This window comes from Corvus hawaiiensis, chromosome 6 (assembly GCF_020740725.1).
Source record: "Corvus hawaiiensis isolate bCorHaw1 chromosome 6, bCorHaw1.pri.cur, whole genome shotgun sequence".
Classification (NCBI taxonomy): domain Eukaryota; kingdom Metazoa; phylum Chordata; class Aves; order Passeriformes; family Corvidae; genus Corvus; species Corvus hawaiiensis.
Window position 1 is genome coordinate 63,444,833 of NC_063218.1, and position 143,089 is coordinate 63,587,921.

The 143,089-nt window shown below is 43.9% G+C and overlaps 3 protein-coding genes across 27 annotated transcripts in view; all 3 read left to right on the top strand.

The window, feature by feature from the left end:
* The first annotated feature begins 34,665 nt into the window (after window positions 1-34,665).
* ANO1 (anoctamin 1) lies at window positions 34,666-107,757 on the top strand. Of its 8 annotated transcripts, XM_048307503.1 has the most exons (28): window positions 34,667-34,880; window positions 66,645-66,823; window positions 69,397-69,723; window positions 72,096-72,194; window positions 73,177-73,328; window positions 74,580-74,634; window positions 77,081-77,132; window positions 79,630-79,695; window positions 80,192-80,247; window positions 81,742-81,783; window positions 84,817-84,881; window positions 85,421-85,555; window positions 86,866-87,026; window positions 89,700-89,782; window positions 91,378-91,389; window positions 92,193-92,264; window positions 94,086-94,133; window positions 95,340-95,414; window positions 96,817-97,018; window positions 97,480-97,591; window positions 97,742-97,799; window positions 97,913-98,013; window positions 98,141-98,286; window positions 99,404-99,556; window positions 100,742-100,794; window positions 102,399-102,583; window positions 104,219-104,324; window positions 105,240-107,757. In XM_048307503.1, the coding sequence occupies exons 1-28, from the start codon at window positions 34,823-34,825 to the stop codon at window positions 105,492-105,494; spliced, it is 3,108 nt and encodes a 1,035-aa protein (XP_048163460.1). In that variant the 5' UTR covers window positions 34,667-34,822; the 3' UTR covers window positions 105,495-107,757. The 8 variants fall into 8 exon arrangements, with proteins under 8 accessions (XP_048163461.1, XP_048163460.1, XP_048163466.1 ...); XM_048307504.1 differs by lacking the exon at window positions 91,378-91,389 and having other exon boundaries at window positions 34,666-34,880; XM_048307508.1 differs by lacking the exon at window positions 79,630-79,695 and having other exon boundaries at window positions 34,668-34,880.
* A 9,589-nt stretch (window positions 107,758-117,346) lies between these two features.
* FADD (Fas associated via death domain) lies at window positions 117,347-120,866 on the top strand. Its single transcript, XM_048307512.1, has 2 exons — window positions 117,347-117,864; window positions 118,179-120,866. Exons 1-2 carry the CDS (start codon window positions 117,486-117,488, stop codon window positions 118,463-118,465), a joined length of 666 nt encoding a protein of 221 aa, XP_048163469.1. The 5' UTR covers window positions 117,347-117,485; the 3' UTR covers window positions 118,466-120,866.
* A 15,622-nt stretch (window positions 120,867-136,488) lies between these two features.
* The window catches only part of PPFIA1 (PTPRF interacting protein alpha 1), a 53,810-nt gene continuing 47,209 nt past the window's right edge, over window positions 136,489-143,089 (top strand). For 9 of the 18 annotated variants that reach the window (XM_048306283.1, XM_048306272.1, XM_048306278.1 and 6 more), the window contains exons 1-2: window positions 136,491-137,427; window positions 138,539-138,802. In XM_048306283.1, coding sequence (XP_048162240.1) covers window positions 138,539-138,802 — 264 coding nt within the window. In that variant the 5' untranslated portion in view covers window positions 136,491-137,427. Of the gene's footprint in view, window positions 137,428-138,538; window positions 138,803-143,089 lie in introns of all 18 variants that reach the window. The other 9 variants (XM_048306269.1, XM_048306274.1, XM_048306279.1 and 6 more) reach the window with 5 other exon arrangements.

Consider the following 143,089-nt stretch of genomic DNA (forward strand, 5'->3'; position numbering starts at 1 on the left):
TTTTTAGGCTTTCTCTAATCCCTTACTCTTGAGGGCCGAATGATGAGTAGAGTAGAAATGATCGTGATGGGAGAGTGCCAACATCCAGAGCTGGCAGATGCTAAAATTGGAAGCATTGAAAGGTTGATGGATGGTACAAGATTTTAAAAGATTTGAAATTTTTGGATGAATGTATCGAAAGTCGGACGCACTGAAGTGGAAGCAAGTGATTGTATTTACTGACTCCATTCGAATGACACAATCATATAAACACTATCCTTGGAGGAGACAAGAGCCTCACTTCTACTGTAGTCACAGACTTGCAGAATAGAAATGATACAAAAACTGATGGATTTATACCAGAGATGAATTGAAGAGAAAATATTTTGCACAAAAAAATTACATTTAGGCCTCAGAGTGGCTGGGATTTGTAGTGAATTGCCATCAAATGCTTTATCAGGAGAGGTCATGAGACATACAGCAGGTGCATTTTGCTAAAGAGAGAGGTTTTACGTGTTAGCTCAGACAATTTATCAGGCTGAACATGTTTTCCTACAAAAATACTACAAAAGGAGCAAGACTAGTTGAGAAGTTGGCCTCTTTTCTTCTGAAGTGACATGAAACTCACTGCTCGAAAGGTATAACGTGGGATTGGTAACTTGAAATCTGTTTCCTTTGGTTTCAGGGGTATTACTCAGGGTTTATGCAGACTTAAGGGACAACAGTCTGCAGCCTGGCCGTAGCATCTATTTCACACAGCTATAGAGGAATCAGCCTTTCTCAGGAATTCTTGCTACAAATCAGCCAAAGCCAGGATCTACTGAGGGAAAAAGAGAAAAGTGAAGAGAGAAGGGGGAAAGAATCAGATAATTTATTTGAAGGAGAGAAATTAGTTCATTGAAGGAAAGAGTTTTAGTTCTAGAAGTAGTGAAAATGTGTAATGAATCATCATGAAACCGAACAGGAAACCACAGTGAGAGTGGCACACACAGAATGAAGATGGAAAATTAAGGCCAGACTGGGAATTCAAACTCTGAGATTTCACCAAGGTAGTAAACATAGGAGCAATTTCCAAGTAAGGTTGTTAAGGAAGAAAAGCTTGGCTAACTTGTGGGGAAGACAGATGTTCTGTACTTGAGAGAGTGGATTTAAGGTTTTGCTGGCACTTCAGGAACACGGAGAAGAGATAAACGTAAAAGGCTCGTTGGACTCGGGACACTTATCCTTTTCCTGTCCAGCAACGCCTGTTCAACTCCTGCCTCTGATGTGCTGTTCCAAAGACAAGCACAGGTCAGGGGAGGACAGTTCAGGCAGGTAGGAGAGCACAGCCAAATGAGCTCTCAGTGTAAACCCACTGAAAGTAAGAGAAGAAAGCAAGTGGTGTCAGAGGGGAAATTGAATTGATTTGCCATTGTGCTGCAATTAGATGACACTCTCTCCAAATTAAGCATGGAGCACATAAAAAAATGTCCATAGCTAAAACCTCCTGTCACCTGAAGAGTTTCTTTCCAAGACTGGGGACAGGGAAGGAGCTTTTTTCCCCCCCTCTTTCCTTTGGCAGTTCCTAAAAATGTTTTTAATGAGGGATTCAAATGGGTTATGGACAGAGTGGAAGATGCTCAGGCAGATAATTACATTCTTCATAAACTCATTAATTGAAAGCTGGGGGGAGGTGGAAGGTGGGTAACAGCAAAGGCCACGCCCCACGACAGGTAGGAGAGGAAGAAGGCAGGGAACACGAGGCGGAATTTGCCAGAATAAACCCTGTGATCCTGTCGGGTGAGAACGTGATGAATTTAGCACCAAGAACAAAGCATGGGTGTCTGTCCCAGCAGCTCTCTGTGCCATGGGGGAAGGCATAGAGTCCAGGAGGTGTAAATCCTGTGGGGAAGCCAAGAGCAGTGCTGAAGGGAGCTGCTGAACTTGACAGGATTGTAAAGGCATCACAAGCTTTGAACTCTGCAGGCTCCTAAAGGTGGGAAGCTCGAAGGTACCACACAGTGGTGGTCATGATGAACCACCATGAAAAGAGAGATTTAGGTAAAAGGGAACAGAAAAATAACTTTCTGTCTTCTCTTTTTGTTTGCTTTTTTTTGTTTTTCAAGGAAAATTCTTGTATGCAGTGGCTCCCGAGTGAAAGGGAAAACTGAAGGGTCTAGAACTCACCTGCACTACCTGAGGCAATCAACACTGTCCCCAAAATAGAAATTCGACCTGTTTCAGTTATTATTGGTCACTTCACAAGAGTATTTTGTGTCTGAAGCCCTAGAGAGCAATCATCTCTAAATAAGCCCTGAAGAGCTGCTTCCATACAGCCCTGTGAGCAGAAGCTGCTCTTTGACAATAACTTTTGCTCAACTTTTATTTTCACTACATATATTTTTTTCCCCTCACAAGGAAAACAATCATATCCTTTAGTCTCCATCTTATTTCTTCTGCTTTTCTTGCCTGGACTGCAGACCAGTATCAATTTTTCAGTTTCTATTTCATTCTTTTGGGGAATTAATTACAACTTTCAGTACTGATCACTTTGAGCCTATGACCTCTCACACTTGTCCTGTGAAATTGACATTTCCATCTGGTTGTTTGGTGCAGAAGAAGCCCTTAAAAAGTGCAAACATTCTCTGAGATACCAAATTTCACACTTTTCTTTTAGTTTTTACCCTCATGGAAACTCAAGACAGCAGGCTGGGGATCTCATTGGGCTGCTCCTTTCCCAAGTTAAAGCTGTCACGACCAAAACTTAGCAAATAAGACTTGAAGCTCCAGGATTTTGGTGAAACCTGCCCTGCAGAGCTGCTTTTTCCCAGATCTCCTTCCTACCTATTTTCTCATCCATCCCTAATACTACAGGAAGAGTCATCGCAATTCCTTGCTGTTCTTGGTGTCTTATTCAGATTCCTGCTTGGATTTCTCAGCCCACAAATCAATTTTAAATCTCTGTCTCAAAGGACCAATAAATCTACTATTTTGTGCATTCTGGCTCTCCATTCTCCTCGTGGGCTTTCTTGCTATTTTCACTCCATTTTATACTTCCCGTCAAACCTGTTCCCATCCTGTCCTCCTTTTTGCCTCTCTTCCAGGTTTTCCTCTTTATTCTCTGCTCATTTAAAATAAATTTCTCCTTATAACACACTACTTGCAGCAAAGCTTTCAGTGATGGTCCCACCCACGTGCCTTAATCAAAGCCCTGTTGAAGACTGTGGAAAGGTTTTAATGGACTTTGGATCACAAACTAAAAGCAGTGGTCCCTGAAACTGCCTTTGTGTTGCAGTCTGTGAAATAAACTTCAGGAATATTTAGTGAATCCAAGTTAGTTTTCTTCCTGAAAACGAAATTTTTGGTGTGTTTAAAGTACACCCGCTATTTAACTCAAGGTAACTGGATGTATTTGTTAATTTAATCTGAAAAGGAATAAATCTTGGATAATGTTCAAACCCAGAGATTGTCTAAATAAGGAAAGGATTGAAAAGAAAGGAAAACACCAGGAAAGTAATGGATTGAGAGCTTCCTGGAGACAAGAAGCAGGTATAGCCAAATGCTGGAGCTGAGGATTATTTAAAATTCCTTTGACCAGTGTACATCTTTGTGAGATGGATCAAATACTGTTTCTATTAGATGACAGGGGTTCATTTCCTCTCCTTAGATAAACACTTTAAGGTGCCAGACTCCTCTGTGAGATGATAAATGACTTCCTAGACGTCATCATAAAGGAAGTTGTTCCTTATAACTGTTCTAAATCTGTTACATATCAAATTTCCTGTGCATGGCTGCCACTCTGCAACGCTTTCCAAACTGTATTTCACAAATGCACATTATGTCTTGTAACACCAAGACATTCATTTTCCAGCTCCATCTTTGGCCCTGCTCTCAAAACACAGGAGGTCATGGATTGGATTTAGAAGTTAGCATAACACATCCTGCCTACCTTGAATTACAAAAAATACACAATCTGGATGAGTGATTTATGAATTTATAATTACAGATAGGACTGCTCTGTTTCAGTTCAGCCTGGTGAAGCTGAGAGCAGCTGAAATCTGCTTATTTCAGTGATAGGAAATTCAGGGAGAAGGTTATTGCTCTCTTTGTTTTGGAAAATGTGGATGGTGGTTTATATGTCCTACTGGAAACAACAATAGAATCTGAGATTCTGCTCGTATTCATGTACTTTCAGATTGCCTGATAGACCAATAAATATCCTGCCAGGCCTTCTGGGTCTTCACCCGTTTCCACTGACAGCAAATTTTTAAAATAAGCCTCTCTTTTTGTGGCACTTGACATTTGAAACCAAGTGCTCATTGTCAAAGCATGTGTTGTGATCAAATTAATTTCTCCATTGTCATAAAAGAAAGTTGCAAGGTCATAGAAAAGTAGAGAAAATGTAGTAACTGTATAAGCAGGGGTACAAATACCTGATGTTTGTCTCTGTGGTTGTTCATCACCAGATATTTTTTATATTGAGATTTGAGGCATGTGTCTGAAAATGCCCCTTTTTAATGGAATATTTTTATTAATTCCTAGTCTTGAGACACAAGAGAGACACTTGTTTCCTTTGAGCCCCAGCCAGTGTTTTTGCTGTCACCGGATCTGTGTGCCCGACAATGTCCTTTGGTGCTCCTTGGGCCAAGATTCAGGTGGACTCCAGGTGCCTCAAATTTCCATCACCAAAAAAGTCCTGAAGGACCAACACAATTCATGTGAGCTTTTCTTCCACCTCCCAAATTATTCCAGTTTTCACAGAGCCCTGCTCTTGGTCTGATTCTGCAATCCCCTCATCAAACAACACACATTTTTAAAACTGCTCTCTGGATTAATGAGTTCACATGCAATTAATTCAAAGCACTAAGACCTAAACGTGTAGTGACCTGAGGCACAGAGGCAGAAACTGGAATTACTTGCTTTACACAAATGTTGGGAGGAGGTTTCAGAACGGCTGGAACATCAAGAAATGTGTGTGGGATGGTGAAAGGAATGGTGAAAAAGCACAGGAGTCCTTGATGTGTATTTGTATTATTGCTTTTGTTTTAGCCTTAGAGCTGTTTGGAACGTGGTCATGCCACTGCTTTGCCTTCCAGTGACAAATCTGAAGGTCTTAGAAAATAACAGTTCAAGTTATTCCAGGCTGGTGTTCATTTGAAACACTAAAGATGCTAAATCCCAGTCTGGTTTGGTCAGGAAAAACTGAGCAAAGAAAAATGTGAGTTAGCACAGAAAAAATTGAGCAGTACTGGGGTCTACCCCAGGCTATTACGAAGCCATCAAACAGGAGGGCTGAGAACCACCACTCTGAAATAAAATAGTGCGATCAAGGCACTTGCTCTTGCACTGTAGGGATCATATTTTAACATGAGGTATCTAGTCTGGATACACACAGCAGCCCCTGATTTAGCCCAGCACAGGTGAAAGCAGCTCCAGCACTTTCATGCATCTCCCATCTCGAGGAGATGCATTAATTTTTCTGCACATATTCTTTCACTAAAGCCTTCACCAGAGAGGAAAACACAAATGTATGATTCATAATCTAAAGAGTGTTATTGCTTTAGAATATCACCTTTTCATTGGCTAGCGAGCTTGTTTTGAGAGGTAAATTGCAATTGCATCTATATAAATGCCAGTTTATCTGTTAGCAGAGTAGGATTTTTAGTTGCTTTGGTGACTTCAGTTTCCCTAGCAGAGGAAAGAAGATGATTACCCAGTTCACATGGAAAATGGGCAGCTTCAACCTTCCTTCAGTGGGAATTCAGTTCCCTGGAAAACTTCTCAGGCTCAGTTTGTGTGGACTGTTTATGACCCTGACTTAGCAAAGCTGTGCCTTCAAATCCATATTTTATTGGTTGGAGAGAATAAAATACCCGTGGCTCAATATCAGATAGTACAACTGAGGGGGACAGCATTTCCCAGAGAGTTTGCAGTTCCTTTGTCCCTGCAGTCTCTCTTAGCCTGCAGGACACTGCCAGGACACACATTCCCAGGCAGAATAAAGATATTTGAATACAGATGTCTGACCTGAGCATAACAGTATCTGTCAGAGCCCCCAGGGAAAGCCTCAATGCTTCAATCACCTGAAGAGATTGGTAGCTGTAAGATCTATTTTCCTGGGGAATCGTTACTTGGATGATGAAAGATCAGGAGACAGTTCCAGTGATATGCAATATTTGTAATGATGTTACTGTAGCCAGTAATTATTTCCAGCATTTATTTATTTTCCTTAGTCTGTCAGCCTTCAGAGAGGTGATTAGTATTGGTTTAGAAATCCTGGCCTCCTTTAGCTTTTATCAGTGAAAAATTCTTTTTTATTCCATCCCTCCTGCTGTACCTCCAATCAGTCCTTCAGCGTGTCCCTGAGAAGATCCTGCTTTCCTCCTTCCAGCTTAATGGGGCTGCCACTGGCTTTGTTCTTCATACTGGAGACACCCTGAACACCAATTTTCACTTGATCTTGATTTCCACATCACTTAGAGAGCCTAAAAATGTCAAGGTGTCTGAGAGTGGGATCAGGACCCTGTGACTAAGACTAGCCCTATATTTCTCCATTTTCACACTGAATTGTCAATATTTTAGCACAGCCTTTTCTATTTTGGTTACAGGTTTGCCCCTGTCAGAGGCAGTTTTTCTGGGCTGGGGCAGAAGAGTGACCTCTTACCTCTGCAGCTCCCAGGATGAGAGAGTATTAGATGAGGACATGTTCTTACACCATAATAATTCCAAAATATTTGCTTTGATTTGCATGTTTTGAAGATCTGGCCATCCCCATCAAAGATTCCTCTGGTGATGGATCGTAGCCCCGGGCTCAGTACAGAAAGTGCAGAAAATGCCTTTCCCCAAGAAGCTGTCAAGGAGACCTCTCTCTGATGTGACCTCGCCTGTGAGCCTGGATGTACTCCAGCACAGGGGAGCCCTTTGAATCTAAAATGTATATAAACACAAGTACACAAATCCAGTAGCAATACAGAGATGAAAAAATGTCAGGACATTGTCTTTGTAAGAATAGCTCCAGAGCAGGACAGTTTCTCGTGGCTGCTCTGCCTAAAATGGGAAGCAGCGAGCAAGAGCAGCACTTGGAAGGAGGCACCACGCCTGGCTGGAGCCTTGGGCTGTGTGATAGAGCACCACAGATGCTGACACCCGCGGGGCAAGCTGAGAGGCTGCCTCCTGCTGCATCCCATCTGATAGCGCTGGTTTGAAAATATCCTTAATTTTCAGTGTCGGAGATAAGGTCTCTTATTTATGAGAGTGAAAACTCCTCTGGCATGGAGAGGAAGCACCACGGCGTCTGCCCTGAAAGGCATCGAGGTCTCTCTCAATGCCCTCAGAGGGATTAATACAAACATTTGCTGAGTCTGCTGCCATGAGAAATCCATCTGGGCTTGTACCTTCCCTCCTTGTGTGCCCACAAAGAAAATATACTCCAGCTTTAAGCATTGCGTTTATTCAGTACCAAACAGGATGTAAAATAGCAGCACTTAGAGCTAAGAAAAAAAGTCTACATTTCCGGCTGGCTCTATTAGCTGACAGATCGCCTGCACTGTAAATTGTATCAAATACTTCCCTTTTGAAAAACGATGTAGATAATGGCTGACTATTAGCACTAATTGTACCCTGTGATGTTTGGGAAAACTCAAAAACGACTGGAAGAACAGCCAAGAAAAGCTGAGAAATCACTACAACAAGTGATTTAATGAAGTGATAAGGTGTGTATAACACTCCCTGCTTGCAAATGAAAAGACGCCTCTCCTGGCTTTGATTTGTTGCCAAAAGTAATAAAAGATACAACAACTAAGGAAATACAAAAGCAATCAAGAATGCAACCTATCTTCGTGATCATTTTCCTGAAATAAAACACCTTGGGAAATATAGAAGTACCAGGTTCAAAGCAGAAAAAGGAGCTCGTACATTGGTACGAACATTGCTGCATGCAGAAAAAGGAATGGGAAGTGATTTTTCCATACATGGTTATAAACGACATCATTTAAAATCGTTTGATGAAAATCATATGATGAAAATTAAAGATGGTGACAAAATTTGAGCACCAGACACTAAAACCCAGGAACATTAACAGAAGTTGATTTATTTCTTTCCCCATGGCAGAGACGAATGACCCCTGGAATTGTAGCTGTACTTCTTGCCTGTTCAGCTTCACTGTTTTCAAAGCTCACTTTTAGTTTTACCAAAAAAAACCTATTTCAAACCCCCAAACTTTTTGATTATGCAGATGGTTTTTCCAGCCTAGTTTTGGGAAGAGTGCCCTTTTCGATGACTATTATTTACATTCTTTATTCTCTTTAACTTATTTCCCACACAGAAGAATTCATAGCACTCCTGGAAATAATTTTGCAATATTCAATTTGCAAATTCTGCCACATGAACAATCACTTCTAATCCGTTTTTATGCATCTTCCTTTGTTTTTTTTTTCACACCAGGCCCTAAAATCTCACAGTAGGCCCTGCGACTATGCCAGAAAAAGCAGTTGTAACATTTTTAGCCATTAATTATTTGGCTCATTCAAGTCATGAAAAATTCCCTTTTCTAGGAATTGCATCAAATAGTGCATATGTCTGAAAGGACATTAAATATTAATATTGGGAAACACTGTTCTCTCTTCTTCCTCTTCCAAAGTCCCTCTTTGATTTACTGCTTTCTGTAGACCCAAATGTAAATAGTGTCACAGCAAATAAGTGTTTAGTGTCTGTGAAGTTTATTCTATTGGTCTATTTAGGTTCTTAAGCCTGAGTTATAATGCATATAAATTAGTGGCCAGTGAGTGTTGTTGAACTATCTGGAAGCCTTGTCACTGACAAAGTGACCTGTGCTGGCTTTCTTGCCAGGAGGAATTGAAGTTGTTATGCTAAAGTCTGGACAATTGGATGTAAATATTTACCCACTCAATGAGGAGGTGTTAAAGCTAACTCGGCCTCAGGATGTTAACTCCTGGAGATCACACGGGTCCCCATGGGAAGCCAGCTTCAAGTTCCACGGGGAAAATTCAGATCCTGCTGCAGTAAATGAAGAGTTGCTCGAACACAGTGATGAGAAGGAGAAGTTTGGGCTTGATCATGAGCGTGCCTGGGAAAAAAGAGGGATCTCCCTCTCTTTCTGTGCTTCCCTCACGGTGCCCATCACTGTGTTTTGTCTGGTATTTTTAGTTCTGAGGGAAAGCCAATGCAAAGAGGTAGATCTTGGTGCCCCCCCAGCCCATCTGAGATGCTCCAAAGTATCCTGCCTGGCTTCTGCCTGGAGCCTCAGGTGTGTGCTGTAAGTCTTCCAGCACGTGGGTATCTTAGCTAGGCTGGGGTGGCTCACAGGGCATGAGGCAGAGGTGTGTGAGCAGCTGAAGCAGCTCCTCACCCTCAGGAAGTCAGAACAATGAACACCAGCCCAAGGGCTGCATTTTCGGTCAGTCTGGAGACTTTCTGTCAAAATCCGGTAGCATAAAGATGGTGATTTTTGCTTTAGCAGTTTGCTTCTGTATCCCTCCTCTGAGGGACAATCTGATGCAGCCTTTGACGGGATGAGTGATTTTTAGTACCTTCTTTTTCCTTCTGAGACTTTGGCAGGGTTTGATGCTCAGGACAGTATGGGATCCACTGGCTTCCCACTGCTCAGAGAGCTTCTCTGGATATCCATCACTTGTGACCACTGGAGCAACCAGGATCTGTCCCACACTGTCAGTGCAAACTTTTGGATAGGAAAGGGCTTTGTGGCCTGTGGACAGTAGCACATCTATTCCTGGGCTCCCTGCCTGTTCCCTCCTGACCCAGGAGAGATCCAACTCTGCCCTCTGCACCTGCCTCAGGCAGCTCCCGGGCTCTTCAGCATGGCCCAGAGCCCTCCAGCACTTGCAGGCCCACGGGGCTGCTGCTGGATAAGGTTCTTTGAACTTACACACCACAAGATTGACTCCCAGGGCCACCCTCTGCATCGTCCCGGGCGGATCTGCTCCCTCAGCAGCAGATGCCCTGCGAAGTGGGGGTCATCCCTGTCCCTCAGGGAAAGGGGACAGCTGCTGCCTTTGGATCCCCTCTGTTATGTGGCCCCTCTGGTCAGTGAACTCCACAGAGATGTGGCTGTTAAGCACGACCAGAAATGATTTATTGCAAACACAGTGTAAAGGATTTCTGCTTGCTCCACGTTGCTGCCCCTCTGCCATCTCCACGTGTTGCTTGAACATCATGTGCAGAATAAGAGGACCACAGGGCTTGGAGAACAGGAGTTTCTGAGGAGACACAGTAGGAAAAGCAGCACGTCTACCTGGCATTGCCTTCCAGAGTGCTTTGGGACTCATCAGTGCATGACAGAGTTCAGGTCACCCAAGCTGAGGGTGGGGTGCCCTCAGAAAGGCTGCAGAGCCCCACACGGACAGGACTGACCTTGGCTGACTCCTTTGGGGGCTCTCGGGGTGTCCCACAGGCAGGGACAGAACAGCACCAGGGCTTTCATCTTCGTAGCTGCCCCTGGGAAAAGCCTAAGAGGACGCTGGAGAGGTAACCCTTAATGTCATCAAACAGTGAGCAGGGATATATCCTTGTTGAACTCACACCTTCCTTTAGAAGCACAGGCTTGTCCTCAAAGCTCTCTCTTTTTTTTCCAATAAAGAAAGTGGGGAACAGAGGAATTCATTTTGCCTCCACTAGATTATAAAATTTCTCTGTGTATTTGTTGTCTGATGCAGATCAAGGACCAATGCTGTCAAGGTTATAAGGGAACGGATATTTTCTCTGAAACTTTCAGGGAAAACTATCCCAGAAAGTTTTGCTTTCAGGGCAAGACGTAGACAGAATTAAAGCACATCTGCTGCGCTTAAGTAGTTTTCAACTTCTTCCAAGAGAGGAATACCCCAGTTTCCAATTTCATCTTCCTAAACCAGTGATTCTTGCAGAGAATCACAGCAAGCCTTTTCCCAGGATTTTTGCTAGAAGCCAGTAGCAACTTGAAAAAGAAATTGCCTGACAATGCCTATGTATACACATATTTGGAATGCCAGAAACAGCTTTGCATGGATTTGAAACCACTCAGACAAGGTGACTGGCTCCATACACCCCAGAACTGCCGCTTGCTGGCCATACAACACAGAAATGTCTGCTCAAATTCCAGGTAAACACAGCAACAAATACCAATAAAGGAGCAGGGACAAGTTTTTAACCCATGTTAAGAAAATTCACCAGTGCTGCTCTTGATTCGGTTCATGTTTGTCCTAAAGTGGAAGATGAAGCATGTACTCAGTAGAAATTTGGGTTTGGGGGTTAATTTTGCTCCCTCGCTCTTCGCAACATAAAATGCACTTTTTACAAGACATCAAAATGGTAAGTTGGCACAACAGGGACAAGTTAATTTAGCTCTCAGAGAAGCTGGCTCCACATGTCTCAGATTGTCCATTCTGTGACACTCTCTCTCCCTTTTCCCTTTCTCTTATCTCCCTTCTGTCTCCCATCGGCCGCAGAAGGGAAACCAAAGGCCCCGACCACCCACGGGGCCTCCTCAGCAGCTGTAAAACAAAGGTGCCAAGAGCCAAAATGCCTTTTCTCCAGCAGTGCCATCTCCCGTGGCTGGGCTTTGGGTTGGCATCGGGGGCCAGGTCAGATGTCAGCCGGGGAACTACTTTTAAAATGCAGAAGGAAAACATCCTTGCAGTTCTTCCCTCAGCCTGAGTGTTTCCTCTGGGGAATTTGCTACCCTGTTGGATGTACAAAAAGAGGATCCTTTGGGGGGGCTGGGGGTGTATGTGGGTTTGTTCTCTGTTCAAGGCCCAAATGACTTGGGTTGGGCTTTCTCAGCGCTTTATGGGAAAACAGCCATGGCCCACCTTGGCTTTTATGGGAGAGGAAGAATGTGAATCAGAAAAATTAAATTCACATAACTTTGTGGGTGGCCTTCCCTGCTATGCAGAGTATCTTTGTGTACACTCATGTCTGCCATGACTTTGAGAAAAAGCCCTTTACTTGTATGGCAACAAACTCATAAGTCAGAGTGTTTACGTTCCTGAGCACTATATCATATTTCCCGACAGAGTTAATGAAACAAATGAAGCAAAACTCCACATGGATTCCTGTGTTCACTGAAGGCTTTTCAGAATTCTTACAGCTCCTGGTTGTGGTGATAGCTGAGTGTGCTGAGCCTTATTTTCCATTTGCTGAAAAATCATAAGCTGACCGGCCTAGTCTCGATTCTTTTTTATCATGAGGAATGGAGGATTAGGTTAAAATACTCTTTAAAACTACATCCCACTTCTTTCAGCTGCTCCAAAGTCAGTTTTCAGAGTGACCCAAAGGATTGGTCAGCTTCACAGGGACCTGACATGTGTTTAAAGTTAAGAAAGTGATTGATGACAGGGTACTTTGAACACACATTTTCCTGACTTGGGTCATCAGGCAAATGAATCACTAAATTCATTCAATGGGGAAGCTGCAAAAGCATAAATATACGAGTGTTTGCCATGCTGGGTTATTAATGTGGTGCCTTCCAAAGAGGTATCGTCAGGTCTCGGGGATGCCAGGGAAATGTGTACAGCAGAGCTCATTCACAGGAAACAGGGCTGCACTTCTTCACCTATTTTATATTTCTGATCAGTTTTAAAACATAAAAACAATGAAGTATCCAGATCTGCACCCAAAGAAGAAGGTTTTTATGAAGTACAAGTGGATATTGACTTTCTGACTGGGTTTTCACACCTACTTAATGCGGCTTTAGACTGGTTACATATTCACTTCTTGAGGCAAGGCACCACGAAGACACTTCGGCATACAGATGGAAGAATGTTGCTCAGGAGACACTTCCACGTTTACCTAATCATCCTTCTGTGGCCAAAACTTCCTTCAGGAAGGGGCCTCAGGAAGTTCCTCACCCATGAAGTCCTGTTGACTGCAATGGAATGGGCAGATATGAGTAACCAACCCCAGAGTATAAAGCCAGTTCAGAAACTAGCCCTTTACTATCAAAATTCTTTCATTTTTCGTTTAAGAGTTTCATATTCTTGCAGATCTCCTACAGGATAAAAATATTCAAGATTAAAACTGTGTGTAAATTCAGACTATGCCATAAATTGTGTATATAGACTAGGATTAATATGCTATGCTATTCTTAAATAAATCGTGTTTTAGATAAAATGAAAGTTAAATATTTGGATCTTAAAGTAGGGATTTTCAAGGATGCCTTACCCCAGATTTCTGTTGATTTTTTATATATATATTCATGACATAATTTACTTAGTAAAAGTTGAATTTTGCTAGTCCTTCTCCAAATTCTCCAATCATTGTCTAACAAAAAATTACCACTTGGCTGAAAATTTGTTGAAAACACTGCCCAATATAAAATGACAGGAATACCATGTCTTTCAAAAATATTCCTCCAAAATCACCCTGCATCTCACAAAAAAAGAAACAATTGGGTTCTGAACTATGCATAGCTCTAAAGGCTTACTCTCAAGCATCCATTTTTAGAAATACACAACAATTCCTCCAGCTTTTTAAATAGCTGAGACTTAATATGCCATAAAAACATACTGTAAATATTTCTGTTGCTGGAATGGTGTCTCTGTTACCACAAGGAGTTGCTAGGATATTATCTGTGTCAGGAAGTTTGTTGTGCCTTCATAAAGGAAAACTAACAGTCATTTTGATGCATTATGCAAATAATATCCTGTTTTCTCAACAGATTCCTTTGCAGCAATCAAAATAAAAAGCTCTCAGCCTCTGAGCAGATTTCTTTACTCTGCTCTCAGCTTCCCTGCAAGGAACAATTCCATTTTTCCTACAGTGATTACAGCAGTGAATAAACCTGTGTCTAATTAAATTTAGTGCTCGAGATCATACTGCAGACCCATCTCAGAAAGCCTTTAAGAAAGAGAAAAAAAGTCTAAAATGTTTAAAATAAATCATTTTTGTCACCAAAATTATATTTAGAAATGACTGCTAAACTGACACCTCTGTTCCACTGATGGCTATCCAGTATGATGTATTTAACAGAGGTGTAAATTGATGAAGTTCATCTCTGTAAAGGAGAAATTTGGTTGCAAAACTTTTCTGGCCCCATTCTTTCTGAGACCTTAGAAGAACCTGTGGTAGAATTTAACATTATTAAAATAAAAAGAGGAAGTTATTTTCTCTTTAAGACACATAATTTATGCTTGACTTGCCTTTGAAGTTGCCAGGATGGTTTGGGTTTTGTTGGGGTTTTTTTTAATATCTGCAGGAAGTCGCTCAAGTCCAGCTTAACTCTAGGTAAGCCACAGCTTTGCCGTGCTGAGTTTGGACTTTGCTGTTTATTTAGGTGTTCTTTTAAGGGGTCCTTTAATTCCTCCCTCATTCCTGTCCCTTGTTTTGGTCTTTGTTTGAACAAGGACTGAATGGAGGTTAAGGCCTCCAAGTTATGGCTACAGTTTCTTGTTAGAGAAAACAGTTCTGCTGGTCTTTGATTGAAGGTACAGCACATAAACTGTAGGCCCAAAATCCAACCAAATGTACTTCAATTCTTTGGAGCTCAGCGAGCCTTTAAGCTTCTGTTAATTGCTTGCATTGCCTGGTGGTGGTCAGAAGCAAAGGCTCTGGGCTGCACAAGAACATCCAGTGCCCTGTTTCTGACCCAGCAGGACGAGGAAATGTCAATATGACGAGAAGGTCTCGGGAGATCTGCAGTGTGAATTCCAGGGAAAAGTTATTCAAACAAGCATGAAGTGGATTTTGCGCAATCTGTTTCAGTTTGACTCGTTACTGATTTGGGTTTTTGATGACCATTGAAAAACTGAAAGGTGAAAGGAAGTGTTTTCCTGAGAAAATCAAAATGGAACCTGTGCTAAACCTGGTTTTATCCAGCACTGGGTTTAAGGTTGAGCAATAGCACTCAATAGTGGACTCATTACATTTGTTTGACAAAGGAAACTACGAAAAATGCATCTTCATAAGATTTTTTTCTTAATTACACAGCAGCAAACTGGGAAAAAAATTCCCGTATCCAAATATATGTCCTAAATGGTTTTCAGTTTAATGTCAGGTGTGGAAAATTTTACCTGTATGTTGGTAATGTGTGACTAATACTGATTGGTAAATCAGAGTTATTTGGGTTTTAAAGCCACTGCACAGGACCTGCTTCAGCAATGAAATAAAGTTAAGGATGAAAAAAAGACAAGTTAATTATTCCATCAAAGGAAAACCACTCTAGATGTATTTGGCACTTATATCACTGATATGTTTACAAAAAAGTTAAGTATTAAGTATTTATTTTAAAATATGCATAGGAATAAGGATGGGACCCTGAAGCACTCACAGGGTGTGTGCTATTTTTCTTCTATTCAACTGTCTAAAATTTTAGTGGGGTGGTAGCAGGATTGGATAAAATGTACATACAGCTGTCTTTAAACAAAATATTAAATCACAGGCAGAGAAATGAAGCATAAAAATAGATATATACTATAATTCAGATGGAAAAACAGTTCACATTTGTAAAGCAGTTAGAACAGTACAAATGACACCACCATAATTGTAGCATAGTTCGCACAGCATGTATCTAATTTTAGCTGAGAATATTACAAATGACAACTATGATTTTCTGAGCCTAAAGGTTTTTAATGAAATCATTTAACTTGAAGAGTTTGGGAAGAGAATGTATTTTGAAGGACTGAAGTGAAGCAATGATAACATCATGCTGATTATGATTTTCAGGGAGTCCAAGCATTTCATCACTGCTAATTCCCACACAGAATCACCCATTAGTTTTAAATTAATGGCCTACTTTTCATTATGTAAGGAATGAAGAAGAGAGGAATCACTTGGGGTTTTCTTCAGCTCTCCTGACAAGTAGAGGTGAATTCAGCTGTTTACCATCTAGCTGCTCTCAGCAACTACTAAATACCAGCCTCCAGCCCTGTTTACCTGATATTCTCCTTCTACCAAGATGGCTCAGCACCTTTATTTTGGTTTAAGATGTGTGAAATCTTCATCTTAATCTTCCCATTTCTCTAAGGAGCTGAAACAAGTGTCCCAGTTTCTGGTGATACCAATTCCCGTTAAAATAAAAAGCGAAGCTCAGACATCTGCTGAGGGGTAGAAGGACCTGACTGACCTTTTTGTAGTGGAAGATGTGTTGATCCTTTCTGAAAATGAGAATCCACTTGGAGAGCAAAGAGTGTCAGCAAAAACCTGGTTTGTTTTGGTACAGTGTCTGCAGCACAGTGAGAAGGACTGCAGCTCATCACCAGATTAGAAAATTTCCAAAACACAGTTATGTGCAGTCTTTTTAAATTAAGTAGATACACATTCTCATTTCCTTGGGGAAATGCACTTAAAAGGAGGTCTCTTTGCAGTGAGAAGACAAGGGCAAGTTTTAAGGCACAGAAGAAGGAGAAGAGGGAATAACAGCCACCACCTAAGCTTCAAACTGAATTTTCCTGTGTAGCAGTTTGCCGTCAGATTTGTTGAATCACAAGTTTCTGCTTTCGAGCAACAGGATTGACTGTGGGGCAAAAACTTCTGTATTTATGGGGTGATTTGAAAACAGACTCAATACCAGAACCTCCTTCTGCCCCCACTGGTACGTGTATAACAATGTTGGTGTCAACTTTAGGAGTGAACAGGGACCGAATCCAGGAATCCACACCTGGGCAACAGTTCTGCCAACATTCTAACTTCAGTACAGAATCCAGACTGGTAATTTTATCTGTAATGGATCTAAAGTGAAAATCTGAGCTGTGTAAAGTTCTGATAGCAAAATACTAAAAAAGATTCCATTTATGCCATTTCCCAATTTCTCACTGTTTAAAGAGGCAGACTTTCCAAAAAAAAAAAAAAAAAAAAAAAAAAGCGTTTAGAAGCATTGGTGAACCTCACAAACTACCTGAATTAAGTTTTGAATTCCAAAGCTGGCTTGTCCTCCAGGCTTGGGAAAAAAGGTGCAAATCAATGTGCAAATCTTCAACACTGGGCAAAACCCAGTCCTAACCAGTAGATGTAACACAGCCTCATGCCAGAGACTCTGCGCCTGAGGTCCCCCTGTGCTAGGTGCTGCACGAAGATAAATACAATTTGTAAAAAGCCCATGCACCTCAGAATTTCAAATCCAACTAGGCAAGACACAGAAAGTAAGCAAAACTACTTGTTTTGCACATGGGAAGTGGAAGCACAGCTAAATACCTGCTTAAGTTCATGCAGGAGCTCTGTGCTGCACCTGAGAGGTGAACTCCATTTTCCCGAGTCCTGGTCCAAAGCACCCACCAAGTGCCCCACTCATTGTTCAAAACCCAGAATAGTTTTATTGAGAGGTGGCAGTGACCATGCCCAAACATGACCGGTGTTGCTGAGAAGGTTCAACCTAAGCAGACCAAGAATAGAGAAAGATACAGGCACAGAGAGATAGTAAAGTGAGTCATACACTACGTGAATAACAGCAATTAGGTCCTCTGAGTACTGCTACCCTTCTGTCTTTTTTGTTCCTGCAGCTTTTGCTGTACTTCTGGGATTCCTTGGAGAATCAAGACATGGAAACTCCCATGGACCAGCACTTTGAGGCGAGCATAAGAATCTTGGTTAGTCTGCATACAAAAAAGGCCGGGTTCCTTACAGTTTCATTCTGAATACTGTCCTACAAATCTGATTACTTTAATTCAGCCTATTTATACCATGAACGCCTCCATATGCACTGTTTTCTGGAACCTGGGTGTTTTCGAAGCACAGCTCATCTTCCGTGACAGAAGTCATAAAAACTTACATTTTAATGTCCTTGGTTAAAAGTCTTGCAATTGGTCAGTCAAGCCTATAGCTTGCCTCGACTTTAGAAATGCTCCTGGGCTTTCAAGAGCAACTCCTAATTATCAGCTGCTGTTAATAACACAAGAAACATCTTTGGCCAGGGTGGTGCAGGGTCCTCCCCTGGTGTGGTGGAGCTCTACAATGGGGGTAAAATTCCCCTCCTTGCGCGTCTCCCCATCTCCTGGTGATTTCCCAAGCAGCTGGGGACCACCCCAAATGTCCCAACCCTCCAGACAAAGTGCAGGGAGCATGTCTGGGATGTTGATCTCTCTCTAATTTGCATGCAGAGCTCTGGGTGCCTTTAAGCACATGGTGGTGGTGGGGGGGTGTTATAAAAAGCACTCCACTGTTCCCACTTCTCCCACTGGCGAGGAGATGAGGGAGCAGGCATATGGCAGGTGTCAGTCCTGTCATTAAGCACTGCTGAAGCTGGTAAAGCAGTAGCAAATGGGGTGTAGAAATCCATGGAAAAGCTGTATTTCTACCTCAGAGTCTACCCCACGATGAATCCCGCTCTTGCCACTGACTCACACTCCCAGGCAGAGACTCTCTAGTTGGAAAATGGGAAAGAAGAGACCTCAGGAGGAAATGTCAGGGCAGTCATTTTCTCATAGGACTCTTTCTGGCAGCTGGAGACAGTGGCTCTGTGACAACACGTTGGAGTTTTGCAGGGGGATTCCTCCGGAACGGAAACGTCCTTAGAAGGACCATTTCCCTGACTGGGCTCCATCCTGTGGGAAACTCTTACCCTATGACGAGTTCTTCTAAACTAGATGGGATTTATATTTATTCTTAAATTGTCTTTTATTTTTGGCAACTCCCCCACTGCTGGCTCAACATCTCAGAAACGAGACCCTTCAGATTCTCAGAAGCCAAAAATGCTGCTGACAAAACTAATTTAGAACTGTCCTCATCAGCTCCACTCGCTTGATAACATTTTCTTTCTGTTCAGTTATTCCTTTCTCTGCTAATTCTGGAACAGTTTTGGTGCACATAAAAATAATTAAGACCATCTTGCAAGACATACATTACCCAATTTAAGAGAAGCACAGAAAAGACCTGTCTGCTTAACCTGCCTATGTTCCTAGCCCATGAGGCTTGGATTTGGCATGGTAAGACTTAGAGACAGGTGCTGAATAAACCTTGTAAAGCCAGCCCAAATTTGGGGATATAATTCTGAATGTATTTTGTGAGTTTTGGGACACCCTGGATTTGTGTCTAGAAGATTTTATTCACTCCACTAAATTTCAGTCATAATTTATCTCAGCCATGGCAATGTCTCATGTGGCATTGAGCTGCTTGTTATAGGGGGTTTTTTTCCCTTCCTCTGCAGACATTGCAATCTCAGTCTGAGTCTTAAGAATGAGCCTGGATTCATTTCTAATGGCCCAGCTTCACAAGAAGGAACAGACTTGCCAGTTTGCCCAGTGTCTCCAGCGATATTTCTTAATCTCATGAATCCCTGGAACTCTATTAATGTGAAGTGTACTCGTGTAATAGACCATTCTGCTGATTATGTGCAGTGTCCAGAGAGATTTTAGGTCAATATTTTCGTTTTATTGGTTGTTCCCATTTGGCAGGAACAACAAAGGGTAAAATCTGCCTTTCCTGGATGGAGTGATTCCACACACTGACATTTTTCCAGACATTCCAAACAGAAGCTCAACCTAATATTGTGCTGTGTTTTGTTCTCCCCTTGACCCATAAGTCTTCCACTTTTCACCCAAGGGTGAGAATTTGGTGATTCCAGGTGTTAAACTCCCCACCAGACTCTTTAGTTGCATTCAGTACCAGCTACTGGAAAAGCTGACAGACAGAAAAAACAGGGGCCTTTTTTAAAATATGAAGTTTAATTCTCTCCAGAGTGACAAAGGGTGGGTGAGGTACTCAGAGTTTAGATTTCAAATGTATTCCAATAGACAGGTAACCTGAATGTTTATGTTACAGGCGTGTTTTCTCATGCCTGTGAGTAGTAAAGAACAATTAAAACAAGTTAAAATCGTTGAACTCTCCTTTCTACTGTAGTTGAACTTGGAAAAACAATGCTCAAGTTTGAATTTTCAAAAATTCAAACAGGATTTCTGTTTCATTTTTAAAGTTGTTGGGTTTTTTGGTAACAATCCTGAATTACCTGCCTGGCAGTGTCAGGCATTTACTGAGCCATGTAATGTCTAGTATTAAAAATCTCTTGGCAGATTTCATGCCATACCCCCCCAAAAACACCCAAAACTGTGAGATTTAAGGGAAGAGGCAGTCTTTCACTTGGTCAGAACATGCCAGAATGTCTCTGTTTGGGGTGATCCCGCATCATACGTGAGGGGGAAAAAAAGGGAGTAATTTCCAGTGCTTTTGAGCAGGGGTCTGAACACTGTGAGCTTTCTCCTTTTACAGTGAATTTACACAGACAGACCCCCCCCCAACTTATTTTTGCACCTCTGCTCTCAGCACAGCACACTCTGCTTGGAATGGAACTCGGATGAGCAGACTCTAATCGGGCAAATTATCTCTCCTCAACGTTCCACAGTTTTTTTTCCTGTGTTCCACTTCTACATCTAAAACATTTAGGATGCTCTCATCTAAAGACATTCCTACTTTTTGGCAATTTAGCACCTCTTGGAAGCAGACTTGCTCCCCAGCTCATGGGCAAGCAGTGGTGTGCGAGATCAGCTCCTTCCTCCCGAATAAAGTGAGGTGGTGATGGATGTGTGAGCTCTGTGGGCCAGCACAAAGCTTTTAAATGCTAGCTTAGGCTAAGATTGCAACAGATAACCAACGTGGAAGATGGGATGCAGAGCAATGTGAGAATTCTGACACAGACTATACTTCCAGCCACTGGATATTGCGTAATCTGAGAAGAACAGAAATCTCTGTCGTGAAGTTTAAAAAAAACCCCTCAGGATGGAATGCTTGTTGAACATAATACTGCCTAATTTCGACTCTGTCAGCTGTAAAATTCGTCTCCTCATTAAAAAAAGAAAAAAAGAAAGAAAAGTTAAATAAACCAAAGTTTATGAAACGTATGTTTGCATTTAAAACTGTTTTGCTGCTCACTCTGAGAGGACTTTGGAGACATGGCCTGTGTTATAATACCACTTCCATTAAACATTGGAAGCTCGAGTTTTTTACAGAAAAATTCACACAAACATTCTGCTCTTAATCCAAACAGAGGGGTTATGAACTGAACCTTCAAACAGAAACTTTTAATATTTGGCTTCTCGGCTCAGTAGCACCAATCTGGGATGCCAACTAGCGTGCACTGTAATTAATAATTGTGGTAAAAAAAGGTCCTAAAGGCAGAATACCCAGTGCATATAGCTTGTCTGCTTTTTTCACCAAATAAGGGAACAGGGCATTTCACTGTTTATAATAGCAACATGAAATACGATGTTTCAAGCTGTTAAAGAAAACACTTTTAAACTTTTCCTGCCCATTTCCAAGTTTCTTCAACTTCTAAAAAGAATTAAAAAAAAAAAAAAAAAAACCAACAAAAACCAACTAAAACTGGCTACAACTCTCTGGCAGATTTATAGAAACCTCCGTTTTTCACTTTTCAAAACACTTTAACAAAGCTCCAGAGATGAACAACATATCACCCAAGTTCTGGCTGCCATGCAAGGATTGTACACACAGTTCCCAAAGAGTAAACATGCAAAAATCAATTCCAGGGAATGACAGAAAGCGGAACTAATTAAAGACTCCAAAGCAAAAGGGATCGTTTTCTAAGACAAACATGCCAATATTTATCACACAAGTGAAGTTGGTGCTGCAGTGAGTCTGGTGGTATTTATAAACATACATCTGGCACAATAACATGTTGGTAATTATAAAATGAGTGCTAATAAAATATGTATAAATACTTAAGCCCTACACTTAAACTGCTGCTCTAGCCTCTTATCAAAGCTTAAACATCAGGTTGTCTGACAGCATCCTAAAGCTTTTTAATGATTTGTTACTATCCCCACTTACCATTAAAACTTTTGACTTAGCCAGAGCTGCTTTTGATCACCCCAGTGAAAGGAGACAGATTCAAACCACAAAGTCCTCATTACCCATCTCTCTTTCCTACGTTTTTATCACCCTGCAAGCCCAGTAGCTGTTGAACAGAGCTCCCTCAGACTCTCCTGGTGGTGATGCCATTCCCACTCAGTGCTGATTACCCCTTCATCCTGCTGGAGGCTTTCTTGGCACCAGAGCCAGGCCAAAGCAGCTGAAACACATCCCCAGGATTTCACTCCCTGCTTCTAGTCTGCGCTGTGCTCTGAACCAAAACTTTGAGTCAGTGGGTGCTCGCTCCCCAGAAACAAGGGCAATGGAGTGCAGTCAGGAGGAAAGGATGGCTTCCTCCACCCTGACAAAAATGTAAGAGCTATTACAACTTTTCCAGCTTTGCAAGGCTCGGGGTGATGCTGGTGCAGCTCTGCCAGATGAGGCTTTTCTCATCAGCTGAGTGTTTGATGTTCAATAGCAGCACAGCCACGCACTCCCAGAGTGCTGAAACCACTGCTGACACCTCCCTTTCTTCACAGCCAGGTTCTTTTAAGGCAGGGAGTGCATGTTTATCTGTGCTTTGTTTTGCTCTTAGCACGGTGTGCCACTGAAGCAGAGCCACTTGAGGAGGAGGCAGCTCTTTCCTCTGTCACTGGAAATGGTCCTCGGTGTGCTGGTGCCAAGTGGTTGGAAGTGGGGAGAAGGGATGAATGTAAGAATGGGTACAAATCTCATGAGCTCTGTGCACTCCTCAGGTTAGTTACACTTTTCTGATTGCCTGGTGTATTTTATTATCTACTGTGTCCGAGGTTTCGAGCCGCTTCTGGGTTTTGCATGTATCAGATGCGTTCAGGAAACACTAATTCCTTTTAAAGGACACCTCCAGACCCGATGGATAAAACTCAGCTTCACAGATCAAAGTCCCTTTTCCTCCTCAATACAAACTGAGTATTGCAAAATGAAGGGGAAATCTGCAGCATACCTGCACAGCACAGAGAAGAAACATCACTATAGCTCAAAAGCTTTACTTTTGCGTTTGAGTTTTGCAGTTTGGAAAGGTTAAGGTACAATTTCTTCCTATTTTATTTATTGTCTTGGGTGGAAATTTAAATGTAACAGCAAGAAAGCCAGGTTGTATTCATCATTTGACTTTATTTCTACTTGGTTGGTTAGCAAGAGAATTTCCTGTCTGCAGGAAAGTTCCGTGCTTTGGAAAGAACTCTTTATTTCAGGTTGATTGAAACTCTATATTTGACAGAGTGAATAAAATAAAGTTCAGGAAGTTTTCATTGCTGCCTGAAAGGAAATTTTATCAGACCTGACATTCATGATGTTAGAAGTCTCAGTATTCACAAAGGGTCATGTTTTAACTTTTCTGTGACTGATTCCAGTTCAGGCTGCACTGCCACACCCAGCAGCACTTTGGATTTTATAAGCAACCCTTTCCCCTTTTCCGAGCTGCCTCCTGCTCTGAGCTATCACCAACATGTGTGTTGTCATTGAGAGACTGAGGAACAGGTTCAACTGAAAAAAAAACCAAAACAGAATCTTTTTCTTTTTTTCCTCATTCAGATAAGCTGCCTGGGTTGTTTCTCACAGGCATCCAGAACCATAGTTCAGAGGAAGGAGTGAGTGCAGCGATAAAAGGCCCAGCATGTACAGGAAGAGGGGTGGATTGAGCCAGTGTTGGCACCACAAGTTGCTCATGTGGAGCTGTAGTCGCTGTCTAATTTCATTATCAAGTAGGGACTACCTCATTTCCTTAAATCCATGATTCCAAATCCCCAGAGAGCTGACTCATATGTCTGGGGGAGATGTAATGAAGTATGGTGGGTGCATAAGAAACAGACATTTGGTGTGAAGGTTAAAAATCCCAGGGTGGCTTTTGCAATGACTGAGGATGCTCCTTGAAGAGATTCCCTGGTGCTGTGCCTTGTTTGGATCCACTGCAGGGAGGGATGCTGCAGTCATGGTTAATGTAAGGCACCTATCAGAGGCATCCCAGCACTCCTAGACAAATAGCTGTAGCTAAAAAAGGGAAAGGTGAGAAATGAAAGGAAGGCAAAAAGAATAAAATGTATTTATGTGAGGGAAAAAGAGGAGCCAAACCCAAACAGAGTTGCAGGAATAATGACTCCCAAAAAGTCAGCAAAGCACACTGAAGACCTGAACAAAAGCATCAGGCGATGATGCTCAGTTTTAGTGAGGGAGCTGAGTGTTGAATGCCCCAGCAGCATCAGACAGGAGCAGCTCTGCTTGAAGGGATGTGCAGCTCAGCACGGGCAGGAATTAATGCTGCAACCAACACACTCACACAGAAAGGCCTGTGTCATAAACATGCTTGGAGACCTGGGCACAGTGCAAGCAGAACCTTTATTATTTTTGGAATTAAGTAAAAAGAGACAAAAAGTTGGATTAGGCAACAGTTGGACAGTCCTAAACTAACCTGCTCCTCACCTCTACTCCATCCCAACACCTATTAAAGTTAAGTGATTGAATAAAAAGCCCCTCACACACCTACAAACTTCATTAAGTCAGAGGCTCCCCTGATTTCAAGGGTTGGTGACTGCAGTGGAAGCGCTGACATCAAGGCTGGAAAAACCAGCTTTGGTCTCAAGTTTGCAGAAATGATGGGGTTTTTCTCCTCATACCTGGGTCTGTTGTCAGTAATGCACAAGGTAAACATTTGCATGTGAGAATAAAGCACAGGCAAGTTCGCTGACTCGTATTCACAAGAAAGGGAATGGTGTGAAAAGGATTCACATCTCTTGACTCCCTTCTTCTGTGTTCTACCCACAAACCCATTTTTGAGTCATGGGATCCCTCTGAGTCTGTGGTGAATTTAAAGAACATATCACATCTTATATATTTTTTTAAATATTCTTTTTCAAACCCCAAAGAGTTTTCTCATTTTGGAAACCATTTATGAAGTTTTACCTACATTAAACAGGTAACGAACACAGCAGTGAAGAGGGACATCATAACCTAGGTGAACACAGAGAATGGGAGAAGCAACCCTATGCAGGTCCAAACACAGTCAGTTATCAGGAAAATCTCAGCCATGAGATCTGTGTTGCTGTAGAACCGTTTTCTCAAGTGGAACAACAGAAGTTTGAAACCTTCATACCTGGACCATCATCTCATGGACGGAATAATCCACCTGTGTATGGTCTGACTACATAGCAAAGACATTTTAACGCCATGCAGGCCTCACCTGGGACTTCAAGAGAGTTAAAACAGTTTGACACTTGCAAAAAAAAAAAGTATTTCCTCCTTGTGGTTGTTACCTGCTGACTTAAGGAATCCACCTAAAAACGAGCTCTCAGTCAGGGACGTCTCCCTTGAGACCTCACGCTGACCTGGAAAGTGTTAATTCCTTTGAAAACTTGGTCTACCAATGTTTGTTTAGGCTGGGAAGAGGGAAGGGCTAGATGGATAATTGCCTTGAGAGTTAGGAGGACATAAAAAAATCCAGGAAGAACGAGAGTGCACCTAAGAAAGCAGGAAACTCCTCGGGAGGAAACCTTCAATGTCTGAAGTCAAAGAGGAGAAAAAAGGAAAACTTAGGAAAAGTTAAAAAGAAAAACACTCTTCCAAAGCCATTCACTGAAGTCCCAGAGGAGCCTTGCTTTCATTCATTGCACTAAAACCTGGCATTCCTTTGAATTCTGCTCCCTTTTATGAGCAGCAGAGGGAGGATGAATAGCGGGGATCTGTCACGCACCAACCTCACAGCCTGACCCCGGCCCTCGCGCGGGGCTGGGAAAGCTCAGCAGAGACTCAGCAGTTACAGAGGGGATCCAGCAGTGCTCAGATGGCCCTTCCCTCACACCACTGCTCTGCTCTTGGGATTTACACCCAGCTGGGTCTCCTGCTCACCCCCTGCACTGGGAAAACTCCCTTGTTTTGTGTGTGCACACACCCATAGTTCAGTAGATGGGGTTGATGCCTGAAGCGGTCACCTGAAAACAGAGGCTAGACAGGAGTAAGGGAATAAAGGTGGGTATTTATTTGAAAGGCCTTCAGAGGTACCCCTGGGGAGCCAGAGGCCACTGCCAAGATGGACCCCAAGATGGACAGCAGGTCACGAGTTCTTCACATCTTCATAGGTTTGGTTCATTTGCATATCAGGGTTAATTCTCCAATTAAAGCTTCAGTTCTATGATGTAATTCCCCTCAGCTTGCCCCCCTCAAAGGCTTTTGGTTTATACTTTTTGGGCCTAGGACAGTCCGGGTGTCCTTGGAGAGCAGGCCTGGAGAGGCTTTGTTATGTTTAACCAAGCATGAGAGAGCAGAAGTGAACAGCTACAAGGAACTTCAGAGTTACACACTGGGCAGTACAGGATTTGAAAAATATAGAAGTTAAAACCTAAGGCATCATGTCACGCTACATTAAGAACTTTCATACCTTAATTTATGTATCAAAACTTCCTTTCTAGTCAGCTTTATTATGGAAACACAAATTGATTGACAAATGGCTGGAAATTTGAGTAACACAAGCATAACTGACATTTCTAGAGAAAAAAAGAATCAAAAAATCTAACGGTCCTTTGTCTCAATTTGCATTTTGGGTGGTATTTGGCACCTTTTAGCTTCAAAGCTGGATTCCTCCTTTATAAAACCATGGGCACAGGATTCCACCTTCCTCGAGAACCATCTGTGGTGGGAAACAATCCAAATTCTAGCCAGTAAGAGAAATGAGGCAGCAAAAGATGCACGTGGCAGGAATTACTTTCCCAGTCCTTTCAGATGAAGGAATTACAAAACATTGCATTGCTTTTCTTTTTTTATTCCTTCAAAATCCGCCTCACTTGACAAGGCTATCAAGAGTTGTAACAGGTTTTTTTCTGATTTATTGTATGGGAACCGCTTTTATCTTGCTCCTCTGGCTTTTTGGTGCCCCCTCGTGTTTAAAAGAACGTGATAAAGATCAATCGTATCTGTGTGTCTTTTAAGACGCGAGATTCACGGAGAAGTACTTAAATATACCTGAGAAAGGTGTGAAAATTAGGGCATAGGAAAAAAAGATAGTTTAAAAGCCTTTTTTCAGAATTGAAAACAGAGTTTTAGCTTGTAATTTTTCAGGATTATTTTTACATATGTCCAGATGTTCCCAAACCCACTGATAAATTAAATTTACTTATAAATGTGTAATAAGTGCATTTTAAAAAGTATTTTAAAAATATTCAGAAAGAACACTGGGATTTCTTCTCTTTATTCTGTTCAGGTTTATTGTCCCCATGCCTATAATCCATAATTAAATAATACTCTTTATGATCTGATGGTGAAAGCTATCTGAGGACTTGTTTCCAGGTACCAATATTTTAAGGTGTGTGAGTTGTTGGGTGTGCAGGTTGTACATGGGAAGAAGGAGAGCATGAGCCACTGGAATTTCTCCTACTGTGTCACTGGTCCCTTTCAGGCCTTGTGCCAGGTACCTCACCTCATAGCTGCTGATATCCTCATCCTCAGGGTATGTGCTGGCACCTTCCCATGGGAATTCAACCTGCTGTGAAGATAAAAGAATTCTGTGTGTGTATATATATATATGTATATATAAATTATATATATAAAAGAACTTGGTTCCTATCATTGGAATAGCTGATAAAGTAGGCCAAAGAAACATTACATACATTGAAAGCCCTATGTTTTTAAAGGGAGCATTCAAGAGCTGCTTTTGAAAAGAAATGGGCAGAATCACCAGAAATTCGTGTGAATGTGTCTATTTCCCACCTTGACCTACATAAATGATACACACAGAGCTTTCTGAACCCCCTCAAACTCAGTTTTCTTCTGTGGCCAGCAAGAGGCTGCTGTGATTCAAGTTCGCCTCTGAAAAAGAAAACTCCTTCACGCAGTACCTCTTGGATGGCAGCCCTGACAAGAATAGCAGCAGAACAGCCTTTCTTCTTCTCTTGCAGATGGATTTGACAGTCTGGAGGGGAGCTACAAAAAAATTCTCCCAGGACAGATTAACTCCTAAGTGGTGCAATTAAAAAGATTCATTAAGATTCGCTGGAGAAGGTGGCATTAGAGCTGAAGGAATGGCCTGGATGTCACGGCTACCCTGACAGGAGGCAACAGCTCATCAGAGGAGTTTCACTTAGGGTTAGTCATGCTGAATAAGACACAAGGACTTCACAGATTTTTTTAGCACAGTTTTTTATCCTGTCTAGTCCAGCCCTCCCCTGTTATCACTAAACCTAGCCCACAGCTCCAGGCTTTTGTGGCACCTTGGTTTTGTCATCCCCTCTGGCTTTGCCTGCCTTCCCACCCTGATTTTTCCCAGAGGGAAGCAGAGACCTGGGCTGTGGGATCACACAGGACCCAGTATTGGCTGCTTGCTTTTCAAACACCAGTGTGTGCTGCAAGTGGTGCATTTTTATGGCACATCTGTGTACAGTAACAAATGGCCCGGCTTTGTTAATCCTAATTACCCATCTGGATATAGACAGGCTACTTATATTTACAGACACCATGCAGGAAGGTATGTGGTGCTCAGCCTCACCAGGAAACAATCACTGCTGCATTATTTTATTTATATGGATTCAAAGCACAATATAAAGAGGTTTATATTCTTTCTTGGATCCATGTGATGTTCAAACACGTGCACATGAGGACACAGCCACACCTGGATTACCTCACCAGGACTCAGCTACTGCAGGTGATGCTCTGTCATGCTAAGATCTGTCTCAGAGTGGTGACTGCATGATGAAACATCCTCCTTCAATTTTGTCTGTGTTTCTTTCTCTCAATACCTGTCCTGCAGAAACACAGAGGTCTGAGGCTGAAAGAGTGAACACAGCTGTTCCTTTAACCAGCTCACCACTCTCACAGCTTCTCATGCAGGCCATAGGTATCTGTGCTTTGGAAAATATTGGTGAGTCTCTCTGAACCTGCCTCTGACTCAGCCCCAGACTGGATTCTTAGCTCATTGTCCTTTTGTTTCCAGGGAGTCTTCACAGACATCCCAACTCAATTCATGATTCGTGTGTTTAAACCACAAACACCTTGGAGATAAACCGTGGATATTTTTAAAAACCCCAAACAACCAAACACACAAAAAGCTGTAACCACCAGTTGCAACTGACTATATGAAAGTACAGAATTTAAACCTACATTTCAGTGACAGTCTTATGTGTAATCTCATCAGTAATGTCTCATGGAAAGGCCTGATATTATCTGTAGGTAATTTCTGTATGTAGACCACTGAGAGCTGCACTGCAGTAATTCAAATCAGAAAAAGCAGCTATATGAGTGCAGTATTATCCAAACATTAGTGCAACAGGTTCTTTGCTGTTGTGCCACCATCTGGTCCTGTTTAGCTTCGGGTCTGCGCTCATTTACAGAATTACAAATTTGCTACTTTTTGTGAAGTGTTTTCAGGGAAGGGAGGCCAGTCTGGGCTCCTGCCTGCTCAGGAGGTGCGATGGACAAGGAGCAAAACCCATGGGTTGGGTCTCTGGGTATGATCCCTGTTATCCTGGTGAGCAGATGGCCCCATGGATGGGCTGGAAGAACCAGCATCTCCTTTGGCAAACGCTGTCAAAACCCTGAGCTTTACAGAGTCTAATCTCCAGCAGATAACAAATCTTGAGCTGTTTTATTGGATACCTGCTGATAACGAAGCAGGATATGAAATATTTAGGTCCTGGCATGTGAAAACCATGGCTGCTGATGGCAAAACTCCCATCACAGTTAATGAAGTGTTAAAACCTTGGCTGCCAGTGCTTGCAGGATGCTGAATCCACTACAGAATGACTGCAGCACCCAGGCTGCAGCCTTCCAGTATCCAAGCCACTTAAAGGGTATTAACCTGACTCACTGTTAGTGCCTCTTTGTATTTTGTAACAAAAGGCTTTGCTGCCTCAATTATAAATGGTGAAACCACTGCAGGTTCAAAATGAAGATGCAGTAAACACCTGGACTAAATGTGTGTTGAGGGAGATGCTGCCTCCTGTAAATGCAAAGAGTGGCCAGTGCAGTCACAAGCAAATGCTTCACCTTTCTTCCTCTTTGTGACTCAAGTGACTAAAGCTCTACAGGTAATTTTGTATAGTTTTGTTTTACCTTCATTGCTTAAGACCAAAGGCATAGATGCAGGTTGCAGCATGCTGGAAGATGGAAACGCTGTGGGCTGATTCTTGCTTTGGACTACACCCCCCCACCAAAAAAAAAAAAAACAACTGAAAAATGAAGAAAACCACTGAGAACAGTTCTGATCTTTCCTCTCCTGGTTACCCAAAGATTCAGTTTAAGAAGGTAATGAACAGGTGCTGCTGTTAGTCACACAGATCGAGGAGCAGGGAACACACACTGCTGTGTCTGATGGAAATGGCCATGGCCCAGTTGCCTTGCCCTATAGCAAGAAGTGCTTGGGATTAGGGAAAATTTTTCTAAATGCACGGATAACTTTAAGCATAGCACCAGAATCCCACAGGAGCTGGAGATGGATGATGGCAATCTCACCAAAAGGAAACTCAGTAGTTTGGCGCCGGTTCAGTCGGCTTTGGGACAGAGCGGGCGACTGGATCCAAGAGCAGAGGATTTTTATTTTCTCTTAAATTTTGTTTTAAAAATTGGGAGTGGGCTCCGTTTCCCTCCCCAGCCCAGCTGTGCCACAGCTGTCAAAGTTTCCTTCCGTCAGCAGCGCGGGGAGAAGCGGGGACCAGCTGCGGCTCACACGGTCTGAGTGAAACCTTCTCCCCGCCGCTCCTGCGAGCGCAGATTACAGCATCTCCTGAATTCATTTCAAAGGCCTGGCGGGGCTCTTGGGTGGTTCCTTTCAGCTGCAAACTGCACAGGGAAGAGGTGGGAGGTGCCTCTAACTCCTTCTGCAAAACGACACTCGGAAACTTCGGCAGCATTGATGGGAAAACCCGGGGTGTTCCCCAGATTCGCGGCCAGCAGCAACTGGTGAAAGTATTCCGTGGGAACTGAGAAAGGGAATAGTCCTGCTCCTCCTGGACATTGCTATTTACAAGCAGTAACATTCTTCTCTCTGAGCTTTGCAAAATGTTAAATCACAAAAAAAATGTAAAAAAAAAACCTACAAAAAAAAAAAAAAAAAAAAAAAAAGCAGAGGCTGCTCACAGGAGTAATATTTAATAAAAGTGACTATGCTTGACCTAAATGAGTTCAAAACAAATAAAATCGTCTGTGCTTTAGGTACATGAGCTCTACCTAAGTGCTAAGTGCTATAGAGGCAAAAGAACTTGCCATGCTCTGAGGTCCACCTCAGCCAGGACCCACTGTCTGTCAAGGGTAAGCAGCAAGGAAAGGGGATTAGAAACAGAACATCCTTCCCCACAAATGCTTTTCCAACCAGCAGAGCTTTGAGAGCTTGCTAAGCCGAAAATTACAGCCAGACTGCTTTGTACAGTAGACACCACTGGAGCTATTTTTCATAGATATTTCTCATCCATTTTCAAAAAAACCAACCAGCTTCTGGCTTGACTTGTATCTCCTGACAATGTAATAATGTTCTGTACTCTGTATGTAGTTTTGTTCTATCTACTATTACATAGTGATTTACTTAATAATCTTATGGCTTCGGTGCATTACCTGGAAAAACCACTCATCCTGTTTATTTAATCTTGCCACCTGCTAATTCCTCTGGGCATGCCTCAGTTTTTATATTGTGACTTACCACTCCATGTTTATCTTTCTCACATTGCCTGTGGTTTTAGGGCTCTCTGGAACCTGATTCTATACAATATATCCTTTTTTTTTTTGCCTGTGAGTCCATGACAGGCAGGGAGTGTGCTGTGTGTGGCGGTGAAGGTGAGGAGCAGGGGCTGTGCTGCTGTCACAGCCAGGGCCAGGGCTTGTTTCACCATCATGTGATTGTGTTCACGCTGTTCCGGGTGCCTGCCAGGGATATGGGCTCTTATCTCTGGGTGCCCCAGCTGAGAGCAGAGCTGCAGTGGATCCCTGCCTTCACTGAGTGCCCCTCAGAAGCGTAAAAGGCTTCAGAAAAATAGTCCAGAGGCGACTCCAAGGCAGAGGGGTGGGTGGTTGGCTGGTTTGCCATTTGGGGTGGTGGGGCTGGTGCTGCACACAGGCACTTCCTCAGAGCAGGAGCACCCTGAGCACACAGAGCCTTCACTCAGCTCCAAAACACAGGAGCCCAGAGCTGCATTATTATTGTTACAAAGGCACGCAATTCATTCTACAGACTGTAAATATTTCCAGCAAGAGCACTCCCTGTAGGTGTGGATGCCAAGCCCCGCTGTCGCCTTCCTAACTCTTGGGAGAGTGTTTTTGTTTTATTGCACAGACAGTGGGTTCTCCATCCCCTCGCCATCCTTCTCTCAAGTATGTGTTGAGATGGCTGAGGAAGAAAACTGGAGCAGGAGTCTCTGCTTCCTGTCATCCCAGCAGCCTATTTTAGCTCGCGGGGCTCTTGAAAAGACAAATCGCATTTCCTCTGTGCCTGTTGGAGCCTGAGCAGTCCCACAGCGCAGCTCTGTCACCTCAGGTGAGTGATCCAGCCCTTGTTAGCCTCATTATGAAGTCCTCATGCCCACACAGAGGGGGGAATATTGACAGGTAAAAGGAACAGCGTGGGGAAGCAGCGCAGGGGGATGGAGGTCAGGCAGGTTCTGTCCAGACTTGTGGTTTTCCTGTTATCTTTACAGCTGTTTCCAACAATGGGCTTCTCCAAAGAAGTTAAAGGATCTGCCAGAGCTCATCTAGGGGCACGGGATGGGAATTTGCTGTCCTGCCTCCCAGTACTACTGAGTGGAGCACAGGTTCCACAGTGCACTGAGACTTCTCCATTTCCACTCAAATCTGGGCCATGGCAGCCCAGGACCTTCTAAAATAAATACCAGGCAATTAATGTATATTAATTTTCAGGACACTAACATAAATTATTGCTCATTAAGACTTAAACACCTGGAATGAGGCAGTAATGTCAGCTTTTTTGGTTTTTTTAGGTGTGAAGCTGGAATACAAGCCTAGATCCCAAAATCCAGCTTGTCAGACTAAAACTTCCTAAAACCTGGTACAAAACGATGTCATCAATCAGCTGATCTACCTCTGGCTGGGCTTTCAGCAGGGAGTTACCCCCAGGAAAGGTGGCACTTCAATGATGAAGGCCCTGTGTATACATCCAGGCTGAATTCCCACCCCAGCTCCATCCAGCAGATGCTCACAGAGCTTGTGGTCGTGATGAGATGGGATACTGGAACCCAGCACTATTTCCAGATCTCTCTCTTTGTGTCTCACATCCGTAAAACAAATATATATGTTGGTCCCGTGCCCACATTTGGGTCTGTCGCAGATCTCTGTCCAAAATAAATTAATTACAGGCAAAGGGAAAAGAGCACGTTCCCAAGTGCCTTTGATCTGGGGGTTAAGGGAGCTGGTGACTGAGGCTTCGGTGCAACACAATCTCCTCGCCCCTTCCCCTGCTAATAATAACCCCAGTGATGTGCATTTTAAAAACAGTCCGATCCATATGGTCCCAAAACCAGCCCAAAAGCTAAAATTGAGCTAAAAAGATAGGAAATGTAGCCTGAAACTACCGTGGCTCAGGGCTTCTGGGGGTTATACTCCATGAAGCAAAAGTCCACATGCATGAATTCCCTTGCTCATGTACCTACCACACTGCGTTTTCTGCCCCTCCTGTCAAACCCCCAACCAACCCAGGAAAGACACTTTCACAGTTTTCCAAAAACCAGCCCCACAGAGATACCTAAGCCATAACCCGTTACATTTTCAGTAGCAAAGGTGAATTCGGAGTGGAACTAGAACTGTGATCTGTAGCCTGGAGGTGAGTGTCACCAGCAAGATGCCACTCAGCAACATCCCTGAAATTTCCCTGGATGCAAGGGGACCAGGAAGGGCCTGGGTCCAGCAGGAGCACGGCAGTGAGAAGAGCTTGCAAGTGTGGGACACTTGGGGGCTGCCAGCCAGAAGTTGGGAAGCCTGCTGAGCCTCTTTCCTTCTGGCAGAGCCCTCGCACATTCCTGGCTTTGCACTTTTGAGGGTTAAGTGCTCATCTGAGATTCCAATTAAAAAAAAAGGAGGGAAAACAGTCAGAGAATGGTGCAGATAAATCTGTGTCAGGTTTGCCTGAGTGGGTTTCTGCAGCACGGCACAGGCTCAGGCTGTAACTTCAGAGAAGACCAGGGAATCCCTGTGGGGCGCTGAAAAGGGGAATAGCCTGGAATCCTATTCAAACCCCTGTACAGATACTGTAGCCACGCAGTGGGAGGTGTAAAAAACGAGTGCCAGCTGTTTCACACCTCACATGTCTAAAAAAATGTTTAAAAAATTATTTTTGAGGGCCCAGGTTGGTTGGTGTCTACGGTGACATTTGGAGCATCCTTCCTGGACCAGACCTGGGAGAAGAAGCTTTCCTGGGAGACGGGCTGCCCTGGCAGCAGGGTGGAGGAGAACTTTGTCCCTGCGTTTCCAGCTGGGAATCTCGTCACCTTTCCCACCGGGGCTGCGAGAAACACGGGGAGCGGCCAGCCTACACTTTGTGCGAGGGGGACCGATCCCGGGGCTTCAACAGCAAACCCAGCCTCGCTTTTCCCGTTCACCTCGGGAAAAACGGGAAGGCTTCTGGAAGAAAAGAAAAACCAAAAAGGAGTAGGGAGCGGCGCGGGGGGCAGCGGTTCGGACGCGGGCGGCGGGCGCTCCCGCAGCGCAGGGCGCGCTGACCTTTCGCGGCCGCGCTGTCCCCGCCCGCAGCTGCCGCCGTCGCTCCGGCGCCGCCGCCCCGCGCCCAAGGTCAGCCCCGCCGCCGCTCCGCAGGTACGCGCGGGGATTGCGCGGGGGCGGCCGGGCGGGGAGAGCCGCGGCGTCACCGAGGGAGGGAGGGAGGGAGGGCAGAGCAAGGCAAGGCAAAGCAAGGCAAGGCAAGGCAAGGCGGGGGGAGGGCCGGCTCCCCGCGGAGGGCCGCGCTCCGGCGGGCCGGGCCGGCCGCCGCCCGGCGCCCGTATTTAAAGTGTGCCCGGGGGCGGCGGGGCGCTGCGCGGAGCCGCTCCCGGAGCAGCGCGCCCGCCCCGGCAGCAGGGGGGGACGAGGGAGGAGGAGCGGCGGGAGGAGGGATCCTGGCAAGTTCACTTTGGTACCAAGTGGCGGGAGGGCTGCGGGGCTCGGACGGGCGATGGAGAAGGATGAGATCCACCTGCGCAGGCTGCCGGCCGCCGCGCCCTGGAGACCGCGTAAGTCTCGGCTGCCGCCGCCGCCGCGCTGGGGAAGGTGCGGGATGGGGCGCGCTCCTGCCCGGCCGGGGACGGGCTCGGCGGGCGGCCGCCCCGGGTGCCCCGATAAGGGATTTATTATTAGCGTTTCATCGACTATTTTTAAAAATCCAGAAATAATCGCCGCAGAGTACCGGTGAAATGAAATAGCTCGTCTCCCATCTCCCGCTTTCCGCCTCCCCCTCCCGAAGCGTAAAACAGGATAAAGTCCTTTTAACCTATATTAGTAGCATAATTAAAAGTTCGTCTAACCGCGGGAAGCCAATCTAATTATGAAAAATTGCCGGAGTAAGAAGTGTGTGTGACAAATCCTTGAGTTGATGATTGCTGTTAATTCACACTGTGCTGCGGAAGACAAGCTAAAAAAAAACCAACTTACTAAATGAAATGGATCTGTCTGAGATTGTCAGTAATGTTGTTACAGAACTGACTAAATCGTGTATCTCGGTATCATTAACTAATGTGTGCAGCAAAATAAATTATATGTATTGGAAGGGGAAAATACATTCCTTGGCTGAGAAGTTGCAGAATGTTTGGAGCCAAAGAGCAGATCGTTTAAATGGTAGGGGGTGGGAATTTCCTTGGCTTCCCTCTGGAAATAAATCACGGCTCAGTGTCTGTGTGCATGCGTGTGCACCCACATGTGCGTTTATATAAAATCTGTGTATAGAAAACCTTTGTGCGCACGCCTTGAGACACAAATTTTGCAAGTACTGTTTACTGAACGCATTTTTTCTACCAGTTTGGAGACAATAAAACCAGAAACGAGATGCTAACCAGGAACATACTGGAACACTTCTGATTATCCGGCTGAATTGTATACAAATGAAGTAAATTTAGCATGGCACCATTTATAAATTCCATGCTTTACAATCAAAATTCCAAATCTAGCTGTTTGCAGCTAAGAATAGCACGGGGAGCCCTTTTCTTTACTCCCTTTTTCTGGATTCCCACAAAAACTGTTATCCTAGAGCCTACTCATTAAATGGCCAAATATTTCATTGGAGCTCAGCCCATTTCTAGAAGAAATGCTCATCAAAACTAGGCTGGTCAGAGCGCTCAGAATTCAAGCTTTTTCTTTAATGTCTGGCACAAAACAGGTGAGCTTTATATCTAAGGAGAGGGAGAAAGGGTTTCTGCATGACACTGGTTGTCCCACCTTAACTTCTTTCTGGAGATAAGGAGCTCAAACTTTGCACAACTGCAGTGGAAGGCAAGTAGAGAGAGCATGGGAAGCTGAAGTGTTGTGGCAGTACACTAACAGAGATATCAATAAGAGGACTAAATGATAAAATGGCACTGGGAACTACCATTACTCATGGGGCAGGTGGCAATTTATCACAAGGTAATCGCAGCGATAGGGCGGTGAGAGTCCTGAGAAATCGTTTGAGTGGCTTTTTATCTTTGAGAAGCACAGTCTTTTACAGTGACATTATTTAATTTACTGAATCACCCCTCAGCAGCATGAACAGCTCCATTGATGAGTTCAAGGAGCAGTTTGGTTCTCGGCTGCGTGTGTTTGTATTTCTGTTGATAACCTATCCAAAAGGGCTTGTTTGTAAAAGCTGTTTGTAAGCCAAAACTCCCGTCTAATGACATAGCAGCATTTGTGGTACAAATTCGCTTCCTAACTTGCTGGAGAGACGTGTGGAGACCCATCCTTGACGTTTTTACACTCAAAAACATCCTCCTGCAGACAGCAAAGGAAACCTGCTCGTTACTGGGAGTTAGGAAAAAGTTGGGGGCAGTGAGAGGATGATGGAAGACAGGGAAGCAAAAGGGAAACTGCGCTCCCCTAAGCCCTGGGTAAATACTATCTGTTGCCTACATCCAAAGTACTGTTTCACTTATCACTACCAAGGAAAAAAGTGACCTCAGCACATTATTTTTGGCCCTGTCGGTGGCATGAAAGGACAGGTGTCCTGAGCTACATCTGTGCCCTGAGGAGCCAGGCACCACAGCTGATGCCTGCCAGCTTATTATGTGCCCACTCCTCCTCTGTGCCATGGGGTAATGAGCACCCCTGGTGAGGATGGGGTGAGGGTCAGAACTCTGTGGGTGGCAAGGGAGGGGCATGCTGGCTTCTGAAAGGATCGTGGTGTTATCCTGTTACTGCAGAGAAAAGCTTGGAGGCACTGGGACAAGTGCCTGGGGCTAAGCCCAGCTTTAGGGGTCAAGTCTTTACCCCCTAACCTTTCAGCAGTCAAAAATCCCCCGTGTGAACATCTGCCCCCTTTGAAAACGAACTTCAATGTTGTCAGAGCAGCGCCCCAAAAAATGAAATGTTCCTTCCCCTCTTCTCTGGAAGACCTTGTTCAATCCAGAGCTGGGAGTTCCAGCACGTCTCCATGGGTTTCTGGTGTATACTGCCCAGCTTCCCCTGGTAGCACTGCAGCTCTTTCCATTAGCAGTGAAAATGATGGAGCATATTAAGCTAATAATTAATCAGAGATGACAAGGGACTAATAACTGTATTGATTTAATTAGGACTTCTTTTCCAGCTCTGTAACTTGCAGTCATGCACATCATTGACTTAATATTTTAATTTACTGTAATAACTTATTAATTTCTGGGGGTGAGCGTGCACACAGCTGGGGCAGTGGCTCTGACTTTGTGCTGGATGTGCCATGGGAAGCATTCCTCGTCCTGCCCCAGGCTGACAGCAGGCAGGGCAGCTTGGCAGTCACTGGGAGCTCTGACAGGGCGTCAAGGTGGTGGGAAACGGGGCACTGTGCAGTCAGGTGTGGTGGATGTGCCAGGAAGGTGCTGTGGAGCTCTGGGGCCACATGCTGAGGTTGCACGGGCGTGTGACATGAAATATGGGGGGAAAGCAACGTGCCAAAACAGGAGGCAGGCAGCAGAGTAGCCCCGGGAAGTAGCACTGTTTGTTGGCATCAGGAAGGGAAAAATGTCCCTTTTGACTCGAATTGCACCCTTTGGGTTCTGGCAGTTTTGAGAAAAGGAAGTGCTTGGGGACGTGCTGTGGTTGGAAAATAAGGCTCACTTTTAATTAGGATCACCTTGAGGAGAGGAAGAAAGGGGCTGTGACAGGCATGAAAAGCTTGAGGACTTCACTGTGTGAAAGGCTGATGAATGCCAAGTTTGGCCCCACCTCCTGTTCTGTTGAGGATGCTTGGCACTAACCGGGGCACGTTTGGCATCTCACACAGCTGGGTCCTGAGAGAGATCCCCTGGGATACACTCCTGACCAGAAACCTCTCCAGCAGGGAGGAGCTGTTCCCATTGAGGTCATAGTGCTAAAGAGGTATCACACTGTGCAGCAAGGTCTGTGATTCCTGGGGAAAGTGATCCCGTCAGCCTCCACACAGAGCTCAGCATCCTGCTCCCTGTCTTCCAGGTACTCGCCCTCGGAAGGCTGATCCCTCTGCTTTATCCTCATTTGCCACAGAGGGCAGTCAGCACAGGGATGAGACCTGGGAAAGCCAAAGGCACCGAGCAGGCGCCGGAGGAAAGCCTGTCTCAAGCCCTTGGCAGTGTCCTCCGGCAAGATGATGGGGAATTTGAAGAGTATCTACACTATCAAAACATGCATTTCGTATGGAATTGTTGGGTCACTGTGTAGGTGCACCACTGGTCTGGTGAGCTCCAGGAACGGAAGTCACCACTCCCCTGATTTCTTGTGAGTGTTTTCAGGGATTCTGAGAAAGCCCTCCTGCTCGCAGCCTCATGTTTTATTACACAAGCCGTGTTAGCAGCAGTGGGATCAAAGAGCTCTGTATGATTTCAGAGGCTGCAGAAGGTGTTCAGCTGGCGTGGGGTTATTCACCTTCCCGACCTCCCCCATGACGGCAGCCAAACTGGAGATTAGGGCAAGACTTGCAGTTGTGTCACAGGTACAAATCCCAAGGGGAGGGGGTTTTACACATGGCAGATTTTCAGGGGTTGGCAGCTTTGCTGGGGCCCTGTCATGGGGTTATTTTCAGTGCTGCTAAGTCATCTTGTGCCAGCTGTTAGATCTGAGCAATGCCACTGACACTGTGCGACTTTGTCCTGGCGCTTTGAAGAGCACAGAGATAGTGGTGTCTCCATTGCTCCTTCGAGGTAATTTATGGAAAATGTGGGCCTTTTAGCAGCAACCACAATGTCTGCCTGGCTCGGGAGGCTTGGAATGCACAGGAAGCAGAGCTCCTCGTGCTGGCCTGCATTAGTCACCACGGCTGCGTCCTAGGCGAGCCCACATGCCCTCCAGGGAAATAGACTCTTATTTATTTAGTTTAGCCTGTGATTTGTACCCCTCATCCCTCTGTTTCTGAGACTAGTACTACATCCTGGTGGGAGGGCCAGCCCTTCTCCCTGCCGCCTAACCTCCCTGCATCCTTCAGCCTTTCTCTGCAGCAGCTGACCCGTGTCCCTGCTCCGTCCTTGCCTCGCCTTTGTTCCGTGCCTTTGTGCTGCTCCGTGTGTTCTGTGTTCCAGCTTCCTTTGCTCTTTCCAGTGGCTTGTCCCTGCCTCTCCTCTGTGGCTGGCCCACATGCCAGTGTTTGCTGTCTTCTTCAGACTCCCACAGTTCACTTTTTTTGAACCTTCTGCTGGCAGTCTGTCCTTCCAGCCATTACGGAAACTATTTCCAGATTTGAACTGATGGAAAGATAGCAGTAGCACCAGACCCAGTGCCATTCCTCTTTAATATCTTTGCCTGCTTACCTTATCTACATATCTGATTTATTCTTGGCAGCCCTCTATCTGTGCAAGGACCTGGATGTACATTCTTATTCCTATCAGTGGTATATTAAAAATGTATACAATTACTGAGATGGCCTTTCAGGCTGCAGCTCTGAAAGGCAGAACCTTTTCTTTTTTTAAACTGACACAAACACCTATCCACACTTTTTCCACACAATTCTAAGTGCTCTAAGGGAGTTTTGAAACCTGAAATCTGCTATTAAAAAGCCCAAGTGGTTTGCAGGCATTTACTGCTCTTTCCAAATGCTGTAAATTATTGAACTTCTATCATGACATCAGTGATACACAACAATCCGAGTTATGTATTCCTGGCTCCCAGTCCTGCTGGTTTACCTCTCCCTCTATTTGTAGCCCGAGGAGTACACACTAAAACGAGAAAAATCTCTGTTTTCTAAACACGTTGCAAAATATTTGGTGCCCCTTGTACATCTTCATTGACGTCAGCTGATACCCTGCTTGCAGAGCAAGCTTGCAACGTGCAATAGGGATCCGTGTGTTGATAAGTAAGGTTTACTGAGAGAAGATGTGTCCAGGGAGAGAGAAATACATTTCACAGCATTCAATTAGCAGAAGAAGGGAAAAGTCTAGCAACTAAATTACATTTTCAGAGCAGATTCAGGACACATTGTTAAAAATTGAATAGGAGGAGTGAGCAGAGAGTGACTTCAGTGACATCGTGGAGGTAAAAGTAATGAACTCTGAATGAATTTTAAAACTCTGATTTTCAACACAATACTGTAGGAGTTTTATAATTTTTCTTAAGAAGTGGAACAAGAGCCAAGGTGGAAGTTTCAGGGCTAATCACCATTCAAATTTTTAGGGTTTTTACTACTTTGAAGTAAAGATGGTGACACACACTTGTCCAGAGCAGCATTAACAGTCAGAGAAGAACCTCTTGTATATTTATGTCTGGCCATTTGTACTATGGCATCTTGGCTGCCCACGCACCACAAGACATGTCAATGAGTCTGCCTTGCGATTCTTCCCGGATTTTGGAAGGCAAAGATTCAAAATATGGCATGACTTTATGCTTGTGGTATGACTGCCCAGAAAAGAAATATCTTCTGCGGGCTGCAAGAGATGGAAGCTTTTTATGCAAATCCCGTTAAATTCATCACGAGTGCGGCTCGGCGCTGTCGGCCTGGAAAGCTTTTCCACTGTTGGATTGGTGCTGTTTTGGCAAACCAGCAAGAGGAGGGGGAGCAAGGGGGGTGTGGGTGTACTGAGTTCACTGCTGTGTGTTTGGGAGTAGAGCATCCAGTTCCAGATTTAATCACCTCTTTGGTTTTGATTAGCATTGGCACGGTCACAGAATCCCAGGGTGGTTTGGGTTTGAAAGGGCCTTAAAAATCACCCAGTTCCACCCCCTGCCATGGGCAGGGACACCTTTCACTGTCCCAGGCTACTCCAAGCCCCATCCAGCCTGGCTGGGACACAGCCAGGGATCCAGGGGCAGCCACAGCTGCTCTGGGCACCCTGTGCCAGGGCCTCCCCACCCTCTCAGGGAACGATTCCTTCCCAATATCCCATCTGAACCTGCCCTCCCTGTTTGAAGCCATTCTCCCTCATCCTGGCACTCCAGGCCCTTGCCCAAAATGCCTCTCCAGCTCTCCTGGAGCCCCTTTAGGCAGTGGAAGGGGCTCTAAGGCCTCCCCAAAGCCTTCTCTTCTCCAGGGTGAACACCCCCAGCTCTCCCAGCCTGGCTCCATAGATGGCTTCAGCCCTTGGAGGGTCTCCATGGCCTCCTCTGGACCCACTCCAGCACGTCCGCATCCTTTCCATGTTGGAGCCCCAGAGCTGGATGCAGTGCTCCAGAGTAGAGGGGCAGAATCCCCTCCCTCATCCTGCTGGCCACACTGTTTTCGTGGCACCCCAGGGCACATTTAGCTTTTTGGGCTGCCAGCACACCTTGGCAGCTCATGTTGAGCTTCTCATCAGCCAGCAACCCTGAGCCCTCCTCCTCAGGGCTGCTCTCAATCCATTCTCTGCCCAGCCTGTATCTTGGGACTGCCCCAGCCGAGGTGCAGCACCTTGCTCTGTCCGTCTGGAGAAGGCAATCTGGCCCTTGGGACATTTTCCCTGGTGTTTAACCTGGTGTGGGCACTGCTGATGGAAGGTGTGTGGACAGCAGTTTGGGATGTACCAGCTGGTGCCACGGTGCACCTACAGGACCACTGGAAGGGGGAGACCATGCAGCTGTAGGTTGTGTGGGGAAAGCACCCTTTCCTGCTAGTGAGAACAGCTCCATTACTGCCTGTACCCTGTGTCCCTGACACAGAGTCTGGGACTGGTCTAAAGAAGGCAAATGCTTCTCTGTGTGTAGTCTGAGTGTTGGTATGTAGTCAGCAAACCCCTTCCAGATGCTTGTATCTCGCTGCAAACTTTTGAATGTTCTTCTCCCGATGAATGGCAAGAACAGGTTTCTAAAAATAAATTAATGGTTTTCCCTTTTCATTTCCTGTGACTTAACATACTTTATTTATCTATATAGCTACTAGTCATCATCATTCTTCAGCTCACAGGAGTATAAACAGAAACGAGCCTGAGTCACAAAGTAAGGATGTGGAGCCAGGCTTTTTCCAGGATTTTCGCCAGGTGTAGGAGTTGCAGCTCTGGGGTCACTGAGGGAAAGGGCTGGCTTTGGGGTTGTGCTGCAGGGGTCTCACACATGACATAGGCAGCATGGAGGGGAAAGCTGTTTGCTGCATCTGCCTCCAAAGTGGTAAGGCCTTGCAGCTCTGTGCAAAGAGTTAAAAGAGAAATAATCGTTAGAAGTGAAATTCTTAAGGTTGATTTATCACTAAAGTAATAAAAGTGACATTCCAGTTAATTATTCCTCTCACACTATCCCTAAGGTTCATCACACCAACATCCAAAGCAACACTTACCTTCTTTTGATCAGCTCAAGCAATGTATGTTCACAAATTTAGTCTCCTACAGCATACAGTCAGTACATCGTGCTGCTGCCCCAAACCAACCACCAACTTGAATCAAACAGATCTGAAAATTAATGACTGTAATCAGGAATTTTAGGTAGAGGTTTCCTTTGGGGTGAGTCCCTACTGAAATTTAAGGCTCCCTCTGTACAACAGTAGCAGAAGATGCTGTAATTCTGTTCCCTCCTTAGAAGTGGCAAATAATCTAAGCTAAAACACGCTGAGCACCATTTTCTTTGCCAGGATATATCTTGGGAGTATCTCTCTTGTAGCAAACAGAGTGTCCACATACTCCATTTTTTTTCCCAGCATGACTGATTGTACAGAGGGTGTGAATTGAGTAATCCTTAACTTTCATTTCAAGGTTTCAGGGGATGTGGGTATCAGCACTGAACTAGCAGGGTTGTGTTTGCAGGCTCCCTCAATTTGTCTTCCAGGGTATAGCATTGAGATCGACAGGGACATAGATTTGAAATGTAATTTCATCTTTATGTCTTTATTGCTGTCAATAATCCATTTGCCAGAAAGCTGAGACCAGCTAAAGGCATGAGAGAGCAGCTTGAGATACGCTGCCAGGACACACTTCAGCTCAGAGAGACAGCTCTTCCTGTGCCACGCATTTCAAATTCAGTCATTTCGGAGAAATATTTGACTGTGTTCCCTGGGGTGTTAGATGATGGTTGGGCTCTTGGAATAGGAACAGATCCTATTTCTGAACAATTGTACTCAAGGATACACAGGAGATCCTCCTTTAATTCCCAGGTTAAGAGGCTGAAGATCAAAATCATGTCCCAGCCCTTTTGTACATGCTTTAGAAGGTATTTCTGTATCCACAGATCTTAGAGGGCTTCACAAATTTTAGGGAGACATCGTGAGAGCCCATCACTCCATTTGCAATTGCATTCAAGTTGCAGAACTTCTGGCATATGGCAAGAATGAGTATCTTGAATTTATGGGTTTGACAGGCAACAGAAAACAAGAACTGTCGTTTTAGTTCACTTGCAATGGATTCAGCTGAGAGAACACTTGTCCAGGGTAAGACCCTGTGCATTGTGAAGGTTAGGAAGAAGCAGAGTGCTGTGTGTCTGCCCCAGATTACCCAGGGTAAAATTGTTCTAGGTGCTCCTTAGTTCAGAATCGGAGTTCACAGCATCGAGCTGTGCTGGTTCACTCTGCTGCTTACTTTGCAGGGGACTGATGAGTGCCATCACACTGTAAAAATTGAATAGCTGTTTTTTTAAATTTGCAGCTGATCATTTTCATTCGAGAATGAACCTTCTCTCTCAAACACACTGAGGATAATGACAAATCATTGGCTGCAAGAGAAATTGTGCTCACCGGTACCGTTCTTACAGTGCCATAACGATTTGTCTTTTGTGTGTTGTGATCAAGGATTTTTGATTAATCTTAACCATTTAAGCCCATCTAAAATTATAAATGAATAGTCGGATAATGAAAACCAGAGACCATCTACTAATTATCAGAGGAAGAGCAGAAACAGGTTTTGGTTTAGATTTTAAACATCGTTACATACCAGAGGCATAGAAATCAAATCTAAGCCTTTTAAAGCTAATAGTTTCTAAATGGCGGGTGAATTAATTTAATTTTTAAAGCTTCTCTTTGTGGCATCTTGCTAAGAAGCTCTCAGTCAAAAGAACCAGATTATTGTTTCCAAAACAAGATCTTTGTTGTCTTGATAATACAAATTAATGAAAGCTTTCCTTTTTCTCTCTCTTCAGTACATTTTCTCAGAATAGCTCCTGGGGGCTGTGTCCTCCAATTCCCTGTGCCCTCTGGCTCTCATCCAGAGAAGCACTTAAGTGTACAAATAGCCCTGGTTTTGGTGGCAAGTGGGCAGCTGAGCAGGAGACCATCCTGTGTGTCCCGACATCTTCCCTGCCTCTGTGTCCAGGGGAAATCTGCAGCAGCTTCCCACCCTCCACAGCACCTTCTGCACCTGACACGAGCAGCATTTCTCAGCACAGCCCTGCCCCTTCATTTATGCATCTATGTAAGGGGTTGTAAGGATTGTTGAGTTGAAGTGGAAGCCCCTTCCACTCTGCCTTTCGGGGAGCTTCTCATGAGCTCTGCTCCACTGGAGGCTTTGCCATCCAGTTTGGGAGCAGTGTTGAATGGTAGTTGAGGATTTCAGCGCCTCACCAGTCACAGCACTAAATCTTTAAAGCAAAACCCAGTTGAAGCAGTTCCTGGGAGCTTGTGATTGATTGCAGTCCAGCAATTACTCGGTATTGACTGACTTGAGCGCGTTTTCCGTCAGGAGCGGAGTTGTTTGCGGGAAGTTTCATGTTTTTCCTGTGGCAAATAAACTCAGGGACCCCATAAACATATTTCAACCTCAATGTGAGCAACTTGATGTTAAAAAAAAAAAAAAAAAAGCTTTTAAATCCCACGCACTGTATGTGTGTAGTCATCTAGTAATGTAAGTAGGAAAATAAATATTTTTCATGACCAGACTATTACGGGGGAGTGTCTTTCCTCTGGAGTATGGTATTGCTGTCAGACCAAAACAGGAAGCTAATTCCATCTTTCACCCTTTTTTGAGTGCTCTTTCTGTTTCTTTGCCCCACATTTTTCTTGCCACTGCTTTCTTTGTTACTTTTTTTAAAAATTCATTTTTAAGATTCAAAAGAAGGAGATAAAGGGATATTACAAAAACAAGGCCCGAACTGGGTAGACAAAATGTTTCAGCTCTCCACAGAAATTCTGAGCTCCTCTGGAACCTGAATGAGTCCTGGAGCAGCCCTATTATTTTTATATATTTATTTCCCTGTTTGACTGCTCTGCCTGCTTTTCCCACGTTATCATCAAAGTGGCCCCAGAAGGGACAGTTGTGAAACAGAAACTATCTGTGAGCAGAGGAACAAAACCAGAGCTTTCGTTAAGCTTGGTTTTAGCAAAACCAAACAGCATTAATTGCCACAAGTGTTTGCAAATGTTGCTGTTCCTCTTCTAAATGTGTTTTAATATGGGCGGGAAAATGGGGAAAGGCAAGCAGAGATGATGGTGGCTGCTCCATCTCGTTGAAACTTGGATTGAGCCAGTGATGGTGGTTTCTCCCTCTTCCTACTCTGTGCCCTGGCCAGACTGCAGATAGGTTTGCAGCACTGAGGGAAAAAATAGTTCCTTCCCCTGGTTCACATGAACTGCTTTGAACTGGAACAGATGTGGATGTACAGAACTGTCTGCTCACAGCGACTGTTCCATTTATAACCACGCGTTTTCTATTCAGGTCTCTTTATCATTTTTAACTTATTTTCTGTTTCCAAGTCCTTTCCACAATAAAATATTCTTAACTAAATGGGTTTTCAGCTCACATCCAAAGCCTTTGCCAGTACTATTCCTTGCATGAACTTAGTGCCAGCATTATTGATCGGTGACTTTTTGCTGATAGTGGTGCCCAGTGGAGACAAGGTTGGGTTTGGATTTGTGAGTTTTGCAAGATGGGGCTCAGAATATCAATTTATTCCCAAATCAGGGCAGAATCTGGAGTCTGATGGTGTTAAAATCTTGCAAGAGGTGTTTGTAATCTCCGACTTCCAAATGGCATTTCTGGTGATTTTCTGCTTTGTTGAACTGTGCTTGACTCTGGCGTACAAAATAAGTTTGTGTGCAGCCCAGACCAGAATGGTTCCAGTGAGCACAGATAAGGGATTTGCATTCAACCACAAAAATTCGGTCGATGGTGTTGGGTTTGCTTTGTGTTTGCCGTGAACTCGTACTTCGGAGTATGTTCATTCACTGTTTGATTTGATTAAATGCTCAATAATTAATTCTGCAAATGCTGTGCTGAGTAAGAGGCGAGTCCTGCAGTTTCCACAGGAATGTGTCCTGGGGCAAAGAAGAGATGAAGAAAGGTGTGAAATCAGTAGCAGTGTTTGGGTAAAACCAATCAGTTTTGCCTCTCCAGTTCTGTGCTCACTTGAGTGGACTGTGTGGCCTTTATTACAAAATCAGGGATTCCTTTTTTTAGAGTTATTTCAGTTTGTTCTCTGATTTTTCTATGGAAACAGCCAGTTGTTTGTACACTGGAGACGTGTACGTGTGTCAAGTTCTTTGTTTCAGTTCATTGCTTTCGGTTGACACGGAAAACAAGACTTTCATCAAAGTTGTGGAGGCAGATAGGATTTTAATCTAAACCATATTGAAAGGCAAAACCCTCAGTGACCAGGGGTTTTCTTAGGGCTCAGCTTTGAACTACTCCCTGCGCTTCCTTTTGGGAAGGCCAGAGATTTCTCTTCACTTCATGTCTGAAGGCACTTTTCTTTTCTGGTTGACTCAATACCACTGGGTGATAGAATCCCGTGAAGCAACGCTGTGTTGGTGTTGGGATGCTCTGAGGATCCAGCTCTGAGGAAGGCAGAGAATTCCGGTGCCCTGGGCTATGGATTCCTCACAGCATTGGGAAATAAACATTTTGCTGTTGTTGGGCTACCTTCACATCACTCAGGCTGCACTGAGACAAATGGAGATAAAAGTAGATACTCAAGAGTGTGGGAAAGAGTTTCAATTGCTCCCCAACAAGAGATGATGAAGAAACAAAATGAATTTTTGTGCTGAAACTGGTCTTATCAATGTTTACAGGTAAGATCTCTCTCTCCATCTGTCCAGCTGATGAGGTGTAGACTGGTTTCTGACACACAGTTTGCTCTTGCTCAGACTCAAACTCTTGTGTATTTTCCCTCCTGGGTGCCCCTTCCAGTGTGAAGCATTCCACTTGCTCTTTCCTCCTTCCCATGATCTGTACACTTTCCATTTCAATAGCTGTAGCTTGCTTTATTTGCTCAGTTTAGTTTTCATTTAAAGTTTCTTCTCAGAAAAAAAGTACAGCTATTCATGTACAAACAGTTTTTAAATCTCTCTGAATGTTTTTGGTTACACTGCAGAGGAAACCCTTTCCACATTGCCCCCACGGCAGCACTTTTCTCCTGAGCCCTCCTGCTGTCCTTGCTCTGCCCTCCTGCAGTTTTAACAAGAACTAAAACTTCATGGGAACATGCCCAGTGTGCAACCACATCAAAGCTGTGGTCGAAGCCCAGTTTTGAAGCGGAGCTGGCCGAGCCTGGTGTTGCAGTCCTGATGTGACATGTTCTGTAGGGCCCTACGTGCAATGTTCGGCGAAGGCTGGACACCAGACACCGAGTTCCCAAGAGCTAATTGCTGTCTGGGCTGAGGCACCAGCTCCTTTATCCATCCCTGTAACTTGTCCACATGAGTTGTTTCAGCCCCTCTTTCACCAAAGCACCACATCATTTGTCTGGTTTTAATACTGAGCAGTAGTAATTCCTCAATGAGAAGAATGTGCACTGGAGGAAAATCTGTTTACAGTTCTTTGATAGATCAGTTCCAGTTTTGTTCACATTTGCCAGTTTTATTGACTTTATTTTTAAGGGAAAATAATTACATGGAGTCTGGTTTTAGTCGAGGACTTTTCTGGTTTATGTGAGGAACAGACAAAGACCTGTCACATCAGAAGGGTGAAATCAGGTGCGGGAAAGAAGCGTTCTTTGCCTGCAACAAATAAATCAAGAGCTTCCACCCTCCAAGAATATACAGTAATGTAACACGTGTGGGCACTAAGGATAAGCAGACACATCGACAGAGGGAAGTCTTTGACAAGTTTTAGGTGTGTCACTTGGTCATGGGAAGTATCTTAGTAGACAGTCTGTCACTTTTATTCCCTAATAACTTTTTGACAAGAGACAGATAATACCGCAGAGTTTATTTTAAGGTAGATTGTTTAATTTTGTGTCGGTTTTCTCTCTCTTTCTCTCTTTCTCTCTTTCTCTCTCTTTCTCTCTTTCTCTCTTTCTCTCTTTCTCTCTTTCTCTCTTTCTCTCTTTCTCTCTTTCTCTCTTTCCCTCTTTCCCTCTTTCTCTCTTTCTCTCTTTCCCTCTTTCCCTCTTTCCCTCTTTCCCTCTTTCCCTCTTTCCCTCTTTCCCTCTTTCCCTCTTTCCCTCTTTCCCTCTTTCCCTCTTTCCCTCTTTCCCTCTTTCCCTCTTTCCCTCTTTCCCTCTTTCCCTCTTTCCCTCTTTCCCTCTTTCCCTCTTTCCCTCTCTCCCTCTCTCCCTCTCTCCCTCTTTCCCTCTCTCCCTCTCTCCCTCTCTCTCCCTCTCTTTTTCTCTTTTTTTTTGATATTTCCCCTTTTTCATAAAAAACCCAATAGTGCCCCAGCTATTTTTTAAGTCAGGGGATATAGGGTAAGTAGCTGGTTGTATTTGGGAAGGGAGCAACAGATGCAGAGAGCAGCTGGATGCTGCTGGAGTGCCAGTTCCTCGGATGTAGGAGATGTGCCCCCCACTCCCATCTCTCTGCCACGCGTAAGAGTCCTCTTGGGACCCATGTGGGAGCACCAGGGCGGTCTAGAGAGGCTGCACCTGGAGGGGAAAAGGATCTTTTTTTAAAGCTGTTGAAAGCAGGTAAATCTTGGTGATCGCCTTTTCCATCTTCTCGTCTTCCACAGCCTGATTTGTTTTACATCTGTGGCACGATCGAGAGATAATTTTTGTTTAGGGAATATTTACTCACCCAGTTTGGAGGGCACAGAAATTCGCCGTGGGAAGCTGGCTCATTCCTACAGGCTGGATCTCCAGGCTGCCTCTCTGAGGAGGGGGCAAGGAGTCTGAGCCCAAACAGAGGGAGGATAACCTACCCCTGAAGAGTTTTCTTTCGCTTTCATAACTTCTGGGTTCCACACTGGTTGGTAAGGTGTGGTTTGAGAGGCTGTTTTTGTAAAATGTGAGTCCGAGTCTGTTCTGAATCCCGCACGCTCTGCTCCAGCTGGTGTCTTGTAGTGAGGGTTTGCCAAAATTTGTGTGAACAAGGGTTTCACTTTGCATTTTCTCTATTTTAATGGTGTGAGATAGGCTCAAGGAACTCTGTTTAGAAAAGTGGAAAAGACCCATCTTACCTCACTGAATTTATCCAGTAAAATGATGAACTTGGCCCTTGAGGGTCATAACTGCAGCATTTCTGATCATCAACAAAGTGCTTTGTGTGTGGTTTTAGAAGCAGGGACCTTACAGCAATACCACCTTTAGCTCATTAGGAGATCTTGCTCCATCCTCAGCGTTTTCTTGCTTAAACACTTGATCAATCATTTATTGATTGAGTCTGCTGCAGGCAGCTTTCACCTTTCCCTGGACTTGGTAGTGCTATTTCATTCCACCCTAATTTACAAGCTTAAAACTTCAATCCTGTCATTCCTTCCTCTACCCGGGTAAAACTTTAACCCATCAAGAAGTCCAGATACAAGTGAACAGATGGGTGTGTACCTGGATGTCTAAAACCTGCTAAACCTTTCTGAGAGCACTTATCCTTCCAAGTGCTTTATTCTTCATGAGGGAATAACTTGTAGCCCCGCCAGGAAAAATAAATGCTGTCATCAAGTAAAAATCAGTGTGGAGTAAGTGAAACTGATAGTTCACCAAAGTATGTGTTGTAGTTTGGAAATGCTTGTGAGAGGCTGTCACTGAGAACAGGCCAAAAATGGGACCTGGAAGAAAAATTAGAAAGGAGGTGGAATGTTATTAAAGCTATAATTATAAACATAGGGGGCACTCTGATATTGTTTCTTTTCTTTTCTTTAACATTTCCATGTGAACAGGGCTTGCTGCCTGGGAGTTCGTTGCATGGGCTCCAGGAGCCCTTTTATAGGATAGAGGAGAAGGTGCATGTTGCCTCAGCAGATTTTTGTGTTCAAATAATGAATTTGGACCTTAAGAGTTATGAACAGTAGGATTTCTAATCCTTCTGTAACCAGTAGGCAGGTAACTGATTGAAAGAAATACAGGCTGGAAAATATTTGACTCCCGACTGCTGCAGAAATGTGAAATCCCTGAAATCTGCTCCCAGAATCACACAGCGTGTGGACACGGTCCGTCATCCAGCATGCAGATGGCAAATGTTTTTGGAAAGGGCTTTAGAAAAATATTTCCACCTCTGTTTTCCTCGGTGCCAGATGCTGTTGCACCCTGAAAATAAAATGAGAGCTGTTTCCTTTGCCTCTTAAGGAAAGGACGTGTTAAACCAGTGTTTGCGGTGGTGCGTGTTCGGATTTCATGTGCCACGTTGTTTGGTTGGCTCCAGAAGCACTAAAACATCTCCAAGGCCAGGGGATGGACTCCAGCAGGAAATAAATAGTGTGGGCACCAGGAAGGAGCCACCCTGCAGGTGACAGCCATGTTCAGTGTCCTGTCACCTGGGACGAGAGGTGCCCGGTGTGGTGGCCCTACTGGTGGCCCAGCGCGGGAGCTGGAGAAGCACTGGGCTCCCAGAGCTTAATCCATGTAATTAAACACTCCAACAGCTCCAGTGGGCAGCAGCTGTTTTGAAAATAACACGATGGACACTTGTCAGGACATTCTGGTGGCAGCAAGCCTGTGCATGCTTGCAACTGAGAGCACCCTGTCTCCCCTTTGATGCCCTACTCCATGCCCTCGGGTCAGATGTCCTTAAGGTTGGCCAGGTTAATTTGCTTAAATTTGAAAAGCTGCAGTTCCTGGAGTGTGGATATAACTCAGGGCAAACGAGCAGCCTCACCCAAAGCTGTTCCCATGTGCTCTGCTCATCCCTGGAGCTGTCACACACTCTCTGATCCTCCCTTCAGCAAAGTAATTAAAACCACTCAGTGATGGGCGAGCCACAGGCTCCTCTCCATCCTCCAAAGTGTTTAAATTTAATGGCCAATTTCATAAACAGTCCAACAGGTGCTGGCACATATTGCTCCTGAAGGGTAATCCTTGCAGCACATGCTGTCTTGTATTTTATATATAGAGGGTGCTTTAAAAATTTATCTTTATGTTAATTTTTCTGTGGAGCTCATGGACCTCTTCCAGTTGTGCTCTCTATGCCCCCAGATGGGGCTCTCATAGGAATTTTGAACTTAAGAACACAGGAGATGTAAATAGAAAATGTGTGGGGGAGAAACCCCTTTTTGTTGTTAATAGCATTTTTGAATTTTCATGGTGTTTTGAAGATTATCTTATGTTTTTGTGATGCCCATCAAAAGTCACATCATGATACTGAGAAAATCCACTTTCCATGGCTTGGCTGCAGAGGGTGAAAATGAAGTGTTTCACATGGACATTATTTCTTGGGTAAATGGAGGGATTGATGGTGCTGTTGGAATGGTTCTTTCCCTCCCTGTGGTGGCTTTGGTCTTCACGTATTTCATTCAGCTGCAGTCCTAGAAAAACTTTAGCTGTCTTTTTAGTTGTGTCTTTAGTTGCCTTTTTAGTTCTTTGTTCTATGTTGGGCGACTTTCTGGTGAAGGGTGTTACAGGAAAATATTTTACTGCTAAATAGGAGTATTAGAAAGTATGTTTAAAGAAGCTTGAAAGTCTCCAAATTTCTGTCCTTTTGCTTTGTGTTATTCCTCATCCTGTCACTGCTGGAACACTGATGCTTTTGGGAACACCTTTTCAGCTTGGTCCCACAGTTTAGTCAGTAATGAACCAGACCTACCCATCCTGAGAAATCTTCATCAGCATCAGCAAGACAAATGGCCTGCTGAAATATCCACAGGTTTGTGTTCTCCTCCAGCAGGACTGACATGTTTTGCCCTTGGTGCTGTGCTTGCTGGTGGGAGCAGGAGCTGGCAGTGTGATCTGGGCTGTGCCTGTGACTCAAATTGCACTGAGTCAACAGGCACCTCGGCCAGTCCAGGCTGCAAACCAAATTATTAACAATGATTTCAGTAAAATTGGGCATTTGGGCTTAGCTTGTGTGAAGGAGAAGTGGTTTTAAAGCCTTTTCAACAGGGGAGATTCAACTGAAGAGCACGGGGTTGGGGTTTTTTTTTCAATTTTAATCCATCTTTGTGTTCTGCTCCACCGTGTGTTTATTTTAAAATCTACTTGTGCATCAACACGTTCTCAATCTGAAATGTAGATCTCAGACTGACATGTTTTAAATGTTTGAACTGCATCCAGTTTGAAAGTACCACAGTTATCTAAGAAGTACATCAAAGTTTCCTGCAGTGTTCATTTCTCATTATTATCTGTTCTGGAGCACTGATTGTTTCTTGGTATAATTACTCTAAGTTCTCCTTTTGATCTCCACATCAGATGTGCTCCTATGTTTAGAGAGAAGAATCTCCTCCCGTTTCCCTCCTCTTAAGTTTTACTGTGTAAAAACCAAACTTTTGTCCCAATTTCACAATTTTAGGTGTTGGATCTGTGCAGTATCAGGCCACTCAAAAATACTGGTTTCATTTTCTTTGAGTATGGTCACACATGGCTTGTATTTTTATCAGATTCCTCCAGAAAAGCACCCACATGGGTTAATGGCAGCTCTGTTCCTCTATGCCAGCTTCAGGCTGGACATGGCAGGACAGTTGATAATAGATCTAAAATAAAGCCTGCTGATGACAGATTGCCCCACCAAAAATTTCCTGAAACTCGAACCAGTGAAGTTGGTGCACTCCCCCTTCAGCTTTTTGTGTCTGTGCCCGTGGAGGTTTGGATCTGGCACCAGCAGCCTTAAATCTTGCATTGTTAAAGCAGACTCGTTGTGGCTTATCTTCCTGGAAAAGGATGTGCTCCCAGGACTGGAGATGAGAACCAGACAAGGGCAGAATCCTCCATCTGGGCAGGGATAATTAGCCAGTTAAATGGCAGTTCCTCAGAGAAGGGTCTAGGACTCATAAACTAAACATAAATCCACAATATCTCTGTGTAGGGAACATGCAGTAACGCTGCTTGGGGCTGGAAAAGCCTGACCTGGAGTACTTATCCTGTTTCAAGCATCTTTTCACAAGAAAAATGTGTAGCATGCAGGCTAAAGCAACAAAAATGAAAAGAAATCCAGGGAAATAGGTCTTGGAAGAAAGCAGTGGAAGAGACGCATTTGGCCAGTGGGGTTTGCAAAGTTCCCTTTGGGTTTCTGGGTAGAGTTGTTGTTTGTGGGGCAATATTTATCATCCTTGTCCTAGTGTGAGGTGCCTTGTGCTGATGCTGAGTTTTGTTTGTAACTCAGAGGGAAAAGCCCATCCTGACAGGAGAGGAGAGGGAACAGTGGGAAACCCTCTGTGCACGCGTGGCCTCTGTGCCAGCTGCTCTCAGGAACTCCTGGGGTCACCATGTCCAAATCTTTGCTATTTCGGGCAACCACATCACAGAATCCCATTCATAAATTGCTCAAGTACCATTACAAAAATAGTTTTGTTTTACTTTATTTATATATTTATTTATTTAAATTTTTTTTTCTTTTTTTGGGCCTCCATTGCCCTGGCATGAACCTCTGCTTTGGAGCCTCATCTCTAATGACTGCCTTTGAGCGTTCTAAATGTTAATTAATCACTTGTGCACTTTAGTTGTTCTTCATTGCCCTTTGGCTTCTTGACCACCCAGTGTAGGATGAGGAAAGCTGGTAATGAGGGGGTAGATTTTTAGTTCTTTTATTGTACTCTAGAAAGGCAAGCTCCTCCCTCCATCACTGCCACAACCCCCTCTGTCATTTTGCATCTGCTTAAATTTGAGTTCCTGTGTCTGACAAAGTGGGTGATGAGTTCTGCAGGCAATATCCCAGAGAAAAAGCTGCTGTTGCTTGCTCATCTTCACCGGACATACCCTAAATTGTAATTTTCCTTTTTCTGAGCTGCTTCCCACAGAGGGACAGTTGCACAGACACAGAAAGAAGGAATCCTGAGGCACCTGCAATGCCAGACAGAGCTGGCAGGTGACAGCTCTGGAGAAGCTTAGGAGTAGCCTGTGTTGGAGCAGAACATGTTACACCGTGTTGGGAGCTCTGATGGGCTTGTTGAGCATCTACAGTCAGGAGAAAGATATTTCTGTGGGTGTTCCTTGGAATGGAGGAGTCTGCTGTGTTTGGGCACAGGGTGGACAGGCAGTGGGTGTGCAGTTTGACCTTAAGGTGTTGGCTTCCAGTTGGTCTGACAGTTTTCTGCAGATCTGCTCTGAGAGCTCCTCTGCTACTTCCAGGACTGACTGGAAGTTCTCAACAGAAAGCGTCTCCCAAAACCAAGACACTGGGATGTGAGCAGAAACAGACTCGGTTTTGGCATCTACAAATCAAGGAGAGGGCAGAACTGTCCAGAAATGGTGCAATTTATCCTTACCCAAACCAGAAGAGTGTCCAGCTCAAGGGTGGAATGGGCCCCGTGTCAGTGGCAGGGATATTGATGTATTTCAGGAGCACAGGATCTTGGCATCCCAGCTGGAGCTGCCAGCCACTGCCCCATGAGGATTGTGCCCCTTGGGGTTGCCACCAGCGTGGCTGCTTTGGCCCCTGGGGCTGAGGCAACGAGGCTTCACTCAGAAGGGCAGAGTTCTTACAGGTCATTGCAGGTGGGAATTCTTACCTGCCTAAGTGCATCGGCATTTTGCAATTTGTAAATCTTCCAGCTGTGTGCCGTGCCCCAGTGGTGCTGGTGGATTAATGAAAGAGAAGTGGCTGTCTTCACCAAAAGATTCCTTTTTTGCCCCCCTCTTTTTTCCCCTCAGGCACAGCAGCAGCAGCACAACCAGTGCCTTTGGTTGTGCAGCTACAAAGTGTTTCCAAATTTAAACAGCACTCCAGATTGTTTATTGACGTGGGTAAGGGATACAGCATCCGAAGCCCTGGGAATCGCACCATAAATTTCCCAAATAAATAGGCATAAAGGAGAGAAGCCAAACAGGATATAAGTGCTCAAAAGACTCACGATCAGCAAGAAGTGTGCCTTTCTGTCAAACCAGCAAGTCATCGTTTTACCATGCAAAGCAGCATTTCAGACACAGATTTTTCTGCAAATGGCTCATTTTTGCTGCCTGGCTTCTTAAACCTTGTTTAAAAGGTCGTAGGCTGAGTCCTTTCTGAGAGCCTGATGGCTGATTAGCAAGTGTAAAGATTAGCAGAGCAAGCACTTGGTGCTTTCTAGCCTGGGAAGATCCCGATGGGCGCTGTGGGAATTGGTACACGGGCTGGAGTAGGTGTGATGATGGGTTTTTCCCCCACTGGAACATCATGTTCAGAAGTGACAACGTGGGTCTGTAGGTATTTTCTCCTGTAAGAACTGGCACTCCAAAAGCTTTGGGTGGAGTCAGGTCATACCTACATTTACACTTGCTCCAGTTTTCAGTACCATTGGAGCATCCAGCCTTTCACACAACACGATTTTGTGCTGTACCACGGTGGGATGTTAATCAAGAAGACTTGGCTTTGTGTTCTGAAGTTTCCCTGAAGGCTCTTGTTGGACTGCCTGGAGCTGTGCCATGGTGGCATTCGCTGTCCTGCCTGTCTTTGGTCCCAAGGACAGGCAAAAACCAGCCAGCAGGGAGAAAAGGCATAAAGAACTCAAACTGTTGATCTGAGTTACAAATACTTCCTGAAGGAATATAGTTAAGAGATGAGATTTTTCAGGAAAGAAGGGTTAGTTTCACCCAAACAAAAAATTGTGTTAAAATCAGGTAAAGAAAACAAGTAGATGCAGAAACGTCACAAGTGTGTGTTGGCTCGGGGGGATGCTGTGGTGAGGTGCCCACCTCTCTGTCCATCCTTACCCTCATGGAAGAGTGCCTCAATCCTGAACTGGGCTGGAGTCTGACAGCGTGAAAACAAAAATTTACACCCTCAGACTTTTTTTTCACCCTCTGAAACCAGTTCAAATATTTTAAATACTGTCTGTCCCTCAAACACAAAAAATGCAGCGTGCAATGTCATAATAGAAACCAGCAACTGCTACAGGCCCCAGATATCCAAAAGGCTAATAAAGCAAAGGGTCCAAGGATGTTGCTGGCAAGTTATTTCAGAACTGAAATCACTCAGAATTGCAATACCTCTGTTTTTATTTAGCTAGTTGCCCTCTCTTCCTTAAAAATACCAATATACCAATATTGACATCATTACTGCAGTTGGAACTTTCTCTCCATCAGCAATACTTTTGTTGCAGGTTTAAAAGCAACCACATCAAGATAATTTCCAAAGAGCTTGAATATTAAAAAAAAACCCCAAAATTAAAATTGGTAGAGACTGTTCATGAGACTAGAAACCTAGCTGATGAAACTGTGTTTTGTAAACTGGTTTAACAAACCCACCAGCATAGAGTATGTGCTATTAAAAACCAATCAAGTTTGCAAATAGCCATTTACAACATATTTTGAAAAGGTTTATCGAATAACAGATACTGTCCTTTAGTGTATCTGAAAAAAATTACTTCTCTAAACATTCTGGTAAGAGAAAGGGCTTTTTTGTCATGCAGAGTACTGTTTTTCTCAGTGTTTCAGTGCTTGAAGATAAGCAATATATTAAAGTTTAATTCCATTTTATTCTATTGTTTAGGGGTTTTTAACACAGAATGGATAAACATTTACCAGATAAATGAACAGCATATTTTCCTTTTTCAAAAAAAGAGAAGACAGAAAGTGAAATATTATTCTGTTAACCAAAACAGAAAAAACCCACAATCAAAACTTGTCTTGGGCTTATAAACTTAATCACACTTTAGGGGAAAATAAATTCCTTTCCTAAATTCTAGGATGAAACCTTGACCCTGTATAAATAACAAGGTTACATCCTCAATGTCTTTCTCAGGAAATATGAAAACAAATAATGTTTTCTCTCTTTCTCTCTGCGTTGATATCAAATGCTTGCTCTTGGCAGGAGCTGCTGTTTCCTTTCTTACCCAGAATATCTCTGGGCAGCCCATCACTGACCACGTGCCTGTGATGAATTTTGGGCTCTTTCATGGTGGAACAGCTGCAGTTTGGGAGTTTAAAGAAGATTTGGCTAAAGAAAAGACATGCTATTTGAAAATCCATAATTTCTAGTTTTGCTTCTTTGGGCCATACATTTGTGGTGCTCAGAGGTGTTTCCTCAGTGGAGGAGGATCCATTTCTAGTACTAAAGAGAGAGTGTTGAGGGTTTGTCGTGGGAGGAACGATGTCCCTCTGGTGATGCTTGTGATTGTCTGGTGATGCTCTTTCTGGGGATGATTTCTCAAAGAATAATGAACAGAAAGATGGCAAAAGGGAGAATCCTATCTCACACTCTTTGAAATAAAATACTGGACTAGAGTTGCCCTTTATTATTTCTGTTTTCATTAGTGTTTTACATGATCATCGTAATTTAAAAAAAGTCTTTTTTTTCTTTCTTTTATATTTTTTCTGTAGGACATCTCTGAGTTTGCCAACATGTCCTTGTTTATACACAGCTTGAGCACAAGGATCTTTCAAAATAGGTCTGTCTTAGGTTCTTGTGATATGAGCTCCTTGGGTTTGCTGTTTGTTTTTTGGGGGGAGCAGTGTTGATGCAGAAATCTGCCTCTTTAAGGTCCACTCCTTTGGGACGGACCCTGAGCTCCTTTTGGAAAAGCGCTGCTGCAGAACAAACAGGAACAAGTGAGGAATGAATCTTAGATATTTGGATAGAGATTTTGGCCCAGCTGCCTTTGAGCACCTGCAGCAACCACAGAGCCCTCCACGCTCTGCTTCTTTCCATTGTACAGGTGACAGCAATTTCATGGCAATTTCCTCTCCTTTGTTTTTGGGCAGGAAATGTGGATTGACCAGTGTACCTTTGGATAATCCAGGTTTATAAGTAAGCCTGTCCCCTGTTACAAAACTACAAGGCAGCTGTTTACACTTAGACTGGGTCTTGACTGCTCCTTTGATATGAAGATGTATGAGATAATAAATATTGTCAAAAGCTCCTTAAGGAGGAGATTTGGTGAGCCAGGGCTCAGCCCTGCTGTCGTTCTCAGCTGCCCTGCCGAGGGCCAAACTGGAGAGGATGTCTATCCTCAACCATTCCAAGAGTGCTTTTCATCTGGGGGTTCTCAAGAAGCCTTACCAAGGCTCTGGCCCAATCCTTCCTCTTGCTGGCCCCCGAGGGAAGCTGTCTCTGCTGATGGATCAGCTTTCTGCTCCAAGAATTCTGCCACTCAGGATGGGACCTCTGGGAATCCTCAGCAGGAGTATCTTGTGTTCCTGCAGCACGCGTTTCTGCATCCCCTGGCACGGGGAGAGCTGGCTGCCTGGGACCTGGCACCCTCCCAGATCTCAGCTCTTTCTAAAATTGATGCCTTAGGTTTTAACTTTTGTATTTTTTGAATCCTGCACTGCCCAGTGTGTAACTCTGAAGTTCCTTGTAGCTGTTCGCTTCTGCTCTCTCATGCTTGGTTAAACATAACAAAGCCTCTCCAGGCCTGCTCTCCAAGGACACCCAGACTGTCCTAGGCCCAAAAAGTATAAACCAAAAGCCTTTGAGAGGGGGGTAAGATGAGGGGAATTACATCATAGAACTGAAGCTTTAATTGGAGAATTAACCCTGCTATGCAAATGAACCAAACCTATAAAGGTGTGAAGAACTCGTGAGCTGCTGTCCATCTTGGGGTCCATCTTGCCAGTGGCCTCTGGCTCCCCAGGGGTACCTCTGAAGGCCTTTCAAATAAATACCCACCTTTATTCCCTTACTCCTGTCTAGCCTCTGTTTCTAGGCGGCTGCTTCAGCCATCAAAATCAGGGGGCAGAGTGCCTGGCTGCATCGACACTTCTGAGGGCTTCTGCCACTGGTGTGCCTCAGCTTGGTTCCTTAGGCCTGGGGAACGCAGGCAATGGCATTCCCATGGAGAGACAGGAGTTAATGGAGCTTTTCCACTCACTGATTTACATTCCCTTGCTCAGGGCGAGAGATTCTTCCAACTGCTGGTGGAACTTTCCCCTTCACTGTCAATATCAGTGTTGTTCCAAGTTAAAAGTGCAGGGCTATGAGGAAAACTTGGGAGAGCCAGACTTAGGGCAGGATTTGGTTGGATTTCCTCAAGGAGCAAGAGCTGGATATCACCCACCCCCACCTCCCCACCACATCAGCTCCACCTGCCTGGGCACACCCAAAAAACATATATAAATAGGGTGGAGCTCTGCCCTGCAAAACCCAGCCCCAGTGACCGCCTCTCTCAGCTCAAATGTAGAAAAGCAGCTCCTGAATGTGCTGCTGTGGCCCAAACCCTCTTTATCAGGTTAGCAAAGCCTTCCAAGGCATCCATGCCTGGGTTTACACAGCCCAAATGCCCTCGTGGCTTTGCATGGAAATGTAAACACGAGTGCAAATGACTCAAGATTAGGACTTTAAATGGGAAACCTCAGGGATAGAGAGCAGCTCTGCCAGTCAGCACGTGTGCCATGGCCTCAGCCCCAGGGTGCAGTCCGTGACTGAGATTTTAGAGTAAAACTGGTAATTTTTGGATCCTCGTTTCCACATGTTTGGTATAAAGAGCCTTTTGTTGCAGCCTGGTAAAGGAAAACATCATATTTTAAGTGTATCTAGGTATCTCTTGTATCTAGACTCTGGTGAGAATTTAGGTATCCACTGTCCCGATAAACATCAATTCTCCCACCATAATCTCTTTTTTAGTATTTTTTTTTCCTTTCATCTTACTGCTCCCATTGATAAAAACTGCCTTCCCTTGGACCACACAAACAAAAATAATGAGCATCATAAACCTTCAAAGCATAATTAACATGATTCACGAAGCATGGATTCAGTGGCTCTCCCAAATCTAGTTTTGTTTCCACCATAGCCTTGAGCAGAGTTTTAGTGCTGATTTTTGTGCAATAGCAACAGAAGCAAATAATATTTTTCTGATGTCTGGCAGAAGAGGAGTGCTTAATTTAGGTGTGTTAGAAATATGTATGAAAGCAGATTTACTTAATAGAGCATTAAATAGCTGTTGGTAGTTGTGGGGAAAAAAGTGAAATTTGCCTTGGGATGGGGAGAGGCTTTATGTGTTTTTATAAAATGTGAGCTTTGACGAGGTCTAATAAACAGGCAGTAGTGTTATGGTAGAATTTGTATTTTCCGGTCCTTTGCATGCTGTTGAAAATGCCATTTCAATCAAAATGTTCATTATCTTTACAGGTTTTAGGTGGTTTTGCTCTTTGTTTTTACATTTCACAAGGCGTCTGTCAGATCAGACGTGTTCAAGGCCAGGGCTGCATCCTGCAAACAGGGTAAATTAATCTTTAAAAACAAAAATAGATGGGCAGGAATAAAAAATGATGTCATAGCTGTGTGTGTCCTTCTAACCTGCTTTGAGTATGTTGATGATAATAATAGATCAATAACTTTAAAGCTGTAGACAGCCTTCCAGGAAAGCTGCAGCCCCGCTGCAGAGCCCCACCATTCTCAGTAGTGAGGAACAGAGCTAAGCCAGCTGATCATCCACATAATCCTACCAGGAGCTGAAGCTTTTCCACCCATGTGACTCCCAAGCACCAGACACAAGAGTGTCTGAATGGGCTCTGCCCTTCAGTGTGAGTTGTCAGCACCAGGTACATCAAGGCCATCCTGCTTTGAAAGTATTTCTCTTCTGCAAAGGAAACTGTCCATGGAATCCAAGATTTATTTCACTGTTTGAGCTTTTTTTTTTTTAGTGGATTGGGTCATAACATCATGTTTGATTCAGTAAGGTAAAAACCACCACAGACCTCGGCTACAAGTTTTTAAATAAATGGAAAAGCAGAGGAGATGGGTGGGTTCCAATGTGTCTTACTTAGCGTGGTGTTGGAGAAGATGAAGGAGGTAGGGAGTGACCTTTCTGCAGATGGATGGACAGGAGGTATCAACATCCCTAGAGGTGTTAGATTTGCCCCAGGGGAGGTGCGCTGCCTTTTCCAGCAGCCGGTGGGTGGTAGAGTGAAACCTGCTGCCTCTCCAGGAGCAGCGCAGCTCCAGGCAACATCTGGCTGCTCGCAGCTGGAGAGGCAAGGGAAATTTACATCAAATGGTCCCAGATGTGGCTCTGATCAGCACCTGGTGTCAGGACTTTGGGCAGAACAAAAGATCAGGACGTGTGTGGGTGTTCCTTGGAGAGCACCACAGCTTCTGTCCCGCCTGCTGGTCTGGGGCCAGTGCCTCGTAAACAGGTGTCAGCATCCCAAAAAAAGAACTGTCCTCCTTGCCAGCAGCGGGTATCCTCGCTGGCATTCCAGCATCCTCACTGGCATTCCCGGGCACGGCTCCTCGGGCCAGCAGGAATGACCTGCTGGTCGGGAACGAGACCTGCTGCTGCTGGGGTGGCCCTCTGAGCCTGCCCGGCACTTGCCTTGTTTGTCCAGGGGTTTTGGCCTCCAAATCTGACGGTCTTGGAGTATATCAGGAGGTGGGGCAAGAAAAAGGGGAAGCGATAGGTGAGTCACTTGTGAGGATGACTTTTTTGCTTCTGAGGATTAACCTCTAACTCGGAATTTGGGGGATACGGGAGTTGGAGAACTGGGTGAGAACGTGCTGAAGGAGAATCCTGCTGCTAGGGGGCAATATGCAGCAAGCAAAACCCCACTGAAGGCGTTTTATCTCAGTATCTTATCAAACTTTTTCTTCAAGAGCTTAAATCCAAAAGCTATCCAACATATTGCACACGCCAATGTTCTTTTCTGCAGAAAGATCATATTATAAACAAATAATCAACCTTTACCTACAGACTGTGTGTGTTTCTTTTAGAATATGTATAAATATGTGTGTGTGTGCATGGTTTTCTTTATACACATCCTCATTACCTGCATGATTCTATCCTAGTTTTGGATTCTATCCTAGTTTTTATAAAGAAAAAAGATAAGGGCGTGGACATTTAAAAGCCTTGAATCACATGGTCTTGTAACTCTCCTGCTGCTTCCCTTTTGGGAACAGCTGGGACAGCTAACTCAGAGGTCTTTGTGACTTTTTTTTGTTCTCCCACTTTCTTAAACATACTCCCTAAAAAGGAAAAGAAGAGGAAACAAGAAAAAAGAAAAACAAAACAAGGGAAGGCAGTTTCAGTGACATTACTGGTTTCAGGTTGAGCAGGGAAATAGCTCTTCATTTGTTTAGATATACTCGTGCTGACTTGATGATGCTCATTTTAGAACTAGTGCAGGGTGTTTCTCTAAGAGTTGGGTTGTGTGAGTGCAATTTTTAAATTCATTTTAATGATAAAAATAATTTTTGCTGGGGAATATTCAGTGGCTATGCATAATTATGATTATAATGGTAATGGCTGATTGAGTCATGGAGAAAATACATCGGCTTCCACAGCAGGTTTTTGGTTCTGTTTCACCTGGTCTTCAACATCCAATGAAGAAGCATTGTCTGAGTGAGGGAAGGTTACAGCACAGCATGCCAAATTTCAGTGGTGGAAAAGCTGTCATTAATTAATTAGTGTTAATTTTTGCAAGATGAGGTTGGGAATTTTAACAGCTGCGACTGAAATTTGAACAGGGGAGGAAGTGGTTTCGAGTTTGAGGGATTTCTTTTTATTAGTTCAGTCTTGTCTCCCATATTGTTCAGAGTGAGAGCCTCAAGCATGGGTTTGACTCCGTGTCCCAGGAATATTAGGGACTTCTGCTGACTCTAAGTCAGTGGGGTTTTGAACAACATCAGCTGTGGATGCAGAGGAGAAAGGGTGGATTGGTTTTATGGCTGTGTTGAAACACATTGAGTGCTTCTTCAAGTCTTTGTTGTAGTGTCTTCTGCTTAATAAATAGAAGAGAGTGGGTTAGTCAGCATTAGAAGGCAGCAAAGGCAGCGTTTTCACAATGCTCTCCTCTTTCAGCTCCCAGCAAAGAGATTCGGATGTCAGACTAGCTGAATTAGGACATTATTGCTCTTTGCACGCCTCACCTTACCTCTGCTATCTTGCCATAAATAATTCTGAACATGAATTTATTTTGTGATTAAATTATTGTCCTTGTTTAATACGATTAACATAAAATATTCATGGTTTTAAGTCTTCGAAATGCTCTACTCCATGTAAAAAAGAGGTTTTGTGTTCTGCAACAGAAGGCTTTGACCTCTGCCAAATCAGCACAAGTGAATTGGTTGTAATCCCTGGGTGTTTGTAATTACCAAAGTGGTTTGGATGGCTTTACTTGGTATTAAATCCTGACATCATCCTTTAGTGCAGAAATCAAATCTGGTGTAATTAAGATTATATCAAGAAAGCTCTCCCAATTCACGTATTTTCCAGTATGATCATAATAAACCAAAATGGTATGATTCACTGCCTACCTGAAGCACTTGTTCTTTCCAATATTGCCAGGCTACTGATGTGTAAACACAAATGTAAATATCTGCTTGTGTCGGGGAGGGAGGGGCGATTGTTTGGGCTTGCACAATGGTGCTGAATCATCTGAGCAGGTCTCCTTGCTCTGTGCTGGGACTTCACAAACACTGCTTGGAAGTGCAGCCCCAGAGCACAGGGAGGTCCCTGGGGCTCAATGAAGCTTGTGATTTTCTCCTCGGAGCCTATTCTGTCCCTAAACAAGCACTTTTCAGTTCACAGGTCCATTATTCAGCTTCACAGTCACTAAAAGGCGCTTCTCTTCTAATACCCTCTGCAAAATGCTGACGTAACTGGGCTTTACTTAGTACACGTGTGAAAAAAGAGGGGAAAAAAGGAGAGGACTTTTACAGCACTTAATCCACTGTTTCTACAAAGTTGTTTCTGGCCTCCTTCCGAATAAAAATGCAGGTTGTTATGCTTATGAAGTTCCAGAAGCTGTATTATTTTATGAGTATTTTGCAGCCACAGAATAAAGGCTTGAGTACAGAGGATACAGCAGCTGACCACACTTGTTTCAGTTGCCCTTGTTCAGGGAGCCTGCCCGTGTGTGTCTGTGTGTTGGGAAAAAGAGACCATACATAGGTAGGGAATTACTACAAACATTCCAGCTGCTGCCATGAGCCAGCGGATTTTTGGCTGCATCTCTGTATTACTCCCAAAATATCCTCTTTAACTGTTACAAATTGCTGTTCAAGCAGCTCGCTGCGTTTGGTGGTGCTGCCCCAAGATCTCACGAGTGGTATCTGTTCTGGTGAGAATTATTGGAGAGTTTTGAAGGAAAGCCAAGGAGAGCAGCCCAGATCTGCAAAGGTGTGGGTGTTAGATGCTGTGCACATGAATGTGTAAAGGGCGCTTGCTGCCCAGGTTTTACGGTAAGGTGACGATGTTAATGAGCACTGGAGTTCCTATGAAAGCAGCTTGGGGCGGCAGATTGCCCAGAACTGAAATGAGCAACAAGCTCGTGGCGTCGGCAAGTTCCAGAGAAGCACAACTGCAGATTCCACAGAAGCATGGCTTTCATAACAGTAATGTTTACCTTTCTCTGGCTGATAAGCTCAGGAGATGTGCCAGGGCTTCGCTTGCATCTTCCTCCTCTGCCTGCTGCGGGTGTCCGTGCTGGCTCCTGCCTCGTCCCCGCGAAGAGCCTGATCACCAGTGCAGGGATTAGTGCAGTGCCCTCCCAACACTCATATTGGGTGAGGTTGCTTGAGGCCAGGTGTGGTCAAGCTCTGACCTTCTCCAGGGATGGACGGAGATTTGTAGCTTCACTGGTTTCCTTCCCCATCGTGTGATCACTCTTGTTGTTAGAGAACTGAGATTTTTTTAATGTTTGGTCATAATCTCCCTCATTGCAACTTATGTCTGTAGCCCCCCACCCTTTCCTCATGCACCTGTGAGAAGAATCTGATGCCTTAGGTTTTAACTTTTGTATTTTTCAAATCCTGCACTGCCCAGTGTGTAACTCTGAAGTTCCTTGTAGCTGTTCACTTCTGCTCTCTCATGCTTGGTTAAACATAACAAAGCCTCTCCAGGCCTGCTCTCCAAGGACACCCAGACTGTCCTAGGCCCAAAAAGTATAAACCAAAAGCCTTTGAGAGGGGGGTAAGATGAGGGGAATTACATCATAGAACTGAAGCTTTAATTGGAGAATTAACCCTGCTATGCAAATGAACCAAACCTATAAAGGTGTGAAGAACTCGTGAGCTGCTGTCCATCTTGGGGTCCATCTTGGCAGTGGCCTCTGGCTCCCCAGGGGTACCTCTGAAGGCCTTTCAAATAAATACCCACCTTTATTCCCTTGTTCTTGTCCAGTCTCTGTTTTTAGGTGGCCTCTCAAGGCATCAGTTCTTTCTGGGGTGCTAAAGAAATAAAAAATATGGAAGTTGAAACCTAAGGCATCAAATCTGGTCCTGCTGTGTCTCTACCTACTCAGCTGGTAGGTGAAGGCAGGAATGGGAACCCCTCATTTGCCTTCCTTTCTTTGGCCTGCAGAAGTGGGGGACTTTTTTTGGGTTTGCATTTTTCCAGCCTGTCAAGACCCCTTGAAATGGCAGCCTTGTCCTCCAGCTTATCAGTCCTGCTCCTCAGTTTCACATCATCTGCAAACTTGCTGGGGAGTGAGATTTTCCTTGTTTCTTTCCTCAACATTATCCCTGAACTTCAACCAGACCCAGACAGGGAACTTGGTTGCATGTTTTTGTTGTTTGGGAAAGCTAATTTAGTGTCCATAACCTCTACAATACTTGCTTTATCTTCACTCTTCAGACGAGCAAGCCCTGCTCCTGTGTGGTTTAAAAAAAAAAGGGTACAATGCTGCAGTCTTTTATTTCAATGTCAAAATTAATAAAATCTTGGAATACTTTGCCTCCTGTTGCTTGTATAAGTGCCCATATGCAAACAACAGTTTGCATTCTGTCACTTATCTGGTCGCTCGGTTCGTAATGAAACTCTTATATTAAATCCTTTAGCCTATCTGTGTACTTAAACAGTAAGTGGAAACAGTTCTGTCTTCATCAGAAGCAGTTTGAGAGGGAGAACCCCCCCAGATTTTCAAAACTGCTTAAATAAGAATGGTTCAGTAAATCAGATGCAGAATGTAGGTACTTGAGGGGAAACCCTTGACTTAGTTCTTCAGCATGAACAAGTTAAAGGAGAAAACGCCTTCTGAAAAGGGGAAAGAACTGTGGCACCTATCCTCATCAGCAGTTTTCCTCTTTCCCCCTGCTTTTTTCCTTCTCTTGCCAAGAAATACAATCATTCCATGAGCCCACAGAGTGAAAACATCCTGAGACACCAGTGCAGGATAAAAGTTAACTGAACACTCTTCCTCTGGAGGAGGAGGAGACCCAGGTAGGGCTGAAGAGGGCTGAAGAAAGCTGAGAAGGGAGGCAGGGAGAAGGGGTGGGAGCCCTGCCCAAGGGCTCATTGGCAGGAGAAGGCAGGCACAGGATACATTTCAGCTTTTGGGTGGCACTGGGAGGAGCAAGTGTTGGGATTAAAGTGTCTTGATAAAATTGTTCCCTTTCTTCTCAGACGCAGACAGCGAGTTTCATGGGGTGGATTTTCTGCCAGAAGATCTCAGTGAGGCTCCAGTGGAGACAGGAATGAGGGTGAACAAGAAATACTCCTGCCTACCTGCTGAGGAGAAGGGCATCCACATCATCAACATCCGAGCGATCGAGGACATCGGCTATGACCAGCACGAGAGCACAGTGAGTAATCACGGGCCTGCTGGGCCAGAACAGGCACGCTGCACTTCACCCCTCAGCTCATTTCTCATCCTCTCCACTCCCAGGATGCTCTGAAATCCCCTCCCTCCGTTTTCCCAAGGTGCTGGGAAGGATTGCCACCAGGCACTGTCCATGCTGGTGTGCTGGGGGTTGTTCTTGGCTGTGTGAGAAAGGGAACCTGGTTTCACCTGTAGCATAAAAAGGGGCTGACTCTTCTCAGAGTAAGGAATCTGGCAACAAGGCTGTGCCAACCTTCACATCTTCTTGCCAGTGCAGAGGAGAACAGAAGAGAATGCCTAAAATTTTATGCAAAAGCCATTGTTGACATAGGTAACATTAAACTGATCCTCTCCAGCACACAACAGAGATCAGATTTCCAGTGTCATTTACTGCTCCTCAGTTAAATTCCTTAACGCAGATTTTAGAGGAAGTCAGTAATATGAATACCCATTGTGATTACGAGTTGGTTATGTAATAACCAACCTAAAAACGAGTTTATTAAGGTGGAGTGGGCTATACAAGAGATTCACTGGGGAAGGAGGAACCTGAAAAAGCAGCATGTGATTTATTGTGCTTGTGCTTAAAATTAGGATGGAGCATGGAGGAATGATTCTGTCAGGGTGTTAAAATCCTCCTGCTGTGGTGAAACTGAAATGTCTTTTCTCTGTCTCATTCACAGCTGAAGGGACATGGCCTAAGTCAATGCAACTCCATTTAAGCACAGCAGCACTGCAAGAGAACAGGGGGCCCATGAGTACCTTTCAGCATTTATACCCCATCCTTAAAATAATCTGACCATTAATTTCTTTAAAACAGAACCAAGTTTTTCGGCTGCTTCCTGTTTGCAGTGGGATATAGCTATTCTCACGTATTAATGAATCTGTTGAGGCTTTAGTAGCCACAGTGGTGGTTCAGCCAGGTTTTTCAGAAGCTGCTGTTTAACTAATTAGTAAGATTGACACATCTTAAAGAAAAATTAAACACAATCCAGTTGGTTGCCATTTGTTAATGTTTTGTTTCTGTAGAAATTTGCGTAAGTGAGTTGCCTGCCACAAGCAGACTGTCAGCTTGCTTTGAAAAAAGTGTTCTGAATTCACAGGTACGTGCCATTAATCACAAAGCAATTGGAAAGCAAGAGTTATCAATGGTCTTTTACATCAAAGTTATGCTTAAGAACTAAATGACAATATCTAGATAGGGCACGAACATGAACAGCCTGTGCCCTGAAGAGTTTGGCATGGCTAAATAACCTTCCCTGTTTTCATGGAACAGGAAATAGAGGCAAGAGGACAAAGAGTGAACTCCAAGGTGGCACCAAATGCTGTACTATTTTATTATATATTTATTAACTTGGTGCAAAGGGTTTAGGTTAAATGGGAAAGAGGAGCAAGATCCTAAAGGAGAGAGAAGCAGAGAGCAAAGGCTATCTAGAATAACTTACATTCCCTGTTGTATGTATGAAGTAAGCAGGTGTGCACATCCCAAATAGATGTTAGCATTTTGCAACTGATGGCCTCTTGCTCTCTTTTGGAGCACAAGTCCTTTTCCTTTCATGGAGGATGGACATTCTTCTATAGACTTAAAAGCCAGAAAATTTCCTTGGTTGCTGAAAAGCCACTCCTGTGATGAGCCTTTTTTGTAAAAACAAAGGCCAGTAACTAGTGAATTTTCTTTCTTTTCTTTTTTTTAATAGTACGTGGATCTCCAAGGGTAGAATTGTGGATTATGCATGAGAAGTGTTATACAAGTAGAAATAAATTAATTGTTAGTACCTTTTTGTTTGCTTGCTTGTTTGTTTCTACACTTGGCCTGTGCAGTTTTCAGATAAATGCTTGGAAATGAAATTGTGTTTTGAGTCTTACCTTTCATGTATCTTGCAATGCTTACCCAGCATTAACTCAGGCTGGGAATAAAGCCATTGCCACCAAGAGATTGCATAGTGACATGGGTTTTATAAGTGGGAAAAAGAAGTGGTGAACTCAATAAGCAGTGACCCCACTTCCCTGGCTACTTTCCATGCGCGTTTTTGGCCGTGCTGCAGGACCAGCTGGCTCCCTTCAGTCTGTATCTAAGATGATCTCTTTCTCAGATGATACAGACTTGCAATGATAGATAAGAGAAGTGAGAAATGTTTCCACACGATATTAATCTATTTGTCAGAATTGCAACATTGCACATGTCATGGGTGGAAAAGGACAGACGATCTTAGTGGCGATTAACCCCCGAAGGAGAAGCTCAAACCCACCAAGTAGCTGACTTATGAACCAGTGTGCTGCTGATTAGATTAAATCCCAGTCATTTAATCTATTTATTCCAGGCCAATAAAACCCCAGCTGGCTATCAGTAAAATTAAAGGTGTTAACTTGCAAAAACTTTTGGAGTAAGTAGCATGGGGGGACTCCTCCCACCTGCTGCCTGTCTGGAGAGAGGGCATCGTGTGCTCCAGGCAAAAGGAGCTTTGAGAGGAGAGGATGGTCTGTCTGGTGCTTGTGCTGGGGTGTGCAATCATTATTTTTCTCTCTCCTTCTCTCCACACCCCCATTCCCCACTTCCAGTTATTAAATTCCCTATCCAAAAATCCGGATGCTGACTGCAAATACGGGCTCTACTTCAGAGATGGCAAGAGGAAAGTGGACTACATCCTGGTTTACCACTACAAGAAGTCCTCAGCCGGGAAGACTCTGGCCAGGAGGGCTCAGCAGAATGATGCCAGTGTCCGAAGCACCAAGCAGGACCAGCCCCTTCCAGGGAAGGGCGTGCAGCTGGAGATGGGGGAGAGTGAGACTCACATGGATTACCACGAGGACGACAAGAGGTTCCGCAGGGAGGAGTATGAAGGGAACCTCGTGGAGGCTGGGCTGGAGCTGGAACGTGATGAAGATGTAAGGATCCATTTAAAAGGGTTAAAGATAGAGAGGGTAATTGGTGGCCAGGCCCTGGGGGGGTGCTGAGCCGTCCCTGCGAACCTGGCTCTGATCGAGGTTGCACAAGCTCAGCTCTTGCAGGATTTGATTGCAGTTCTGGCAGTCAATGCCATCCTCACCCAGTGATTTAGTTGGCTGCACAGGAGTGTGACATGGTATTATAAATGCCCCACTGAGGTGAAGTTCCTGGCTTTTCTTGGCCAGGATTTGTGGCACATCCACCATTGCAACACAGCTGTGTCGTGCTATCTGGAAGTGAGGCTTAAATTGCTCTGAACACTGATCCCAGTTTGGTGGGTTTACAGTATGCAGTGATTTGGATCCCCTGGTAATTCCAGTTCTGAGAAAAAAAAAAAAAAAATCTGATACAGGCAGCATCATCTTTATTCCTCAATATAGGCTCGAGGAGAATTAAATTTGTTCAGGAGGCTCTGGTCCACGCTCCTGCTGGGGCATGTGGGTCTGCCTTACAGTTTGCTCTTTCCATTCCTAGATGTGAACGGTACAGCTTGTAACGTCTTCCACCTGCACCCTGAAAACAAGATATTCTATTAAAAGCCCATTAGACGGTATAAAAAATGATGTATGTGAAGTGCTGCCAGTGTGTGATTAGCAGAAATAGACACAGCAGTATTAATTTCAAAGAAAGCTGCTACAATTATCTGACCCAACCAATGTGCCTCAGACTCCTGAGAGAGAGGGTAAACATTTATGCTGGTTTTATTTACAGGATCCAAAAGCTGAGGTAAACATTTCAACCTGGGAACAGCCTGCTAAAAAATAAATCTGTCACCTATTCCTCACAAATTGCAGACATTTATATCTTTTATATATTACGTGTATGTCATATATATATTTAACATGGTACAATGCAACAAAACCCCAAAACCTTTCCCTGCTCTGTCTTCCAGTGAAAATCAGACTTGCTTTCTGTCCAGCTTGCAGGTTCCTGTAGGAAACTGGGAGTTGGCAGGTGCCAAGTCATGGATATTTAAACCCTTTGCCAGATGGGAGATTCCACCTATGACATGTAATATGATTTCAAATGATGCAGAAGGGCACAGGGGTCAAGCCAGGACACTGTAAAAGAGAGGGAACCCTGTCCTTTCAGTGCAAGACACCAAACCACATGAGGAAAGTCTAGCGATGAAAGCAAGACTCGGGGATTTACATCAGCTTCCACATCCAGCACATCCATGCAGGGGGAAAGATCTGCAGTCAGTTGGGCCTGAAAAGCCACAAAGCTGCTTTGGAGACCTCACTGATTCCAAAAGAGCAAAGGCTTCTTAAACAGATGGTGTTTAATAAATCACTTAAGCTCTCTTCAGTGAAATGGCTGGATGGTCACACACAAAGAATTGCGGTCAGCGGCTCGATGTCCACAAATAATTGATTAAAACAAGGCCAGGTTGGACAGGGCTTGGGGCAGCCTGGCCTGTCCATGGCAGGAGTGTTGGAACTGGATGATCCCTAAGCTCCCTTCCAACCCAAACCATTCCATGGTCCTCTGAGTAACCAGTTTCTAGAAAGCTGGTGAGGATATAGCTGTGTGAAAGCTAGTTATTGTAATAACTGAATTGGTGCAGCAGCAAGATTAGAAAGATTCATTAAAGTTCATTTCTCTTCTGTTTGCTGAATGCCTCCTGGTTGGAAATTGTTTGTCCAGTGCCTTTGGAACGGTTGCTCCAGGGGGAGCAAACATGGGCGTATGTGGGAGTGCCAGGAGCAAACATCCATGTCCGGCCCTCTAGAACGCAGCTCAGAGAATTACTGGGCTGCAGGCAAACCACCAATGTTGCCATTAACTTCTATCCTCCTTTTTCTTTGTTCTGTGGAGTTATTCCTGCCAGTTTTCCTAATTACAATGCTTTAATGGAGATACTCACATTTGATTCTGAGGCTGCTGCTCTGAGGTATGAGCAGCTCTCAGGAGGCAGCAGGGGCTCTCTCAGCAATTACAACACACTCACCAAATCACACCATTTTGGTTGGATGCCTCTGCTTCAAATTTAACTAGCTCAGCCTGTATTTGTGTCCACAGTCATCAGCTTTTATTTCCCAAACAGTTTTTATCTGTTTAACCTTGTGGTAATTGCTCTGGGAGACAATAGTGTTTTTTGAGTCACGTTCCATAGCAGTTCAGCACAGTGAGGTGTTCAATGGTTGTCCTGTTGTTAGAAACCAACTCTCTCAAACAAATGAGATTTATCATGGTGGCACTGATGGACTGTTTGTTCCTTAACTATGTATGAATCACAAGGGGTAATATATTTAATTTCCTCTCATCAGTAACATTTTCCCCTGCTTTTTTTTTTTTTTTTCCTGTTAAGACTAAAATCCATGGGATTGGATTTGTAAAAATACATGCACCGTGGAATGTATTGTGTCGAGAGGCGGAATTCCTTAAGCTCAAGATGCCCACAAAAAAGGTCAGTCCTGGTCTTCTTGTTTTCCTCAAGAAGGCATAGTTTAAACATTTGTTCCTCTCAGAGCACCTTGAAAATGCAGACTTCTCTTTCCACGAGTACTTTAAAAACAATTAACTAATGTGCACCAAAAATGAAAGTCACAAATGTACTTGCTTGGGGCAGCAGAGAGAAAAAGTGAAAGGAGGAATGGAAATGAAGAATTTCTGGCTGCTACCACTGTCTGTACATGATGAGAGTGATTTCATCCTCAGTCTGTTTTAAAAGAAGAGGTTGCAATTGATGGTGACATTGTGTGTGCATTTTGGACGCTTTTTTCTCACCTGAAGACTGCTGAAAATGAACACAAGGATAAGAATTTGTCTCGCCAGGTTTAGTGACTATTCCTATACACAGTCAGTCATGTTTGCAGGAGCTGGGGCCACTCTACCACAAAATAAATTACCTTTCAGAATATTTGAAATATCATTAAAGGAATGACAGTGTATTTTCATCAATTCTAAATCACCCATGATTGATAGATAGATAGATCGATAACTACCTGCTCAGTGAGCACAGCTCAGAGATGGATTAATATTTAAACACAGACTAAGTGCAGGTCCCAGACTGCACAGGGAAGTCCATAATGGAGCAAGAGACAGTCTCCAAGCCCAGCATCATTTATTACAACACTAAAACCACACTTTCGGTTTGGATTTCATATTAATCCCCATTATTGCTTCACTTACCAGGGATTTTAATCAGAAGAACAATTAGATAAAAAAGTCTGTTGCAATCCTGTGGTTCCCTAACCCTTGGTTTGACTTTCCCATCCCTGTCTTTCTGGATGATTTCAAGAATGTAAACCCCACTCCTCAACAGTTTATTGTGATACATTTATCTAATTGCTGGTTTATTCCTTGCAGTCCACTCTGACCTATGGATAACCAAAAAGCAGTGAAGTTTTACTGGTTTCTTGGGGTTTTTTCTCTCTTTGCCCCCTCAGATGTATCAGATCAACCAGACCCACGGTCTCCTGAAAAAGATTAATTCTGTAATTCAAAAAATAACAGAGCCCATCCAGCCAAAAGTAGCAGAACACAAACCTCAGACGGTGAAGCGCCTCTCCTACCCCTTCTCCAGAGAGAAGCAGCACTTGTAAGTGAATTTCCCTAAATATCCATGTCTGCAGGTTCCAGCCTCCCTGAGAGCAGCTCAGGCACCAGGGGGTGAACGGGAACATGAACACCAACACTTTGGTGGGCATTGCTGCAAAGAATATTTCCATTTTGCAGTAAATGTACTTCTTGGGGGATTTTGGGGCTCGCTGTTGAGGAATGAGTCTTTGTAGAGAAATCTCTGTGTGTTGTAGCTGCTGTTGTGGCACATAATGCACATCTGTATAACTGTACACTTTATCTGTCAGGCTGCCAAAAGGGGTTTATAATGTGGTTTATAATAGTGTGGTTTATAATGCTTGGTAAAACTTGTAGCCAGAGATGTGGGTTGATGAATTTCAGAATAATTTAATTTATCTGGTGTGGGCAGCTGACACAGGTAGTGCCAACCAAGCCTTGCCTTTGAAGTGCTGTGAAGTCAGAGGTGGCTTTGCCATCGATCCCAGATCAGCAAGAACAGCTGTAAATGTGGGTGTAGGGGAAAAAATCATGAGGCAAAGCCCCGCCAAAGCTACTCCTGCCCTGGATTGCTCTGCTGCTGCTCTTCCCTGGCCAGCATCCCAGAGGAGTCACTTTGAAGGCCGTGTTAATGGATGTGCCAGCTGGAACAAACAACAATCCCGGGGCAGGATCCCTTCCCTGCACACACAGGGATTTTAGTGCTTCATCCAGAGATGCAGAGCACTGGTGGGGTTGGGCCAGTCAATGTGTGTGACATCTTGGCCTGGCCTTGGGCTTGCAGGAAATGTGTTTGTGTGTTTGCTGAGTGTGGGGTGTTCCTGGAGGCTCAGAGAAGGTCCAAAAGATGCTCCTGAGGGTAGACATGGATGGGCCTCACACTGTTTGCAGGTGGCTTTTCCAGTGAGACCACCTGTGTCTCTGCTGAATAGGGGAGAAAACAGCAGCCTCACAGGGAAAATTAAAGATCATGAGGGGAAATTCAAGGCCAGCAGTGGTCAGGGATTCAACTTAAAATGAGCACCAACATTCTCTTTTGTGCTGAGAAACCTATAAAGACATAAAAACAGTGAAATGTATAAGCAGCCTCTTTAAAGTGTATGAGCTGGGTTGGACTTGCTTTTTAACAGGGTTTCTACAAGCTGTTCTTTAATGTGAGCTCTGAGACATCCCCAGGAGAAATGAAAATATTGAAGGGGTCAACAAGAACAGGAAATTACTGACTACTTTTTTTTTTCCTGACCTAATGGGCTTCCTTCTAATCTTTTAACAGATTTGATTTGTCTGACAAAGATTCCTTCTTCGACAGTAAAACGAGAAGCACTATAGTAAGTTCTGCCTATAAATAATTTATGGTGGATATTGCCTCAGTGGTGGTGTTAACAGCTTTAGAACAATGCCTGTTCAAGTTTATCTTTCTTAACCAAATGCCAAGGATCTCCTGTGCCATCAGGTACTGAAATTATAAAGAAAGCACTTCCAGATTTAGTGCTGAGTAGTGTTTGATGCTAACAGGTCGCTGCCTTTTGGAAAATAATTTGGATCTTCTTTCTAGTTCACAGGTAATTTTCTTAGTAGAGATATCACCAGCTGGGAATATTTAGATGTTACCACTGGTTCTGCCCACCAGCTGCCTGCACCCATGACTGGTTTAACTTTTTGTAGCTGTACATTGTTCTTTTTGCAAAATGCTGGGAAATATCCCGAGACAAATTCCAACGAAACAGCCGGGTATTCACAGGGAGTATTATTTATAGTTTTAGGGGGAAATTCTCTGTAATGGTATTGAAAGTGTTGAGGTTGATGGCTTTTATCTGACTTCCAGAACATAAAATAGAGCTGGGGAAGAAGGTGTAGCCTCATTTGTAGCCACCAAGGAGGAATGGAAAGGCCAGCTCATGTGACATGCAGGGCAGCTGGAAGGGGCCGTGCCAAGCAGGCCTGGCTGCAACACATTTCAAAGGATAACGGGGACTCTTTGCCCCATTCCCCTGCTCCTAACTGGTGCCTTGGAATGTGACTGCCAGCGTGCTTTTATCTTAGACTTAACATCAGCCTTTTGGGATGCCAAGTGGTTTCCAAAAGAGCTTATATCCCAGTCATAGCTGCCTTTCATTGCTGTGGTGATAAGGGGTGTGAGATATCCCACTTCCCTTTCCTGCTCTGAAATTCCAGTGTATTCCACAGGGCAGTTCCCCTCCAGCTTGAAGTGCAGGGGTTTGATGTGAGCACAGGTTATGGTGGCAAGGTGAGCTGGACCAGGGGAGGCAGATGCAGGAGCACAGAAACGGGGAAGGAAAAGGCAAACATTGATTCAGTTTATTTGCAAATAAAACATTCAACTTGAGATTGGGAAACCAAAAAAAAAAAGCCTGGGTTTTGTTTGTAGGCTTTCTTTTATATGTCCGGATGTATGGTAAAAAATCCTTGTAAGTGCAAGGAACTTAACAAATGAAGAGTTAAATTTCATGGCAGACTGAGCAAGGCAGCAAGACAAAATGGCTCCATGGGACAAGAGGATGAGCAAGACTGACTGAAAAATGGACTGAAACGGGAGCTCAGAGCAGAGGCTGAGAGGAAAGGGAGGGACAGGGGTTTTTTAAACGACTGGAGGAACACTGGGCATATAACAATAGTGCTGCTGCTGTGCTGCTTTGTGTGAAATCCCTGTAAATCACCCAGTAATGAAGAACATATTGAATGTTTCCCAACACCATTTTATTCTGTGTGCACTGCTGTTTGTATTCTTCTTTCTTAAAGTTCTCCCCTGCCTTTCTCATATGTATTTTTGAACCGCAGTGCAAATATTGACCCTCCCGCCTACTGCAAAATGAACAGGAATCTAGTCACTACCCGTGAGTCTTTGATGAATAGAAACTAAGCCAAAGACCTTTTAGTTATTAAAAAAGAAAATAAAAAAAATATTATATAACTGGAGATCTCTCTGTGACAGCCGTTTAACTCACTGGGGTTACAAGACGACAGACGGACGAGCTGTGGGACTTGCCCCGGATGCCCTCACTTGCTTCCTCCAGTGAATTGAGCAAGAGTCGAGTTAGCACACGGATTAGGGAGCTGGGAAACAGCCCCCAGCTCCTCGGACAGGCCAGGCACTGGGCAGGAGGTGCCTTTGCTCCAGGTTTCCCTGTGCTGCCTGCTTGCCTCGCCCCAGAGCATCGCTGCACGGCAGCAGCCGAAAGCTGAACCTTGCGGGCAGCCTGCTGAGCTGTGCAAAGGTTACTCGACAATAAATGCAATAAATCCCAAAATAAATACATCTGTTTTGCCACCGGGGTCAGGCAGGCTCAGAGATGTTAAGGTCAGCCTGTGTTAGCCCAGTTTGATAAACGGCTGCGTGCTGTGTACACGCTGTGAGCCCGGAGCTCTGCTTGGGTCCTTGGGATGGAGCCAGCCTGCGCCCTCAGAGGCGAGGGAAGAGCTGCTCCAGGTGGAAGAACACCCCTGAGCTTTGATCAGTGGCTAACATGAGCAAAAATAGCATTTCTGTTACGCCAGGGGGTAGATGTAACCCTGTTTGCCCCCATCAATTCCCTCGGTGGCTGACTATTTAGCTAAGCTTTTCTCTCCTGTACAGAAAGCACAGTACAGAGAGCTCCGAGCCCTGCTCTCCTGAATACCATGACTTTTATTAAAGAATGATGACTTCATCGACATCTTGGTTTGGCCAATATTTGAGCTGTACACAAAAAGATCGTGCTTTTCACTGGCAGTGTCTGAAGTAACCCTTTCCTCTCTTTGCTTCTGCTTCTGTAGGTTTATGAAATATTGAAAAGAACGACGTGTACCAAAGCAAAATATAGCATGGGTAAGGAACTTTATTTAGCTTTAAGATCAATATCTTTTTCAGGTATTGAAAATAATTGCATGTCGTAAATGGCTGTGGAGTTTAGGTTTTTCCCCTGCTCTCTAATTTGATGTATGTGGATGTAATTGTTTTATTTGGAAATTTAATGTAATTTATGTAGCTGTTTGACATTTTTTCAAATGTGAATTTATAGATTTGACTCTAAATTAAATGGTAAGTGAGCACATAGCCCCTGCAGGGCTGGAAGGTGACATAAACCAGCAGATGAGATGTGTTCTGTGTCCTACACTTCCTAAAATGCATGAGGGTATTTCCATGAATTCCAACTGCAGTGGAAGTCTGTGGCTTGGCCCATTCCTTTCAAGCAGGAACCCCACGTTTTATGGTGCCATGGTTTTCCAGTGACTTGAGTGAAATGGTCTTGACCGATGACCATCCTGAGTGGAACTGAGATGAGCCTCATGGAACAGCCAGGGGCCAAAGCTTGCACTGGAACTGGGCACCTCAGCCCTCGGAACAGGTGCTGCAAGTCAGGGGATGTGAAGTTTGTACTGCCACGACCAAGAGCTTTAGGATTTCAGCCTTAGAGTTTGTGCTGTAAGAATTAAACTCATAAGAAAGATGAACTGCAAATCAGGCCACCTTAAAGATTTGTTGGCAGCTGATCGTGCTCAGCTGTTATATACTTTATTTTCTACATCTCATGATGCACAGGTATACACTTGGCTGTGGGACCAAAGCTAACAAATAGTTAATTGTAAATCCAAACAAATAAGGTGGAAGAGTGAATTCCCAAACAAAGCGAGAAAAGTGCATGAACATGGAAGAAAATGTTTGGTGACTGTTGAAATCTGTTACAGCGTTTATTTGCCTACAAGCAGTTCAATAAAACAATGGGAACTTGAATTACAGGTAGTTCTGTTCAATATTGACCCATCAGCTGCTTAGAAAGACATCAAATAATAGACGAACAATTACGCCACAAATTATTTCCATGCTTTGCCTTTTGTGTCGAAGTTGCAACACACAATGCACAATTGTTGACTCCTTATATACACTAAAATTTGGTGTCCAGCCAGTATTAACAGAAGTGCTGTTCTCTGTAGCATGGGAAATCCAAATTATTGTGTGACTTTCAAGACCCTTTCCGAGTCTGGTGCTGGATCATTTTCACTGGAAATTACGTCTTTGGACTCTTGAAAGGGGAAGGTCACACAGCTCAGTTTGAATTCTTCCCTTGGAACTGGTTTCTCAGTTGAGTATTTTTTTTTTCCCCAGAAAATGGGAAATACAGCAGGGATTAGTTGAATAGGGAAGACAGTAATGGATGGTAGTGTGTTGGGATTCCTGGGTGGTTCTTCTACCTGAGACTGGCAAGGCCACACAATATTGCTAATGAAAATGCCATCAGGCCAGCCCAGCATAACTCAATCAGCTACTTTGTGTTCCAGGGCTGGAATGCTGGGTTACAACCCAGCAGAGGTGGCAAACAGATTTAAACAAACACAGATAATGCTGCAGCACTGCTGCCCAGCAGGAAAAAGGCAGCTGCCCAGGGGAACACTGCAGCCTTTGTTATTTATTAGGAAAATTTGTGAAAATGTGGATCTGTCTTCACTGTTAAATCCAGATCTGAAGAAGGGGACTATGTAGCTCTTCTCACAGCCCTGGGAAAATAATTTATCTGCTCACCAGTTGTTTCTGCCAGGAGTGTGGAAACATTTGCAGACAATTCATAGACCTGTATAATCTTAAATAAGGCTTTGAAAATTAATGATACCGCAAGATACTGAGCACTCCTGGAGCTGCTCCTGCAGCAGGTGATTAGTATCTCGAAAATGTTAATGAACTTGAACAATCCTCATTTGAAGAGCAATCAAAAATGACTCTACAGTGAGCTGGTTCCAGGTTCATAGTCGTTGTTCCTTCAAATCCAGTCCCACACTCTTTTCTTAGCCATGAACTGATGGGCAGCATGGAGCACACTGTACACCTCATTTTTCTTTTCTTTTTTTAAGTCCTTTCAAATCCTCCCCAATGCCAGTGGCCAGATTTATAGATACATATTTTTTTTTCAGTTGGCATTAATCACTGTCGCCCTGCACAAAGACAAGTGATTGACTTAGCTCTGACTCAGCACCCAAAACTGGTTCATTCCATCCCCAAATGTGTGTTCATGAGCGACATGGCACCTCCAGACGTGGTGAACAGAATTGGAAGTAGCTCTATTAAAGCCAGCAGCTGCTGGAGGAGAGAACATTAGGGAATTAATGAGCTACAGCCCTCCAAAGGTCCAGGTCCAGCCACCTTTGGGAATGGTGCAGTGCTCCTCCAAACTTCCACACCAACTCCTCCCTCTGACCCCTGGTTAAGGAGCGACACCACCCCTGGGAAAGGCAGGACTCCTCCCAGTCCCTTGTGCCACAGACATTTAATAGATGAAGCACTAATTGCTTTCAGCCTCATGCATGTCACTAATAAACGGCTGTGTAAACAGGGAAAGGAGAGGGAAGAAAGAAGGAAACTGCCCTTTTAAATAAAAGACGAAAATGTGGTAAATATGGTAAGTATTACGCCAAGGTCTTCGCAAAGGCTTTCCCTACAATTTCTCTGATCAATCTGAAACCTGAATTCAAAACTTTGCGTGGGTGATGCGTGTGGATGTGTGTTCCCCTGTGCCATCAATTCCAGCCACATTCTCCTTGTGATCCAGCCTTCTGCTGCACTTTCAAATCTTCAGGCTTGCCTTTAAATCAAACTGACTTTTCAGAAAATGTAATTTATTTTAATGACTAATTTCAAGTCATTGGCTTCTAATTCTTGATTCTCAAATATATATGACTTCCTCTTGCTCTCTGCAGTTCTCCATTTCATAAAATGAGTCATGTATAATAACCTATATGATTAAAAATGAAACTACCTGGAAAGGAATGAGATGGCAGCAAAATCATTATCTGATCAAATGGCTGTTATTTTGAGGGAAATCTCCTGGAAGGATGATGAAGTGAGGCTGTCTAACCTTGAAATTATAAATAACTATTATGTCTTTATTTTTCAAGGGATCACCAGCCTGCTTGCCAATGGAGTTTACAGTGCTGCATATCCTCTGCATGACGTAAGTGATCTCGCGCTGTATTTTACACGTCTGCTGTCTGTCACCAGGAAATCCCTTGTGTGTGACGTGTTGGTGGCATCATCCCAAACATGACTGACTTCCTTCTCCCTTATGTCAGGACTGCAGTAACTTCTGCAGGTTGTTTCCATCCCTCTGCTCTCTTTTAAGGAATTCCACACCTCTGTTCTCTGTCTGATGATCATAAATTTGAACGTCAGAAGAGTTGTTTCAGTGTTTTAGCAAATGAAATTCCTCTGTTGTTTCCTGACCTTCTGCCTCCAAGATCTCTGGCACCAATTCCAGGAACCACATTCATTCCCAGGGCACCAAGGAGCTGGTTCTCTTGGCCACATCCCCCTGCAGAGGTGTCAGTAGCTGTGTGTCTGTGCAACCAGGAAAAACCATAAGCAAGGATCTGAAGTCCCATATTCCATGGGACTGGATGTGATTGCAGACCTTCCTACTGATGAAATCTGCTTCTGAGCAGCTCAGTGAGATGTCAAGAGTGTGTTCAGCTGTGGTGCTCATCGAGAGGGTCAGTGAGAGCTCAGGAATTCTGGTGGCACTCACAGCCAAGCGGGGACCCTCATCCTGTCAGAGGTGCACACAGCTGGGTGCTGGTGTCCTTCTGATTTAGAGGTTCAGGGTACAACTAGAACTGACAAACACATGCTCTTAGCCTACAGAAAAGCTTGGCAGATGTCAGGGGGACGTGGCAGTCATGCTGCTCCCTCCTCATGTACAGCCTGTGTGAGTGTCCAAGGGCTGTTGAGCCCAGTGCCCGTTTTCTGGCCTGGGATGTGAGGGTGAAGTGTGTCTTCCTGGCTTTCTGCTCCCCACACTCACACTGGTTTTAGGTGGGACTGTGAGAGCTTTATCTTGGAGCACCCAAGAACAGAGCTGCCTCTTTTTCTGCCTGATGTTTGTCATACATGTCAGGGCTCAAAAACTACAGCAGTGCCATGTAGAAATCGAGAAAGAAAGGTTGAATAAACTTCTCGTCGTGTTCTTGCCTCACATCTTTAGACAGCTACTGATAGTCTTGTATAGAAGTTATTTATTGCCTTCGTTTACTCCTTTATCATATCAAAAAATAGCTGCAAATTAAAACCTCAGCTCTAATCAGCCCTGAGTGTTTGGAGAGTCTGGAGAGGGAGCAGCTCTCTCAGCTGGTTTCTTCTCTTTGCAGCGGACTGAGCTGAACCCCAAATACCACGGCAACACCGCATCCTTTCCCTTGACATTTTTAGGCCACCTTTATCACTTATTCATTCCTTTTCCCCCCATGACAGACACTATTGCTCTTTCCTAATGTGCCCAACGACAGAAGACAAAGTGCGCCGTGACAAATGGGCTCCTAAAATACAGCGTTATTTTACAGATTGCTTTTTCTGGTTTTGATGCATTAAGTGAGTGGGAGACGTGGGTATGCAGGATGCAGAGCAGTTCTTGGCACAACCTGCTGGATGACACAGATTTTCTCTCTTTTTAAAGGGTGACTATGAAGGTGAAAACGTGGAGCCCAATGACAGAAAAGTAAGTTGATGCATGGAGGGGTTTAACATATTCACAAGAGTCCCAGCCTGAAGAGTCACCTGTTGCAATCTGGATATTTTTGCCAAAATCTCACAGAAAATGCTGCAAAAAGACACTAAATTCCAAGCAGTTTAAGAGAAAAAGTGTTTTCCAGTAGTGTGGATATGTATAAAGCACCCAGCTCAGTAATGACACATTTCATGCCACATTGGCAAGAATACTGACATATAACTCCTCTCAAAGTTCAGATGATGTCATTTTGGGCCCGCTCTGGAGAATATGCTCAGCCATCTTCTGGTGTCTGTATTGGGCATAAATCCTGCTTCAGGATCAGAGCTAGAGGAATGGGAGGGAGTGGCAATTGAAAACATAAGCATAAAAGTGATGGGGAAAGATAAATATTGAATATTTATCAGGAATAAGAGGTCCTCAGCAACATTTGATGTGTTCTCTGCAGCTAGAAGCTGCCCTGTGGATGTACACACTGAGGCATTGCATCACTTTCTGCTGAAGTTATGCTTTAAAATGTGGTTTTATTGTCTGTATAGTGAAAGACATAACGTTCATTGTGGTGAAACAAGTTATTAAAACAAGGAATAATACAAGTTATAAAACAAGGAATTCTCCCAAGGAAGAACTCTTCCTAAGGAAGTAGGAAGTACTACTTTATACTAAGGAAGTATGAGGAAGAAAACCAAATTTTTCAGCCTTTGTGGCAATGCTGATTTCTTAAATTCAAAGCTCAGTTACTGCATCCTCCCCATCACACTTCCCCAAAGAAGGGTGGCTTTTGTCTGTGCATCAGACAAAAACTGGAGAGGTGACAACCAGTTCTCTCAGGAGGAGCTACTAAATTTGGGTGTTGTATATGCTGGGCTTTCAGACCTGAAACTTTGCCTTCCCTGTTTGTTTCATGATATTTTTTTCCTCCAGAGAAATGCTCTGGTCATTCAGGTCGTAGGAAGAGCAGATTTAAAGAGCTTCAGGCTTTATATATAAAAATAGGTTCCCAAAATGGACAGTCTGCTAGTCCTTCAGGTGCAAATGGCTCATCAAAAGGCAGTGGATGTTATTTCCCTCCCTCTATTGATTTGTGTTAAAAATACCACACATCTGTCTTTTCATTATTAAGCAACACTTCGCTCAACTAAAAATAGCATATAAGTCCATGTTTTCTGAAAGAGTCCAGGTCATCTTCTTCATTGCTATTACTTCAAACCTCACAAATTCATTAATTTCTCGAGTTCATTGGGTGTTTGGAAGTGTTTACCTTGGCTTTTGACTTTCAGTTCCATCAAGTAATCTTTTGGTGCGTTTTGGCATGTCTCTCTGGTTTCTTGAAGCTTTCTTTAATCTTATCCAGTGCTAGGCTCAGCCTGTGCCTTTTTTTAACAAGAAAATTAAAGATTTGAGGCCTAGAAATGAAGTAAATATTTAGGTCTAGTATGCTGATCTCCTCTAATCATGTCTTTGAAGCTGTGCTTTGAATATCAGGCTGATAAATGTCAGGATAAATGAGATAATTCATTTGTACTTTAGACACAAATCTGGTTTCGAGTTGCATTAAACTAAAACATGGCACTGATGCAAAACCTCCTCAGCTTAGTGTTTTCCTGATACGTCTGGCCAGCTTAGATCACAGAAAAGGAATCTAATTTCCACCATAAACTTAGTTTTAAAAATGAAATCTTAAAAAAATATATATAAAACAAAGGGGCTTAGCTAGTGCTGCATGTGCATGTTGAGGTGTCCCAGATCATTGCCTCCGAGACACAGGCAGTTGGCCTTAAACTTTTGGAAAATGTGGTTGAAAGAAACCTAAAGCAGAATAAAAATAAAGTTTGCAAGAATGTTGCTGTTTAATAAAGGCCTGCTGTTAAGTTTCAGTTCCTGCTCTTACTGTTGTAAGGAAATTATTAATGGCTAATGACTTTGGGTTGCAGAGGGGAAAACCCACAGCCAACTTATATTTTTGATGTCATATTTCTGTAAAAGCTGAGAAGTTTCTTGGTGTTTTTTGTTGTTTTTTTTTTTTTTAATGAGCCAAGCCATTTGTATAAGTACAGCTTGGAAATTCTCTGTTAGTGGTTTGGCAGGAGAATTCCAAAATTGCTCTAGGAATGTTGTTTGCTGTGGGACTTCTCTGTGATCAAATGTGACCAGGAGGAATGGGCATGGGCCGTGTCTCTGGTCTACCCTTCTTTTCTCCGCTGCATTTCACTGGAGACATGTAGGAGTTTGACATCTGTCAAGTTTCCCATGATAAAATAGCCTGGAGTTCAGGGAATAACATCCTGTTTGGTCTAGGAACAAGATTAATCCTGTTGTCCTCCCTATACTGCTACTGGTTTTGGTCTTGGTTCCCCATTGAGTTTGATTTCTTGTTCACTCTGTTGGCTGAATTGAATAAGGGAAAAAAATCAGGTTTGAGAAGCACTATTTATATATTTTACAGAATAAAGGATAAGTTGAAGGTCTCAGAGGAACCTGTTTTTGTGAGGGATTCAGTTTTGCAAATCAGTAACGGGGATCATTGTTTCCCTTGGCCCATATCCTGACAAAAAGGAAGACTGGAAATCATTGTCTTCTTGTGGTTTAAAGCTGAAAAAAATCTTAAATGCAGCCTTTGAGGCACCTCAGCCCCGCACCTCTTGCTGGATGCTGAATTATATATTTGTTGTAGCAAAATGGCCTGAAGTTGTGTCAGGGGAGGCTGAGGTTGGATGTGAGAAGGTTCTTCCCCCAGAGGGTGGTTGGGCCTACGGATCACAGAGCCAGCATTGCTCTCCCTGGACCAGACTGTCCATCAGTCTGGCTGCTGAAGAGCCTTTTAATGTGCTGGAATTCATCACTCTGTTGGAGCACGCCAAACCATCACATTGACTTTTAATACTTAATGCAGGCTGCATGTGTTGGCACGATTTGGGCTGAAACCCTGAGGTGGTGAGGCCGGAGCTGTGGGCCCTGCAGCCGCCCGAGGAGAACCCACTGGTGCTTTAGCTCTCACCTTTCTCTTGCCCTTCTGTTTTCCAGCTGCTGTGTGAGGAGTGGGCGAGCTACGGAGTGTTTTATAAATACCAGCCCATCGACCTGGTGAGGTGAGAGTTCAGCCCTTGGGGTCGAGTTGCTCCGGGGCAGAGCTGAAGCTCTGCAGGGATGCTCGTGCCCGTGCCAGAGAGTGGGAAATTCACTGGGAGAAAAGGAGTTCTCTGGGAGTTAAAATGTGCTGATATAGCCCACACAGTGTGAAAGCTTGCGGGGGACATATTTTTAATTAATTTTGTTTGCTCATGATAAGACCTGAGGCTCTCTGATGAAAATGAGGTGCCTTTTTAAGAGGATTCACTCACAGAAGGTCCAAAGACACCAATTTGCACAGCAGAAACACAGTGGGGGGAAAAAATGACCAGTGGGACAAACTAGTTTTCAGGGTGCCTGTATCTCTGGATGGACTCCAAGCATCATGAGAAAGAGAGTCCTCTGAGAAGAAAAAAATTCCCACAGGTCATCAGATCTTCCTTTCTCCATGCCTAATACAGATGCGATTCATAATTTTAGCCACGTTATATTTTAAGAAGTAGGAAACATTTCTCTCTCTCTCTCATTTCTTTTTCTTTTTTTTCTAAATGTATTTCAGAAAATACTTTGGAGAGAAGATCGGGCTATATTTTGCCTGGCTGGGAGTTTATACACAAATGCTCATTCCAGCTTCAATTGTAGGGATTATCGTTTTCCTGTATGGCTGTGCAACTGTGGATGAGAATATACCCAGGTAAAATGGATGAATAAATAGATTCTGTTGTTGGAGGGCACTGGAAGCTCAAAGTTGCTTTGCTTTAGAAATGTTTTGTCAGTAATATCCAGGCCGAGCACAACTGAAATTGTGGTTTCTTGTTCCTGCATCTTGCCCTGTCCCACCCACATCCTGACACCCCAATCCCTGTTCCTGAGGTCTGTCTATGTGTGCTCCTAAAACCCTCCATCCTCACGCTTTATCTTTTGGAAGCTGTGCTTAAAATTAATCCACCTCCACAGGCCCCACTGATCTCAGCTTCCAGTAAGCCATGGAGCTTTCCCAAGGGCACAGAACAGCCCATTTCTATCTCATTAGCATTTATTGCTAATATTACTTGGGGAGTTTGCATTGATGTCCTAAAAATAATTCTTGGCCGGTTGCTCAGGTGGTTGTTTCTTTTTCCCTAACTCAGATCATTATGTTAAAACAAACCAGCAAAATTCTGCTAATGAGGGGGTTTGGTGCTTCCCAGCACAGAGTGCTGAGGAGGGCATTGTGTGACAGAGAGATGCATCAAGAATACACATCCCTCAAATAAGCTACTGTGATCACATCAACAAAATCTGGATGTCCTCCTACTTTTAATCTTTTAGCAAGTTTCGTATTAGAACATTTTTAAAGCCCTCTGATTTTGCATTATTTGCCCTGCATGCATCATCAGCTGGAGATGCAAATTACAGGGTTGTACAACGAGCACCAGCCCTGAATAACAAAGCAGATAATGGATACCAAAAAATAGATTAAATTTTTTTTTTGTTCGTTAAGATTGCTTTGTAGTTCTTCCAACAGTTGAAGTTGAAGTCAAAGGGAGGGTCACTGTTGCTATTTCACAGATGGAGCACAGAGGAGATAAATTGGTTGAACTCCAGTCTCTTGATGTTCAGCACTTCCCTTGTACCTTATCTATCACTGTAGTTTGTATTTCAAAACAAGAGTGTTTTATTTTATTTTTATTTTATTTTATTTTTATTTTATTTTATTTTATTTTATTTTATTTTATTTTATTTTATTTTATTTTATTCTGTAAGATCTTAGAGTAGAAAGCATAGAGCCTTATGCCTTTCTTAATGTTCCCTCTTATTCCCTGGAATGGAAATAGAGCTGGGGAAGGAGGGAGGGAGGGAGGGAGGCAGCCTTACATGAGGATTTCAGCCCCTGCAGCGGTGTAGAATTGGATCCAATGATCCTACAGAAACTGCTGCTGTCCAGAGGAGAACAGATGACCAGAGCACGAAGCTGGAGCCATCCTGACCGTGCTGTTCCCTTCTCTTGTGGCTTTGTTGCAGTATGGAGATGTGTGACCAGAGCAACAACATCACCATGTGTCCCTTGTGTGACAAAACGTGCAGTTACTGGAAGATGAGCTCTGCTTGTGCCACTGCCCGTGCGAGTCATCTGTTTGATAACCCTGCAACTGTCTTCTTCTCAGTCTTCATGGCTCTCTGGGGTAAGAAGATCTATGCCTTGATGTTAAGCTTTTAATTATTTAAAATACAACAGGAAGAAACAGAGGAGATAAAGCAGTATATTTATACACAGGCAGTTAATGATACAAAGAACCTCTCATTTTCTTTTTCTTCTTCTTCCTTTTTTTTTTTTCCTTTCCCATGAAACTGTCACACCCAAATTTATATTCTGGACTGGAGGTTAAAATTCAAAAAGTTGCTCAAGCTGAATAGCAAATGAAATTGTTAAGCATCTGTCATAAAACTGCTGCGTGGTATGTCAAAATTTCATTAAAGGGATTGCACAGCTTGCCAAAAAAAAAATCTCTTTGCAGAGCCAGCTTCCACTTTAGAACATTAGAGAAGAAATGTATTAATGTACTCGGGGGTTGAGGGGAGGGCTCCGAGGGGAAGTGTAATGGCCTTTAGCGTCTTCAGGACAAACCAACATTGATTCCCGAGTGTGCTCCGAGATGCAATTAGGTTTATCAGCAGGCAGACATCATGCAAGGAGACTGGGAAGAGGGAACAGTGGTAGAGAGGGATTTTTCCTGATCCTGATGCGGCCCTCGTGCTTTGAGCCCTTTCTGGGCATCTCTGGCACTTGGGTCAAAATATGAACCCTCTCATGAAAACTTTGTGAGGATGTCTTCAGGAATGGTTTGGAGGGCTTCTCCCCTCCCTGCTGGAGGAGGGATGGGGAACCTCCCTTCCCCAGAAATGGGCTCTGGGGGAGAGGAGCTTTGATGGCCACATATTCCCAGCAGCACTGAGAGCAGCACAACCCTGTACACCTCGTTGTGAATTAACATAACCTGTTCTGGATTATATTTCATCCCAGTAATACACCCTGAGCTTTTATCTCTTCCAGTACACTGGGAACTGTTTGTACATTACCATTCATCTGAACTGATTTAAGTACAATTGAACATAATTTAATTTAAATTCTTGGCCAAGGTCTGTGGTTGGGATAACACTGTTTTAGCTGCAGCACTGAGAGCTTATTATCAGGTACCACAAGGAAAGTCAAATGTCAGCTTTAGTCTCCCTCATTTTCCATTATCGTGAGCCCCACATGGATCTTGGCATGTTGTCCTGTTGTCCAAAAAGTAACAGTTTGTCTCACTTTCCACAGCAAGCAACTATGGGTCTCTTCATCCATTTTTTTGCACTCTTGTGCAAAGTAAGGCAGATTGGCAGAAGCCGGGTTCTGGGCCCTGCACAAAATTTGAGAGGGTTTTGAAGTGGGATGTGAAACTCCTCAAGCTCTTTGGAGTCAACACAAAGCTTTGTTGTGGTACAATACCATATAAAACAAATGTTGTTTCAAAGAGGTCTTTTTCAGCTGGAAAACGAAGAACTTTCTCCACCTAGTTTTGAATTTGTATTTTTAAATTCATGTGGAGTTGAAGTAGGAGAGTGCAGGTGCTTGTGGCAGAGTGGGGGTGCAGCTCCCTGGCATCTTCCCCCAGGGCTCCTGAAACAACCCAGCATTCCAGACACTGTCCTCTCTCTCCTTTTGCCCTGTTGTAAACCAGTGCCACGGGAGGCTTTCCAGCAGCCTCTCATTCGTTTTCCATCTTTCTGGCTGTAAATGGGAGCCGCAGCCCCCAGCCAGCGTGAGAACTGCCGGCGGCGGCGAGGAGAGGGGAGGCAATTCCAGATCCCTGACAGGGACCCTCTCAAGACACAGCTCTGGCCATCCTGATTCACAGGAAGCCTGTGGCTTGTGAAGGGCCTCAGCTGTAGCTTTTCCACGTGAGAGTTTCGCTTGGAAGGCGAATGAATGTCATGGCCCTAGCCTGGCTCCAGTCAAGAGGGTGTCCTTTCCTCTCTGTTCAACTTTGTTACCCTCTCCCTGCCTCTGTTTTTTCTGGATATGAATGTTTCTGAGCACATCTGTTAATACTCACTGTGGGAAGCTCCCCTGGGAGCACCATTTCTTGGTAGACTTGCCTCTTTCATAATCACTTATTTATTATACAACGCTGGTGTATTCCCAGCATCTAAATATGTCCTCTGAGAACTCGCTCGGTCTCAGGGGCAGATAGACTGATATAGACTGGGATCATTCATTGGGACTCAAGAACAGCTTTAGTGAGGTTTTTTTTCCTCTGAGCCTTCTCCATCAAATAGAAAATAGCCAGGTTTTTAATGACTGAAACTCTTAAAGGCTTCCTCTTTCACAGCCTGCCCACATGCAGCTTTCACAGGAGTGTTTGGGTTTGGGTGTGATGTTTAGAGGCAACCACACTATTGTGACCACTAGATGGATGTGATTATAATGACATTAAATTGCTCTATCTTGATATCTTTGAGGGAATAACTCTACCGTCAGTACAAGTGAAATCATTCCTATTTTGTACAGGTAAGACTCAGGTTTTCTGGACTCACAGATGAAACGATATGCAGTTGAAGACCAACAATATCATTAGTCACAAGTACAAATATTTAAATAAGTTTGGCTGCCTGACTTTCTTAGACCCCTTAAAAATTACAGGCATCTTCCTACCTGAAGCTGTGGATGTAACAAACACCCTTTTTTCAGCTTACCTGGATAAAACATTTGGCTCTTGGCACATCAGTGTTTCCCAGCCAGACATGACTGCTGAATAAAAGAGAGCAGAAATGAAGTTATGTGGTAATATGTGTTATATGTTAAACTGTTGTTTCAGCTGCCACCTTTATGGAGCACTGGAAGAGAAAACAGATGCGCCTCAACTACAGGTGGGACCTGACTGGGTTTGAAGAGGAGGAGGTTTGTCCCTTCAGTTCTGACTCTTTGCTTTCCACTGTGCTGTTGCCCTGACTTTGCAGACTTTGCCTCGTGTTCCTGGGAGGGTACCATCCTTTAGAAGGAAGGAAAATCCCTATACATGAACTATTTGAGGTTTTTGTAGCAAGAGCATGACTAGTCCAGCCCTGTTGCCATGGGAACATAATTGTATAGCCACAAAAGGTTTTTTTTTGGAAGTGTGTAGTGGGGTCACACCTAGCAGTGTAGGCATGGAATATACAGCTCAGACCTTCTGCTGGGCTGAAGTCAGGGTGCCAAGAGCCAAGGACCTCGTTCATCACACACTGCTGTAAATCAGAAATGAGTGCATTGAAGCTGATAAAGTTACAGCGCTGTAAAAAAAGCACTGAAAAATTCCTATTAACTTTAACGATGCAGGATCAAGCCCTGACTCGGAAAATACCTCAGGAAGCATTGCCAGACGTGGGCTTGAGGCATGGGGAGGGACACGGTGTGGAGGTGGTGGAGTTTTTTGCAGTGGCTAAAAAAATGTAATATCCCTGGCCAGGTTTATGCTAAATCTGCTAAAGAGCATAAAGGAGAAAAGGGCCAAATCTGTATGAAAAAGAAGATCTTAAAAATCAATGAAGTTTTAGAAGGAAAGGAGAGAAAACCCTCAGTCAGCTGAGAAACTGTTTCCCACCTTTTTGGTTTCGATTTTGCCGCTTCGCAAAAAATAAAGGAGACACCTTCCCGGAGCAGAGCACAGTCCCAGCCCCCAGCCTTGCCCTGCTGCTGTTATTAAAAGAAGTATGAGCTCCCTTGTCACGTCCCTAGATGTCCTAAACAGATACACAACAAGCACTGCTCACGTGCAACACAAACCTCACCAGCCCTGGGTCTGACACCCTGCAGCTCGCTGAGCCTGGCACAGCCGTCGCTCCCCTCGCCCCCAAAGCCTTTCTGCTGGAATTATCTCCCCTCAATATGTTTATCTGCTCCACAACATATTTAGGTGCCCTGTGCCAGCAGCCTCTGTGCTGGTCCATACCTATTTACTGGGAGAGAATATAGGGATTTATTTCCTGGACACTATATACTCCTTTATTTTTGGTAACTTGTTAGCATACATGAAAGGGGAGAGGATTAAGTGTATCTTTCCAGTGTCTGAGTTCAGAGCTCTGCACAGCCAAACCAGCAGCTGTCAATACAGTATATTTTATTCTGTGTTTTGGGCAGTGATAAAGAATACAGTCACGGGTTTAGCACAGAATTTAAGATTCTCCTGTTTCTGATTTGGGGGGAAACTTAAGCTAGAATCATGTTGAACAGTCGGGGTTTTGAATGAAATGCTAAAGCCCAAAGTATCTCATTTTCTGGTGGTTTTAGGGATGCCTGGTTCATACAGTACTTTCAGTAATGTTAAATAATATGGAACATGAATAGACTGGTTTTTCTCTGGTAGTGTCTAACCATCCACTGTAACTATGTTTGCTTTATGTAATTTTTAATATATAAATACAATATGACCTGCAACGGTTCAGTAATCAAATTTTTGTTTATTTGTTTTATTTGTTTTTTCTTGGTTTTCGTGGTTTTTTTCTGGTTTCCTGAAGGAGGCAGTCAAGGTTTGGAAAACATTTTTTTTTTTTAAATCACTCCTACCTTTTTTATTCCATGTCTACTGATGAATGCCATCTTTTGATCTCCATTTCTCCTTTTTCAAGCATCAGATTTTCTTTAGAACTCCCACTGATTGCTTTGCCTTTACACCTTTCCCCTCTCCACTTGTTCAGACTTTTTTCAGCTCCGTTCTGTTTCCCATCCAATGCATAATTTTGAATTCTGACTCTTTTATGAATGCGTAATTATCGGGAATTCTGAATCCATGAATCTTCCTCAATCTTTTGGCTGTCTCTTACTTCCAAGTGTCTCCTGCACCTTCTCCTGCAATGCAGATGGAGAATCTGTGGATGCTGTCCAGGACAGAATTAGGGGAACACCCCACCTGACAATTTTATGGGATCCCAAAGCCAAGTATTTTGCATACTTACAGCAGAAAAATAATCCCCTCATGAGCTGAGGATCACTGAAATTAGTAACTGACATTTAACTTTTATCAAAAATAGAGGTAATAAAATCCAAGCATCATGAGCCATTCTGTCTGCAGGTTGCACTGCATATCTCATATATTAAATTTAATCTGCACATTGCTGTCCAAATCATTCTGCAGTTGCTGCTGTAGACACAAGATTCAACATTTTTTTCGTTATAGTCAACTATCAATTGACATGAATGACATACCAAGTGAATTGGAATTCAGTTAGAAAACCCAGAAATTACCAGGAAATCGACCTGCAGAGAGTTCATCTGTAGCTGATAGAGAAAATAAGTAATGTTGCTTTTTAATTAAATATGACTTCTTTCACAGGATCATCCAAGAGCAGAATACGAAGCGAAAGTTTTGGAAAAATCCCTGAGAAAAGAACACAAACATAAAGAGGTATGGTAAAAGTATTCATTTATTTCACTTATGAAAAAGAAGGTTGTTACAGCAGGCAGTGACCCAAGACTAAGAAATAGGTAAAAAATAGTCAATGCTCACTGTGTTTAAATTCCAGGTGTCTTCATCTATGCATGAGATGCTCGGGGTGTGCCAGGCACAAGACCTGATTAAATCTAGAAATGCCTTTACTAATTAGATTCAGGAGTGTGGCTCAGGGAAACTGATTGAGCCTCATCAAAGAGGTGCTCCTCTAATGCTAATAAATCAAGTTTGAGAAAACTATGACAAACCATCTTGTTCCGTGCAGTAAAAGTACCTAAAGCCTCTCAGGAGAAGTTCTCTCTCTTGCTGAACTTTCCCTGCAAATAAAAATATTAATGAAGAGTACTGCCTTTTGAAAACACAGCTTTCCTTTTATCTCACTGAGCGAGGCAGTGCTCACTTACGCTTGGAATTTGCTCTTTACACCAGTGTGACAAAGGGGCTGCCACTCATCCCAGGAGCACCTGCCTCTTGCCAAGGGATGGTGCAATCCCTACAAGCAGCTTCCCTGCCCTTTCACTGGGGCTGGAATTCCTTTCCTGTCAGCAGCAGAAAGATTTGGAAAAGCTCCTTTTCTCCTGGCCGGTCCTACCTGAGGTTATTTCCCCTTCGCTGCAAGGATTGAGCCATTTGTGTGCCGTGGCTTTAATGACAGAAGTAGAAGCTCCAGCATAAAACCAAACCTGTTGGCAGAATTTCCTCTCATGTCTGTTGCCAGCGGCACCACAGCGTGGAACCATTCCCTAAATTGGGATTTTATGACAACCCTGTGAAAATACAACTGCAATAACAAAGCTTACATGATACACTCTTCAGGGGCAGCACGTAGAGATGGGTGTTAAAGTAAATTTATACTTGAGTACCACTGGGCTCCTCTTAAAAGATGCTACAGAGCTGCTGGTGGTGTGTTCCCATTAATCTATAGGATGCTGTGTGTCAGTGGTTCGGGGCCATATGCAAATCAAATCCCTTTTTAAGTCCCTTGCAGAAGAGAAACAATTTGGGTTGCTGCCCAGTGATAGGCTGGGTAAATGATTTTGAATACAGACTTTACTGTATTCTGCAAAAAACCTGTAACTTGCTGTACTTTTGAGTATAATCAGAATTCAGGTCTTAAATGTGGAAGGCTAATCAGACAATTAATGAATGGTGACCCTCTAATATTGTAGAATGAAAGTTGAGCAATTAAGAAAGGATTTTTTTTTTTTTTTTTTTTACCAGACTATTTATAAGTTTTTGGGCTGTGTTCAATTTGGATGTTACTAATTTGAGAAACGTGAGAAAAGGAGGTTTTTTTCTGAAAGACTTGATGGTTATCTTTCATTGGGATCTAGTGTATTAAAGTTCAAATTCAACAGTTGTAAGATGACTTGGAAACCTTCTTAAAGAAAAAATATCTAAAGCTGAACCAAAATTGCTTATAGCTTTTCCAAAAGAAGCCCAATTTAAAACAAAATTAAAGGAAAAAGAAAATTTGGACACTGTTTATACATCATAAAAGAGAAAGCAGAGCACAATCCTGTATTTAAAAGGGAATATCCTTTTAGGATTGCCTGATGTTCCCTAGGATTTGGGGCAAGCGTTTGTCTTTTGTTGCTGTTAGGCTTTATTAACTTAAAGCTGAAACACCAAGCCCTAAGCAAACTAACAGAGCATTCACTTGTGCTAAAGTGCTGTGCCAGTAGAGAATATGGAATTAATTGATGGAATTAATTGAGCAGTGCTTTGTAATGCCATATTGCCCGACCCTTTTCTGTTTCCTTTGACTGCCATCAGAAGCACCGATATTTTCCAGAAGAGACAGCAAACAAATGGAGACAAAGAGTTAAGACAGTCATGGCTGGGGTGAAATTGGTTCTTTTTATTCAAACTTATGAAGAAACTCAAATTATGAGTAATTATGGAAGACACAAATCAATTTGTTTTTGGCTGTTGAACCTTTGTTTAATATTCACATTCAGTTCTGGGTTTCTTCCCCTTCCTCCCCTTGTTCCTTCAGCACTTTTTGGGACGCTGTTCTATGAGTTGGGAATGGCACTGCATGGCTAATCTTAGATTTCCCATCTTGGATGTTCTGTTTTGCAGTGGAGCATGGGCCATGTGTTGAAAGAGTCTCTTGCACTTCCCTGAGACAATGTGCATGTCCTAAAAATAGAATTTGAGCAGTATTTTTATGTGCATTACAACGTGTGCATCATCTTCTGCCATGTTTCTTTTGTTGTTGATTTTCTGGTGTTTCGAAACAATTCCGGGCATCCAAGTTTGTGAAGGACTCCAGAGGAGCAATGCTCTTGTAAACGAATTTCTGGAAGCCAAATTCAGGCAGGGGCTGATTGGCTGGATCAAGGGAGTTCAGAGAATATAGACTTGTTATATAGAAAATCACAAAATGGTTTGGGTTGGAAGGGACCTTAAAGATCACTTCATTCCAGCCCCCCTTCCATAATTCCTCTTAGAGTAGTCCATTGAATACTGTGGGAATAGCCAGGTAAAATTAAAAATCACTCATATCAAAGGAATTTCAAGTCTTACCACCCACCAAAACTAGATCTTCCCTGTCAACTGAGTGTTCACCTTGGAGCTACTCCATAGCATGAATTAATTTAATACCTAAATCTGTATTTCAGTGGAGCCAGCTGTGCAACAGCAGAGCTGCAAATATTAACTGTGGAGGAAGAGAGGAAGGAGGGGGATTTTTCTAGGGAAAGCAAAAGAAAATATTTAACAGCAAGAGAGACCTTACTTCATGGTTTATGACAGCCTATTTGCATGTTTCCTTCAAAAAGTACACAGAAAAATCTGATTTATTTATACTCCCAGCGCAGGCGCTTGACCAGTCTGAACCTGGATACGGAGTAAACAATTTGCCTCTGTGGAATTGTGGCTGTAAACACTGTGTCTGCATCCTCTAACTGGTTGTGGTTTTGCCAGCCTTTTCTTCCCCCTTTCTGTTTTCATCACATGTGCAAAATCACACTCTCCTTCTTTATTAAATGTATGTTTTTTTCCCCCCTCAAAAAAAAATTCTAGACGGATAAAGAGAAGCTGACATGGAAGGACCGTTTTCCAGCCTATTTAACCAATTTTGTTGGCATCATCTTCATGGTAAGCATCACCTGGCAAAACCTGAAATTTTTATTACTGAGTCGTTGTAAGGAAGGGAAGTGATAGAAAATTTATCAGGTGGACATGCATCCCAATGGCTTTCTCCCAGTGAAAAAATTCAAACATTTTATTGGTTTGTGATCTAAAATATTTTCTAGAGCTTGAATTTCTACTTTGCTGTCTCTTTCCAATAAAGAAAAAAGAATACTAAAATAGGGTGGGGGAAAACAAGGTGACAGAAATGGAAATTCCCACCACCACTGATGGGATGAAACTTAAAAAGCACAGAGAGGCCTCTCAGAGAGTGGTCAGGAAGTAGAGACCAACATAATTTTTATAATCAAACTTTTGGAAAGAAATGACGTTGCCAGTTGCAATCATAATTGCAAGGATTTTTAATTAATCATTCAAATTTGGAGCTATACCATCTAACAGGAGAATTGCAAACAGAGCACTTAATTCAAGGAAAAGGTAAAATAATGATGAGAACAGCCTTCTTCCATTTGCTGATAAAGCATCAGCATTTAAAACAAATGTTGACAGAAATAATAATAATTCAAGTCATGGAACAGATTGGCAGAGAGATAAATAGAAGCTTAAACCCTTTCCAAAGGTAAAATTCACCAGAATAAGTCAATTAATTTGGTTCCTTGGGATAGGGATTTTGGTTTAGGGTTGGGATTTTTTAATTTTTGTGTTTTCAGACATCGGAAATGCAACAAATCTCATATTTTCAGCTGAAGAATCAATACTTTTTGAGAACCATGCTTTAAAATCATTCCTCTATTTAAGCATTGAAAAGTTGAGAGGGATTTTACTGTGCCAGGAAGTGTGTTGATTTAATCAGATTTAATTTCAGTGTGTGATTATGAAAGCACAGCGAGCCTGAGTAAGGGATTTGAAGGCTGGTGTGTAGAGTGCAGCTGAACTACTCCTCTTTGTTTCAAATTTGGCTTTTTTGGTATATCAAAGAGGAAATTCCGTGTGTATATGCTGCTGGTGTTGGGGCCGAAAACAAGCACACTAATACTTTTAATATTAGTATTTATATTAATTACAATTATTATTTATATTCATTAGCAATATACAGTATTTTAGAATTTATTTATTAGCAATATGCAGTATTTTTTAATACTGCTAAGCAAGGAGTTTACATTTAGGTGCCTTAAAAAAAAAAAAAAGCCTTTTGCCTGTGATTGTGGCATCATGGTGTCTTTTTTTTTCATGTGATCTTCAAGTAACAAAAGAGGATCCTTTCCCACAGTTCCTCAAAGCATTAAAGCAGAAATGGGGGGGCTTGGGGTGTGGCCCAGAGGTCCCTTTTGTAAGGTTATTTCTAAATCCCAAAGCAAGCGTTGAAAGGTACATCTTTGGTAAGGTTTTGGGCGGTCCTTCCTCGTAGGTCGGGCTGACGTTCGCCATCGTGTTCGGAGTGATCATCTACAGGATCTCCACGGCCGCTGCCCTGGCCATCAGCTCCACGCCCTCAGGGCGCTCCAGTGTTCGCGTCACCGTCACCGCCACCGCCGTCATCATCAACCTGGTGGTCATCATCATCCTGGACGAGGTGTACGGCTGCATCGCCCGGTGGCTCACGCAGATCGGTGCGTTGGAGCCCTCAGCTTGCTGAAAGGGGTTTAAATCAGAGCACCCAGATGACTGGGGCTCATGAGCAGAGGCAGGGACGTTCAAATTTGTGGCTAAAATGCCACTGTAGAACTTTTTTTTTTTTTTAATTATTTCCAAAAAATTATCCATAACAAAAAGGTCCGGAAATCTTTTCAGGTTAAGTTTTCGCCCATCTACAAATGATTGTCATGAAGGTCAGGCAGGTGTGGAATGCAACTGGAATTGCTGCTGTAATGTGTCTGACTGGTGGGATCCTCAGCAAATTGACCACTGACCTCAGTATAGCCACAGCTTTTATATATACATACCTTTATAAATATATACCTTTGTTTAAAAGGTGGCTGATGTTGTCCAAAACCCACATTTATAAGATCTTGAAATGTTTCCAGGTAGGATAATTCCTTAACATTTCTCTTCCATGCCCCATTGGTTCCAGAGGTACCAAAGACCGACAAGAACTTCGAGGAGCGGCTGATTTTCAAGGCTTTCCTGCTGAAATTTGTCAACGCCTACACCCCCATTTTCTACGTGGCTTTCTTCAAGGGCCGGTGAGTCATGAAAGGGCTGCTTGGGGTTTCAGCTTGTTGGAGGCCTTTTCAGGCCTCAGCTTTAGGTGGTCCCACTCCAAGGCATCAGGAATCAAATACGGAAAGTATAAAATCCATCTGATGTTTATAACTCTAACCATTGTGCCCTAGATTTGTTGGACGTCCAGGAGACTATGTCTACATTTTCCATTCCTTCCGAATGGAAGAGGTAATTGAATTTCTATCCTGTCTGGGATCGTGTTGGATGGATGGGAGCACCCTCTGCCCCTGCCACAGGGGTGGAGGAGGTGCTCTGAATGACCTCTCCTCTGTCCACCCCAGTGTGCCCCAGGAGGTTGCCTCATGGAGTTGTGTATCCAGCTCAGTATTATCATGTTGGGCAAGCAGCTGATCCAGAACAATTTGTTTGAGATCGGCATCCCGTAAGTAGCAGCTTCTGTTCGATTTTTTTTTTTCCAAATTATTGTGCCTGTTAATGTAAAATAAGTGGGAAATGAGCACTGAGTGAGCAGAACGGAGTGCTCAGCAAATGATCTCCATTTCCCTCAGAAAAATGAAGAAGTTTATAAGATACTTGAAATTGAAGCGCCGGCGTTCTCTTGACCATGAAGAGCACATGAAGAAAAAGCAGCGTTACGAAGTGGACTATAACCTGGAGCCCTTTGCTGGACTCACCCCTGAGTACATGGAAATGAGTGAGTGGAGGTGGAAAGAAGGCGTTTTAAACCGTAATTATCGTGACTAATTGGGGTGGAGAGCTGAGCTTTTTGAGCTGTACATTCAGCAGACAGTGGATATGAGATAACTGAATTATTAACGTGTGCAGTCTTGGACTGGAGCGTGTTTCAGCCAACCCTGGCTGCTGGAGGGCTGAACTGTGCTCTCTGCTGTTCACAAGCCCTTACTTTAGCACGAGATTTTAGATATTTTCTTTGGAGCCATGTGACATGTCACTGTCAAGTTTCAAATGCAAATGATTAAGTGGCATCTACTCAGGATTGCGAGGCATATTTCACCATCAGTTGAACCCTGCACTGGAAATAAGTTAGTTCAGATTTGATCATTTCCACACCTTTCTTTTTTTTCCCTGATATCTGAACTAAATCTGAGAGCCATGCAAGTCTGTAGACCAGGTTCTACTTGACAGATCACACAGAACTTTTTTTTTCAAGTAATATCTTATGTTGAGTGAGACAAATTAGAATATCTGGTGACCTTGATGTTCAGAGTATTTGAAGCAGATGGGAATTCAGTGGTACAAACTACAAGGCCATGCTGCCAGTTCCTAAAAATAAGAAAAAGTGCAGTTACTGAGATCAGCATGTGGAAGTAACAGGAGAAAGATGGGCACTGGCAGTACCAGGATGAGCATGGCATCCATGCAAAAAGCAAATATGATCCCAGGTTATAGGAAGCAAGTTATTCCTGGCAGAGGCACAGAATCAGCCATGTCCTTTCCAAAGCTTCCAGTGGGATTGGTGAAGGCCAAAAACCTGCCGGGGGAACATGGCAAGTTGAGGTAGAGCCAACACAGAGGTCACTGCCATAATCTCACTCCTTCAGGTGACTCCTGTGCCAGCTTTGACCATGGAAAAAATGTTTTAGGAGCTTCCCCATCCTTCTGGTTACTCTTGCCTTGCTTTTTGCAAGTGAAGCAGCCATCAAGCAAACTGTGCCTGACACAGAAAATGGGATTGAGTCTCCCAGAACTTGCCACCTTGTCAGAATTTAGGGGCTGGCACTGACATGGCGATGGCTGCATTTGGTAAATACTGGCAACAGGCACTGAAATGTTTTGTTTTTTCTTTCCAGTTATCCAGTTTGGGTTTGTAACTTTGTTTGTTGCCTCCTTCCCGCTGGCACCTCTGTTTGCTTTATTGAACAACATCATTGAAATCCGTCTGGATGCCAAGAAATTTGTTACTGAGCTGAGGAGACCGGTAGCTGTGAGAGCAAAGGATATCGGTAAGTGGATATAGCTATTGTACCCCTGTTTGTTTATTCCTGGATTGATGGCAGGATGTTGTTATGCTGAGATGGTTTCAACAACAGGGAGATATTTATAAGAAAAGTCAAAACATTCGACTGTGGCTTACCCGTGAATTGTCATAATTTATTGGGGCTTTACCTTTAAAATAGGAAGACCAGAGCTTTAAATTCAGATGAATATTTCATTAAGTAAGCATTATCACTTTTGAAATTAAAATGATCAATGCTATAGAAAAATATCTCACACGGTTCTGACAACACCAGCCCTTCCTGGCAATGCAGTTTTCATGCAGAAGCAAAAATTTCCGCATTTAAAAACTCTGGACTGGCCTCAGAAATACCGTTGGGAATGAGAGGAGACTCAGAAGTCTGTGGGTAAATGTATCCCTTTGTCCCTACTCGGCAGGAATGTCAGAAGGGTGAAAACTGCAGTGGATGGAGCTGGAACTGGGCTCTGTGGCTGTGTGGGGACAAGAGCACAGTCCTGCCCTTACAGGGGGGCCAACACCTATGGGTGCTTGTCATGAGGGAGCTGCTTCTCCCAAATGGTGGTTATTTATAACTAAAAAGCTCATTAAAATAAAAATAAAAGTAGAAATAAAATAATTGTCCTTGTTACAGAGCCAGGCAGCAAGAGCAGAGAGATTTGTCTGTTATTAAACTCTATGTTCATCCTACTGCTGTACAGGCAGAGTCTTTCTTTTTTCCCTTGGGCTCATCCTTGTGCCCTAGGATCATCCTAGACTTGAAGAACGTGTCCTGTTTTGCCATGACTTTGTTTTGGAGGTGTTTTGTGGCTCCCTGATTTGATGCAGCAGGTTCAGGTTGCTGGTGGAGATGATAGGGAGGGTGATGTTGATTTTTTTGATTGTGATGGACGTTTGATTGTTTTTTTAAATTTGTTTCTGAGAACGTATTCATTGCAATTCATTGCAGTTCAATCCCATTCTTCAAACCTCAAAAATATAGGTGCCAAAACACAGTTGGGCTCCCTTTGCTTACAAGCCATTAAATTAATTTTTTATAATTTGTTATTTTTCTATTTAAAATATCATTCTAGCTCAGCACAATCACGCACGCTCCTAACTGTGTGAGCTGAAGATGTAATTAATCTAATTTCAAGAACTAGAACAGCATTGACATGCTTGTCTCCTTCCTTAGGAATCTGGTATAATATCCTCAGAGGTATTGGAAAGCTTGCTGTCATCATAAACGTAAGTAAATCAGCATGAATTAAATTTGAATTCAATAGGCTGGCTTTTCCATTCTGCTCCATTAGTTTTACTTCAGCACAAATCCCTTAAATCAAGTGAAAGGATAAGATTTAGAAACTTTTGGAAGTATTAGAGGATGAGTTGCTGTGTTTATTTTCAAGCTGTGATAGCAGTAGGAATAATGTAAAATAGTAACTAGTCATTGCTGCTTTTTTCCAGAATGTTTTCATGAAACAGTTTTGCCCTTCAAACAAACACGACCACAGCGGCTTACTTTTACTCTTGTGAAGTACTATCAGTAGGATGAGATGTATTTTTTCATTTCAGCACTGTTTTGGTTAAGATGAGAGTCAGTTCAGCTCCTCAGAGTGCAGAATCCGTCCATTGAAAATCTGCCCTCGAGCTGCTTTGCCCCCACTCCGAGAGCTTGGAAAATCCTGAAAAAAATTGAATTCAACGTCTTACACAAATTTAGCAGGCCTTAATGTATTAATGCATGTACTTCTGTGCTATTCTATATGAATAGACACCCACAATGATCATCCTCCTCACACCCCAGCTGGGGAAAGATGAAAACAAAGGCCAGCTGAAGTTCAACACGTTTGCAATGCAGCAAAGCAGGGGCTCTGTAGCGCTTATGGCCACATGGCCATGGACTCCCGTGGGGGTTTTTATGTTATCCAGACTTGCAATCCCTTCATTTTGCCCCCGGGGTTCTGCTGTGCTATGGCAAACTCATTCTTTTGGTTGTTTCATATGCTGCCTTAGCTTGTCTTCCCCATTTCTCTTCTTTTCCTTTGTAAATAATTTCTCTCTGTTTTTCTCTTTCGGTCTGTGTAGTCTCTCTTCATCAATACCCTGTGTTATTTTTCCCTCTTTGATCAGTGTACTGCTCCTCTTTACCATAAAATAAGTAAAACATTTTGTACTGTGTTTGTTCCACATGTACATGAGATTTATGCCAGGGGCAATGTTTCATAATGATGATAAACGAGGAAGGCTAAAGTCATGAGGAACTCAGCCCAACTGGCTGTCGTGCCTTTTCTCCACGATCTTTTTTAGAAAATTTTAAATAACTGGATGAAATGCAGCTTTTGTGACCATAAAAATACAACTGGGCTCAGTCTCCTCATGCTTTTATCCTGATGAAGTTAAGAACCACATGCAATTAACGTCCTTTTGCAATGCAATGAGACTTGGAAGAGTCAAATCACCATCGGTTGTTTGCAGGATGGAAAAGCAGCTGGAAATCAATCAATTGGACCTTGTGCAAGGCACCAGGGAGAGGCTGTGATGGGGACACGGGGAAGCAGAGCTGTGGTAGCTCTCCCCTGGTGCTGGGGGGTACAGATGCTCCATTTTTGGGGGGCTCAGGTTGTCACCCACGCAGACACCTGAGCTGGTGTGGCACTGCTCCGGGGAATACGCTGCACCTCGGGAGAGTGGGCAGTGAATAATCCCTTGCTGGTGCAGTGGATGCTCCACTTTCAGGGCCCCCAGGCTCCCCTGAGTTGTGTGAGTTGTTTGGGCGAGTCATGGTTGAGGATGTGATGAACTTAAGCTCTGCCTGGGTACTGCGCTCACTCTCTACTCTTGTGGCTCAGGCATTTGTGATCTCATTCACATCCGACTTCATTCCACGCCTCGTGTACCTGTACATGTACAGTGAGAATGGCACCATGCATGGCTTCGTCAACCATACACTATCCTCTTTTAATGTCAGCGATTTCCAAGCAGGAACAGCTCCCAACGACCCCCTGGATCTTGGCTACGAGGTTCAGATATGCAGGTACTCTCTTGAATGATCACTAACGTGAAGGGTTTTCACGGCTGGCTAAGAGTGGGGCAAATTCTGACATTCCTGGGGCAGGGTCCTTGTATTTTCAATGCCTTTTTTAGCACCTTGCTAGCCTTTTGTATCAGATGGATCCACTGCCTTGAACATCTTGCCTACATATCAAGTAATCACAAGCCTGAATATGATTTACTGCTTATTTGGGGAAATGGAGATTAGCATTAGTTAAATTCAGTGCTTGTCCATGCAAAGATTTTTATTATTATGGATTCCCTTTTCCAGGAACGGAGACAAATAATGATAAACAGCACAATGATGCTTTAAGGGAAGAAAATGATGTCACTCTGATGTCATGTCATGATATAATGGCCATGACCTCTTTTTTTTTGTCCAGTTTCCAATTCCTGATGAGAGCAGTAGCATCCTTATCTGCACTGGAACTTAGGATTTATTTAAAGTGTCATCACACAGGAGAAATTTGCATGGCTGTGACAATTTCTGTGTGTTCTTTTCATGTTTAAAGGAAAATTATGGTTACCTATTTCAGCTTCTGAATTCTTAAAACGGGGGGCCAAAGCCAAATCTTACAGTGAAAGCGCTTAGACCAGCAGAGCTGAAAGGGGGACAATGGAGGGAGGAAAAGGGAGAGGAGAGCAAGGAAGGACGAGATATTCCAGAGAAGAAAAAACCAAAGATGACTTTGATCCACACATACTAAGAAAATCACACGAACTGACCAAGTAAAAAACCTTGCCTTTGAATGGTATTATTTTATATTACATTCTTCATGCATTTGAATAGTGCAAGTTAATATGCTGAAATGACCTCTAAACAGAAAATTCGCTCCGAGATGAAAGCAAAACCAACCCAAACTGCATTTGTAGTAGCTTTGCTTGTTTTTACTTTCTCCTGGTTTCCTCCTGCTGCTCTCTGGGCAGAGGTTAAGCAAGGTTGGCAAACACATTTCAGCACAGAATGGAAGTGTTGGCATCGTGATCCAATACCAAAAGGCCAAATTTATTTGCTTTCCAGTCCCAGCCTCTGCCTTCTTCCAAGCCCATCCGTATCCCAAGGATTTTAAAATCATTTGAAAATGCAGAGCCCTATTTCTTTCAAAATATTGACAGGATGCTGTGGTTTTGAATTTAATGTATTTTTGTTTGGTCCTGTTAATCAACACATAGATTTTCTATTAGCCATAAATAAGGAAAAACTCTCTTCTCTCCACATGGCAAAATTTAGCTTCAATCTTTTGCTAATCATGTGTTAAACATTTTCTATGAATCTGAGGTCAGTATTTTTGTCTTTAAAATTAGTTTGAAAAATATATGTTGTCTTTTTACCTATCTTAAAATAAAATACATCACCTGGGCTGTGTAGTTTACTCTGTCTTATGCAAAATTGATGTTATTTGTAGTAATCAGAGGGTATTAAGATGTATTAAGCTTTAATTTTTGAGTAAAACTGGAAGGCTAAGGGAGACTTTCAGCTGTGTCTCGTTTCTGAAAGGTTAATACAGTGAACTTTCTTTTAGACAGTTCCATTTATTGTTTGACTGTTTGTTGATAATTCCTTCTGGTGCTAACATTTCTGAATTGCACCCCTGATTTACTGAGTCTTGTTTCGCAGGTACAAAGATTATAGAGAACCCCCCTGGTCTGAAAACAAATACGACATTTCTAAGGATTTCTGGGCTGTCCTAGCAGCAAGATTGGCATTTGTGATAGTTTTCCAGGTAGGTTACACTGCAGGCACTTGGAAATAAGTTACTGGGCCAAAGAATTATCTTCTTTCTCAGTTGTTTCATGGAAAAGGCAAAGAAATTTGCCCGTCTTCATCACCCTCTTTGTCCCACCCACCCAGCCAGGCATTGCTATATCCTCAGGGGAACAATTCATCCCCAGGGATTCCCTGAACTGGTTTGATGCAGAACTTAATGACCTTAGAGAACAGCAAAGCACCAGGCTGATACTAATTAGGTCCCACCAATTTCTCCCATAGGACATCAACAGTTTCACTGAAGCAGCATAAATTTAATCCAAAATCGTTTTCAGAACTAGCCAAGAAATGAGATTTTCAAAATTTTCCCAGTTAAACTTGCATCTGAATAAGAAGCCAAAATCTTGTAATTTGTCCTTAAAAGACATTATTTAATCACAACAGTGATGCTGCTTATTGTGACAAAAGTGTTTTAAGTCTGCCTTATCTGAATAACTTGTTTCAAAACTTTTATTGGGTTTTTTGATTAAAAATTATCTTTTTGGGAAAGACCTCCCTTTCCTTGAATCAAGGTTTTCCAATCAGAAGAGTTTAATTGGAACGTATTTTACCAATTTTTGCCATTTTACCTCTTGTACTTGTTTCTGCCTTCCTGATGTAAACCTCATGAGCCACTCACCAGTGACAAATTCCTTTGGATTTCTACAAGGCTGTGTCAGGATTGGTTCATAAATCATGGAGGTCTATGATGTATTTCTCTACTTCTAGCACACACAAAGCAGTTGAGGGGAATTTGGTCAAGTATTCCAGATCAAATATTGTACTCTCTTCATTTTTCCTTCCTAAGCCCACAAAAATCAGCCCCTTTCCTTTCCCTACAGCCTCCCTTTCATTTACGCTCACTGACACTTTCTCACAACTTCATTTTCAGAACTTGGTCATGTTCATGAGTGAATTTGTTGATTGGATTATCCCAGACATTCCCAAGGACATTAGTCAGCAGATTCACAAGGAGAAAGTTCTCATGGTGGAGGTCTTCATGAGGGAAGAGCAAGGGAAGCTGCAGATGCTGGAAACCTGGAAAGACAAGAAAAAAGGGGAAAACTGTAACAACCACAGCCCCAGGCTCTCCAGGAGCCGCAGTGGGAGCTTGTCCTCCTGCCATTCCTATCCTCTGGACGTCTAGAAGAGGAGGGAGCTGAGTCTGTCAGGGCATTCCAGAGACAAAAGCCATGGCGCCAAGGGCAGGACTCTGGTCATGGACACCCCGGTGCATGCTGAAGGATGTGCTGCCATTTCGCTCCCATCTTTGTGAGAAATGCCCTTCTTGCAAACACGGAGGACCACGGTCTATTTCTGACAATGTTGGGTTTCTGTTGGTTTGGTTTTTTTCCTTTTGCACAAGCAGTAATGCAGGGAGTTTTTATATTTCATCCGTAGGTAACACTATCGATGTTGGCGTGCATTGAGAAATGCAGGTACTTAGGACATCTTGCTAGAGATATTCTCTGGGAATCTGATCTTAGCCTATCAATTATCTAACAAAATAAAGGTGAATTCGAAGTCATAATAATAATAATAATAATGCTAACTTGAACTATTTTTTGGAAACCCAGGTTTGAAGGTCCATGGGGTAACTTGATAAATTATATGCAAAATCAGTATTCCCTAGTATTCCATAAAGCCTACCAGGCTGACTTGCTTCCCAAGGCTGGCTTTAGCTCAGTGAATCTGAGCTTTGGAGTCCCACTGGAGTGACAGGGGGCACTTGTGGCAGCCTGCTGTGTCCCCCAGGCCCTCCCCGGGGCACCGCTGCCTCCGGAAACATCAGCGCAGGGAATCTGGGAAGTGCTTTCTTAGCAGCAGCAGCAGCACAATTCCAGAGATCCCCCAGCAGGTCCGTGGTCACGGAGCATTTTGTTAAATGAGCACACGGAGAGCTCCAGTGACTCTCACTGCCCTGCCAAGCACTCGGACACTGCTGTTGCTGAGGAAATTCCCTTTTTTTCCCCCTTGTTTCAGCACATCCCTGTCCCAGCCAGGCTTTTCCCTGTAGCCCTCTGGAGCAGGAGAAGGGAGTACTTGCACCCGTGTTTCACAGCCAGTGCTTCCCACAGACTTTCTGCTGTTGGCTGGCATTTCCCAGAGGCTGTGCCAGAGGAGTAAATCCCAAATGCATCCCACTCACTGTCTTCAGTGGAAGCTTTGCCTGCACTGGGGCTGCAGGACCAGACCTTCAGTTAGTTACAGGACTTTTCTTTTGTCTTAAAATCCTTTATCTTTTGTACAAGGAACTTTTCCTTAAAGTATAAGTCTGAAATCCGTACCTACCACAACTAGTTAAATCCCACCAGTACAGCTCTTTTTAAGCATAATATGTTTTAGTTTTGCTTTGTCGACCGATGAACTGCACTTCCAAATAACATTGGTGCAATTAACCTAATTTCTTTTTATTGCTTTGTCTTGTCCATGGCACTTGCATTACAAAACTGAAAAAGAAAATAAAAAGGAAAGATTTCTTTAAAGTCTAACTACTGTATGGTTTGTTACAAAACCAAGCTGTTTTCAAGAGGAGTTAGTTATTTCTTTTGTTCTTTTCTTTTTTCTTCGCCAAACTAATTTAAAGATTAATGCTAGAAGTCTAAAAAGAATGCCATATATAGCTTTTGATATATTTATTTGTTTTAAAGTATGTGATAAACTTGATATTTTTCTGTAGTCTGTCCAAAGAAGGTACCAGAAGAGAAATTATGTGGAAGAAAGATAAATGGTATTAACCAAATATTCTTGAAGCTTATTTAAAATACTGATCCAACCAAAGATTTTTATTAATAAAGGGCTTATATTTTGTTAAATCTTGTTTCTGTTGTATTTTGACTTGCAGGAATGTCACTATTTTTAAAATTTGTAACTTAGGGTAGAGTGTTGCTGCAGGGCCAAATCCTGCCTGATTTATTCCCACATAAACACAATGCCTGGCAGTAAATGTCAGGTCCAGGTCAGTCCCAGTGACTGCAATAGGACTGGGAGTGGGGATAAATCAAGCAGAATTCTGTCCACACATTTTGTTGGAAACCTGTTCTTCCTCTCATTCCTCGGTAGCCCAAAAGATCCAGGAGAAAGCCAAACTACCTATTCTGAAGAGAAATCTTAGGGATCGTCCTTGAAGGGGATTTAATCTGTAAATACTGACGTGAAGGTATTCCCAACTTAATACTGACATTCCTGTAAATGGTGGAACTATATCCTGAACACATACTTAGCCGAATTTTTCATCATTTGCTGAAATCATGGAATAGTAACAGTAATGCTTATACTTTCTTTTGTACAGTAAATTGTTTGAAATGGAATTTTGTATATAAAAATCTGTATTACTACTTAGATATCTATAAAATTCTTTCATGGAATCATTTTTTAAAGAAAAGCAAATATATACTAAATCTGTTTTATTTCGGTTTTTTTTTTTTTTTTCCTTTTTCTTTGAACACTTATTTGAAATAAACTTAAATATCCAAGAGTTTCTCCTGTGGGACAGGTTCTGTTCCCAACCCTCCTTGTGCTCTGAGCATACAGACATCTTCCTAAAAATGTCCCAGGTAGATCTGGTGTTTGAGCCACTTTAGAGACCCCCTTGGAGATGAGTGAATCCCACCTGAAATCCATCTCCAAGAGCACAAAGGGAGTTTTTGGCTGCTTTGGACCTACAGACACGGAATATGAAATGATGGGCCTTAGCCTGGGAGCTTTCCTTTTCTTCTGATTTAATCCTAGGCATTTAGGAGAAAACAATGTGGAGGAGCTTTTGCTAAGATATTTGCAATGAGGAAGAATGCTATTGGCTTTGTTTCTTTTTTCGTTGGAAACTGTACTCATTATCAAGAATGAAGTGGTGAAACTACAGGAGTGAAACTCGGGGAGGCTTTTGACCACGCCTTGCTGGATTCAGCTCTGAAGGGAAGCAGAACGGCCCCACGGTGGCTGTCACACTTTCAATGCCCTGAGGGACCTGTCCAAGCAAAGCTGGGCTCAGAACCTCACCTGCTGATTGCATTTTTTTTTTTCTCCTTCTCCCATTTAACTGTTCTATGAGAAGGTGAAGCAGGAGGCTTCATGCCAATCCTCCTTTCCCTGATGGAAAATAATGGTCCAAGCCAGGAAATTTAGTTAGAAGGTGGGAATTGTGTGCTGAGAGAATGGACATGGACACTAGAAGCAAGTAAATCATGGTCTAGCTGGTAACTGCGTGGGATTGTGAGTTCTTAAAGACAAAATAGTACATATGAGCTTATTAGATACAAGGTAATGCCTTCCAGAAAAAGATCTGCACTGTGGTTGTGGTACTTCTCCTGAAAGTTTTTTCATATTTGGGACACACCAAAAAAAAAAAGGTTTGCTTTTATCAATAGCAAATTTGGGGCAGGATAATGCTAATAAGGATTTACTGGAATAGAGGGGGAAAAAAAATAAAGCAGGGAAGCAGGGATCTGGAAGTGATCAAAGAATACCTGGCCATGCCTTGATGTGACTCCCAGTCACCGTGTGGGCCAGGTTTGATGAAAGATAGCAAACCAAATATTTCATTTGTGCAAATACAAAGCTGAATTCTGTGTTGGTATGACAGCATGCCCATGACATGCATTCACCCTGTTCCTGGCATGCTTCCGCCCCAAAACCACGAGTACAAAACCACTTCCCAGCCCTGATTTGAGCAAAGAAAAAGAGTCCCAAAAGCAATGTCTTAACGAATTGAAGAGGAAAGTCACAACACCAGTTTGCTTCGTCCAAGAGAAAATGCAGACCAGGGGGAAGATTCCTGCTGGAAAAGGCTCCAAGGACCATTTCTGAACCACTGCTGAATCACTGTTTGCTTTTTGCCGTCCGAAGCTCGTGGCAAAGACACAACGTCAGTCGCTGCGTCCGAGGAGGAAGTTGTTCCCACCCCACAGTGCTGCCAGAGCGAGTCTGGAGCTCCTGGATTTCCATGTCATTGTGTTTCCAAGATACTGTCCTACAAATATTTTGCAGTCTTAAATAGCTTAAGGGTGAATAAGTCTCATGTCAAGGCACAGACACATTTCTATTTTTAACCCCCCCACGCTCCCTGGTCCTGAGCTGTTAATGATCTTTTTGGCTGTTGTGATTTCCAATAAGCAATAATAATTTACTTTTCATCTTGATACCTCAGGAGTCTGACCTCTCTCAGAGTTCCATACATCACTTGAGTGCATTTATATTTTCCTATGAAGCTTTCAGAGTAAACAACTTCTCTTCCTCTTGCCACTGGAAAAAAACCCCCATTTTAAAATTTATATGAATTCCATTCAAACTCTGGTTCAATTCTTTGCACATTCGAGCACTATTTATTCCATGACCAAACACAACGTGCCATTTTTAGTATAGCAGAGAAAAACCAAAGTTCTTTTTTTAACCTTCTTTTTTTAGCCCAACAGGCCTTTCTGAAGAAAAAACTAACTATGGTTTGTTTTGAATTTTAACTCTATCCTTAGTTTTTAAGGCCATGCAGGCCACCTGAAGCCAAAGAAAATATTTCCACTGATTCCCTTGGACTTCAGCGTGCTTTGCATGAGGTTAAGCATTATTTATTGAGTGATTGGTTTCACTTTGGATAAAACAAAAACTCCTGACAGTTATTGCAGGTTACTTTTCTAACCCTCAGTGTCAGCTAAAGCCAAAATAAATCGATGCAGATGCGTTGTGAGAGCAGTAAAGAGTTGGGTGCACCACTGTGCTGGTTTCCGTGAGGCAAAGGCCTTGGAAAATCCAAGAGGATTGAAGATTTTGAGGTCAAAGCTTTCATCTTGCCTCCATCTTGGGAAAAAAAATCATGCCAAAACAGGAAACGGATCTGTTCTGATGACCATGAGAAAAAAGAATCAAAATACAAAATATATAGCAGAGTGTTTGTGCTGAACAAGCTTAGAAGTGTAATAAAGTCCATTTTTCAGAGCGAGAGGCATGTGGTTAAGCAATCTTAGAAGAGAAGAAAAGGTTATTCCCTACTTTTACTGCTAAATGAAAAAATCGTGGTTATCTTCTCCAGCTGAAATATGAGATGGAGCTACAGGAAAGGTGCAAAATAGGGAAGGGAGGAAGAAAAGGCTTTTGCCTGCTGTTCTCAGAGCCCAGGTAGCTGACAGATCAGCCACAGGAATGGTTTTTTTCTGGAAAGAGGATGGATTCCTAAGGCAAGGACACCTTGTAGGTCGTTATGGGGCAGCCTTTGCCAGGTTCCCACAGCCATGTGCCATCCCAAGCGTGCCAAGCCAGGCAATGCTGTGGGTCTGGTGTGGAGATGGAAGCTGGAAGGCTTTGCTCCTGTGGGAGGGACGTCGCTCACGAGCCCAGAATTCCCATCTGTCCTGGCAGCAGCGTGTAATTACAGGAGCAGCTCACACTTCTCATGGTATTAATCTCTGAAATACATCTCCAGGTAAGGAAGGAAGGTAGTTGCAAGTAACTAGCCATCAAGTGGGAGGGCAACAAATCTCAGCAGGCCAGACTGCTCCGGGTGTGCTGCAGGAGACGGTGTGTGTGCACTGTGTGTCTGCAGGCTGGTGGGCTCTGACTCCTGGAGGTGTTTGGGCATTTTACTCTCCCCAGGCCCTGCTGGAAAAGAGGAGCTGTGAGCAGGGGAGGAACAGTGAAATTCCTCCAAATCAACGTGAACTTCAGCTCCATCTTTATCCTGCCTTCAAAGAGTGAAATGGGTAAAACTGAGAGGTAGCTCTGAACTTCTACTGAACCTCTTCCCTTCTGCCTCTCTGAGTTTGACTTCTGAACCCAAGTTTCTCCACCTCTTTACAAGACTTGCCTCTTAGAGCTGGTGAGCTAAGCTGGTAATCACCTCTGGGGCTTCTTGGGTATAAGAAGTGACAATGAATTAATCACAGGCAGGTTTAGGTGCTTGGCAAAGATGTGGTACAGGCTCCTTTCGAAAGCCTCACTCCAAAACTGGTGAAGAACAGCCAAGGATGGTTAAATGTGTATTTGACTGACCAGAGAGGGTGAGCTTGGGGCTGATCTTATGCTACAGGTCTTTTAATTTGGGTTATATTTACAAAAGGAAAAAATGAAAACTCCCTCTGTGGCTTTTTTGGCTCCAAGCTGTGGCACATGTAACTTCCTCACTTCTTGTAAAGGGTACAGACTGTGAGGAAAATGCATAAATGCTATATATTGTATTAGATTAATCCAGCCTTCTCTCAGGAAGCCACGCTCCCTTCCTAGACTTTTCATCTCTGGGAACAAATGCAACAAGTTTCCCACATGTCTGTGTATGAAAATGGATTCCAAACTGTGGTTTAGGACCAGCTGGTATCTGGTTCTGACCACAGCACTGTGGGCTAGCTCAAATTACAGCGTTTCTTCAGAGAGCAGAAAATAATACTTCCTCCCCAAAGAACTGAGGGAGAGGGATGATGAAATCAGATTTGCTTTCTTATTTATTATATCTAAATCCCTGTGAGCAACTCGCTCAGTCACATCCTGTATCACTTAGTGGCTACACAAAACTATTCATGTTCTGAAAGGAAATAACTGGGTAATAACTGCACTGTGTTTGAGCAGACGAGGCACTCCCTCTCTAATCGGAATTGAGTCGAAAACTTGCACCTTCCAACTTCCAGGACAGTGACTCAGATGGAAAATACTGCATTGGCACATCCTGAAAAGAATGAAAGTCAGGTATCTAAGGCAATACTGTTTCTAGGAAATAACCCCCACCTCTCTCAGCTTGTCATCATCTCCAGTCACAGCAGTGAGTTCACAATACCTGAGTTTAACCCAAAAACCAAGCAAGTGTGACCAGGCTCACTGATTTTTCTTTATTAAAGCAAAATTTCAGTACCTCTGAGAGACATTTCGATATTCCCTGGTCTCTGAAGAGGCTGCTCTGCAGGCTGGATGCTGGCTGGGAAAAAGTTTACATTTTTCACCAGGTCCAAAGCAGAGTCTGTTAGTGCAGAAGAGATAAGAGCTGAATATTCACAGGTACACCCACAAGTAAAAATTGCTGCTGCCATTATTTCAACTGCAGTGCTCTGCAGCAGGCAATGGAGTGCTGCTCCTCAGTAAGGAAAGGGGAAAAAAACCCTTTCCTTGGGTGGGAGGAGGAAGTCCGATTGCACAAGACTAATTACATGCTTGTAAGAAATACTTCCAAGTGGTGCAAAATGGATCAGTTTTCTGCAAAATAATTATTTTTGTTATCCTAACCTTTATTTTATAGCTGCTCACAATATTGTATTTTCTATTACAATGATGGAGAGTGAAGAAAAACACCTCAATTTACAGAAAATAAATGTTATTGTGGTAAGTATTTACCTTTTCATGGTTTCATCTGGTTTAGGAACTGGCAATACAGCAGCTCAGGAAAATAAAGAACAAATTATACATACTCTGCAGAAATTAATTAGTATTAGCTTCCAAGCCTGGCAATCAAAGCTGCTGGATTATTTCCCTGGATGAACAGCAACTTCCAGTTTGGATCTTAACTTGCTTTGCTTCACCCTTAGCCAGTTACAGAGCAGGAACTGAACTGAATAGAGACAGAAAGGGCCTCAAAAGAGATCTAATGATCATTCACTGTTACTCGGGGGTGTTTTGTCACTTCACAACAATGTTCCTCTGCAAACAGCCCTTGCTTTCTGTTTTCTCTCTTCTCCTGTTTTTCCAAGTGCCAAATTGATGTCACAGGGCTTAAGTAATAAATATGGTTTATAGGAATGAGATGTGCTGGGCTAACATATACACACAGCTTTATTGACATGTGAAATGTTTGTCTGAATGATTTCATACTTCCATGGTATGATGAAAATTCACTACAAAAATAGGTAAAAAGTCAAGTCAGAGGTTTTTAGCCGGAGCAAATAAACAAAAGTCTACAATTTACCCTTCCCCTAAAGTTAAACTAACTTCTTCTGCCAACAATAACACAACAGAACTGTATCAACAGAATTATATCAACACTTCTGCTGTTTCAATATTAAGTTCAAGCATCTGTTAACAACTTCTTGCTTGTTGTTGTTGTTACTTGGCCAGATCTTTTATCTGTATACAACCTAGTCATGCCAGAGTTCACTTTCTTTTCAGTAATTATTTACTTTTCCCACACTCTGCTTCTAATTTACTCTCTCAACCCACAATAATTTGACATTTCTTACAGGCCCTTTTGTCAGGGACAGTTTTCTCCTAAGATCCTTAGTCTCTTCACAAATGAGTTTCTTTACCAGAGCACTTCTTTCTACATTGGCTGTTATAGCAACAGAGAGGTGATAGCTGACAAAAGAAACATGTGCAGATCAATTCATTCACAAAAGAAAACACAGAAACTGTCTTCTCTTTGCTGAAAATGTGCATTTTGGGGTTTTGCAAAAAAAAAAAAGAAAAAAACGGGTGAGAGGCATCGAATAAATACATTAAGAAATGTTATGGAGATCAGTTTATTCACCATGGGAGTGAAAAAGCAAGCAAGCAAACTACAAACCTCTTGCAGCCCAGTTCTGCTAGTAGGGAGGGGGTTGCTCTTTCAATGCAAAATCTCCTCTTATCTTGGAGACAGCAAAGAAAAAGAGGAGGTGCTATTAATTCCCTTGGGAGACAAGAGCAGGTATAGTAAAAGATATATATGCAATCAACTGGGCCTCAAAAGAGAAACAGTTCCTCAGCACTGCCTCTGCCAAGGTGCTCGCCCAACCCGTGTGGAAGATTTGAAATCCCCCCTGGGTTATCTGCTATCGAATTGCCTGGTAAATTAAAGAAATTATCAACGCTGCTTCACTTAAAAAACCCGGCAGCTCCTAAATACTCCAGTTTCTCTGGAGCAGCAGAATGTCAGTGGCCTTGGCTGGAAATCACGATGTGTCTTCCCACACAAACACACCTCAGTCACCCAAAGCTCAGGACAGCCCCACACTTTGCCATTTTTGCAGTCCCCAAATGGGCGGGTTCTGCCGGAATGTCCCGGTGTCCGACACCCCCCTGAGGGCTCTGCTGAAATTAATCTTTCCATGCTCTCTTTGCCCTGTTCCTCCAGCGAGGACCGTGAAGTCAAAGCCAAGCCTGAAACACTCCCAGGCTTCGAGCTCCCTCTGCAGTATTGTGCAAGGACTCATCTTGCCTCGAGAATCCCGAGGATTACTTGGTTAGGAACGGGATCATTCACAGCACTTAAATTTCTGGGAAGCTTCCACTGAAATCTGAGCTGCTCCAATAAATCATTTCTATTAAGTTTTATTCCGATGCGGAAGCGCTTACGATGTGTTAGGCTCGCCTAATCCTTCCTTTGCCAAAGCCCCACGGACTGCTTCCAAAGGAAATCCCTGGAATACAGCAAGTTGCTGGGGTACTTTCATCAGTGAATGTGTCCAAGTCAGGTTCAGACAGAATAAAAGACCCTACTCAATCACTCTGCCTTCGGTTAGGAGTGAGTTTAAAAGCACTTAAGAGTCTTAATTAAATACTGATTTCTGTCTTTTAGTTTTGTGTCTGTTACAAATTTAAACACCTTTGGAATCACATAAACGTGTGGCATCACTTCCACGCTCCTCCTACCTCAGTGCTGAATCCGGCCACTAGGTTTGCATGAGCTGATTAAAATCTCAGTTGGTGATGTTCTCAATTGCATGCCAAGGTATAGAGAGTAAAGCCATTAATTTTACTGATTTAGATTTCTCTCACATAGATTTGTCTCTGAATTCAGCTGGCTGCCATCACCAGGCACATTGAGATTTGGTCCCTGCTGTTTTGTAGAGTCACCTTCTGTCATAAAATTAATAACAGATTTTATTTAACTGGATTTTATACTTCTTACATCAGTAAAAGCATTGCTCCTGCTTCATAAATTAATACACACACAGCAAATATATTTCTCCTACGCTACCCTTTTTGTTAATGTCTTTCCTTGAGTTTAAGGTATATTCAGCGCTGCAGAAAGAAACCAAATCTCTTAAATCGGGCACATCTCATCCCAGCTCAGGTTCTCTGCGGCGATTCCTCTCACTCTTTGCTCCACCACGAGACCCTGCAACAAGTTAATTCCCTCCAGTTTGCAGCATTTAGGGAATAAACAAAAATATCTAGTGGGTTTATCTAAGGAAGGCTTGTGCCTGTGGGAGTTTTAGAAATGTTTGGGGGGTAGGAGTTCCCGTTGGAATGTGAGAGTGGAGACGGATATGAGGAAGACGATAGTGTTTAAGTCCATTTATCAGATGGAAATCTTTTTATGATGAGGGAACACAGGCCTGTGAGTGTAACAATAATAAATTAAAGTGTACTGGAAACAACCTAGGAATGGGGCAGCTTGGGGAATCAACATGCCAGTGCTCACAGAAGGAGCAAGGAAATCTCTGAACTATCTACATGTGCTGAGAAGGAAAGCCAAAAGGCACCTACAAACAATGGGATGAACATGATCTTTCCCATTTAAGAAAAGTTCACAACCTTCCACCTTGTGTAAGAGTCGCCTCTAAAATACAGAGACTTAACATTTGCCCTGTTTCTTCCCTTTTAAAGGTCAGGAGGTACTTTGTGTCACAATTAATCTTTGTGAGGAACAAAGGCCAGGCTGCATGCCCTGCGTTTCCAGGGAAAGGCTGGGGGTCTCTGGGGGCAGCTGAGGCCGCACAGGGAGGGCAGAGGCTGCTTCCCTGGGCAGCTGTCAGGCAGGGAAACCATGGGAATGGCATCTCTTTGGGAGCAGGGCTCTGTTGTGGCCTTTCTTGCTCTTGGTGTAGAAAGCCCTCTATAGAATCATAGAGCCATTGAACAATTAAGCTTGGAAAAGACCCCTAAGATCATTGAGTCTGACCATTAACCCAGCACTGCCAAGTCCACCACCATGTCTCAAAGCACCGCATCTGTACGTCTTTTAAGTCCCTCCAAGGATGGTGACTCCACCAATCCCCTGGGCAGCCTGTTCCAATGGCTGTCCACCCTTTCAGTGAAGAAATTTCTCCTAATATCCCGCCTAAACCTCCCCTGATGATTTTCTTCTTGTCCAGCCCCTTTTCCTCGGGAAAAGAGATCAAACCCACACTCTACATGCTCCTCTCAGGGAGTTGAGGAGAGCAAGAAGGTACCCCCAGAACCTCCTCCTCCCCAGTTTGGACCTTTCATCCCTGTACTGTTTTTCTTTCCATCTTTTGAAAAAAACCCCACAGAGATTAACCCTCATAAGGGTAGATGTTTGCAAGAAGTCCAATGATTGAGTACTAAACAAGGAAGCGACAGTTCCCCCAGCTTCAGGCTTAGACTGGCAAAGTCACTCCATGAGTCTCGTGCCCAGTTCTGGGCTCCGTGACTCAGGAAGGTCATCGAGGGGCATGTCCAGAGGAGGGAACGGAGCTGGGAAGGGGCTGGAGCCCCAGGAGCAGCTGAGGGAGCTGGGAAAGGGGCTCAGGCTGGAGCAAAGGAGGCTCCGGGGGGACCTTGTGGCTCTGCACAAGTCCCTGACAGGAGGGGGCAGCCGGGGGGGAAATCGGGCTCTGCTGCCAGGGAACAGGGACAGGAGGAGAGGACATGGTCTAAGCTGCACCAGGAGAGGCTTAGGTTGGACATTAGGAAGAATTCCTTTGCAGAAAGGGTGATCAGACTTCGGAATGGGCTGCCCAGGGAGGCGGCGGAGTCACCGTCCCTGGTGGTGCTTAACGATGGGTGTGGCTCTCAGGGCCACGGTCTGGTTGACACGGTGGTGTTCGCTCATAGACTGGACTCCATGGTCTCCGAGGTCTTTTCCAACCGAATTGGTTCTGCGATTCTGTGATTCTGGGACCTGGCCAGGGCTGAGGCGCTGAGGCACGGGGGGCTCTGCTGCAGCCGGACACGGACCGGGCCGAGCTCGGCTGCAACACACGCTCTGCATTCAGCAGCACCAAACAAGCCCGTTCGCCTCGCGGGGAGGTCGGGGCAGCGGGTCCCCAATCCCGGGGTAGGCGGCGGCGAGGGCACGAACCCTCCACCCTCACGGGCGGCGGCGCAGCCGCCATCTTGGGGCGGGCGGGGCGCGGGAAACCCGCGGGGTCACGTGAGTTCCGGGCGCGGGTCGCGGCCATCGCGGCGGGGCCGGGCCGGGTCGGTCTCGGTTTCGGTCTCCGTCTTCCCGGTGTCGTCTCCCCGCTGTCTCTCCGTGTTCCCAGGAAGTCGCTCTGCGCAGGCAGCAATGGATTTCCCCTCGGGAGGGTGGGGACGGGACGCCGAAGTGCCCCCCGCGCGGCCTGTGCCCGGCGCCGGCCCGGGCGCCGTGAATCCTTTCCTGAGCCTGCTGCACTCCATCTCCTCGGGCCTGTCGGACACGGAGCTCTCCGCCATGAAGTTCCTCTGCCGCGACAAAATTAGGAAGCGAAAGCTTGAGACGGTGCAAAGCGGCCGGGAACTCTTCAGCATCCTGATGGAGCAGCAGGAGATCTCGAGCGGCAGCCTGGAATTCCTGAGAAAGCTGCTGCAGCACATCGATAGGGACGACTTGGTGGCACAGCTGGTGCAGTTCGAAGAGGAAGAACCTCATGCTCCTGATGGTCAGCCAGATGTGCATGAAAAAGGTAGGTGGATTATTATATGTATGTGGTTATAAACAGTTACATCCCCGTGTATATCGCTGCCCAGCAGCCCCAGTAAATGTGTACACAAACGGCTTTCCGGCGTGGAATTATTTCCCCTCTTTTTATCTTCCTTTTGTGTTGTCTTTTGGGATTCCAATTCTATCTATTCTATTCTTTAGAACTCTCAGCATGTGCAGTGCAACAAGAGTAGTGGCATTTTGCTGAAACAGGACCAAAAAACCGACAACTTCTAAACATTGTCTTATATTTCTTAATAAATCCATGGCTGACTTGATCTGCGTCTGCTGTTTCAGGTCTCCTGAAGGCAGCTAGTGCTGTCATATGTGACAACGTTGGGAAAGAGTGGAAGAAGCTGATGCGAGAACTTGGAATGCCGGAGGTGAAGCTGGACAGGATAGAGGCAGCCCATCGATTTAATTTGTATGAACAGCTTGTTCAGGCACTTCGGGAGTGGCAGAGGTGGAAGGGGAAGGATGCAAAGGTGGCTGACTTAATTAAAGCCCTGCGGGGCTGCAGCCTGAATTTGGTGGCAGACATGGTTGAAGAGAAGATCTCACAGCTGAACACTGGAGCCAGATGAAATCAGTGTAAAAATATGAATGAAAAAAGTCAAAGTGCCTTCTCTTGTGAACCAAAATAATTACCGCTGTTTGCTTGCCATGCCATTAATTTATGTGCCTTAATAAGTTAATTTGTGCTCAGATGAAAATTGACATTGAAACAGATTCCTTTCAGGGAACACTTTGTAGTTTGATGCTTCCTTCAAGATACTTTAACTTTCACAAGACCTGAACTCCATTTTGTAGAAAATTCTTACACTTTTGTTCTGCCACCTACCTGGAAAGATTTGCTTTGCTGCAAGGCCCTTTTCAGATACATCTCCATGAAAATACATCCATGGGACACTTCTGAGGCAACTGGAATTTAAAATTTCATGGAGAGGTTGGATTTTTTTTTTTTTTTTTTTGGTGGCCTATTATACATTTAGTGTGAAAGGGAGAAGGAGTAAACTTCTCAGCTGGGTGCTGGCTTTTCTTTTGGAGTAGCATAAGATAATATCTTAGGTAATTTGTCAAATATATTTGCTCTCCATCAAGGGATATTAAGACAACTGTAACCTCAGACTGCAGTGCAAGAGGGCCATTAAATATTGTGGTGGCTCTTTCTTGGAACAAAAAAAAATGTGCCTTGGGTTTGAAAACTAAATCCAATGTCTGCACCAAGTGCCTTCAGCATCCTGAAGGAAGTGTTCTCCTGAACCTATCCAAGCGAATGTGTCTCACAGATGTTTGCAGCAGCCTCTTTTCAAAGCTGTGAGTGCTTTGGGGTCCCTTGCTGGGAATCCTCCCATGCCCTCTGTCACAGAGAGGCTGCTCGTGCGTGCTGGAAGGTGTGAGGGAACAGGATGTATGAGCCAGACCAGGTGCAGTTCTCAGCTTTAATCTGGAACAAACTTCAGTCCATGGCCTTCTTGCCTGACCTAAGGCTGGAGAAACTGCACAATGGCTCAGTCCAGGACGTGCAGGGCTGTAGAGGCCTCTGGGGACCATCCCCTGTGCCAGGGGGGAGAATCCTCTGAAATCATTCTTGCTTGAACAGTTGTAGCATCGTGTGTTTCTGCAAACATCCTGCCAAGTGCCTGGCTAGAGACTGGAAGAGGTTTTATTGCTGCTGCACCTGTGGGACTTCCAGCTCCTTCCAAGTTGTTTTTGTGTGGTGCCATTGCTGTGAAAGCCGGGTGTCAGCAGGTAACTTGTCAGTGCTCTGCAGAAGCGTCATGACACTGACAGTTGTCAGGTTTTCATTGCACTTGGTGCCTCTTGCTCAAACACTGAGGCTTGAATACTTAATTGTAGTGAATGGAAACTGCTGTAAGTTCACATGATAGGAAAATCGTTTCAGTCAGGGCTTTTTTTTCCTCTTCAGTGATTTATCTCCACATTCCTAGAAGTGCTCAAGGCCAGGCTGGATGGGACCTGGAGCAACCTGGCCGAGTGTAAGGTGTCCCTGGTTGGAACTGGATGATCTTTAAGGTCCCTTCCAGCCCAAACCATTGGGATTGCATGTTGATTCTCAGTATCTTTCCACCTGTGGTATGTTAAATACCAGTGAGTGTATCCAAGCAAAGGGTAATACAGGAGATGCCACCTGTCTGCCTTTTGGGCAGGCAGAGTTCTCCACGTTCTTATTCCCTCTACTTGTATCAGTTGCCAGTTCCAGGCTCCCAGGAGGAGATGCTGAGCTTCAGCTGAATGACCAGCTCAAGTGTTTTGGAGGTTTTTGTTCCACAGACACCAGCAGTATCCATTCTGCAGTATGTAAAGAAAAGGATTGCTCCAGGAATTTTTCCTTCCTGCCTCTGAGCAATCCTTGGGAGCAGAGCAGAGAAGTGGAGTGAGTTATGCGAGTGCGGCAACAGCTCCAGGTTCAATCTCTCTGCTGAAGTGCCTTTCTTACCCACTTTTAATGAGTCTTCTGCTTCACAGAGGAGATTTATGTGGAATGGGAAGAGCATACTGCCTACTGCATACAACGAGGATATTTTGGGAATCAGTTGGAATAACCTGTTAGTTGTAGCCAAGGACTCATCAGCTACAAGAAATATTCTGCTTCAGAAGATAAAAACCTCGTTTCTTCAGAGATTTTGTACATCTTTTTACTGTGTATGAAAGCAATGACCTGGACTGCATCAATCTGTGCAGTACCTCAGGGCCAATTAAGACTGTTTTTATGCGAGATTAAAATGTTGTTTATGTGAGAGCAAAATCAACTGAAACGAAGGAAACAAAATATTTTTATTGGGAGGAGGGATAAGGGGAAAGAGTGCAGTTTGTAAGGGAATGTTTTCTGATCCAGCTGGCAATCTTCTATTTTCAAATTAAACACTTTGAACTCATATACATATTTTTATAACTTGAATTAAAGCTTTATATTGTGTAATTTTTGGTACAATTCATTAAAAAGAATTCCTTAAAAACCAAGATAAATGGAACTGGGCTTTCTTCTTGTTTGATGGGATTGCTGTCTGCAGTGAGATCTCTGATTGGGAGAAGGGGGATGTTAAGGACACTTTGAAGGCAAGGAGTGGTGCTAAACAGGCATTGTGTTACCAAGTGCCCTCCTTGGGACATGAAAGAAAAAAAGCAAAGTGTTTTGTCATTGAGTTTCTCAGAAGTGCTAAACAGGCTGCACTTTTCCAGCAGCAGCAGCAGCAGCAGCAGCAGCAGCAGCAGCAGCGTTTGAATGCTGTCACTTAGGGAGGCGTAAGGAAAAAAAGATTCTCTGCCAGCCCTCAGGAGCCTAAAATCGAGTCCCAGTGTGCTTGGGAGACAGGCTGCCTGTGGGTAGGTTTCCTTACCTTTTCCTCTGGTAGCCATGCTGTGCTGAGGATGTTATATTTGTTTTATGATTAATTAAAAGCACGGCTTCCAGTTTAGTCTAAGCTTGGTCAGGCTTTTAGAGGACGTGCTCAGAGCAAATTGTCAGAGGTTTGGGTGCTCTGTGGAGTGTCAGCCTGCACTTAAAGCTGTGAATGAGTAAGACAAATAACTTAATTACCCATTTTATCAAGTCCTTTAGGATGCTCTGCAAGAAGATCTGCCTGTGAGGAATTACTCAAACCTTTTCCTTTTGGTCTCGTGAGAGTCATCTTTCCTCACAGCCTTGAGAAAACAGCACATCAAAACATGTGGAGAGTTAAAAGTGCCATCTCGGGAGAATTCTCCTCTTGGAGGATTGCTTTTCCATGTCACTTCTCGGTCCCTTTCAGCACTTGCTTCCCATTGCCTATGATTTTTGAAGATACCAATTATAATCACATATTGAGGTGTTTTTCTTAAATCGCATTATTTTCATTACTGAGTTAAAAAGAAGTTTCCTAGACCGTTAATTAAAAATCCTCTTACGCAAATTGGTCGTTGTGAACATTTCAAATGCAGTGCTTTGCTTTCCTTTTCTCCATTCTCCACACACAGGCAGCTGCATTTCCTCCAGCCTTTGTTTCATTCCTAAAATAATTGCCTCCTTTCTGAAATCTAATTGCTTCATTTAATTGTTTAATGCAGAAAGCTTAACAACACAGACTGTGTCTCCAAGCTCTCTCTGGTGCTCAGCATGTTCTTAATTTAGGCTTTTTGGCTGAGTATTTTTCAATTCAAATTTATTTCTAATCACTGCCTTGTGGCCTTCTTCTTCTGCATGAATCACCTATGTCCTTAAAATGTGTTCCAGCACAAATATTTTTGTAGGCTGTCTTCCCTCTTTGATTTATTGCTTTTCTCTGCCAGTGTTTTGGTGCTCTGGTGGAATTGAGAGAAATTAGTTCACTGCTTCAACCACGAAAATAGGAATTGTGGGGGTGAGCTGAGGGCTAGGGGAAGGAGTTGTGAGTAGAGGTTCAGGAACTTTTGGAGAATCTGTTTCAACAAAACCTGTCGCAGCGGAGGATTGCTTCACAGCAACAGGGCGTGTTGCCAATGTGTGCTGGGAACTGTAGGTTCGGGGAGAGGGAAGCTGAGCTTTACTCGGCTGCTGGGAAAGGCAGAGTCATGCAGGTCTCTGCGTGGGAATCTGCGGGGAACCGACTCTTAATCATTAAAGAGTCCCGTCCGCAGAAGCGTTCCTGCTCCTGCCTCATTCCTGAGAGCATTACACATGCCTTTCTTAAAGCAGGCTGAAGAGAAAACAGCGGGCTTGTTCTTGTGAAGCGTGATGTAATAGACACCGCTAAAGTCCCTGAAGTTGGCCATCCTGGTTGAGTTGGAATGTGGTCATTTCTCTGATTTGATCGGGTTTGGAAGCTGAAAGCCTTTTCATGGGTTTCCAAGTGCTCTGTGTGTGTAGAGCTCCTGCGTGGATGGCAGCTCGGCTCTCCTTTCTTTCGTTTTGCTGTGCTGTGTTTGGGGCAGGGCACAGCAGCTCTCAGTAACCAGCTCTTGTAGCAAAGTGAAGGGCTTTGTGTGTGCTCTCTACTCTATAAAAAAATGGCAGCTCTAAGGGAGGCCTTGAGATGTCTCCAGTGCAATGGAATAAAAAAGTGCCTTTGCTAAGGAAAGCAGCCTAACGTCAACTTTGTATCTCTGCCGAATGCTTCAGAAAGTTGCCAGACTGGTGTATTTTATTTACTACATAATGTCGAAGCCTTCAGAGCAGGCTCTGGTGCTGTGTGAAGTTACACAGACACAGAACTGGACCTTTGTCATGGCAGATGTAAAAAACACCCAACTGGGACTTTGTGTGGGAAGTGTTTTATTCACAGGCGAGCCTGGCTTTCGAGAACTTCTACAGAAAGCAATCATCTTGCCATTAAAAATGCTCACCATCTTTATAATGTTTCCTTTTCCATTTCTTAATTCTGCTATTGCTATGGATCCCAGCAGGAGTATTAACTTTAAAAAAAATTGAATTTAATTCAATTAAATAAGAATTTAATAAAGAATATAAATAAGAAATTTAATAAAGAATTAAATAAGAATTTAATCTGGGAGCAGTTCTTACTGGGGTCTAACTTTTAATAGGGTTGTAGCAGCCATTCTGCAAGGGTACACACCACCTGTGGCAAAAGTTTGTCTAAAGGGATGAATAAAGATTAAATTTCTGTACAGAAGTTGGTGATTTTTGTATGCAAACCTGGTACGAGATTTTGTAGACAGCATACAAAGTGTGAGAAAGGTTTGACATAAAAATGAAACTATAAAACTGTTCTTGCCACTAATGTCTGTATGTGAACAATTGAGCTAAATCTTATCTTTGTTTCCCTCCCAGTCATCTCCTGAGAGGTGCTTTCTGTCACTCCCAGGCATATTGCCAAATTGTGAACAAAAATTGCGGAGAAAATGTGAATTAAAAGGGTGCAGCACTGGCAGGTCTGTGCCTCACATCCCACATTGTTTAATTTATGTTCTGCTCAGCGTAAGCAGAATTTATTCACAGCTTCTTGGCTGTGAAGTCCCTAACGTGGGAAAGCCGGGATAGCCTGAATTCCCCCCAAAGCCGGGGTTGCCATGGCAATCCGAGTGCACGGCAGTCCACGGGCCATGTGGCTGCAGCACGCTGCCTCCTGGCCATCCCAGCCAGCCGCACAGTGCTGGGAAGCCCTTACTGATTGCGGGATTTGCTGCAGGCTCCACTCAGTGACCATGTCAGGAACCCAAAATCCGAGGGCAGGAATGGAAAATGAAAATTTCTTGACGAATTCCCTCGGTTCCACTTCTCCCTGGAACATGACGTGAGAGAGCAGGACTAAATATTAAGGCTAAATATTAAGATTAGCACACGGTGCTCCCATTTCTGTTTCCAGCTGGAATGGTAAAGCTCCAGCTTGTGCGTGTAGCTGCATGTTGGTGCATGAAGCAGCTATTTTATATGCAGATGAATTAAAATTAATTAGAGCTAAAGCCAGCAAAGTGCACATTTCTAGCTAACGGCTGTGTGTAGCTCTGCTACACGCCACCTAAATAAGTTATTCACTGTGGACCTGCTCATACGATTTTCTGTAAGCCATATTCTATTTTTTACAAAAAAAATAAATATAAAAATACTGGCTTCATGCTGAAGAACTAATGTCTGAATCTTTAAATCAGAACGTCAAATTCTGCATCCAGCCTGTGACTTTTCAGGGCTATTAAATGATGCACTGTATCTTACAGGACTGTGTTTATAAGGCACTTCATGCAGTATCTTTTCCCCTTAATTCCTGGAATTTCATGGTCAAAGCTCTCCAGCCCTGCCTCACTTCAAACTTTTACTCACGTGACTCAATGGCTGAGTAAGAATTTAAACCCCTTATTTTCATGTTGGACCTGAGCAAGAGGCACCCCCAAACCCTGGCTTTTGATTTTAAGAATAATTCTGTGGACGGGACCCTTTTTCTCCCCACCCTGCATCCAGTACAGAAATAACGTGCTGGGGAATGAAAGTGCTCAGCCAAGGGTCCAAATAATCCTTGAGCTCCTCGGCATATGGGACTGATGCCTGTGCTCCCTCCAGCCACTGGGGGTAAAGAAAAGCAGCTTGAGCATGGCATAAGGTACCTGATCATGATTTTCTCCCTAGGAATATCTCCTTCTTTCGCCTAATTTGCCTTAAAGTGGGAGTGGAGGTGGGAATCCTCACCAGAGAGAGAAATCCTCAGCTCTAGAAATTCCTGACTCCAGTAATCACTTCCACTGGGTAAGATGCTGAGCAGTGTGAAAGGACCAGATCATTTTGCAGCTTGAAAGCCAGGGGCAGATTTGACTCCTGTGAATTAAGGTTTTCAGAGGTGTCTAGACCAACAGTCTCAGAGAAGATGCCATCACACAGCTACTTAACCAAATTTAATGTCAAGCAACACCTTTGAAAATCCTGAGTTTGCTTTCACACATAGTGTTTGTCCATTTCCTAGGTTAGTATTTTCACTGGTTTATGGGGTATTACTATTAGGTTTGCCTGAATTTAAGTTGAACTGACGTTTTTTGAAGGTGATTTCTTTAATAATGTGTGATTCAAATAGGTTTGAGCCAGGTCTTCTGCCAGAAGGGGCCTCACCAGCAAGTCTGATGTCTGTTCCTCAGGTCTGACTTGTGGGGAGCTCAATTTGTTTCGTGAGGGGTGAGAAGTTCCCACAGGCTAATTCAGAGGAATTAGAGAAGGAATTACAGAGAAATCAGATCCCAGTTTCTTTTATTTAAAGGGTACCTGAAGTGCCCCATAGGCTTGTCCCATTTTCTCCTTTAAAAGGTTACTTTCATCCCTTATCTCCTTCCCGCAAACTCGTCCCCCAACTCATCATTAAATGCTGGAAAATTCCAACACACAGGCCTGAGGGAGGACAAACACTCGTTTTCTTGGTGCTTTGAAGAGGACTCTGACAGTTCTTGAATGACCCCTGGTTATTCAGGCAGCCTGTTCCAGCGGGTTTTAATGCATTCAAATAGGATACGACAACCTCAGCTAGGGAAAAACGGGCACGGGTGGAATTGCCACGGCACCTGTAGGCAGGTCAGGGAGTATCCTGTTTTTGAACCATGTCAGATGTCACAGCAGCAGTGGCAGCTTCCTGCTTTGGGTTTGTTTATTTTTTTCCATGCAAAGGGAGGGAATGGGGGAGCTGCTGGCCACAGAGAGCTGCCAGCTTCTCCCGGCCGTGTGTTTTGGTACTACAAAGGTGGCATTATTGAAGGCAGACAAAAAAAGCCTCTAAATCATGGAACCAAAGTGAACCCTAGGAGCTGAAAAACCCTTCCTTTGTGCACTCAGAAACCTTGCTATGACCTAGCTGGTGTCTGTATACAGAGGCTTTTCTGCAGCATTTTGCCTGTAACTGAGACGTTATCTCCATGAGCACTGAAAACTGGGAGTCAGGAACCATCCCCATTGCTGTTACTATACATCCTGACCTTGACAGCATAAAACAACCCATTCCATTGCTGGATTTGAGAGATAAAAATTTAAATTATCACTGTTTTGGCTGGCATAAAATTTGATGATTCTGTTTACAGCAAAAATCTGGTACTGCAGGACTTTTTGTTGTATCACTTACACCTGAATATTCCCTGTTTTTCTGAATATCCATGGGCATGTGGCAGGTAAATGCCGAATATTCATGCAAGGAACCCCACTGTTTGTACATGGCTTAAAGATATATTAAAATCAAACTGGTGCCAGGTTGTTTTGGTGAAAGGAAACTGCACATTTAATTATAGGAGAGAAAGAAAGTTTTGGACATGAAAATTACGTGCCTCCCAAATCCTGATATGCTTGTGTGTGTGTGTATATCCACGTATCTGTGTGTATATAGTGTGTGTATCCAAATGCACACACACACACACCCTTCAGTAAAGTTATTTGATATAATCTGGAAAACAAGATTTTCCTGACAGGGCTATGTCTCAACACTGCTTCTCCAGCTTCTGGCTGTCCTGTATATGCTGCGTCTGTAAGGAAATACATCCCTATGGCAATCTCCAAGAGCAGCATAATTTTGTTAGAAACAAAGGTGGTATTTCTGGGCCAACTCATTAAAAATAAATACAAATCCAGAGGCAGCTGCTGCATCTCCAGGATCAGCCAGAGCAGGAGTGATTTTGAGCCATTGTTTTACTCTCACAGCTTTAAATGCGAGAATTGGCTTAATTCCTGGTGTACACTAGAGCAGTTATTGTGATTTTCAGCATTTTCCTTCAGTCCAGTGTTTTGGGTCAATTCAAAACCTGGGATGCTGAAATGAACCTTCTGTTCTGTTCCCCGTTGCTTCTGCTTTCGCAGGCAGCAGCTGGAGACACCGAGGAAATCATCTAACAGTAAAAATTTAGAAATTATACGTAGCCAGAGTGAATAGAAGAGTCCTTCTCTCACTCTCCTTGTGCTTTTCCAGTGCCATAAAGGATTCCAGCCCAGGGCAGGTGAGTCCCTGCCACTTCAGCCTTTGGCTTCACAGGTAAAAAGTACAAAGAGCGAGTTAGTGCCAAGTTCCTCGATGGCTGTTGTGGCGAGGGCAGCACTTCACCAGACTGAAACTGCCAAGTTAATCTCACCTTGGCTAGACTTAATATTTCCCATTTGGGTACGAAGAAATGCTAATGATTCCTGGAAGTTTTCGGCATTGTTATTGAAAGTTGTTTGAGAGACAAAGGGAAGACAGAAGTTTGTTTGCACTGGGGGGAGGACCTGAGCTGTGTTTGGAGTACTGGATGATTGATTGTAACACGAAAGGAAAAGGTGAGAAGTGTTCCTGCGGTTCTTTGTGCAAAAGCTTAAGTGTGCTGTGGGAGCTTAACTCGCAGGCCTAAGCTAGAACCAGCCCGTGAGTCAATACTGCTGTTGACTCTTTTAGATGTGGATTACAATGCAAACAGATGGTGTGGTCAAAGGGTCTTTAATATGAACCGTGTTCAGGAGAACAGGGAATTTAGTTTCGAAATAAATCGTTTCCCCTGCTTGTTACGGCACAGATGAACAGTGACAGGGCTGCTGCTTTCTTCTATTATGAGTTATTCCCTTTTATATCTTACACGTGTTATTCTCACTTCATTTAAGGATTAGCATAAGACAATGACAAGGTTTGTTCAGCTGTTTGTCCACCCTCCTAGAAATGATGATTCCTAACCAGGAACAGGGAGAGGACAACTTCTCATACCTTTTTCTCTTGTTTTTTTTTTCCAAGTTACATGCCATGTCATCTTACCTGCAGCAGTTAGATAGTAAATGACTTTTTATTTAGTAACAGCCAGCCTTAATTAATTGCAATTTGACAAGAGCTGTGTAAATACCTCTGTGCAAAGGAACAAGGCATTCAGGCAAACAGAAAAAGGGAAAAGGAACACTTGAGTGACTAAGAGCGTTATCTGGCACAAGGCAGGGACAAACCTTTTGTTGGTAGCTGAGCCAAAAGACTACACGTGGAGACCTCAATTGCAGCTGAGGACACACCGGATCAAACCTCAGGTGAAGACAAAGACATTCCTGTAAGGGGCCTGAACTCGGAGTGACCCACAGGGATGGGTTGAGCAGCACGAGCTGCACACACAAAGCCACGCTCCAGCCAGAGGAGGCAGTATGAGCTGACCATAAGTTTTACAGAGGAGATTTCTGTGTAGAGGGAAGATAAATTGGGCCAGATTAGCAACAGACACTCTGACAGCCAAGAAGGGATGCAAGGCTTCACTCTTTTTATTCATTATTGAAAAAAGAGATGGTTCCATAAGGACTTAAGCATCCTTAACACATTTATCTCAAAATTAGGGTATCGTAGTAACAATGAAATTATAATTTCAGACAGGAATCCTAAAACTGCCTTAGTTTAGGGCACTGTGAGTCCAGCAGTAGGGATAGCCCATATGGGCAAGGCAGTGCAAAGGCAGCTCCTGCTCCTGTTGGCATTAGAGAGGATCCTGCCTTCTCCATGAGGATCTCCTCCCCACAGCATGTCTCACCCAGGCTGTGTGCTGTGTGCTCCGGGTTTATGGATTTGCAGGGAATTTTGCTCAAAAGCTAAGGGTGAGACCACTCCCAGCACAGGGATAACACTGACAGGTAAGGACAGGCCAATATAGAAGCAAGTGGGGAAGGAATTTATTTAAAAAGAAGCCCCATTTACTATATTTCCATTCTTTTTCTTGATATTTATTTCAAGTTGACTTGAGCACTGCTCCCAAAGGTCTTGTGTTTTTTCCCTCTGGCGAATGTAGAGCTGCTTTTTCTGAAGTATTGTCTGTTTTCCCTGAAGGTTTTCTTCTGACTCTGATTGCTTTTAAATGTCACTCTGCTGCTTCAGGCTGCTGGTAGGTGGTCTGAGCTGAACGGTTCCCATTAGATGGCTTATACCTATACTCATTTTTCCGTGTCGGATCCTGACCTAATAACCTTCTTCTCCAAATGCCAAAGGTGAGATTTAGTCTGAAATAACCTGGTTGCCTAGGCAGAATTGCTACTAGTCAGAACAGGAAATAATATTGGGAACTGAACTTTAACAGCACTTTAATACACCATATCTAATGGCAGACAATTTCACCTGAGCCTTAGGTTCACCTTGAAACTGGAGATGTTTTTTTGCCAAACACACTGTTGCCATTGCAAGTGTCCGTAGTTTTAATAATTTTTATCTGTTGCAGTTTGCTTTATGACTCATTTTGAGGCCATGTTGGTTTTTAGTCACCATCTCAGCCAATTCATTTCAGCAAATTAATATTTCTAGTAAATACTGTGAAGACAGTGGGGAGCTCTAAAACGGTGAAAATAAACATTTTAACTCATACATAAACTGGTGATTCACTGCAAGTGTTGTTTACATTTTCATTTGCCTGTAAGCTGAAGCTGGTTGTACAGAAAGATCCTTCAGCCTTGTCCCACATATATGATTTGGGACTAATACCTTCCCAACATTATTATCTTCGCACACACGGGTTAATGCTTCAATTCAGTGTGCATCTGAATAATGAAGGTGGTGATTGCTGCAAACAATTTCATGCAGGCAATGTGCATGTAATGAAAGGTATGTTATCACTTGAAATCTAGTCAGGTAAGGATTAAAAATAGGCTTAAGTGCTATTTGAGATCTCTTTATTTTTCAAATGCTTTTATCTACTTTACTACAGTATGAAGGACTAATAGTAGAGGACACTGAGTACATAGAAATCATGGTCCACTTTGCTTAGTGCCTACTCCAAAGCCACTTGAAACAGTAGGAGTCTTTGCATAGCAGACAAAGCAGAAAAAAGCCCCTATTTTTTTCCTTCAAACACCGATGTACAGGAACAGAAGTGTTACTTCACATGCAAATCCTTTTTGTTTTCTGTAGTTGGATTATTTATAAAGTTTATTAAATATATTATTAAAATAATGCAATCTTTTTATTTTTCTCGTAGCAGGTCTCAAAACATTCTAAAAGCTGAAGCCTCCACATTGAAGCGATCCAGGTAGACCCCAGCTGTTCTCTCTTGTGGTCCTGAGAAGAGGTGAAAGGTTCAGTGTCTGCAGAGCTCATTCTGGGATCGCTGTGTGCGTATTCAGGGGGTTCAGAATAAAAACAACATCATTCTTTTCTCTTGGAATGAAGACAGGCTGAGGGAGTTGGGACTGTTCATCCCGGAGAAGAAAAGGCTCTGGGGAGACCTTACAGCCCTTTGCAGTACCTAAAAGGGCTACAAGAGAGATGGAGAGGGACTTTGGGCAAGGGCAGAGTGACAAGGGGAAATGGCCTCAAGCTGAAGGAGGGTGGGTTTAGATTAGATATAAGAAATAAATTCTTTGCTGAGAGGGTGATAAGGCACTGGCACGGGCTGCCCAGAGAGGTTATGGACCCCCCATCCCTGGAGGTGTTCAAGACCAGGCTGGACAGGGCTTGGAGCAATCTGGTCTAGGGGAAGGTGTCCCTGCCCATGGCAGGGGGTTGGAACTGGATCATCTTTAAGGTCCCTGCCAACCCAAACCATTCTGTGTTTCTATGATTCTCTGCCCTGAGAGGCTGCCATGGCTCTGAAGCTCTAGGCTCCAGTCTTGCAAAGACAGTAATTGAATTGCAGACCAGCTAAAATTACTGAGACAGAAAACCCTGGGCTGCTAAATCCGCGGCAATGAAGCCAGTAACAGCCCTATTCATTTCTGAGGACAGTCACATTCATTTTCCTTGCTTTCCTACAGCAAGCAGCTGTGCTGGTCTCACACGTATCCAGCATCCAGATTCATCTCACGCTGCTTCAGACACCCGAGCACAGCTCCCACGGCAAGAGTCCGGCTGCCCTGGGCTCCCTCTGCAGTCAATGGGAACAGACAGGCACCTCGAGCAGGTGATTCATGGACCACACCAAAGGTCTGAATCACTCCTCCCATGGAGTGGTTCTCTTGCTCCACTGATTACAGAGGCAACCCAGGGTAAATGGGTTCATGCTGTAGGTGGTCAGCCAGGTGGAATGTATCCAGACCTGTTCTAGTTAGGCAGGAGCTGCATTATCACAGCTGGTTCTGAACCCTTCAGTTTCTTCTTCCAATGTTATTCACAGCTACATCACACAAATATGGCCTTTATGAAAAGTATTATCTTTTTAAAAATGCTTAACTAAATAATGTGCAACTCCATTGCCCTGAACTTGCAACTGAATGCACTTTTAGGTCGATACCTTTCATTATAGCTATAAACTGTCTGAAGACGTGCTGAAATCAGTCTACACCGAGGGAACGTACTACGTTTGCATTAGATATTAGCAGTGTATTTCATTTCACATTGAAATAAATGATACTTGGCTTTAGAAATTCCTTCTAGCTCAAGGGGATTTCTGCTGCTGTAAATCCACACAAAAAAGACAACAGCTGCAATAATTCTGAACTGCAAATTGCACAACTGAAGCTGAAACTAAGCTGAAAGCCTTTTCGAGTTCAGCAGGTTTGTACTTGAGTGAGAATATGTGGTTTTGGTTGCAGGAGTAACAGCTACATTTGAAAATATTTATGGTCTTGACATACGTATGATTCCCACTAAAATAAATTGTGTAAGTTCATCTGGTGTTTGAAGAGTCCTCTCCATGTCTCCAGCGGCTTTGTGGAGACTTTTCTTCCTAAGTCCAACTCAAAAACCCTCTTCAGCTTCAGAGCAGCCAGTTCCCATTTGCTTTACACCTGCCTGAATCCGGCACAGATCCACGAAGACCCGCATTATATAAATAAAATGTCGATGTCAAGAACTGCGTTGGGGTTTGTAGAAGTCGTGGCTTCCATTGCCCAAGGGCTGACACATCTACTGGGGCACTTATCTTTATACGTGGGCATAACCATTAATTACCTCCATCCTCTTCTCCACAGGCCACCTTCCATCCTCTTCCCTCTCATTCCTTCTCCCTCAGGCAAAGTGTCTCCTCTGTCTAGAAACCTCTGGAGACGTTTCTTATGGTAACAGAATGGTCCGGGTCACGTCTATCTACTGACAAAAGGATAATCAGTGCTGCTGGCAAAAATCCTGTCCTTGCATCTATTCATTTCAGTATGAAATGCCTGAAATGTGTTCAAAATGCATCTTGCTGCTAAGTCATTAAGTCATCTGTAAAGGACAAGGAGTAAATAAGGTACCGTCAGCTCGGCTCGGAGGGGAAGAAAACTGCGTAGGCGATCTTGGACTATTTTCAGCAGAGGTTTTGTGCTAGCGTGGGGTGGCTCTGAGGCTCACAAAGGCAATTTCAGCACAGATGAAGCGTGAAGCCCTCAGTGGGCAGAGAAGGCGGCGGGCGAGGCGAGCAGGGTGCGCGGGCAGCCCGGCCCGGGTGGCAGCAGGTGTTTGTCCTCAGAGCCCACGGCAGGGCAGCTCCGGCCCGACCCCACTCCTCACCCCGCAGCACTGGCTGGCAGGAAGAGCTGGCTGCTTTGCTGAGCTTGGATAAACATTAGGATCTAATTTATCATGTGACAGGAAAGGAAACCTTCCCCCCCCCCCCCCCCCCCCCCCCCCCCTGTTTTTAACAGCCTTTGTTTGAATTTCAGCGTGTGGTTTCTGAGGTGCAAAGAGTGGAGGGAGATTTAACCTGGGTTTCTGAACTGATTACTTTGCTGTCAGCTGATGTATGTGGGGCTCTTTCCAGACACATCCACAAGTGCTACATCTCACTAAATGACATGGACAGGGAGCCAGGCCTCTTGCTGAACTTACAAAAGACACATCACACTCAGTTAATTAAAAAGATCTGAGCTGCTGGTGCCTCTTCATGTCGGATGGTATATCCTGGGTTACATGCCCAGGAGGAAGGAAAATAAGGAAACTGTTTTCCTTGTACTACAAAGTAAATAGGACTGAGAAATATTCTGGTATTTGCAGAGCCTGGGAGTTCTGACTTTATCATTCCATGTGTGTTTTGTGCAGCACGGAGCACTATGCAAAGACCTGGTTATTCACTTTTTCTCTGGAATTTCAAGTTCTGGCTCTACACTGATCTGGTCCCAGCTTTGGTGGACTGCACATGGGAGTAGGGATTGGCTTTGAAGTCAGGCCTTTTGGGCGTTTTTGGGGCATCTCAGCAATTCTGCCGTATCCACGGTCTGGGCTCCGTGTGGCATTCCCAGAGCGTGGCGCCTAAGGAAGGTATTTGCAGTACGCCATGTGGGAGGCATATTCCTTAGCTGGGATATTCTGGATGTAGGTTCCCTCCTGGACTAAGCCATCCTTTTGGGCATGAATAAATACCTGGCTCTTTACAGTGCCTCCTTCTCATATAGCAGACATTTATATGCTATGGGAACTCTGTTCCCACCCGAGGCTGAAACCCATTTCTCAAGAAAGTGCCTAACCACTGGCATTTCCACCCTGCCCTGAAACCTGTGTACACAGTGATTTGAGGGTGACAGAGATAAAGGTGACAACTCCTTGAGGCTGAGGAGGGTCTGCAGCTAAAACCTCCTGCCTCTTACATGGGAAATCCAGCCACGGATGTGAGGAGCTGAGCAAGCCAAATGTGAGTGTCTGTGCCTCGTTAACAAACCGGGTGAAGTGAAAATTAATATAGGGAGCTGATCCATATTTATTCTCCATTCAGAATTGTGTGGTAGGTTCTTTGCTTTCATAATGAAACAGGATTATAGCACGGTACGAATCTTCATTTTTTGGTTTTAACCATCTAAGGACAAACCAAAACTTAGTTTCAGAAGAAAAACACACATTCCAAGGTATCCCAGGCTGAGAGAAAATGTAATTCCATGTTTTAGGATCTACGTGAATACCGAGGTTCACTTATTAATTTATTCCACATGACCTGGCTCTGAGATCAGTTAATCTGACTGGATATATTGCAGTGTCCAGTTTGAGAGAGATTATCAACTCCGTGCCCATTGCAGTCTTTAACCTTTTGCCCTTTCATCCACAAAGTCTCCATTTGACTCATGTGTTGAACACAAACCAAATCAGGCCAGATCAATCTTTCTACCAACATTATTAATTTTCATTTTTTATGTGTGATGAGTTGAAGTGAAAAGGTGTTTTTTTTCACACAGCCATAAATTCCACTTCATTTTCCAGCCTTGTCTTGGTTTTGCTGGAGCAGGTTATTTTGAAGATGCTGCCCTGGCAGCTGCTTAGCTTGAAGTCTTCTTCATCCACTGAAAGTAATCTGGATCAAAGCTTATAAATAAAAGCATTTACCTATGTACAAGTTAATTCATAACAATTCCTTTTGGGATCTTTTTGCTACTCTTCCTACACTGAAAAGTCAGACTTCAGTTCTTCAGATATTCAGCGTTAAATTTCTGCTAGGCAATATTTGGCAGAACTCGTGATTTGAATGTGCATCATCATATTTGGCTTTTCCCTCAAAGTTCCAGCTCCCAGAGTCATGGGATTACATTAGAAACTTCAGGAGGAAAGAAAAGTAATCTAGACCTCACGGCTGTAGAGAGAAAGCTTAAAAAAATGTGACCTGGATTCACTCAGATACCAAAGGGAAAGAGCACAACGTAGAAAACTTGTAAAGAATTTCGTATGTGAGGAAAGGAAGACCGACTCATTAGCAATCCTTTCTATCCAGTGCTAGGTGTCGGGATGTTGTGTTTACAAATTAATCCACATAATCCAGCCACAAATCTGCAGAACCTTCTGTGCAGGGACTGCCACTTTTTGGCATGACTTACCTCTGTCTGCGTAACTGGCCCTTGATGGCTTTTAAAGCCTTCCACTGCAAAAGCAACAATAGGGTCCAAAATGCAAATGCTTCATTCAGGGTGGTAACACAAATGTGAAGAGAGGGAAGTGAGTTTTCTAAGCTTTGCCTGCAAACTTCAACCTTCAACTCATAGGCACGGTGAAGGCTCCAGGAAGAGAGTAAAAGCTATAGACATGCAAGCGGAAAAACATTTATGTGGTGTTTTGGACAAATAATACTCAGTGTAGGCAAACCCAGTTTCCTGTGGAGAACAGGCTATGTCAGTGAAGTCGCCCCTCGCTGGAGCTGTGCTCGGACCTGGTGGCTCCGCTCCACAGAATCGCAGAATTTATTAGGTTGGAGAAGACCTCTGGGATCACTGAGTCCAGTCTATGACCAAACACCACCGTGCCAACCGGGCGATGGCAGCGAGCGCCGTGTCCAGGCCTTCCTTAAACACCTCCGGGGACGGTGACTCCAGCACCTGCCCAGGCAGCTCATTCCGACGTCTAATCACCCTTCTGCAAAGGAATTCTTCCTAATATCCATCCTAAACACCCCCTGGCAGCTCAAGACTATGTCCTCTTCTCCTGTCACTTCTTGTCTGGGAAAAGAGACCAACTCGGCCACAGCCTCCTGTCAGGGAGCTGTAGAGAGTGATAACGTCCCCCGCTTTTGTCGAGGCTGAGCCCCCCAGCTCCCTCAGCCTCTCCTGGTGCTCCAGACCCTTCCCCAGCTCCATTCCCTCCTCTGGACTCGCTCCAGCCCCTCGGTGTCCTTCCTGAACCGAAGTGACCGGAACAGGAGAAGGACTCGGGGCACCCGAGGCGCTGGGAGCGGGCGGGGGCAGCCGGGGCCGGGCGAGGCGCTGCGATCCCGCTCCGCGCCCGCCCGGGCCCTGACACGACACGCAGGCCCCGGCACGGGCTGCGACTGCGGGGCCACTCCAGCCCTGCCCTGTTCTCAGCCTTCAGCGAGCACGCCTCCCGCCCCGGGACTCCGCTGCAGCTTTCCCGTCCTTTCCTTCGGGGCGGGCAGCGTGGGCGGCGGCGGTATCGCTCACAGGGGCAGGCAGCGCGGAGCGGGTCTCGAACCCGGGTCCCCGGCAGCGGGGAACGGGCCAGGAGCGGCCGCGCCGCCCCGCGCGGTGCATTGTGGGCGCCGCACTGATTTATGCGGGGCCGCGGAGCGCGCCGGGAGCGGCGGGAGGAGGCGGCGGCGAGCGGGGCCGGGAGCGGCGGGGCCGCGGCGGCGATCGCGGCTCTCCGGGAGCGCAGCGCTTCTGCCGCCCCCTGAGGCTGCGGCGGCACCGCCGGGCGGCCGGCACCACCCACCCGGCCTCAGCCGACCCCACGCCGGCCACCACGGACGTGGAGGCGGCGGCGGCGGCGGGCGGAGCCGGGCCCGGCCCGAGGGGACCGTCCCGGCGCGGCGGAGCCCCCGGCGCTCGGTAGGGGCCGGAGGGAGGGCGGGCTCGCCGGGGCCTCCGCGGCCGGGCTCGCTCCGCAGGGGCTGCGCGGGGCCCGGGCCGGCCGCGCTCCCGGCGCCGCTGGGGCCTCCGGCGGGGAGCGAGCGAGGCGAGAAGGGAGGCCCGGCCCGGTGCTCCCCGAGACGGGCGGGGGGAGCAGGAGAGCCCCGCGTCCTCCGCCCGCAGCTTTGCTAGCGCGGCCCTCCGCGGGGAAGGGGAGCGGCGGGACCGGGCCGGTGCCCCCCGGAGCTGCTGGGTCCTTTCTTTCCCCGCTCTCGGCTGCATCTCTCGGTTGCGGAGCATCGTCTGCGGGGCCGAGCGGGTGCGGGACACGAGCAGAGGAAACAACAGGTCTCGTTCCCTGCTCGCCTTCCAAAGCGACGCCAGCGCCTTGCTCTTGGGATTATAAATGTTTGAACTAAGACCCAGGGAACTGGAAGGAGAGCCTCCCGTTGGAATTAATAGAAGAGAAAAGAAGGGAGGCTTTTCCAAAGCCTCTACAAGAAAGCTCGTGCTGTTTTCCCCTGCTGTCCGTACTCTGTTTAATAGTGCGATTGTGACCTGAGTGGAATTTATGAGCGATGAACTATTGAAGCTTGTTGCACCTCTGCATCGGACTACATTTTTGGTTTTTTTTTTCCCTCAGCCCATGATTCCTCCATCCCAGCTGTTGCAGGACCTATGGGCCAGTAATAGAGGAATGGGAAGCTGAGACAGTTTATTTTCACATTCTTCTGTGCCGGGGACTTGGCGAGTTAGCTGAAGCTGCTGCTTTTTACTGGATCTGCTCTTTCCTCGGCAGGTTTTTCTTTTTTTTTTTTTTTTCATGTGTTTCGATTAAACAGCCATTGGACTGGAGCTGGATGGATGCTTTGCAGCCCAAAAGGTTTTGGGGGATAACAGAAAACTGCTAAAACAGAGAAGAACTGGTGCTGCAGGAAACGTGGGGCCTGTTTTCCAAGCCTTTTTGTTTTATTGAGCAAGGTAAATAATGTAGTGATGAAAATTCAGGGCTTATCGTAATCATGCATGAAAATCTTACAAAGCGCTTCAGACCGTTCCAAGACTTTCAGTGGATTGAGGGACCCACAGTAAGCCTCAGAATGAATTGTTCTTTTAAAATTTTCGGCTATGAGTGTGAAATTTAAGGCTGAGAACAAAAGTTAGTGGTGCCTGAGAGGTTGGGGGCTCTACTTTTCCTGATTTTGCCTTAAGTTCTTGCAGGTTTGTGATTTTGAGAGGGGTTGCCTGAAGAACTTTCTTGGCAGTTCAATGTGCAGTAATTACACGAGTGGGGTTTTTCCATGCTTTTTAAAAACTTGATGCCTTAGCTCTGGTAGGGATCTGTTAGGGTCTCTGAAGGGTGCTCCCAGTTTACAGTGTGCTCACTACCAGTGCAGTGCTCCCATTTGCACCGGTGACTGTATTCATCCCCTGCCTTTAATTATTTGTGCCTACCTTTACTTTTGCTGTCCACACTGAGACCTACTACTACTTCATAATGAATTTTTGGCTTCTTGTCTTCCTTCACATGTTTTTATCTCCCGAATTGCACTGTTTGGATTTACCACTCATTTATATACATCACTTTCACTACCATAAACCTTCTACAGCCAACACAAGCTCAAAGTACTGTTTTAGATACAATCTTTGTACGTTTGAAGCAGTGGAAGAAGCAGATAATGATTCCCAAAATGTGCAGTGTAATGAGTTACTGGGTGAAGTGTATAATTTTTGGTGGCAGGCTGCATGCCCTATCTTTGTTTGTTTTTTTTTTTAAAGATCTCAGCAGCAGTTTACTCCTCACAAAAACATAAATCCATTAAAATGAGGTCACAGTTTGAGACGTAGCTGCAAAAATCTGGTTTTGCAAGAAGTCACAAGATTCCCATTATGAAGTGAAGCCTTGATTAAGTTGACTGTGTACCTTTTCTCCACTCTTAATGAAATAGTGGCAAACACCGAGGTGCTGGCAGCCTTTGCTGATGCTATCGTGGGGAGAGCCAAGTGGGTGTTATGGACAGTACTCAAAGTTCCTGTTCAGATTTGTTTGACCAAAATTTCTGGCCTGTGTTTTGTCTCGTTTTGTTTCAAGATGATGTGTGAGGTGATGCCAACCATCAGTGAGGCCGAGATTCCCGCCGGGGGAAACGGAGGCCACGGTTCAGGTTCCCCATTGCAGTCAGATGCTGATTCCCACTTTGAGCAGTTAATGGTGTCCATGCTGGAAGAAAGGGATCGCCTGCTGGAAACACTCCGAGAAACTCAGGAGACGCTCGCGCTCACCCAGGGCAAGCTGCACGAAGTTGGCCATGAGAGGGATTCCTTGCAGAGGCAGCTCAATACTGCACTTCCACAGGTATGGGCATTTGGGAAGGAGGGGGTTTTTCAATGGTTTTTGTGTTCTTTGTGGTATTTTGTTGGCTTTTTGTATGTTTGATTTACTGAAGAGTCAGGTCGTCTTAGGGGAAGATGAATCTATCCTGAAGGATCTGTTGGTGCTTGCTCTCTTTGAGAAAGATGCAGAAGCAAGGAAAGCAGGGAAGAGCAGTCCTTTTCCTCCAGTCTCCTTTCCCAGTTTCTGGAATTTCCTTGGCTTAGCATAAGCATGGAATGGTGTCTACATCCTTTTGTTTAATAGAACTTGATGGACTTTCTTCTATCACTAGTACATTTAAAATGCTGTTTCTAATTGCCTGATTCATTCATGTGCTTAAGAATTAATACCTGGTCTAGTGGGAGGTGTCCCTGTCCATGGCAGGAGGTTGGAACTGGATGGTCCTTAAGGTCCCTCCCAACCCAAACCATTCTGGGATTCTGTGAATTCCATACAGACCATTCTGACACCATTACGGACTTTGATTTAAAAACTTGGAAGACTGCTACCATGTGAATGCATGCTGAGTTGTCAGTGCCAATAGAGAAGTCTGAGGGTGTTGTTTAAACCTCTTCGGCTACTTTTGAAAAGTTTGGATTTGGTTTTTGGGGATTTTTTTTTTTTGGTCCTACTAGGAGTTCCTAATTAGTGACTTGTGGAGGATGCACGTGGCCTGCAGCGCTGGGTTTGTTACGTAAGGAATGTAGTTAGGAAAGGTGATTGGTGTCTACAGAACTCGCTGGGTTTTATCCATTTGAGTTAAAAATAATACAACTGGACTTTGAACATGTTGAGAAGCATTTGGCTCTGGGTAGAGCAGGGGCTGCTTTCAGGTGCTGGTTAACTGTTGACAGCCTTGTGCTTTCTAGCCTGGTGGTTGTTGTCCCAGGTGTGTCACAAAGATGCTGTTACTTTTACAAACGTTCACATATCCTTAAATACTGTAGTTACTGTTTATACCCTTTCACACGGTAGTGTTAAATCCTTCTGTTTCACTGCTCTCATTATAATGTCATCACTGCATGACTCTTGGTATGGTAATTGGTGCTGCTAATTACTGAGGGATAGAAACTAAAATGTTACACGTGTTAATCTAGTTTTGTTACAATGATGAAAATCAGAAAGGAGAAGTTTCCAACCTTTGCTGCTGTCTGCGCTAAATCGTGTGCTGCAGGCAAAAATCATTCTTTGTTTTTTTGCTGTAATAATTGTGGCTTCTCCTGAGCCTCTGTGTCAGGTCTGCTACATTAATGGAGGCCATTACCACTTGCATGACCTGCAAACTGTTAGACCTGAGTTTGTGGCTGAGCAGAATCGTCCCAGCTCTCAACTCTCCCCTTTTGCCTTCTCAGTTCTCAGCTTTCCTTCCTGAATCTAGTAGGCTACTTGCATATAAACATCACTTTCTAAACGTATCTGGAAGATTAATAAACAGTTCCCTTTTTCAAGAATGCAGTAATTGCATGGTTTCATGTGAAATCCGTTGGAAAAGCAAGTCTGTCGAGGGAGAAATTTTACTGCAATTTTATATAAGCATACAGCAGTGTGTGGATTTTTGTAGATTGCTGGCAGAAAATACTGTTTTCATGCAGTGGAACTGCTGCTTTTGTCCTCAGTGGTGCTTAGCTCAAGTGACTGTGGTGCTTCCAAAAACGAGAAGTATTTTCATTATCATTGCTACATCAGAAGTAGCTTCTGTATTGGGCAGTTTTTGTTGTTGTTATGGTAGAGTCAGTTACTTCATGGATGTAAATTTTGATGAGGCGAAACAGTTGGGGTTTTTTTTAATTCTAATATGTGTTCACTGTCAAAACTTTATGGTGACTAATATTTGAAACTATTCAAACTTTTTTGTTAATTATTCCAAGCTGAGCATTCTTTTGAACTACTGCCTCAAGTGACCCGTTATTTAGCTGTGGATTTCAAGGAGGGTAAAGTCAGGATACCTTTAAATTTAATAAAATAACAACTGTGTTACATTTTTTCAGCAAAGAAGGGATAGTAGTATAGATTTAAAATTTTTTTTTATCGTGGTAGTTGTTTTCAATTTAGGAGATCTGCAAGGTCAATTTAACTAATTGTACAAAGACCAGTGTAATTTCCTGAGTTACTAAATCGTTCTGTAACCAAAGTATTATTTCTTTCTCAGACTTGGCTTGTAAGAAGTCTTTGTAGTTGATTTTAGACTACTTTATCTTAACATGTATTGAATGGAATTGTTTCTATGTGTGCTTTTCCTGTGGTATATATATCTTTAGCTGAATCAGCCAGTTTTAGACCATTCTGATGACTGATGGAAAGTCCTGGTATAAAAGCAGGGATGTCAGATTGATTTCTTCTATACCAAAACTACTCTCCTGGTTTTGCTATGAAGGCACTCAGTTTCTGATGGCATCCCTGTGCTTAATTCCTTACATTCAGAGTTTCTGTGTGTAAGAAGGAAGCTTATACTGGTGTGTATATAATTAGTTTCAAAATAGCAAATTAGTATGTGCACCTCTTGGTTTCTAAGAGTAAATGCAGTTTTTCCTGCAGCAGTGATGCACATTTTATGGTTACAGAGGAGCACACACTTAGTGTGGTGAGCAGCTGGGAATTCAAGGCATCAGTTCTAGCTCCACAAACCTGGGACAGCTATTTAGAGTAAGGCAGCTTTTGTGAATGTCTAATTCACTGAGAAGACAGCATTTTAATCTTATATAGAAGTGCTTTATCTGTTGCATTTACTCAAAGTGAAGCTGACTTTTTCTGGGTTTTTGGTGTGGACAGCTGGAAGTGAAATACATCACCACTGCCTTGATAAAATAACTGCATTCTTGGCAATGCTCTTTGTTTTCTGGGAGTTCCCTTCTATTACAGATTACCCCAGTCAAACTGTACTCTGACCTTGGAAAATGAGCTTGAAGAAATCAAAGTGCTGTGCTAGAACTTACTTTTATTCTTTCTGGAATTTTTCACAGGAAAAAATGAACATTAACTTTTTACTTGAAGAGCTGTGTGACATAAACACATTCAGTTATGATTCTAATTATGGCCTTAGTGGATTTAATTATGCCTTTTATGTGCCTTTAGAGTGCATTCTACAAAATTCATGATTTGTGTGCTTCAAATTTATAAATTAATCTGTAAAACTGTATTTAAAGGTTAAATTTTGAACCTAAGGTAGATGAGACCCAAGTTACTACACTTCTTGCTAATAAAGTGTTGTAGGCCAGGGTTTATTTTGCTGATAGAATTTCATGTAGATGTTTTCCGTAAATGAAAACATGATGCTTGTTTTGGATGGAGAAGACAGGAATTTAATTTCCAGTGACTCTCGTGCCTATCACAAATAAAAGCATGCTTGGTGAATTCACAGCAGTTGTTATCAGGATGAAAATTTTAATATGTATGTTAATTTTATAAGCTGATAAATGCAATACAAATATGCTTCTGTAACACTTATTAAGATCCATCTTAATCTTGCACCTCTGATCTTTTGGTCTTAAACTTACCATGCCATATCTTTTTCTGTACAAGGTAAGCAAAATAGAAGGTTAAAGTAAAAGTTGCTTTCTATCCATAGTAAATATTTTATCACTACTTCACACTGCAGTTAAAAATGGTGTGTGTCAGTTCATAGTTGTAGTCAGTGAAATTCAGGCATGTCCCTATAGAATGATGTTCCTTAGACAATCTCAGAAATACTCAATGCCTCACATGTAAGAAATACCAGAACACCTAGCCCAAAGGCTGCCCTGGTATTGTTTTGAAATGATGGACTTAAGGATTTAGTTGCCACTTTATGAATAGTGGTATTTGGATTTCCTCCAGACAAGTTTTGAGTAATACAGGATGTCATAGATGTAGAAATGAGGTTTTGAATTGTACCTAATATGAAGAACACAGTGGCAGAAAGCACATTAAACAAAGGCCTTGCCAAACTCTGCAGCAGCTGAAATTTCCTCAGCACTTCAAGCGCAGCTCCGTTTCCAGCGTTCCCAGATGTTCAGCCCTGAGGTGCCATAGCTTGCACTTCTTACCCTGGCAGCAGCTGGTGCTGACTTCTGAGTAACAGCCATTAATCTCAGCAGAGTGTCCAGGAATCCTGGAGGTGCCAAAGGGTTTCACACGGCTGTCAGAGCAGGCACATCCTCCGCTTCTCCTGCCCCGTTCTGACAGCAAAGATGAACAGGACTCTTCCTGTTGCATTTTCAGACATCTGTGTTGAGTTTCAGTTGCTAAATCCTACTTGGCTCTTACTGTTAGTAAATTACTGAACAGATTTGG

Bases quoted from the DNA above. Each gene is read 5' to 3' on its own strand.
- ANO1 (XM_048307503.1), top strand. From the start codon at position 34,823: ATGGAGAAGGATGAGATCCACCTGCGCAGGCTGCCGGCCGCCGCGCCC. The intron at 94,134-95,339 runs GTTAAGACAGTC...AAAAAATTCTAG, and splicing joins CAAACAAATGGAGACAAAGA to ACGGATAAAGAGAAGCTGAC. The intron at 97,592-97,741 runs GTGAGTCATGAA...ATTGTGCCCTAG, and splicing joins GTGGCTTTCTTCAAGGGCCG to ATTTGTTGGACGTCCAGGAG.
- FADD (XM_048307512.1), top strand. From the start codon at position 117,486: ATGGATTTCCCCTCGGGAGGGTGGGGACGGGACGCCGAAGTGCCCCCC. The intron at 117,865-118,178 runs GTAGGTGGATTA...CTGCTGTTTCAG, and splicing joins GCCAGATGTGCATGAAAAAG to GTCTCCTGAAGGCAGCTAGT.